At 38.0% G+C, this 144,179-nt stretch overlaps 1 protein-coding gene across 1 annotated transcript; it reads right to left on the bottom strand.

Moving 5' to 3' along the window:
* Positions 1-30,063: 30,063 nt before the first annotated feature.
* Positions 30,064-100,110, bottom strand: LOC128640672 (dentin sialophosphoprotein-like). Its single transcript, XM_053693104.1, has 2 exons — positions 100,020-100,110; positions 30,064-33,401 (listed from the first exon to the last, which is right to left on the bottom strand). Exons 1-2 carry the CDS (start codon positions 100,108-100,110, stop codon positions 30,064-30,066), a joined length of 3,429 nt encoding a protein of 1,142 aa, XP_053549079.1.
* Positions 100,111-144,179: the final 44,069 nt, after the last annotated feature.

Here is a 144,179-nt window from a genome sequence, read left to right as displayed (position 1 = left end):
TGTGTACATGTGTGTGCATGTGGGTGTACCTGTGTACATGTGTGTGTATGTGTGTACTTATGTATCAGTGAGTGTGTCAGTGAAGTTTAATTACTTTCATTAAATAAGGTAGTGTTTGTGTTTTATTTTATTAAAACCAGTGGGGGCTTTTTGGTTACTGATGCATGCTTTGAGGGTTCCATAGCGTCCCAGCTTAAGAAGTAGTCAGTATTGTTGTCCCTGTATGAATTTCGGAGTTTGTGTTTTTGTACTCACAGTAGAGTCAGTTTGATAAAACTAATATCTCCTCCCTCACAGGGGCACACTCTCTTTGCCCTCTTTCTCAGTTCTCACTCAGCCTATTATGCAGCCGATGTTGCCTGCTGCTGATTCTCCTCCTCCCCCAAGAGCCTTATCACTGCCTGCAAACAGCAGGAGGCAGGGTGGCAGACACACAATATGCTGAAAGTAAAGACAGACTTGCTGTGACAATGAGTTTCTGCTCGATAATGTCACCGCAACTAGAGGCTTTCCACTGTTTCTGGATTTGGGCAACATTGGATCATGGTATTTGTAGTTTCAGGGAGATTGCATTTTATTTGTTGGTGTCAGGGAGCCTCTATTACAATCAGGGAGATTCCCTGAACTTAAAGGAGAGCTGGGATGTCTGCATGTAATAGCAAAAATGCTTATAAAAAAAAGCTATAGCTGGTTCTAAAGTGTATTTAATTATGCACTGTGCACCAGCATTTTAAACACAGCACTTGTTCAGAGAGCCTAATGTGCCCTCAATTTCGGCTAGATTACGAGACTTGCGTTAAGATAAAACAGCAGCGTTAACAGGTCCTAACGCCGCTTTTTCACTAGCGCTGCTATTACGAGTCTTGCAGGTTTAGGGGCACCACATACATCTTTGGCCTTACCGCAAAACGACTTACGTAAACTTTATAAACCCTTTTTTCTATGAGACTTCCATATCTCTGGTATTACGAGTCTGTCCTGGGAGGCCAAAAAGTGAGCGGTACACCCTCTACCTCCAAGATCCGTGACTCATTCTAAAGTCAGTAGTTATGAGTTTTATACTACAACGCTGTAGCATAAAACTCATAACTAAAGTGCTAAAAAGTACACTAACACCCATAAACTACCTATTAACCCGTAAACCAAGGCCCTCCTGCATCGCAAACACTAAAATAAATTTTTTAACCCCTAATCTGCCGCTCCGGACATTGCTGCCCCTAGAATAAACATATTAACCCCTAAACCACCACACCCCCGCCTCGCAAACACTAGTTAAATATTATTAACCCCTAATCTGCTGTCCCTAACGTCGCCGCCACTATATTAAATGTATTAACCCCTAAATCTAAGTCTAACCCTAACACCCCCTAACTTAAATATAATTTAAATAAATCTAAAGAAAATTACTATAGTTAACTACATTATTCCTATTTAAAACTAAATACTTAACTATAAAATAAACCCTAAGATAGCTACAAAATAACTAATAGTTACATTGTAGCTATCTTAGGGTTTACTTCTATTTTACAGGTAAGTTTGTATTTATTTTAACTGGGTAGAATAGTTATTAAATAGTTATTTAATAACTACCTAGCTAAAATAAATACAAATTGACCTGTAAAATAAAACCTATTCTAAGTTAAACTAACACCTAACACTACACTACAATTAAATAAATTACCTAAATTAAAATCAAATAAATTAAATTAAATTAGCTAAATCACAAAAAACAAACACTAAATTACAGAAAATAAAAAACAAATTACAGATCTTTAAACTAATTACACCTAATCTAATAGCCCTATCAAAATAAAAAAGCCCCCCCAAAATAAAAAAACCCTAGCCTAAACTAAACTATCAATAGCCCAACAGCTCTTTTACCTGTAAAAAAAATACAAACAACCCCCAACAGTAAAACCCACCACCCACACAACCAACCCCCAAATAAAATACTAACTAAAAAAACCTAAGCTCCCCATTGCCCTGAAAAGGGCATTTGGATGGGCATTGCCCTTAAAAGGGCATTTAGCTCTATTGCAGCCCAAAGCCCTAACCTAAAAAATAAACCCACCCAATACACCCTTAAAAAAAACTAAGACTAACCCCCTGAAGATCGACTTACTGTTCTGAAAACCGGACATCCATCCTCAAGGAAGCAGCAGAAGTCTTCATCCAACCGGGCCAAAGTCCTCAACGATCCCGGGAGAAGTCTTCATCCAAGCCGGGCGAAGTGGTCCTCCAGACAGGCAGAAGTATTCATCCAGACGGCATCTTCTATCTTCATCCATCCGATGCGGAGCGGGTCCATCTTCAAGACATAAGACGTGGAGCATCCTCTTCATCCAGAGTCTTCTTACTGAATGACGCTTCCTTTAAATGACATCATCCAAGATGGTGTCCCTTAGGAATTAAGGTAGAAAAAGGTAGAACAAATCATATTGGAACAGCCAATAGAATGCAAGCTCAATCCTATTGGCTGATTACATCAGACAACAGAATTTTTTCTACCTTAATTCAGATTGGCTGATAGAATTCTATCAGCTAATCGGAATCTAAGGGACGCCATCTTGGATGACGTCATTTAAAGGAACCGTCATTCAGTAAGAAGACTCTGGATGAAGAGGATGCTCTGCGCCGGATGTCTTGAAGATCGACCCGCGTCGAATGGATGAAGATAGAAGATGCCATCTGGATGAAGACTTCTGCCCGTCTGGAGGACCACTTCGCCTGGCTTGGATGAAGACTTCTCCCGGCTTCGTTGAGGACTTCGGCCCGGTTGGATGTAGACTTCTGCTGCTTCCTTGAGGATGGATGTCAAGTCTTCAGAACAGTAAGTCAATCTTCAGGGGGTTAGTGTTGGGTTTTTTTAAGGGTGTATTGGGTGGGTTTATTTTTTAGGTCAGGGCTTTGGGCTGCAATTGAGCTAAATGCCCTTTTAAGGGCAATGCCCATCCAAATGCCCTTTTCAGGGCAATGGGGAGGTTAGGTTTTTTTAGTTAGTATTTTATTTGGGGGGTTGGTTGTGTGGGTGGTGGGTTTCACTGTTGGGGGGGTTGTTTGTATTTTTTTTACAGGTAAAAGAGCTGATTACTTTGGGGCAATATCCCGCAAAAGGCCCTTTTAAGGGCTATTGATAGTTTAGTTTAGGCTAGGGTTTTTTTATTTTGGGGGGGGGGGGGCTTTTTGTATTTTGATAGGGCTATTAGATATGGTGTAATTAGTTTAAAGATCTGTAATTTGTTTTTTATTTTCTGTAATTTAATGTTTGTTTGTTTTTGTAATGTAGCTAATTTAATTAAATTTTTTTAATTGTCTTTAATTTAGTTAATTTATTTAATTGTAGTGTAGTGTTAGGTGTTAGTGTAATTTAGGTTAGGTTTTATTTTACAGGTCAATTTGTATTTATTTTAGCTAGGTAGTTATTAAATAGTTAATACCTATTTAATAACTATTCTACCTAGTTAAAATAAATGCAAACTTGCCTGTAAAATAAAAATAAACCCTAACGGCTAGATTTAGAGTTCTGCGGCCAAAGGGGTGCGTTAACTATGCTTTTATTTTTTTCCCCCCACCTTTTAAATAACGCTGGTATTTAGAGTTCACAGAAGGGCTGCGTTAGGCTCCAAAAAGGGAGCGTAGAGCATAATTTACCGCCACTGCAAATCTAAATACCAGTGGTGCTTACGGACGCGGCCAGCTTCAAAAACGTGCTCGTGCACGATTCCCCCATAGGAAACAATGGTGCAGTTTGGGCTGAAAAAAAAACCTAACACCTGCAAAAAAGCAGCGTTCAGCTCTTAACGCAGCCCCATTGTTTCTTAAGGGGAAACACTTCCTATGTCTGCACCTAACACCCTAACATGTACCCCGAGTCTAAACACCACTAACCTTACACTTATTAACCCCTAATCTGCCGCCCCCGCTATCGCTGACCCCTGCATATTATTTTTAATCCCTAATCTGCCGCTCCGTACACCGCCGCAACCTACATTATACCTATGTACCCCTAATCTGCTGCCCCTAACACCGCCGACCCCTATATTATATTTATTAACCCCTAATCTGCCGCCCCCAACGTCGCCGCCACCTACCTACAATTATTAACCCATAATCTGCCGACCGGACCTCACCGCTACTCTAAGAAATGTATTAACCCCTAAAGCTAAGTCTAACCCTAACACTAACACCCCCCTAAGTTAAATATAATTTTATTCTAACTAAATAAAATAAATCTTATTAAATAAATTAATCCTATTTAAAGCTAATACGTATCTGTAAAATAAACCCTAATATAGCTACAATATAAATAATAATTATATTGTAGCTATTTTAGGATTTATATTTATTTTACAGGCAACTTTGTATTTATTTTAACCAGGTACAATAGCTATTAAATAGTTAATAACTATTTAATAGCTACCTAGTTAAAATAATTACAAAATTACCTGTAAAATAAATCCTAAACTAAGTTACAATTAAACCTAACACTACACTATCAATAAATAAATTAAATAAACTACCTACAATTACCTACAATTATATCAACTAAACTAAATTACAAAAAAAAAAAAACACTAAATTACAAAAAATAAAAAAAGATTACAAGAATTTTAAACTAATTACACCTACTCTAAGCCCCCTAAAAAAATAACAAAGCCCCCTAAAATAAAAAAATGCCCTACCCTATTCTAAAATAAAAATTGTAAAGCTCTTTTAACTTACCAACCCTTAAAAGGACCTTTTGCGGGGCATGCCCCAAAGAATTCTGCTCTTTTGCCTGTAAAATAAAACATACAATACCCCCCAACATTACAACACACCACCCACATGCCCCTAATCTAACCCAAACCCCCCTTAAATAAACCTAACACTACCCCCCTGAAGATCTTCCTACCTTAAGTCGTCTTCACTCAGCCGAGCCAAATACTTCATCCAATCCGGGCGATGTCTTCATCCAAGTGGGGGCTGAAGAGGTCCATCATCCGGCTGAAGTCTTCATCCAAGCAGGGGGCTGAAGAGGTCCATTATCCGGCTGAAGTCTTCTATCAAGCGGCATCTTCAATCTTTTTTCTTCCGGCTCCATCTTCATCCCACAGATGCAGAACATCCTTCCTCCACGACGAACTCACGACGAATGAAGGTTCCTTTAAGGGACGTCATCCAAGATGGCGTCTCTCGAATTCCGATTGGCTGATAGGATTCTATCAGCCAATCAGAATTAAGGTAGGAAAATTCTGATTGGCTGATTGAATCAGCCAATCAGATTCAAGTTAAATCCGATTGGCTGATTGGATCAGCCAATCAGATTGAGCTTGCATTCTATTGGCTGATCGAAACAGCGAATAGAATGCAAGCTCAATCTGATTGGCTGATTGGATCAGCCAATTGGATTGAACTTGAATCTGATTGGCTGATTCCATCAGCCAATCAGATTATTCCTACCTTAATTCCGAATGGATGATAGAATCCTATCAGCCAATCGGAATTCGAGGGACGCCATCTTGGATGACGTCCCTTAAAGGAACCTTCATTCGTCAGGAGTTCGTCGTGGAGGAAGGATGTTCCGCGTCGGCGGGATGAAGATGGAGCCGGAAGAAAGAAGATTGAAGATGCCGCTTGATAGAAGACTTCAGCCGGATGGAAGGCCTCTTCAGCCCCCGCTTGGATGAAGACTTCAGCCGGATGATGGACCTCTTCAGCCCCCGCTTGGATGAAGACTTCAGCCGGATGATGGACCTCTTCAGCCCCCGCTTGGATGAAGACATCGCCCGGATTGGATGAAGAATTCGACTCGGCTGAGTGAAGATGACTCAAGGTAGGAAGATCTTGAGGGGGGTAGTGTTAGGTTTATTTAAGGGGGGTTTGGGTTAGAGTAGGGGTATGTGGGTGGTGGGTTTTAATGTTGGGGGGGTTGTATTTTTATTTTACAGGCAAAAGAGCTGCTTTCTTTGGGGTATGCCCCGCAAAAGGCCCTTTTAAGGGCTGGTAAGGTAATAGAGCTGTTAACTTTTTAATGTAGAATCGGGTAGGGCATTTTTTTATTTTGGGGGGTTTGTTATTTTATTAGGGGGCTTAGATTAGGTGTAAGTAGCTTAAAATTGTTGTAATATTTTTGAAATGTTTGTAACTTATTTTTATTTTTTGTAACTTATTTTTTTTTTATTTTTTGTACTTTAGTTAGTTTATTTAATTGTATTTAATTGTAGTTATTTGTAGGTAATTTATTTAATTAATTTAATGATAGTGTAGTGTTAGGTTTAATTGTAACTTAGGTTAGGATTTATTTTACAGGTAATTTTGTATTTCTTTTAGCTAGGTAGTTATTAAATAGTTAATAACTATTTAATAGCTATTGTACCTAGTTAAAATAAATACAAAGTTGCCTGTAAAATAAATATTAATCCTAAAATAACTACAATATAATTATTATTTATATTGTAGCTATATTAGGGTTTATTTTACAGGTAAGTATTTAGCTATAAATAGGATTAATTTATTTAATAAGATTTATTTTATTTTGTTAGATAAAAATTATATTTAAATTAGGGGGGTGTTAGGGTTAGGGTTAGACTTAGCTTTAGGGGTTAATACATTTATTAGAGTAGCAGCGAGGTCCGGTCGGCAGATTAGGGGTTAATAATTGTAGGTAGGTAGCGGCGAAGTTGGGGGGGGGCAGATTAGGGGTTAATAAATATTATGTAGGTGTCGGCGGTGTTAGGGGCAGCAGATTAGGGGTACATTGGGATAATGTAGGTGGCGCCGTGGCGGTGGTGTGCGGTCTGCAGATTAGGGGTTAAAAAAATTTAATAGAGTGGCGGCGATGTGGGGGGGCCCTCGGTTTAGGGGTACATAGGTAGTTTATGGGTGTTAGTGTACTTTAGAGCACAGTAGTTAAGAGCTTTATGAACCGGCGTTAGCCCAGAAAGCTCTTAACTCCTGGCTTTTAGCTGCGGCTGGAGTCTTGTCGTTAGAGTTCTAACGCTCACTTCAGCCAAGACTCTAAATACCGGCGTTAGAAAGATCCCATTGAAAAGATAGGATACGCAATTGGTGTAGGGGGATCTGCGGTATGGAAAAGTCGCGGCTGGAAAGTGAGCGTTAGACCCTTTCATGACTGACTCTAAATACCAGCGGGCGGTAAAAACCAGCGTTAGTACCCCTAACGCTGGTTTTGACGGCTAACGCAGAACTCTAAATCTAGGCGTTTGATAGCTACAATGTAACTCTTAGTTATATTGTAGCTAGGTTAGGGTTTATTTTATAGGTAAGTATTTAGTTTTAAATAGGAATAATTTATGATAGTAATTTTATTTAGATTTATTTAAATTATATTTAAGTTGTGGGGTGTTAGGGTAAGGGTTAGACTTAGGTTTAGGGGTTAGTAAATTTAATATAGTGGCGGTGACGTTGGGGGCGGCAGATTAGGGGTTAATAAGTGTAGGTAGGTTGAGGCGACATTGGGGGCGGCAGATTAGGGGTTAATAAATATAATGTAGGTGGTGGTGATGTTGGGGGCAGCAGATTAGGGATTCAAAAATATAATGTAGGTGGCGGCGTTATCGGAGCGGCAGATTAGGGGTTAATAATAATAATAATGTAGGTGTCGACGATGTCAGGGGCGGCAGATTAGGGGTTAATAAGTATAAGATTAGGGGTGTTTAGAGTCGGGGTTCATGTTAAGGTGTTAGGTGTAAACATAACTTTAGTTTCCCCATAGGAATCAATTTGGCCGCGTTACTGAGATTTACGCTGCTTTTTTGCACCGCTGATTTAAGCAGCGCTGGTATTGATGTGCGGTAAGAAGCACAATTTTGCTCTATGCTCACTTCTTGACTTTTAACGCCGGGTTTGTAAAAACCTATAATACCAGTGATGTAGGTAAGTGAGCAGAGAGAAAAAACTGCTCGTTAGCACTGCATAGCTCCTAACGCAAAACTCGTAATCTGGCTGTTTGTTATTTGCTGGCATGATACATGACCCACTGGTACTCTGAACAGCTGCATTATTTAAACTGCTGGTACATGCACATGCAGAAACAATGTGAACACTAATACAGTGATAACTTTCACTAGAAGCATTTTTTGCTAATACATGTATATTACAAATATGTTTCTGTTCAAATATGTAATTAATCTATGTGCATGTAAATTTTGACCAGAATGTCCCTTTAACATGTTATATCAGGAGGGTTGGTGAAGATAGTGTAATGTTTTGTTGTGGTATCAGGGCTAGATTATAAGTAGCTATGTAAATAGAAATATGTTGTACCTGTCTTTTATTCAGGTGAGGTTGAAGACAATATAGGTGATTTGTAGTAAGTGATAGAGTAAGTTGCACTGTATTTACACTGCTTAAGTAGAACATGATCTTCTTCTCAAATCAAAGCCAGTGCTCATAAAAGGAACCATCTGTCTCTGCAATCCTGTGACCCCACCTCTCCCTGCCCTGGCCCTGCCTAAAAATAAAAACTATAACTAAGCTTCTACCCACCCTATTCCCACTCATGGAACACCCACAATTAAACCTAGAACTGTCCCTTCAGAATAAGGTTTCTTGAAAAGTCGCTGGGCGTTTGCATAAATCATTTACCAAACGTGTTACCTAAACGTTGCAGTTATAATTATTGTTTTCACTCATTGCTAGTAGTTCTTCATTGATAAGCAAACTATTATCTACAGGGCGTATCACACAGCTATAGATAATAATAGCCGGAGTGCTCAGTGGTGAAGGGGCACACAATGAATTCAGATGACTCTTCTTTACAATGAGGTCTCTTAGCAACCTCACAAACATTTATCAATCAAGCAACTTGTCTCTCTATATCCATCTTAAACCCCATGTGTACAAAGAATGCAGAAACTAAATATATAATATTGTATTGTTATAATATTATCTTGTGTATCCTTGAAACTATTGAAGAATTTCTGCACAATTCGCAGAAAGTCTGTTATTATTTTATTTCACTGTTTATCTGTTTTATTTGACATAAACACTTAAAGAAAATAGGATAATTATTTAATGACCAATCAGATGTTGTTTGTATATCCTACAGATGAAACAAAAAAGCAAATAAAATAATTTCCATAGATTTGTTTGACAAGATAATATCTACCTAGATATAATATGAAAAGTTGTATTCTTCACTATTTGTTACAACTAAAAGAAGAACAATATAAGATATTGCAATGAACAATAAAATGTTGAAATATAACATAAATGATTTTAGCATAGAAAAATGTATATTTTGTTTGTCAAACTGTTATAAACATTACTTAGCAGTTTTGCAGGCAACCTAAGTGACTGGAAATTCTTAAAACTTTATGAAAATTGTTTGAATAGTTTTGGAGCAATTAAGTGTAATTAAGGCACTTTTCTCCATCTCTAAACATTAAAAACAATTTACCTGAACCTACAGCAAAACTACTCCAGCAATCTTTATGAAATTTGTCATGCAGAAAGATTTTATTCTCTAGTGTTTTCTTTTTGGTTTAAAAATGAGCGGTGGTAGCTGATAAACGAAAGGAAGCATCACATATATTGTCTAGAGAGGGCAGAGAGTACCTGAGCTTCCTGTTTTATTGCAGAAATATAAAAGTACACAAACACATACACATATACATACATACACACATACACATATATACACACACATACATACTCACACATACACATACATACACATACATACATACACACATACACACATATACACACACATTACATACTCACACATACACATACATACACATACACATATACATACATACACACATACACACATATACACACACATACATACTCACACATACACATACATACACATACATACATACACACATACACACATATACACACACATACATACTCACACATACACATACATACACATACATACTCACACATACACATACATACACATACACACATACATACATACATACTCACACATACATACTCACACATACATACACATACACATACATACTCACACATACATATACATACACATACATACTCACACATACATACACACACATACACATACATACCGTGGCCGGACTTTTAGCCGACGGACACTTGGCCGACGGACATTTGGCCGACGGACATTTGGCCGAAACACAAGTGGCTGTCACATAACAGTCCGGCCATGAGATAGATAGATTTGATAGATAGATACATAGATTAGATAGATAGATCAATAGATGCAATAGATACATTTGATAGATACAATAGATAGATAGATTTGATAGATAAATAGATAGATTTGATAGATAGATAGTTTCCCAGACAGAGAATTACAAAACGTGCGGGCTGGGACCCATGGTAAGGTTCTCAGAGGCAATTGCGGCGCCCGAGGCTCTGATTAGAACAGAGCACTCTGGAACGTATCTGCCCTCGGCCGAAATCAGAACATTCTTTAGCTTTCTGTCTGTCAGCCAAATGTCCGTCGGCCAAATGTCCGTCTGCCAAATGTCCTTCTGCCAAATGTCCTTCTGCATTTTGTCAGAGCACCCATACATACACATACATACACATACACACACATACATACACATACATATTCACACATACACACACACACACACATACACACATACACACACACATACATACATACACATACACACATACATACATACATACATATACACACACATACATACACATACATACATACACACACACACACACATACATATATACACATACACACATACATAAACACACACATGCACACACATACACAAACACACGCACACATACACAAACACACACACATACACACACACACATACACACACATACACACATACACAAACACACACACATACACACACATACACAAACACACACACACATAAACACATACACACATACACACACATACACAAACACACACACATACACACATACACAAACACACACACTTACACAAACACACAAACACAAATACACATACACACACATACACAAACACACACACATACACAAACATACACACAAACACACATACAGAAACACACACACATACACACACATACACACATACACAAACACACACACATACACAAACACACACACATACACACACACATACACAAACACACATACAGGCACATACATATACAAACACACACACACATGCTTGCGTTCCAGCCTATACCAACACAATCTATTCCGCTTACTGAGACCAGTAGTTATGAATTTTGTGCAACAAAAATGTTTCACAAAACTCATAACTAAAATGTTGCAAAGTACACTAACACCCATAAACTACCTATTATCCCGCATCGTGAACACTATTTAAAACGTATTATCCCCTAATCTGCGCTCCCAACATCGTTGTCACTAATAAAAGTTATTAACCCCTATTCCGCCTCTCCCCAACCACTACCACTATAATAAAGCTATTAACCCCTATTCTGCTTCTTCCCTACATCGCCGTACCTGCACTTCCTGTTTTATTGCAGAAAGATATAAGTGGAGGTCACATTACATTGCACAAAAACACACACATATGCACAAAAATACACACACACACACACACAAACAAATGAATACACACACATATACACAGTACCTACATACACAAACACACATACAGACACATACATACACAAACACATATACATGCACAAACACACACACACATGCAGTACATACATACACATACACGAACACACACACACACATACATACACAAACACACACATACACAAACACACACACATACACACAAACACACATACACCCACATACACACACACACATACAGGCACATACATACACAAACACATACATACACAAAAACACACACATACATACACACAAACACACACATACACACACACACACACACATACACACAAACACACATACACACACATACACAAACACACACACACATACACAAACACACACATACACAAACACACACATACACATACACACACACACATACACAAACACACACACATACACAAACACACAAACATACATACAAACACACACACACATACACACACACACACAAATACACACACAACCAAACATACATACATATGCACACACATACACACACACAGATATACATACACATCTTCAGAGGGCTGCTAGGAATTTATAATTGCTAATGATCAGAGAGCAGTTGTACAGGGATTTCATCTTTACCAGGGCAAATTTTAAGATGCCAGAGCAATCGTTAAAGTCACACACCTAGATTACGAGTTTTGCATTACGGTTTAACGCTGAAAAAATGTCCATTTCAGCGTAAAGACAGTAACACAGCCACTACTAGTTTTGACGGTATAGCTATACCGCAAGCATTTTAGACTGTGACGCAACGTCAATCCTGCACTCAAAAAAGTTTTTGCGTGTGATTTCCATAGCGCCGGTATTACAGGTTGTGCAGTGAAGCTAAAATGCTTGCTTTCCAGCCTATACCGACACAATCCGTTCCACTTACTGAGACCAATAGTTATGAGTTTTGTGCAACAAAAATGTTTCACAAAACTCATAACTAAAATGCTACAAAGTACACTAACACCCATAAACTACCTATTATCCCGCATCGCGAACACTATTTAAAACTTATTATCCCCTAATCTGCCGCTCCTGACATCGCCACCACTAATAAAAGTTATTAACCCCTATTCCGCCTCTCCCCGACATCGCCACCACTATAATAAAGATATTAAGCCCTATTCCCCTGCACCCAAACATTGCCGACACTATAATAAAGCTATTAACCGCTATACTGCTGCTCCCCGACATCGCCGCCACTAATTAAAGTTATTAACCCCTAAAACTATGGCCTCCCACATCATCGCCACCAAATAAACCTATTAACACCTAAACTGCCAGCCCCCTAAATCGCAAAAAAACGAAAATAAACTATTAACCCCTAAACCTAACAATCCCTAACTTTAAATTCAAATTACAATATCCCTATCTTAAAATAAATAAAAACACCTGTAAAATTAAAAAAACTAACGCCTAGATTTAGAGTTTTGTCGGTAAAGACCCGCGGTGCTAACGCTGCTTTTTTTCTCAGCGCTTCCTTAAGACAACGCTGGTATTTAGAGTTGTCTGAGTGGCTGCGTTAGGCTCAGAAAAGGGAGCATTGAGCATAATTTACCTTCCCTTCAACTCTCAATACCAGCGTTGCCTACGGTAGCGGTAAGCTGGAAAAACGTGCTCGTGCACAATATCCCCATAGGAAACAATGGGGCTGAGCTGGCTGAAAAAAAACCTAACACCTGCAAAAAAGCAGCGTTCAGCTCCTATGGGGAAACACTCTCTAAGTCTACACCTAACACCCTAACATGAACCCCGAGTCTAAACACCCCTAACCTTACACTTATTAACCCCTAATCTGCCGCCCCCGCTATCGCTGACACCTGCATTTTATTATTAACCCCTAATCTGCTGATCCGGACACCGCCACAACTTACATTATAGCTATGAACCCCTAATCTACTGCCCCTAACATCGCCGACACCTATATTATATTTATTACCCCCTAATCTGCCCCCCCCCAACAACTTTGTATTTATTTTAACTAGGTACATTTGCTATTAAATAGTTAATAACTATTTAATAGCTACCTAGTTAAAATAAGTACAAAATTATCTGTAAAATAAATCCTAACCTAAGTTACAAATACACCTAACACTACACTATCATTAAATTAATTAAATAAATTACCTACAATTAGCTAAACTAAAATACAATTAAATAATCTATAATACAAAAAAAAACCCCACTAAATTACAAAAAATAAAAAAATATTGCAAGAAGTTTAAACTAATTACACCTAATCTAAGCCCCCTAATAAAATAAAAAAGCCCCCAAAAATAAAAAAAATGCCCTACCCTATTCTAAATTACAAAAGTAATCAGCTCTTTTACCAATCGTATTGAGCTTGCATTCTATTGGCTGATTGGAACAGCCAATAGAATGCAAGCTCAAGATGATTGGCTGATTGAATCAGCCAATCGGATTGAACTTCAATCTGATTGGCTGATTCAATCAGCCAATTAGATTTTTCCGACCTTAATTCCAATTGGCTGATAGAATCCTATCAGCCAATCGGAATTGAAGGGATGCCATCTTGGATGATGTCACTTAAAGGTACCGTCATTGTGTACGACGACTCCGGATGAAGAGCGTGGCTCTGCGTCGGCTCCTTGGAAGATGGCTCCGCTCCACTCCGGATGGATGAAGATTGAAGATGCTACCTGGATGAAGACTTCTACCGGATGAAGGACCTCCTCTGCGCACCTTGGATGAAGATTTCGGCCCGGTTGGGTGAAGACGACTCAAGGTAGGGAGATCTTCAGGGGGTTAGCGTTAGGTTTTTTTAAGGGAGGTTTGGGTGGGTTAGAGTAGTGGTATGTGGGTGGTGGGTTTTAATGTTGGGGGGATTGTATTTTTTTTAACAGGTAAAAGAGCTGATTACTTTGGGGCAATGCCCTGCAAAAAGCACTTTTAAGGGCTTGTAATTTAGAATAGGGTAGGGCATTTTTTTATTTTGGGGAGCTTTTTTATTTTATTAGGGGGCTTAGATTATGTGTAATTAGTTTAAACCTCTTGTAATATTTTTATATTTTTTGTAATTTAGTGTTTGTTTGTTTTTGTATTAAAGATTAGTTTATTTAATTGTATTTTAGTTTAGCTAATTGTAGGTAATTTATTTAATTAATTTAATGATAGTGTAGTGATAGGTGTATTTGTAACTTAGGTCAGGATTAGTGATGTCGTGAATAGTTCGTCGGCGAATAGTTCCCGGCGAACATAGCTTGTTCGCGTTCGCTGCGGCGGGCGAACACATGCGATGTTCGGTCCGCCCCCTATTCGTCATCATTGAGTAAACTTTGACCCTGTACCTCACAGTCAGCAGACACATTCCAGCCAATCAGCAGCAGACCCTCCCTCCCAGACCCTCCCACCTCCTGGACAGCATTCATTTTAGTTTAATTCGGAAGCTGCATTCTTAGTGAGAGGAGGGACAGTGTAGCTGCTGCTGATTTAATAGGGAAATTGATAGCTAGGCTAGTGTATTCAGTGTCCACTACAGTCCTGAAGGACTCATCTGGTCTCTGCTGTAAGGACAGCACCCCAAAAAGCCCTTTTTAGGGCTAGAACATCAGCCTGCTTTTTTTTCCCTGTGTAATCTAATTGCAGTTGCCTGCCAGCGTGTGTGTCAGGCTCACAGCGTATACTGTGCCCACTTGCCCAGTGCCACCACTCATAACACTTTTTTGACTGTGAAATAATAGCAGTCAGTTTCCTTCAGACGTGTGCGTTTCAGTGCCTGCCAGGGCACAGTGTCACACCAGTGCAAGTCATATCTGGTGTAACAGTAGTGTACATTATTCCCTTAATGACCACAGCACTTTTCCATTTTCTGTCAGTTTGGGACCAGGGCTATTTTTACATTTCTGCTGTGTTTGTGTTTAGCTGTAATTTTCCTCTTACTCGTTTACTGTACCCACACATATTATATACCGTTTTTCTCGCCATTAAATGGAATTTCTAAAGATACCATTATTTTCCTTATATCCTATAATTTACTATAAAAAAATAAAATAAAATATGAGTAAAATTTTTTTCTAACTTTGACCCCCAAAATCTGTTACTCATCTACAACCACCAAAAAACACCCATGCTAAATAGTTTCTAAATTTTGTCTTGAGTTTAGAAATACCCAATGTTTACATGTTCTTTTCATTTTTTGCAAGTTATAGGGCCATAAATAAAAGTAGCACTTTGCTATTTCCAAACCATTTTTTTTTCCAAAATTAGCGCTAATTACATTGGAACACTGATATCTGTCAGGAATCCCTGAATATCCATTGACATGTATATATTTTTTTTAGAAGACATCCCAAAGTATTGATCTAGGCCCATTTTGGTATATTCCATGCCACCATTTCACCACCAAATACGATCAAATAAAAAAAATTGTTCACTTTTTCACAAATTTTTTCACAATTTTAGGTTTCTCACTGAAATTATTTACAAACAGCTTGTGCAATTATGGCATACATGGTTGTACATTTTTCTCTGGTATCCCCTTTGTTCAGAAATAGCAGACATATATGGCTTTGACGTTGCTTTTTGATAATTAGAAGGCCACTAAATGCCACTGTGCACCACACGTGTATTATGTCCAGCAGTGAAGGGTTAATTAGGGCGCATGTAGGGAGCTTTTTGGGGTAATTTTAGCTTTAGTGTAGTAAACAACCCAAAGTATTGATCTAGGCCCATCTTGGTATATTTCATGCCACCATTTTCACCACCAAATGCGATCAAATAGAAAAAAGTTAAATTTTTCCAAATTTTAGGTTTCTCACTGAAATCATTTGCAAACATTTTGAGCAATTATGGCACAAATCGTTGTAAATGCTTCTCTGGGATCCCCTTTTTTCAGAAATAGCAGGCATATATGGCTTTGGCGTTGCTTTTTGGTAATTACAAAGGCCGCTAAATGCCGCTGCGCACCACACGTGTATTATGCTCAGCAGTGCAGGGGTTAATTAGGGAGCTTGTAGGGTTAATTTTAGCTTTAGTGTAGTGTAGTAAAAAGAGCTGAATGCCCTTTTAAGGGCAATGCCCATACAAATACCCTTTCCAGGGCAATGGGTAATTTAGGTTTTTGTTAGAGTTAGGTTTTTTATTTTGGGGGGTGGATTGGATGGTGGGTTTTACTGTTGGGTTTGGTCTTTGTATTTTTTTAAAAGGTAAAACAGCTGATTTCTTTAGGGTAATTCCCCAAAAAAGGCCCTTTCAAGGGCTATTGGTAGTTTATTGTAGGCTAGGTTTTTTTTTATTTTGGGGGGGCTTTTTATTTTTATAGGGATATTAGATTAGGTGTAATTGTTTTTATTTTGGATAAAAAAGTTTTTTTTCTTAATTTTGTGTTTTTTATTTTTTGTCATTTTAGACTTAATTTTTTTAGTAGTGTTAGTTGTTTTTTTAAGTGTAATTTAGTTTATTTAACTGGTAGTTATTTTAATTTTAGTATAATAGTTATGTTAGTTTAAACTTAGGTTTTTTTTTTCACAGGTAAGTTTTATTGATTTTAAAATAGGGATATTTTTATTGTAATTTAAAGTTAGGGGGTTGTTAGGTTTAGGGGTTAATAGTTTAATTTAGTTTTTTACAATGTGGGGGGCTGGCGGTTTAGGGGTTAATAGGTTTATATAGTGGTGGTGATGTGGGAGGCGTGGTGGCGATGTTGGGGAGCGGCATAATAGGGGTTAATAACTTTTATTAGTGGTGGCGATGTCGGGAGCAACAGATTAGGGGTTAATAACTTTCAGATAGATTACGAGTTTTGCAGTAAGAGTGGCTCGGAACTAACTTACAAGTTATTGCCACCGCTCACCTCCCTATAGCTCTGCTATTACAGGTTTTCATAAACACGGCGTTAGCAGGCAATATAGCAGCGATGAGCAAAACTGAGCTCCATACTGCACTCAAATACCAGCGCTGCTGTGAGCTGGTTTTACGTGCTTGTGCACGATTCCCCCATAGACATCAATGGGGAGAGCCAGGTAAAAAAAAGCCTAACACCTGCAATAAAGGAGCTTAAAGCTTCGTAACGCTGCCCCATTGATTCCTATGGGGAAAGAAAATTTATGTTTACACAAAACACCCTAACATAAATGCTGAGTCTAAACACCCCTAATCTACCGCCCCAGACATCGCCGACACCTACATTATACTTATTAACTCCTAATCTGCCGCCCCCGACATCACCGACACCTACATTATACTTATTAATCCCTAATCTGCCGTCCCCAACACCGCCGGCATCTATATTATACATATTAACCCCTAATCTGCAGCCCCCAATGACGCCGTCACCCACCAACACTTATTAACCCCTAATCTGCCGCCCCCAATGTTGTCGCTACCTACCTACACTTATTAACCCATAATCTTCCGCCCCAACATTGCTGCCACTATACTAAAGATATTAACCCCTAAACCTAACCCTAAGTCTAACCCTAACACCCTTAACTTTAATATAATTAAAATAAATCTAATTAAAAATTCCTATCATTAACTAAATTATTCCTATTTAAAACTCAATACTTACCTATAAAATAAACCCTAAGCTAGCTACAATATAACTAAAAGTTACATTGTAGCTAGCTTAGGCCTAGATTTAGAGTTGGGCGGTAGCCGTCAAAACCAGCGTTAGAGGCTCCTAACGCTGGTTTTGGGCTACCGCCGGTATTTGGAGTCAGTCAGGAAAGGGTCTAACGCTCACTTTGCAGCTGCGACTTTTCCATACCGCAGATCCCCTTACGTCAATTGCGTATCCTATCTTTTCAATGGGATCTTTCTAACACCGGTATTTAGAGTCGTGGCTGAAGTGAGCTTTAGAAATCTAACGACAAAACTCCAGCCGCAGAAAAAAGTCAGTAGTTAAGAGCTTTCTGGGCTAACGCCGGTTTATAAAGCTCTTACCTACTGTGCTCTAAAGTACACTAACACCCATAAACAACCTATGTACCCCTAAACCGAGGTCCCCCCACATCGCCGCCACTCGATTAAATTTTTTTAACCCCTAATCTGCCGACCGCCACCTACGTTATACTTATGTACCCCTAATCTGCTGCCCCTAACACCGCCGACCCCTATATTATATTTATTAACCCCTAACCTGCACCCCACAACGTCGCCGCCAGCTACCTACAATAATTAACCCCTAATCTGCCGACCGCAAAGCGCCGCCACCTACGTTATCCTTATGTACCCCTAATCTGCTGCCCCTAACACCGCCGACCCCTATATTATATTTATTAACCCCTAATCTGCCTCACTCCCGCCTCAATAACCCTATAATAAATAGTATTAACCCCTAATCTGCCCTCCCTAACATCGCTGACACCTAACTTCAATTATTAACCCCTAATCTGCCGACCGAATCTCGCCGCTACTGTAAAAATTGGATTAACCCCTAAAGCTAAGTCTAACCCTAACACTAACACCCCCCTAAGTTAAATATAATTTAAATCTAATAAAATAAATTAACTCTTATTAAATAAATTATTCCTATTTAAAGCTAAATACTTACCTGTAAAATAAACCCTAATATAGCTACAATATAAATTATAATTATATTATAGCTATTTTAGGATTTATATTTATTTTACAGGTAACTTTGTATTTATTTTAACCAGGTACAATAGCTATTAAATAGTTAAGAACTATTTAATAGCTAAAATAGTTAAAATAATTACAAAATTACCTGTAAAATAAATCCTAACCTAAGTTAAAATTAAACCTAACACTACACTATCAATAAATTAATTAAATAAAATACCTACAATTATCTACAATTAAACCTAACACTACACTATCAATAAATAAATTAAATACAATTCCTACAACTAAATACAATTAAATAAACTAACTAAAGTACAAAAAATAAAAAAGAACTAAGTTACAAAAAATAAAAAAATATTTACAAACATTAGAAAAAAAATACAACAATTTTAAACTAATTACACCTACTCTAAGCCCCCTAATAAAATAATAAAGACCCCCAAAATAAAAAAATGCCCTACCCTATTTTAAATTACAAAAGTTCAAAGCTCTTTTACCTTACCAGCCCTTAAAAGGACCTTTCGTGGGGCATGCCCCAAAGAATTCAGCTCTTTTGCCTGTAAATAAAAACATACAATACCCCCCCCCAACATTACAGCTCAACACCCACATACCCCTAATCTAATCCAAACCCCCCTTAAATAAACCTAACACTAAGCCCCTGTAGATCTTCCTACCTTATCTTCACCTTGCCGGGTATCACACCGATCCGTCCTGGCTCCGATGTCTTGATCCAAGCCCAAGCGGGGGGCTGAAGATGTCCATGATCCGGCTGAAGTCTTCATCCAAGCGGGAGCTGAAGAGGTCCATGATCCGGCTGAAGTCTTTATCCAAGTGGGAGCTCAAGAGGTCCATGATCCGGCTGAAGTCTTCATCCAAGCGGGAGCTGAAGAGGTCCATGATCCGGCTGAAGTCTTCTATCAACGGCATCTTCAATCTTCTTTCTTCCGGATCCATGTTCATCCCGCCGACGCGGAACATCCATCTTCACCGACGACTTCCCGACGAATGACGGTTCCTTCAAGGGACGTCATCCAAGATGGCGTCCCTCGAATTCCGATTGGCTGATAGGATTCTATCAGCCAATCGGAATTAAGGTAGGAAAATTCTGATTGGCTGATGGAATCAGCCAATCAGAATCAAGTTCAATCCGATTGGCTGATCTGATCAGCCAATCAGATTGAGCTTGCATTCTATTGGCTGATCGGAACAGCCAATAGAATGCAAGCTCAATCTGATTGGCTGATTGAATCAGCCAATCGGATTGAACTTGCTTCTGATTGGCTGATTCCATCAGTCAATCAGAATTTTCCTACCTTAATTCCGATTGGCGGATAGAATCCTATCAGCCAATCGGAATTCGAGGGACGCCATCTTGGATGACGTCCCTTAAAGGAACCGTCATTCGTCGGGAAGTCGTCGGTGAAGATGGATGTTCCACATCAGCGGGATGAACATGGATCCAGAAGAAAGAAGATTGAAGATGCCGTTGATAGAAGACTTCAGCCGGATCATGGACCTCTTCAGCTCCCGCTTGGATGAAGACTTCAGCCGGATCATGGACCTCTTCAGCTCCCGCTTGGATGAAGACTTCAGCTGGATCATGGACATCTTCATCCTCCCGCTTGGGCTTGGATCAAGACATCGGAGCCAGGAAGGATCGGTGTGATACCCGGCGAGGTGAAGATAAGGTAGGAAGATCTTCAGGGGCTTAGTGTTAGGTTTATTTAAGGGTGGTTTGGGTTAGATTAGGGGTATGTGGGTGGTGGGTTGTAATGTTGGGGGGGTATTGTATGGTTTTTTTTTACAGGCAAAAGAGCTGAATTCTTTGGGGCATGCCCCACAAAAGGTCCTTTTAAGGGCTGGTAAGGTAAAAGAGCTTTGAACTTTTGTAATTTAGAATAGGGTAGGGCATTTTTTTATTTTGGGGGTCTTTGTTATTTTATTAGGGGGCTTAGAGTAGGTGTAATTAGTTTAAAATTGTTGTAATTTTTTTCTAATGTTTGTAAATATTTTTTTATTTTTTGTAACTTAGTTCTTTTTATTTTTTGTACTTTAGTTAGTTTATTTAATTGTATTTATTTGTAGGAATTGTATTTAATTTATTTATTGATAGTGTAGTGTTAGGTTTAATTGTAGATAATTGTAGGTAGTTTATTTAATTTATTTATTGATAGTGTAGTGTTAGGTTTAATTGTAACTTAGGTTAGGATTTATTTTACAGGTAATTTTGTAATTATTTTAACTAGGTAACTATTAAATAGTTCTTAAAGTGAAGGTCAATTTTTGCTATTATCAATACACCGTTTTAAAAGTTATGTTTAAAATATTGAAGTCGCTGAGTTAATATCTATAAATAACGAATGCTTTTCAAATAAAATAGCTTTTAAAAATACTTCCGTTATCGCGATTAGCTCCGCCCCTAACATACTTCCTGATTCTTCTGTTATGACGCCGCTTTGGTTCTAACTAAGCTCGTGCACCTGTGTTATTTTTTTAATGAGCATGCGTCTCTTGAACTCAATAGCGCATGCGTTTCAATATCCGACGATACTATGTATGCAATGCATAAACAAAATTGTATCATTCAGTTATACCCAAGTCTGTCAGTCACTCACGCGCTAGATCGTTCTGGACCCTGTCGATTCAATATATCAAAATTTGTGAGAGCGGAAAACGCATGCGCATTTCATGAACGAGCATGCCGATGATGACGCGCAGTTTGTTTAAACACATGCACATAAGGTGTAAGTGACAAAACAAAAAAGGGGCTGGACGCCACGGGGGTAAATAAGAGATTGGTGAGAAAAACTGTCAATCAATAACGGCAGTATGGCGGGCGGATTATACAGTTTAAACGGAGCTAAATAAAAACGTTAAAAATACAACTTTTAGTGGTATGTATATATAATTTGATGAATGAACATCATAATTATTTTTGATAACATATTGAAAAATGATAAGGAAGATGCCAGACTTGACCTTCACTTTAACTATTTAATAGCTATTGTACCTGGTTAAAATAAATACAAAGTTACCTGTAAAATAAATATTAATCCTAAAATAGCTACAATATAATTATAATTTATATTGTAGCTATATTAGGGTTTATTTTACAGGTAAGTATTTAGCTTTAAATAGGAATAATTTATTTAATAAGAGTTAATTTATTTCGTTAGATTTAAATTATATTTAATTTAGGGGGGTGTTAGGGTTAAAGTTAGACTTAGCTTTAGGGGTTAATAAATTTATTAGAGTAGCGGTGAGCTCCTGTCAGCAGATTAGGGGTTAATACTTGAAGTTAGGTGTCGGCAATGTTAGGGAGGGCAGATTAGGGGTTAATACTATTTATTATAGGGTTATTGAGGCGGGAGTGAGGCAGATTAGGGGTTAATACATTTATTATAGTAGCGCTCAGGTCCGGTCGGCAGATTAGGGGTTAATAAGTGTAGTTAGGTTGAGGCGACGTTGGGGGCGGCAGATTAGGGCTTAATAAATATAATATAGGGGTCGGCGATGTTAGGGCAGCAGATTAGGGGTACATTGGATAATGTAGGTGGCGGGGTGTACGGAGCGGCAGATTAGGGGTTAAAAATAATATGCAGGGGTCAGCGATAGCGGGGAACGGCAGATTAGGGGTTAATAAGTGTAAGGTTAGGGGTGTTTAGACTCGGGGTACATGTTAGGGTGTTAGGTGCAGACGTAGGAAGTGTTTCCCCATAGAAAACAATGGGGCTGCGTTAGGAGCTGAACGCGGCTTTTTTGCAGGTGTTAGGTTTTTTTCAGCTCAAACAGCCCCATTGTTTTATATGGGGGAATCGTGCACGAGCACGTTTTTGAAGCTGGCCGCGTCCGTAAGCACCGCTGGTATCGAGAGTTGAAGTTGCGGTAAATATGCTCTACGCTCCTTTTTTGGAGCCTAACGCAGCCATTCTGTGAACTCTAAATACCAGCGGTATTTAAAAGGTGCGGCCAGAAAAAAGCACGCGTAGCTAACGCACCCCTTTGGCCGCAAAACTCTAAATCTAGGTGTTAGGGTTTATTTTTATTTTACAGGCAACTTTGTATTTATTTTAACTAGGTAGACTAGTTAGTAAATAGTTATTAACTATTAACTAACTATCTAGTTAAATAAATACAAATGTACCTGTAAAATAAAACCTGAGTTACACTAACACCTAACCTTATACTACAATTATATAAATTATATTAATTAAATACAATTAAAGGACCAGTCAACACAGTAGATTTGCATAATCAACAAATGCAAGATAACAAGACAATGCAATAGCACTTAGTCTGAACTTCACATGAGTAGTAGATTTTTTTTTCTGACAATTTTAAAAGTTATGTATTTTTCCACTCCACCTGTACCATGTGACAGCCATCAGCCAATCACAAATGCATACACGTACCATGTGACAGCCATCAGCCATTTACAAATGCATACACACTTATTCTTGCACATGCTCAGTAGGAGCTGGTGACTCAAAAAAGACTTACGTAAACTTCATAAAGTCTTTTTTCTAAGGGACTTCCATAGCGCTGGTATTACGAGTCTGTCCTGGGAGGCCAATAAGTGAGCGGTACACCCTACCCTGTCAAGAGTCCTAACGCATTTTAAAGTCAGTAGTTAAGAGTTTTATGGTACAACGCTGTAACATAAAACTCATAACTAAAGTGCTAAAAAGTACACTAACACCAATAAACTACCTATTAACCCCTAAACCGAGGCCCTCCTGCTTCACAAATACTAAAATAAATTTTTTAACCCCTAATCTGCTGCTCCGGACACCGCCTCCACCTACATTATATTTCTTAACCCCTAATCTGCTGCCACCAACATCGCCAACACCTACATTATATTTATTAACCCCTAATCTGCCGCCCCCAATGTCGCCACCACCTACCTACACTTATTAACCCTTAATCTTCTGCCCCCAACGTCGCCGCCACTATAATAAACATAATAACCCCTAAACCACCGCATTCCCGCCTCACAAACATTAGTTAAATATTATTAACCCCTAATCTGCCATCCCTAACATCGCCGCCACCTACCTACATTTATTAACCCCTAATCTGCTACCCCCAACGTCGCCGCCACTATATTAAAGTTATTAACCTCTAAACTAAGTCTAACCCTAAACCTAACACCTACTAATTTAAATATAATTTAAATACATGTAAATAAATATTCCTATCATTAACTAAATTATTCCTATTTAAAACGAAATACTTACCGATAAAATAAACCCTAAGCTAGTTACAATATAACTAAAAGTTACATTGTAGCTAGCTAAGGGTTTATTTTTATTTTACAGGCAAGTTTGTATTTATTTTAATTAGGTAGAATAGTTACTAAATAGTTATTAACTATTTAATAATGACCTAGCGAAAATAAATTCAAATTTACCTGTAAAATAAATCCTAACCTAACTTACACTAACACCTAACACTACACTATAATTAAATAAATTAACTAAATTAAATACAATTACCTAAATTAAATTAAATTAAATTAAATTAGCTAAAGTACATAAAAAACAAACACTAAATTACTGAAAATAATAAACAAATTACAGAAATTGAAACTAATTAAACCTAATCTAATAGCCCTATTAAAATAAAAAAAAGCCTTGTGGCGTCCCTTAGATTCCGATTGGCTGATAGAATTCTATCAGCCAATTTGAATTAAGGTAGAAAAAATCCTATTAGCTGATCCAATCAGCCAATAGGATTGAGCTTGCATTCTATTGGCTGATTGGAACAGCCAATAGAATGCAAGCTCAATCCTATTGGATGATTGGATCAGCCAATAGGATTAAACTTCAATCCTATTGGCTGATTGCATCAGCCAATAGGATTTTTTTCTACCTTAATTCTGATTGGCTGATAGAATTCTATCAGCCAATCGGAATCTAAGGGACGCCATCTTGGATGACGTCACTTAAAAGTACCTTCTTTCTTTTTTAGTCGTCGCCAAAAGAGGATGCTCCACGTCGGATGTCTTGAAGATGGACCCGCTCCACGCCGGATGGATGAAGATAGAAGATGCCATCTGGATGAAGACTTCTGCCCGTCTGGAGGACCACTTCTTCCTGGCTTGGATGAAGACTTCTGCCCATCTGGACGACCACTTTGCCCGGCTTGGATGAAGACTTCTGCCCGTCTGGAGGACCACTTTGCCCGGCTTGGATGAAGACGTCTAACTGTCGATCTTCAGGGGGTTAGTGTTAGGTTTTTTTAAAGGTATATTGGGTGGGTTTTATTTTTTTAGATTAGGGAATGGGCGGCAAAAGAGCTAACTGGACTTTTTAGGGCAATGCCCATCCAAATGCCCTTTTCAGGGCAATGGGGAGCTTAGGTTTTTTAGATAGTATTTTATTTGGGGGGTTGGTTGTGTGGGTGGTGGGTTTTACTGTTGGGGGGGTTGTTTGTATTTTTTTTTACAGGTAAAAGAGCTGAGTACTTTGGGGCAATGCCCCGCAAAAGGCCCTTTTAAGGGCTATTGGTAGTTAAGTTTAGGCTAGGTTTTTTTTTATTTTGGGGGGCTTTTTTATTTTAATAGGGCTATTATATTAGGTGTAATTAGTTTATATATCTGTAATTTGTTTATTATTTTCTGTAATTTAGTGGGGGGGGGGTTTGTACTTTAGCTAATTTAATTTAGGTAATTATATTTAATTTAGTTAATTTATTTAATTATAGTGTAGTGTTAGGTGTCAGTGTAACTTAGGTTAGGTTTTATTTTACAGGTAAATTTGTTTATTTTAGCTAGGTAGTTATTAAATAGTTAATAACTATTTAATAACTATTCTACCTAGTTAAATAAATACAAAGTTGCCTGTAAAATAAAAACAAACCCTAAGCTAGATACAATGTAACTATTAGTTATATTGTAGCTTGCTTAGGGTTTATTCTATAGGTAAGTATTTAGTTTTAAATAGGAATCATTTAGTTAATGATAGGAATATTTATTTAAATTTATTTAAATTACATTTAAGTTAGTGGGTGTTAGGTTTAGGGTTAGACTTAGGTTTAGGGGTTAATAACTTTACTATAGTGGCGGCGACGTTGGGGGTGGCAGATTAGGGGTTCATAAGTGTAGGTAGGTGGCGGTGACATTGGGGACGGCAGATTAGGGGTTCATAAGTTTAATGTAGGTGACGACGGTGTCCGGAGCGGCAGATTAGGGGTTAATAAGTATAATATAGGTGTCGTGATGTTGGAGGCGGCAGTTTAAGTGTTAATAAGTGCAAGATTAGGGGTGTTTAGACTCAGGGTTCATGTTAGGGTGTTAGGTGTAGACATACATTTTATTTCCCCATAGGAATCAATGGGGCTGCGCTAAGGAGTTTTACGCTGCTTTTTGGCAGGTGTTAGACTTTTTTCAGCCGGCTCTCCCCATTGATTCCTATGGGGAAATCGTGCACGAGCATGTTACACCAGCTCACCGCTGACTTAAGCAGTGCTGGTATTGGAGTGCGGTAATGAGCAAAATTTTGCTCAACGCTCACTTCTTGTCTTTTAACGACGGTTTTCTGAAAACTCGTAATACCAGCGCTGTAGGTAAGTGAGCGTTGAGGGAAAACTGCTTGTTAGCACCGCACAGCCGCTAACGCAAAACTCGTAATCTAGGTGTTTGGTTTTATTTTACAGGTAAGTAGTTTTAAATAGGTATTATTTAGTTAATGACAGTAATATTTATTTAGATTTATTTTAATTATATTAAAGTTAGGGGTGTTAGGGTTAGGGTTAGACTTAGGGTTAGGTTTAGGGGTTAATAACTTTAGTATAGTGGCAGTGATTTTGGGGGCAGCAGATTAGGGGTTAATAACAGTTATGTAGGTTGCGGCGATGTTAGGGACAGCAGATTAGGGGTTAATATTTAACTAGTGTTTATGATGTGGGAGTGCAGCGGTTTAGGGGTTAATATGTTTATTATAGTGGCAGCAATGTCCGGAGTGGCAGATTAGGGGTTAATAATTTTATTTTAGTGTTTGCAATGCGGGAGGGCCTCGGTTTAGGGGTTAATATGAAGTTTATGGGTGTTAGTGTACTTTTTAGCACTTTAGTTATGAGTTTTATGGTACAGCGTTGTAGCATAAAACCCATAACTACTGACTTTCAGTTTACGGTATGGATCTTGACGGTATAGGGTGTAGCGCTCACTTTTTGGTCTGACAGGCAAAATCGTAATACCGGCGCTGTGGAAGTCCCATTGAAAAAGGACTTTTTAAAAGCTGCAGTAGTTACGTTGCATTACGGCCAAAAAAGTGTGTGGTAAACCTATACCTGCAAAACTCGTAATACCAGTGGTAGTGAAAAAGAGCCATAACGATGCTTTTTCACTCAAACCACAAAACTCGTAATCTATCTGATAATTTCAGTGTCAGTGATGTCGGGGTGGCAGATTAGGGGATATTTAGATTAGGGGTTTATGTTTGGGTGTTAGGTTTAAACTTAACTTCTTTTTCCCCCATAGACATCAATAGGGCTGCATTACGGCGATCGCCATTTCGAGCTTCAGGTGTTAGGTTTTTTTTTACAAGCTCTCCCCATTGATGTCTATGGGGAAAGCGTGCACAAGCATGTCAAAGCAGCCCTTGGATTTTGTGCGGTATGGAGCTTATCGCCACCATATCTCACGCGCAAGGCGGGTTTTTCAGAAACTTGTAATGGCAGCGCTATGGTGGGTGAAATAACGCAACTTTTGTTGCATTCGTTTCGCACCCTCTATAGCGCAAAACTTGTAATCTAGGCGATAGTTAAAATGTTAGTACCACTGGCGGACATAAAAATGACCTAGTACAGGTGCGCAATGAGACCACCTTGATTGCAAACAGGTGGCGAACACTTGGCTGTAATTATAACCAAATATTAGAATGGACATGAAACCTAACATTTTTCTTTCATGAATCAGATAGAGAATGCAATTTGAAAAACTTTGCAATTGACTTCTATTATATAATTTGCTTCATTCTCTTAGTATCCTTTGTTGAATAAGTAGTAATACACTGCTGGGAGCTAGCTGAATGCACTGAGTGAGACAATAAGAAGAGGCATAAATGTACAGCTACCAATTAGCAGCTCCTGAGTCTAGCTAGGTATACTTTTCTACAAAGGATATCAAGAGAACAAAACAAATTAGATAATAGAAGTCAAATGGAAAGTTGTTTAAAATCACATGTTCTATCTAAGTCATGAAAGATAAAATAATATGTTTCATGTCCCTTTAATGTTGTGTACAACTTTCATACTTAAGAAGTAGGAATTTACTACATTTTTTAAGCCAAAAAAATACGTTGATATTTTAACTAAGTGCCAAGCCTTAAAGGGACATTCAAGACAAAAATGCTTCTAATTAAATCTATACCAGTTTTAGCCACCAGTCAGCAAGCGCTACCCAGGTGCTGAACCAAAAATGGGACGGCTCTTAAGCTTAAATTCCTGATTTTCAAATAAAGATACCAAGAGAACAAAGAACAATTGATAATAGGAGTAAATTAGAAAGTTGCTTAAAATTGCTGCTCTATCTGAATCATGAAAGAAAAAAAAATGTGGCTTTCATATCCCTTTAAATACTGACAAAAACTGCTATGTGGATTGTTAAATATTATTAGAAAATATTTAAATGAGAGCTTTATAAACAACTCTGCATAATACACAGTTTCATAAAACAAGCACAAGAGCAGGAAACTCTGGCACAACAATACAAAATAACAAAAGGATTTTATGAATGTTTATTTTTCTTTTTTATCGGCAATTTAAAATAGAAAACATAAAATCATGAACCAGAAAATTAATATAATGAGTTGTGTAATGTACAGCAGTTAAAATCTGTCACAATCACAAATAATTGTTCACATTAATTTATATAAATGGAATACAAATTGCTTCCAAAGAGCTTCTAGAAAAAGGACATAATTACTGTTGTAGGCAGTGCATGTAATGAGTGTGTTTATCATAATCTCAATGAATATAATAATACCTGATGCTCATTACAGATGGCTGAATCAGGAAATGTTGTTTTTATTGATTTACCGGATAACTTTTTTTCAGGTCTAACCTCTTCCTGTGCTTGAGTTCTCAAGCTATTCCCTTCCCCAAAGAGGAACCTTTTTCTGGGACTCGCTTGCACACCTCAGTGATATCATCAAAACGTGTGTTATCTGTTTGCTCTTCTTTTCTTTTTTCTCTTTTTTTTTTTATCTTCTTTTCACTTATCTTTACTTCTCCACCTCTCTTCTCTTCACTTCCCTTCACTTCCCTTCACTTCACTTCTCTTACCTTCACTTCCCTTCTCTTCACTAATTTCTCTTCTTCACTACTCTTCACTTCTCTTCACGTCTCTTCACTTCCCTTCTCTTCACTTCACTATTCTTCACTTCTCTTACCTTCACTTTCCTTCTCTTACCTTCACTTTTCTTCTCTTCTCTTCACTTAGTTTCTCTTCACTACTCTTCACCTCTCTTCACTTCTCTTCACGTTCTTCACTTCCCTTCTCTTCTCTTCACTACTCTTCACTACTCTTTACCTCTCTTCACTTCCCTTCTCTTACCTTCACTTTTCTTCTCTTCACTAATTTCTCTTCACTACTCTTCACTTCTCTTCATGTATCTTCACTCCCCTTCTCTTGTTTTCATTTATATTCACTTCCCTCTATTCTCTTCACTTCTGTTCACTACCCTACTGTCTCTTCTCTTCCCTTCTCTTCACTTCCCTTCTCTTTTGTTCACTTCTCTTCGCCTCTCTTCTCTTCACTTCACTTTTCTTCACTTCCCTTTTTTTCACTCCCCTTCTCTATACTTCTCTTCGCTTCCCTTCTCTTTTATTCTTTTCAATTAATTTCTCTTTTTTTCACTTCTCTTCACTTCTCTTCACATCTCTTCTATTTTCTTCACTTCCATTCTCTTCTCTTCTTTTCACTTCTCTTCACTTCTCTTCACCTCTCTTCTCTTTACTTCTCTTCACTTCCCTTCTCTTATCTTCACTTCCCTTATCTTCACTTCCCTTATCTTCACTTCTCTTATCTTCACTTCCCTTATCTTCACTTCCCTTATCTTCACTTCCCTTATCTTCACTTCCCTTTTCTTCACTTCCCTTTTCTTCACTTCTCTTATCTTCACTTCCCTTAACTTCACTTCTCTTATCTTCACTTCCCTTATCTTCACTTCCCTTATCTTCACTTCTCTTATCTTCACTTCTCTTATCTTCGCTTCCTTTATCTTCACTTCCCTCATCTTCACTTCTCTTATCTTCACTTCCCTTATCTTCACTTCCCTTATCTTCACTTCCCTTATCTTCACTTCCCTTATCTTCACTTCTCTTATCTTCACTTCTCTTATCTTCGCTTCCTTTATCTTCACTTCCCTCATCTTCACTTCTCTTATCTTCACTTCCCTTATCTTCACTTCTCTTATCTTCACTTCTATTATCTTCACTTCCCTTATCTTCACTTCTCTTATCTTCACTTCCCTTATCTTCACTTCCCTTATCTTCACTTCTCTTATCTTCGCTTCCTTTATCTTCACTTCCCTTATCTTCACTTCTCTTATCTTCACTTCCCTTATCTTCACTTCCCTTATCTTCACTTCTCTTATCTTCACTTCTATTATCTTCACTTCCCTTATCTTCACTTCTATTATCTTCACTACTATTATCTTCACTTCCCTTATCTTCACTTCTCTTATCTTCACTTCTCTTATCTTCACTTCCCTTATCTTCACTTCTCTTATCTTCACTTCTCTTATCTTCACTTCCCTTATCTTCACTTCTCTTATCTTCACTTCTATTATCTTCACTTCCCTTATCTTCACTTCTATTATCTTCACTTCCCTTATCTTCACTTCTCTTATCTTCACTTCCCTTATCTTCACTTCCCTTATCTTCACTTCTCTTATCTTCACTTCCCTTATCTTCACTTCCCTTATCTTCACTTCCCTTATCTTCACTTCTCTTATCTTCACTTCCCTTATCTTCACTTCCCTTATCTTCACTTCTCTTATCTTCACTTCCCTTATCTTCACTTCCCTTATCTTCACTTCCCTTATCTTCACTTCTCTTATCTTCACTTCTCTTATCTTCACTTCCCTTATCTTCACTTCTCTTATCTTCACTTCTATTATCTTCACTTCCCTTATCTTCACTTCTATTATCTTCACTTCCCTTATCTTCACTTCTCTTATCTTCACTTCCCTTATCTTCACTTCCCTTATCTTCACTTCTCTTATCTTCACTTCTCTTATCTTCACTTCCCTTATCTTCACTTCCCTTATCTTCACTTCTCTTTTCTTCACTTCCCTTATCTTCACTTCCCTTATCTTCACTTCTCTTATCTTCACTTCTCTTATCTTCACTACCCTTATCTTCACTTCCCTTATCTTCACTTCCCTTATCTTCACTTCCCTTATCTTCACTTCTCTTATCTTCACTTCCCTTATCTTCACTTCCCTTATCTTCACTTCCCTTATCTTCACTTCCCTTTTCTTCACTTCCCTTTTCTTCACTTCTCTTATCTTCACTTCCCTTAACTTCACTTCTCTTATCTTCACTTCCCTTATCTTCACTTCCCTTATCTTCACTTCTCTTATCTTCACTTCTCTTATCTTCGCTTCCTTTATCTTCACTTCCCTCATCTTCACTTCTCTTATCTTCACTTCCCTTATCTTCACTTCCCTTATCTTCACTTCCCTTATCTTCACTTCTCTTATCTTCACTTCCCTTTTCTTCACTTCTCTTATCTTCACTTCTATTATCTTCACTTCCCTTATCTTCACTTCTCTTATCTTCACTTCCCTTATCTTCACTTCCCTTATCTTCACTTCTCTTATCTTCGCTTCCTTTATCTTCACTTCCCTTATCTTCACTTCTCTTATCTTCACTTCCCTTATCTTCACTTCCCTTATCTTCACTTCTCTTATCTTCACTTCTATTATCTTCACTTCCCTTATCTTCACTTCTATTATCTTCACTACTATTATCTTCACTTCCCTTATCTTCACTTCTCTTATCTTCACTTCTCTTATCTTCACTTCCCTTATCTTCACTTCTCTTATCTTCACTTCTCTTATCTTCACTTCCCTTATCTTCACTTCTCTTATCTTCACTTCTATTATCTTCACTTCCCTTATCTTCACTTCTATTATCTTCACTTCCCTTATCTTCACTTCTCTTATCTTCACTTCCCTTATCTTCACTTCCCTTATCTTCACTTCTCTTATCTTCACTTCCCTTATCTTCACTTCCCTTATCTTCACTTCCCTTATCTTCACTTCCCTTATCTTCACTTCTCTTATCTTCACTTCCCTTATCTTCACTTCCCTTATCTTCACTTCTCTTATCTTCACTTCCCTTATCTTCACTTCCCTTATCTTCACTTCCCTTATCTTCACTTCTCTTATCTTCACTTCTCTTATCTTCACTTCCCTTATCTTCACTTCTCTTATCTTCACTTCTATTATCTTCACTTCCCTTATCTTCACTTCTATTATCTTCACTTCCCTTATCTTCACTTCTCTTATCTTCACTTCCCTTATCTTCACTTCCCTTATCTTCACTTCTCTTATCTTCACTTCTCTTATCTTCACTTCCCTTATCTTCACTTCCCTTATCTTCACTTCTCTTTTCTTCACTTCCCTTATCTTCACTTCCCTTATCTTCACTTCTCTTATCTTCACTTCTCTTATCTTCACTACCCTTATCTTCACTTCCCTTATCTTCACTTCTCTTATCTTCACTTCCCTTATCTTCACTTCTCTTATCTTCACTTCCCTTATCTTCACTTCCCTTATCTTCACTTCCCTTATCTTCACTTCTATTATCTTCACTTCCCTTATCTTCACTTCTCTTATCTTCACTTCCCTTATCTTCACTTCCCTTATCTTCACTTCCCTTATCTTCACTTCTCTTATCTTCACTTCTATTATCTTCACTACCCTTATCTTCACTTCTCTTATCTTCACTTCTCTTATCTTCACTTCCCTTATCTTCACTTCCCTTATCTTCACTTCTCTTATCTTCACTTCCCTTATGTTCACTTCCCTTATCTTCACTTCCCTTATCTTCACTTCCCTTATCTTCACTTCTCTTATCTTCACTTCTATTATCTTCACTTCTCTTATCTTCACGTCTCTTATCTTCACTTCTCTTATCTTCACTTCCCTTATCTTCACTACCCTTATCTTCACTTCTCTTATCTTCACTACCCTTATCTTCACTACCCTTATCTTCAATTCTCTTATCTTCACTTCCCTTATCTTCACTTCCCTTATCTTCACTTCACTTCCCTTATCTTCACTTCTCTTATCTTCACTTCCCTTATCTTCACTTCTATTATCTTCACTTCTCTTATCTTCACTTCTATTATCTTCACTTCCCTTATCTCCACTTCCCTAATGTCTCTTCTCTTTACTTCTCTTCCCTTTTCTTTTCTTCATGTCTATTCACTTATCTTTGCCTCTCTTCACTTCTCTTCACTTCCCTTTATTTCACTTCCCTTCACTTCTCTTATCTTCTCTTGATACAAATGTATTAATATCTTTTCCTATAAAGTCTTTTTTCTATACAGCCACATTTTTATTGACATTTTTATGATCTTTATAGGTGCATTTTTAAAGGTTCTCTCTAAGGATGCCTATCATTTGTACATTATATCGTTTTTAAACTATACTTTTAAATTATATTGATATCTTTGGTGCAATTATATATGGTGATTTATGATATTTATGAAATTTAAATTAATATATATAATTTTGGTGTTTCATATACATTATATATACATTTTTTTCTATCTAGTCTATATTGTATATTCTTGTATTAATTTGCGATATGATGTTATTTATATATCTTTTCTAATCATTCTGTAATCTATATTTTTATATATATATATATATATATATATCAGTTATAAACATTTTTGCAAAAATATTTTAATAACAAATTAGTTATCTTATTCTTGAATATAGTATATTATAAGTCCCTTGAATCGTTTAAATATTGCCTTAAATACCTATCCGCTAATTGTGATTTTACAAATTACACATAAGACTTGCAAACGGTTCCGCTATAAAAGGATCCGTCCTGTGTACTAGAATCAGAAGCTTGAGAAAATTAATTTGAAACGCGTTGCATCTTTTTGGTGGAGATAGGCCACCGTAGTCTGAAGTTTCAGACTCCCTGATAGAGTCTTACTCACCTACACCCGGTTAGCCTCTGTTTTCGGAACGTAGCTTGTTTCCTGAAACATGAATGTAAGTTTGGATAAACATTTTTGCATATATCAGCTTTGTATACTTCTGAGAAAAGTTCTCTCTCTGCATTTACAGCTAATTTTGTGCACGCAAACCTTTGCATCCAGCATTTCCACTGCACATTGCACTTTAGACTTTGGATAACAATTTACAGTGCAATCTAAGAACATTTGTGCGTTTGGACAGGCCTCTGCTAAAGACCTTGCAATATCAGGCTTTTATATGAAATTTGAAGCCCTAACTGGCTTATATCAGCTTATCCATTTGTGAAATCTACATTTAACACACTCGCATTTACCTAACCTGTATTGTCTGCATTTTAGGTTTTTTAACCCTCTATGACATTTGTTTAACATACTTTTATGTATATTCATATGCTATTGTGATATCTGCACTATCTGCTTGCATTTTGTGCATTTTAACCCTTTGTTATACTTGCTATTTGTCACCTTGCTTATAATTTTAATTGTGTGTCTTTGAATCAAGCTCTGTAAAGACCGCTGCCCTATAACCTGTCAGCCTGCTCTGAGGCGGTGGACAGAAATCAACCCGATCTGCAGGGGGCGGCATTGCACCAGCAGTTCACAAGAATTGCTGGTGCAATGATAAATGCTGAGAGCGTATGCTCTCTGCATTTATCAATGTGCAGCGGACATGATCCTCTATATCGGATCATTTCCGCTCGCACCATAATAAATAGGCCCCATTACCTTATTTTATATTTTTTCCCTTTTACAGGTGTTTTTTTGTTTTATTTTCTCCATTTTTGGAAACTCCCACACTTGGTTGAGATTTTCACATTAATATTGATGCCTCTTTCATGTCTTGAAGGTTAAGCTTTTGTTTTATTTGGGATGGAAATTTTTCATAAGCTGGTAGCCATAAAACACACTAACATTGAATTTTTGATGCCTGTGTATAGTTTGACTTTGATTTCTGATAGATTTTGTCTCATATTCTGGCCTTGGCATAAACTGTATATTCTTCTGGTTTGGTTCTGATACTTTGCATGAACTTTGAAATGATTCTCTTCTGGGGCGGATCTACAACTGGTGCAGCAGGTGCAGTTGCACCAGGGCCCAAGTGTTTTCGGGACCCATAGCAGCCAGTCTATACAAATGGAGTCTTCCCAATGTGTACAATCCTTATTCTGGGGAGTTTTTTATTAGTGTAGTTTCCAAATTTTGCATCTATCTAGCCTGTATATTATTACTAATGGTTACTATTGAGTTACCTTTAGAGGGCCCAAAAATAATTTTGCACCAGGGCCTTCAGTTGAGTAGGTCCACTACTGATTCGTTTAATTTGATCTCTAACAAAATTATAATTATTTTACTAGTCGATTGTGATACCTACCTTCTTTTATGGACTCATTTTATGTTTATCTGCTCTTGCCTGACTATTAAGCCCATCTGAACCTATTTGTTGCAAAATTATTTCTCTAATCCACCAGGATCACCTTAACTAAATCCTCTGTGGATATGCTTGGAATAATACCCCTGTGTCACCTTCACTCCCACTTGAACACAAATAAGTAATTACCACCATTTCCAAGTAAAGATTGTGAAGAGCTATCTCAGAGATATAGCTACTATACTGCCAATAGTAATTCCAGGCTAAAATAATTGACCAGTTGTTCAATTCTTCACCAGAGAGAGCCTTTAATTAGAATCTGCCTGAATTAAGAGATTACAAAGTTTTAGATTTACACAAAAGGTTTTCACTCACATCTGCACAATGTATCCTATATGTCTGTTCTTGCAGTGAGTGTCTATGTACTTACCAAACTCCATTCTTCTTTAATAATATGATTTGGTTGCATGTTTGTGTTTGTGAGTGAGTATGCCTGTGAGTTGTGTAGAGTGTTAGTGTGTGTGTGTGTATATCTGTGAGTTGTGTAGAGTGTTAGTGTGTGTGAGTATGCCTGTGAGTTGTGTAGAGTGTTAGTGTGTGTGTGTGTGTGTATATCTGTGAGTTGTGTAGAGTGTTAGTATGTGTGTGTGTATTCCTGTGAGTTGTGTAGAGTGTTAGTGTGTGTGTGTGAGTATGCCTGTGAGATGTGTAGAGTGTTAGTGTGTGTGTGAGTATGCCTGTGAGTTGAGTTGTGTAGAGTGTTAGTGTGAGTGAGTATGCCTGTGAGTTGTGTAGAGTGTTAGTGTGTGTGTGTGAGTATGTCTGTGAGTTGTGTAGAGTGTTAGTGTGTGTGTGAGTATTCCTGTGAGTTGTGTAGAGTGTCAGTGTGTGTGTGAGTATGCCTGTGAGTTGTGTAGAGTGTTAGTGTGTGTGTGTGAGTATGCCTGTGAGTTGTGTAGAGTGTTAGTGTGAGTGTGTGAGTATGCCTGTGAGTTGTGTAGAGTGTTAGTGTGAGTGAGTATGCCTGTGAGTTGTGTAGAGTGTTAGTGTGTGTGTGTGAGTATGCCTGTGAGTTGTGTAGAGTGTTAGTGTGTGTGTGTGAGTATGTCTGTGAGTTGTGTAGAGTGTTAGTGTGCGTGTGAGTATGCCTGTGAGTTGTGTAGAGTGTTAGTGTGTGTGTGTGAGTATGCCTGTGAGTTGTGTAGAGTGTTAGTGTGAGTGTGTGAGTATGCCTGTGAGTTGTGTAGAGTGTTAGTGTGTGTGCGAGTATGCCTGTGAGTTGTGTAGAGTGTTAGTGTGTGTGTGTGAGTATGCCTGTGAGTTGTGTAGAGTGTTAGAGTGTGTGTGAGTATGCCTGTGAGTTGTGTAGAGTGTTAGTGTACCTACCAAACTTCTATCCCCTCTATTGTCTTACTATCCCTCTCAGATGTCCTGCTTATATATAGTCACCCTTTGTGGGGCAAACATACAATCTTGGGAAGTCTACTGCTTCTTTTCCTAGCATATGTGTTAATTGCATCCTTTCTAAAAATATATACTTTTTTGCTATATAATCAAACAGATGCACTTATTTTATATCAAATATAGGTCCATATTCTGCTGGCGTTATATGCACATAAATATATATACCAACACTATCATTCTGCAGATCTCTGCTACCAGCATCCTAGCATAAATGTACCAGTATCACAAGTCAGTCTGCAGTATGTGTATGTAATTCATTTGCATCACTAATCAGCCTAGGATTTATGTTAAGATGATCTCATCCCAATTGGATGATTTAGTAGAGATTTTATTTATCAACCTATTCCTACGTTTTTAGTGTTGCCACTTTTACTAACACTTCTTCCCAACGTATTCATTTTTCAGAGAGATATTAATTTGCCTCCATCTTGCACAGTTTAGATTTGACTATATTATAAATACTTCCAATCTTGTTTTACATATGAAATTAGGGCACAGAGAAAATTACACTAAATGATCACAGAAGCAGAATGTTCACACTAATCCAAAAGTTGTCCTTCAAAAATGTAACTTTTTTTCTTTTCTGTCTTCCCCTGCTAAAGCTTTCTCTCTAAATTCATTTCAAGACCAAGGCGTTCTATTCACTTTACCCTTATCAAAAGCAAAACCTCTTGATGAGAACAGCAATTTCAGACAATCAACCTACCAGGGGCGAAGCTACAGGGGGTGCAGAGGTAACAGGCGCGATTGGGCCCCTGAGGGTAGGGGCCCAGCTTAAAAAAAATATCATGTGAGTGTGACATGACTACAGGGGTTAGTGTTTCTGTTTTACCCATTGGTGTTTATGTGTGTGTGTGTAGGGTGTGTGTGTGTGTATGTATGTATGTGACTGTGTGTGTATTTATGCATGTATGTGTGTTTGTGTATGTTTGTGGAACCAGCAAATTACAGACCTGGTTACTACAGCATTGGGGGGCAGGGGGTAAACAGTGTCACTATACAGTACCACTATATAAAGTATGGGGGGTGGACCATGTCACTGACTACTGTGGTCACTTTATAAAGTACTGGGGCGGGTAGGGTCAGGCCAGCCATCTCACCGGCAGATTACAGACTGTGTCACTAACTTACTATATACAGTACTGGGGGGTTAAATAGTGTCACTATATATATATACAGTAATAGGGGGTCAGACTGTGGGCACAGGGTACCTCCTTTTGCAGACATGTAATCTGATTCACATTTTTCTGTGTTAAATGTAAATAATAAATAAAAAATATGTATTAAATTCACCTTTTTTTGGAGGGGTGGTGTGGGGGGCCCCTTCTTAGATTCTTGCACCTGGGCCCTGTGGTTTCTAGTTACGCCTCTGCATCATACTATGATAATTGCTAAGTTCTACTTTTGTATTCATTGTGAGACTGTGATACTTTTGTTCAATTTGTTTAATAAACTATTATTAACTATCAATCACAATCCTTTAGAAAAATATATCTAATGATTTTCAACAGAAATTCTCTATTTTGTGGCTCTATGTACAAAACAGCTCTGGAGCCCTTGCTGGGCAGGTTCACGCTTATGAGCTTGCTTCCTGCAATGTAAGAAGCACTCAGCCACCTCTGAAGAAACAAAGAGAAATCACAGAGACCATGCTCACTCTCAGTGATTGACAGTCCGTTCTCTCATGCTATTGGTTGTGTGAGTGAAGGGGCGGGCATTACACACTCATAGGCCTCATTTAAGTGCATCTGTTGCCCGCATTTAGCATTGCACAATCAAAGGCTTGTCAATTACTTGGATGATTTAATTTTTTGACCTTTGAGGCGGTGGAGAGGCTTAGTAGCTGCAGCCTGAAACACTCAGGCGCCCAAACAGCATCCACATCTTCATAAATGGGGCCCTATAAGGATTTTTTTTTATAAACCATCAAATATGTTTTTCTGAAAGAATTTAAATCAACCCCTAAATCTGTAGAATAACCAAATACAAGGACACACCATAAAATAATGGCCTGGGTTCAGGGGCGTATCATGGCCTAGGTCAACAAGGCCGGTGCCTAGGGCAGCAGATTTGGGAGAGGCAGCACACCTGCCCTATCCTCTCTCTAAAAGCCAGCACACAGTAAAGTGAGCGATAAAGTGCAGGCTTTTACAGAGCAGACAAGGCACGTGCGCTAATTAAGCTCGCTCTTTACATGTAGTGCTACTTTAAACCGTTGCTTCATTTAGAGCCGCCGGTGGAAGAATTCTTGGTGAGAAACTTGACCGGGGATATGCTTACAAGGTGAGGCTGGAGGAGAAGACCTTGTGCTGATACGCTGCCTTCCATTATCAGCTGTGGTGGGTGTGCAAGTGCAGTGCTTATTGCAGGTCTTAGCAGCTAACAGACTGGATGCGTCTGTGCACTGCTTAGATCAGCTTGTGATGTCTAATCATAAACTCTCAGTGCTAATGTATGTTAGCTACTAATAGCTAGCTTTCTCTGCATTCATGTGATGTCTAATGATAAACTCTCAGTGCTAATGTATGTTAGCTACTAATAGCTAGCTTTCTCTGCATTCATATGATGTATAATTATAAGCTCTCAGTGCTAATGTATGTTACCTACTAATGGCTAGCTTTCTCTGCATTCATGTGATGTCTAATCATAAACTCTCAGTGCTAATGTATGTTAGCTACTAATAGCTTTCTCTGCATTCATGTGATGTCTAATCATAAACTCTCAGCGCTAATGTATGTTAGCTACTAATAGCTTTCTCTGCATTCATGTGATGTCTAATCATAAACTCTCAGTGCTAATGTATGTTACCTACTAATAGCTAGCTTTCTCTGCATTCATGTGATGTCTAATCATAAACTCTCAGTGCTAATGTATGTTAGCTACTAATAGCTAGCTTTCTCTGCATTCATGTGATGTCTAATGATAAACTCTCAGTGCTAATGTATGTTAGCTACTAATAGCTAGCTTTCTCTGCATTCATGTGATGTCTAATCATAAACTCTCAGTGCTAATGTATGTTACCTACTAATAGCTAGCTTTCTCTGCATTCATGTGATGTCTAATCATAAACTCTCAGTGCTAATGTATGTTACCTACTAATAGCTAGCTGTCCCTGCATTCATGTGATGTCTAATCATAAACTCTCAGTGCTAATGTATGTTAGCTACTAATAGCTAGCTTTATCTGCATTCATGTGATGTCTAGTCATAAGCTCTCAGCGCTAATGTATGTTACCTACTAATAACTAACTTTCTCTGCATTCATGTGATGTCTAATCATAAACTCTCAGTGCTAATGTATGTTAGCTACTAATAGCTAGCTTTCTCTGCATTCATGTGATGTCTAATCATAAACTCTCAGTGCTAATGTATGTTAGCTACTAATAGCTTTCTCTGCATTCATGTGATGTCTAATCATAAACTCTCAGCGCTAATGTATGTTAGCTACTAATAGCTAGCTTTCTCTGCATTCATGTGATGTCTAATCATAAATTCTCAGTGCTAATGTATGTTAGCTACTAATAGCTTTCTCTGCATTCATGTGATGTCTAATCATAAACTCTCAGTGCTAATGTATGTTAGCTACTAATAGCTAGCTGTATCTGCATTCATGTGATGTCTAATCATAAACTCTCAGTGCTAATGTATGTTAGCTACTAATAGCTAGCTTTATCTGCATTCATGAACCCATAGAGTAAATAGGAAACGGACACTTAAAAAGTTTCATTACTTGAATATAGTAATTACTGTATGTTGTTGCATGTGAAGGGCAGTGATTGTTTCAAAGTGTATTCTTCTTTCCCTTCCTTCCTCTTTCCCTTTCTCCCTCCCTTCCTCTCTCAACTCACTCCCTTCTGCATGCAATTGAAGTTGAACCCACCTGTATGCAAGTGTTTTGCTAGCCCATTTTCTTTAGAATTGTTATGAAAAAATATGTTACACACTGACCCAAAAAAATATGAAGTGGAAAAAAGGCCTAAAACCTTTGAGGGGCGGCAGCAGAAGTTTGAGTGCCTAGGGCAGCACTAAACCTAAATACGCCACTGCCTGGGTTCATATCAGTTTGGATTTCTACACAGCATACAGCAACAGCATGTATCAGTTAATATGCACCTTTTGATTATGATCTATTGTATGTTTTAAAACTAAGATTTTAATTAAATTTCCCTTTGACTTATAAGTAAATATTCCAGTTCTAAAACACAGTTTATTACATGACTATCTGTCAAGCGGATTATTATAGACGTTAGAAAGTAACAGATCAAACAAACGTGAGATTGAGTGGCTAAGATTCTACAGCTTTATTGTTGACCTTTGTCTTCATGTGTTTCACAAACACTGTTTATTCTAAAATGTCTCAATAATCAATAAGAAAACGGAATATCATGTCATATCGTGTTTTTGTGGAATTTCCCCATTTGCCACTTTTGGTTTTTACAATATGCCAATCGTTTGTTTGTTTGTTCACTACTTGATACTCATTTATTTTAACCCAGTGAGACCTTTTATATGACTGTGCTGTTCTATTCACCATTCCCTACGTTGTTTCAGTACTAGCTCACCATCTGTTCCCTGAGTTCTGATCATCAAAATCTTTTTATCTTGACCAGGGTTTAATTTTAATGTTTGCCTCAAGCTCCTTTTATTGATTTTGATATTGATCTAATTCTAACCTAGTTTCTCCAGAATTTAACTCTGAAAATGCCAGCATAAAATTACCTTCTGTTTTGTTTTATTTACTTAATGCTCTATACGCCAGAGAACTTAAAGGGATAGGCACATCAAAATTAAATTTGCATGATCCAGATAGAGCGTCCAATTTTAAGGCCCCATTAAATTCAGTTCTATTTTCAAATGTGCTTCATTCTCTTGGTATCCTTTGTTGAAAAAGAATACGCACATATCCTTCACTAATGGTAACTAGCTGCTGATTGGTGCCTGCACACATTTGTCTCTTTTTATTGGCTAACTAACTAGATGTGTTCAGCTAGCTCACAGTAGTGCAATGCTGTTCCTTTAGAAAAATATAACAAGATAATGAAGCAAATTTAATAATAGAAGTAAAATGGGAAAAGTTCTATCCAAATCATGAAAGAACATTTTGGGGATTCCTGTCCATTTAATTATATATTAATATTCAACATGGGGCTAGATTTTATTTTATACAATATTATCATTTCATTCCTTTTTATTTGCTGCTTTTTTATTGTAATTTGATACAATAACTGTAATTATTTGTGAATTATTTTTATAAAACAGAAAATAGAATATTAATTGTTAATAACCATTTATGTCCTTGGACAATAAGGCATTTGATGTCTGTTTTTTTCTTTCTTTTGTGCTTAGTAACTTAAATAAAACAAAAAAAACACCAACTTGCATTTATATCTAGTGTTAAATATATTTTATTTGGAATTATCCACATGCTTTTTGCTAACCAGAAGACAGTGTGTGAATAAATGACATCATTAATACATATGCCTCATCTTAATTGGTTGTCAGCTATAGTGATGTCATTAAATGAAAACTGTAAACTTACTTTTAGGCAAGAAGCATCAATAGAGATTTTTATAGAAGGCTCCTTGGATCTATCTATGTTGACAAAGGATGAACTTACCCACATGTTTAATGATGAGAATAATAATATAATAATAATACAAGTGGCGAGACGCAATAAGCAATACCAAGAACGCACTAACTTAAGCTTCTAATACAATTTGAAAGTAAACGGTTGCGCCTGAGCACAAATATTATTTGCTCTCGTCTGGTTTATCTCTGTAGATCTTACTCAGTGTGATCGTTAAGTGTTAAGTTGCTTTTTTCCATTGAAGTCAGGGGGTTGCAATATTTGAAGTCCTTAAAGGGATAGTCTAGAATGATTAAAATAAACTTTCATGATTCATATAGGACATGTCGTTTTTAAACAACTTTCCAATTTACTTTTATCACCAATTTTGCTTTGTACTCTTTGTATTCTTAGTTGAAAGCTACACCTAGAAGGTGCATATGCTAATTTCTTAGACCTTGAAAGCCGCCTCTTATCTGAAAGCATTTTAACAGTTTTTTTTACCACTAGAGGGTGTTAGTTCATGTGTGCCATATAGATAACACTGTGCTCATGCACGTGGAGGTACCTAGGAGTCAGCACTGATTGGCTAAAATGCAAAATAAGATAATCACAGAAGTAAAAAGTGTATTAATATAACTGTGTTGGTTATGCAAATTTAGGGAATGGGTAATAAAGGGAATATCTATCTTTTAAAACAATAACAATTCTGGTGTAGACTGCCCCTTTAAGTTATGGCACATCTGGTTTTGCTCAAGCGCAAACAATTTACTTTTAACTTGTAAAACAAGCGCTAACCGCTCATGTTAACTTTGAATGATGTTTGCGTGTGAGCGGAAAAAAAAATTAGCCTGCCACTTGTAATCTGGCCCAATGTTGGGATTATGGCAGAACCATTTAAGTAGCACAAATGCACTTAGCCCATAACATTTTCACCTTATGCATTAAATATCTCTCCTGAGCTCATCACATATAATAATTTAACTAAGGATAAATCATCTGAAGATAAGAAGAAGTTATAAAAAGTAATGAAAGAGTCAATAGGGTTAACACAACAGTAATTTCCTAAAACAACTTGAAAACTAGACATAAATCTTGAGTAAGAATTATGTGATAAACATTTTTTGTTTCTTTCTAAGGAGTCCACCTCTATTTCATTGAATGGACATCAATAAAGGTTTAGGTCATTTTTCAAGCAGAGTAAGTATTATTTTTTGACTAGTTCCATCAGACTGCCTGATGGTACCGCAGAATTCATCACTCCAGGGATCACTTTTCTATTACTCCGTCCAGTCCAGTGGCGGCGTGCTTTACACCAAGCCACTTGTAAAATATATATCTACTCTAACATAGGCACAAAAGAAAACTCAAAAATAGATAAATAAAAATAAAAGACTTATAAATGATTGAATTGGAAACCTCATCAGCATCCATGAATCTATCCCAGTGTTTCAATATATTGTGATCTTTTCTCACTCACCTACTGTTAGTTAATTAGGGTGACCATATTGCCGCTTTAAAAAGGGACACATATGAAAAACGCATATGTCAGGGCTGTTTAAAGAAATGTTTGGAATAATGTTCCATTATAAGAACCTTGACAAATGTATTTTCATATGTGTCCCTTTTTAAAGCGGCAATATGGTCACCCTAGAGCTAATTTCTGTTTATTTAGAGCACTATATATTTTTATTGATAATGTAAATATTTGTGTTTAAATAAAAATAACCAGTTCTAGCTTATCATGAAAATGGCAAAGGATTTTGCTATCTGGGTCAGTGTCAGTGTAAATGAAAGGGACACTGAACCCACATTTTTTTCTTTTGTGATTCAGATAGAACATGCAATTTTAAGCAACTTTCTAATTTACTCCTATTACCATTTTTTCTTCGTTCTCTTGCTTTCTTTATTTGAAAAAGAAGGCATCTGAGCAATTTTTTTGGTTCAGAACCATGTAAAGCAATTGTTTATTGGTGGGTGAATTTATCCACCAATCAGCAAGAAAAACCCAGGTTGTTCACCAAAAATGGGCCGGCATCTAAACTTACATTCTTGCATTTCAAATAAAGATACCAAGAGAATGAAGACAATTTGATAATAGGAGTAAATTAGAAAGTTGCTTAAAACTGCACGCTCTATCTGAATCCCAAAAGAAAAAATTTGGGTTCAGTGTCCCTTTAAGAAAGATAATTAGTAAACCACAAATGGTGTTCAGTGATTGAAATCAGTTGGAAAAAAAAACCCTTCAATTACTGCTTAGAAACGAATTAATATGCTGTCAGACAAGTTTCTCATTCCTCTATCAGATTAACAGCAGTGTTTTGCAGAGAAAGATCTAATGAGATTGTTATCAAGCTCTGTAATTAACATGCAACCTCTAGAAATATAGTTTTAACCTTTCATCAGTGAGTGCAGTCAAAATCAATAGAGAGGGGCAAAACACAATAATGAAAAGACAGATTCTCTCTTTTGGGGCTAAAAATGTAAAAAATAAATAATATAAATGCAATAATATAATCATAATGTTATTAATAATACATTTTGAGAAGGTGTTGGGGCATGTGGTACAGAGATATTAAATTTATATTAACTAAATATTAGTTAAATATATCTTCGTCAGATACAGAGGGCCAATTACGAGTAGCACATTAACTGTTGGCCGAGACCGTTATCAGTTTTATTGCGGCGCATATTACAAGTTGAAAGTAAATCTGAACGCGTGAGCGCAATCACGATGTTAGCTTATCGGGCTAGCATGTCTTAAAAACTCTGTTTAAAGGGACAGTCAAGTCCAAAAAAAACTTTCATGATTTAAATAGGGCATGCAATTTTAAACAACTTCCCAATTTACTTTTATCACCAATTTTGCTTTGTTCTCTTGGTATTCTTAGTTGAAAGCTAAAACTAGGAGGTTCATATGCTAATTTCTTAGACCTTGAAGACTGCCTCTAATCTGAATACATATTGACCACTAGAGGGCATTAGTTCACATGTTTCATATAGATAACATTGAGCTCATGCACGTAAAGTGACTCAGGACTGAGCACTGATTGGCTAAACTGCATGTCTGTCAAAAGAACTGAAATAAGGGGCAGTCAGCAGAAGCTTAGATACAAGATAATTACAGACGGAAAATGTATATTAATATAACTGCGTTGGTTGTGCAAAACTGGGGAATGGGTAATAAAGGGATTATGTTTCTTTTTAAACAACAAAAATTCTGGTGTTGACTGTCCCTTTAAGTGAAACAAAAAAAGACAAAAAACATGGGAAAAATACTTCAATACATTTTCATAGAGATACATACATACATACAGTATGCATGTAAAACAATGCATATGTATGTATGTATATATAAATATATATAAATATATATATATATATATATATATATATATATATATATATGTGTGTATTTATGTATTTACAGATATATATACATTTAAAAACACAAAAATATATGTATACATATATATATATAGAGAGAGGTATAAGTAGAATGTATCTACTCAGGATACCTGAGTAGAAACAAGCGTTACTCCTATGAATGCGCTGGTCAGATGTGGATTCTGTGGAAAGAATATGTAAGACAGCTATTCAGGACATATATTTAGCTAGAATAATCCTAGTTAACTATAAGAAAAATGTAGAACAGAGGGTAAACAGCGCTTACAATTCTTATTAAATTGGTATGTTAAGAAGAATGAGTCTCTTATGGAGAAATAATATAATAAGTCCTTAGATGAGGTGTGGTAGTGTAGATCCAAGTGTAGTAGAGTTAAATAAAATACCCTTACCAAAAATTACCCCAATCTGATGAGGTAAGTTTGCCGCACTGGAGGGTATGTCAGGTGATGAGTAGAGTTTGGATAGTGTATCCTTTGTTTTCGTCTGCCTCTTGGAAGTGTTGATCCTTCTGTAATGGTCTCCCAAAACGTCCTATGTAGGTATGCTTGTTGCCTCTTGGAGTTGTTATCTATGGTCTTGGTATGAACTTTCTAACACATATGAGTTCATGCTGATAACAGGTTCCAATGTCTGTGCTGAGGAAGAAGGTTCCCTTATTCCCTCCAGTTACATCAATACCTGATATCTCTGATATCTCCTGTGCAGCTGCTGCTGGACACTGCCAGAGCACTGAGAGATATCAGGTATTGATGTAACTGGAGGGAATAAGGGAAACTTCTTCCTGAGCACAGACATTGGAACCTGTTATCAGCATGAACTCATATGTGTTAGAAAGTTCATACCAAGACCACAGATAACAACTCAGAGAGGCAACAAGCATACCTACATAGGAAGTTTTGGGAGACCATTACAGAAGGATCAACACTTCCTTCTACACTGAACAAATTAATACTGGAGTATAGGCTATTGAATAGCCTAAGTATACACAGCCAGCAGAAGAGATTACACTCTCAGTGGGATGCAGGATAGTTAAGTAATAAAATGATAATTTTCCATTGTTCTCTCTATGTATTGAGCTTTGGTGCTCCAGCCAAATAAAAGATAAGGAAGCAAGTCTGTTTACACAAACTTAGAACATGATGAGATCTGATATCACCTTTTAGTTCAACCCATTGTAATAGGCTGTAGTTTCAAAGCACAAAATCAGCTACTTCATATACACAAATAAGCATGGAAATGGAATTTCTCAAATATTTTATACTCTGCAGTTGGTATAACAAGTCATTGAAAATACATGAATGGAAAAACAGTTTTACAGTGTACTGTCCCTTTAATTGCTAGTGGGAATATCACTCCTGGCCAGCAGGAGGAGGCAAAGAGCACCACAGCAAAGCTGCTATATATGTCACTTCCCTTACCCATAACCTCCAGTCATTCAGTCGAAGGGAAAATGGAAAAAGAAGATAACACAAAGGTGTAAAGGTGCCAGAGGTTTTAGTTAAAAATAACTGTCTTAAAATAAAGGGTGGGCCGCGGCCCACCATATCCGGAAATAAATAAATTTATCAGGTAAGCATAAATTATGTTTTCTTTCCTAAGATATGGTGAGTTCACGGAATCATCAATTACTAGTAGGAACCAATACCCAAGCTAGAGGACACAGATGATTAAGGAGGGACAAGACAGGTAACCTAAACAGAAGGCACCACTGCATGAAGAACCTTTCTCCCAAAAGAAGCCTCAGCTGAGACAAAAATATCAACTTTGGAAAAAGTATGCATAGAGGGCCAAGTTGCAGCCTTGTAAATCTGTTCTACAGAAACTTCCTTCTTGAAAGCCCAAGAAGAAGGAACAGCCCTAGTGAAATGAGCTGAAATTCTCTCAGGAGGCTACTCTCCAGCAGTCTCATAAACCAAAAGCATTATACTACTGAACCAAAGAGAAAGAGAAGTAGCTGAAGCTCTCTGACAGCAAACTGGCGACAATCCTTAGTCGCCTGTAGACAGAAAATAAAAGCACGCACAACATCCAAGTTGTGCAACAAATGTTCCTTATGAGAAGAAAGATAAGAACACAGAGAATGACCAACAATTTTCTGATTAATATATCTATCCGAAACCACTTAGGAAGAAAACCTAACTAGTACGAATAACCGCCTTAACTGCATAAAATATAAGATAAGGTGAATCGCACTGCAAAACTGAGAGCTCTGAGACTCTCCAAGCAGAAAAGATAGCAATGAGAAACAAAACATTCCAAAATAACAACTTAATATCTATGGAAAGTAAAGGCTCAAACAGAGCCTACTGCAAAACTTTAAGAACAAGGGCAAAACCCTAAGGGGGAGCAACCGACTTACACGGGTCTGTTGTGGACCAGTGCCTGACAAAAAGATTGCACATCTGGCACATCCACCAGATGCTTATGTAGCAAAAAAGACAATGCAGAAAACTGACCCTTCAGGGTACTGACTGACATACTCTTCTCCAGACCACCCTGGAGAAAGGATAAAAAAATGGATGAATTATCAGTATGTTTAGAAGTCCGACTCCCAATTGTCCACCCCTGGAAAGTGGATGACCGACAGAAAATGTGAGCTTCCTCCCACTGAACAATCCAAGTCACCTCCTACATGGCTAAGGAACCCCAAGTTCCTCCCTAATGGTTGATATAAACCCTAGAGATAATATTGTCCAACTGGAACCAAGCTAGGGATGACTGAGGACAAGTCATCAGAGCATTGTGAATTGCTCTCAACTCCAAGATGTTTAAAGAGGAGAGCAGAACCTTCCGAGTCCATAATCCTTAAAGACCCAGACAGCTTACCAGGCCAGTATTTTAGCATCCGTGTTAACATCACCCAGGAATATCGCCAGAAACATGTGCCCGGAAATAGATACTCCTAAAAAAATACTACGGAAGAAATTCTCTTGTCATCTGATCAAAATCTATCCTGTCATGGAAAATAGCAAAAGGAATGATGTCCATGGAATACTATCAGACCAATTCCCTCCATACACAGGGTCACAGATAAGTGAAAAAAATTCAACTGCAGCTAAATCCAAACTCCCAACCTCCTGGTTGCAAGATGGCTAAGGTATCCACCGGCCACTAAAACTTACTGTTCGCTGGACAGAAGACTGCAGAGTGGGGAAAAGGAATAAATCCTTGATTTTCTGACCCCTGAAAGACATCTCCTAGATAAAGAATCAAATAAAGGTCCAAGCATACCACACCTGGTGTTCCCAGGCAGTCTCCCATCCAGGTACTGACCAGACCTGACCCTGCATATCTTCTGAGATCAAAATAAATCGGGTGAATTCAGGGTATTGTGGTGGTAGTCCCAAATAAATTACCCTTGTTGATAAGGGAACTCTTCACCAGATTCATTTCTCATCCCTGGAAAAGAAGATTGGACAAGATCTCTTAAAAGAGAGTTAGCTTGAAGTCAGGATGATACCTGAACTATATATTGTCCAGAAAAACACACTTGCAATATCCCAAGACCTAAAGGTCTGACTGGGATGGTGCAATCTAAGAAAACTAGAGAAGATTCAGATTAAAGAAACAATACATTTCTCAGGTCTAAGTTTGTTATGAACAGGCCCACTAGAACCAAAGGAGAAAGGATACTACTTTGAAGGACAGAATCTGAAATATATGAGGTAAATACCTATATCCCTTTCCCAAACTTGGACTGGAACTGTCACTCCCAGAGATGAAGACCCTGAATCCAGTTCAAGGAATGCCTCTTATCCTACTTGGATTGCATATACTCTAGAAAGAGAAATCTGCCCCTTGGAGGAAAACTTAGATTGGACTTGAAAAAGCATGACAAAGTCTCATCCTTAAAATGAGACACTAGAAGCGTGTATTTGGAGGAAACAGAAAGAATTGAATCTGCAACTGCAGAACTATAAAACCTAGGCTGTACCACTAAGCCACAAGTAGGCTTCTCAGCTGACCATAAATTTCAGCCACATTGCCCGGCGGCTAGTACTTAAGTCTAATAAGAAAAGACATTGCTCTAAATGAACAATTAAACCTCCAGCTTCTTACCTATGTCAGAAAGAAAACTAGATTATCTCCGCAGATCTAAGTTCTCTGATTGAAAGTAGAAAGTTCCCTTCTACTAAAGACACCGTACATTTCAAGAGAGATAGCGACAGGAAATCCTAAAAAGGACATGAGACAGGGAGAAATATCCCCAGATTCTCTATAACAACCCTGTGAACATCTCACAGCATGTCTAGAACCCTTCCAGAGAGAAAAGAATAATATAGAGCTGATAACGTTCACAAAACTCCAAAGGGATCATTGTCATCCAGTCAGCCAAGACCTTGTGACAATATAAGAGGCTTTGAAGCAAACAACTGAAGGATACCACTTCAGTAACAGATGAGGGAATTATACTGTCCAGATCTGAGATTTCAGCCTCAGAAACTACCGGTGAATCCTCCTCACTAACTTGGAAGAAGACAAACCTGCGTAGCAGCACATGGAGCACAAACCCTCTTATCTGAGACTTAAAATGTCCTCTTGCCTTTTCCCTGTAGTAAAGGAAAACAGACCAAGCCACAGATACTGCAGAAGATACCTGAGCTTGCAACTTCTGTAAGCGAATACACTCCTCCAGGAGATTGAGAGGAACCGCAGGGCACTGCATGTGACACCATATAGGCTTGGGACATAAAAGGAGAAAGGTGTGGCAGTGCCTTAACAGCAACTTCCTTGGAGACATGAAGTTCAAACTAATCTGTACATTTAATAGCGTATGCAAAATCAGAGGTACAGAAAAAATAAATGTTTAAACCAATTCTTAGTTGAGCAAACCTTCCATACAACTTCAGCATCAGAAGAAGGAATTATACTGCCTGAATCCTAAATTTCACCCTTAGATGCACCCGAAGAATCTTCATCCTCAGACTTCTGAGAAACTTTTATTAGCCACTTAAGGATCAGAAACCTTACTTACTGTTTCTTTAAATTTCTTTTTGCGTTTTCCCTGCAGCAAGGGAAAAGCAGACAGCACCTCAGATACCCCAGTACATACCTGGGCAGTAATATCTTGCAATATAACTCTGGAGTATGAGAGGAAACGCAGGGCACTGCATGTGCAGATGAATAGGATTGGGACGCTTGAGGAGAAAGCTGCAGCACATATGAAACAGGAGGCTCCTGAACAGCATCCGCCTTAGCTAATGATGTGGAAATACAGAAAGAATAAAGAATAAACTTACCCATGCTATCTAATAGGGCAGCAAAATGTTTTGGGAAAACGCAGTTAGGATTGTACCCCACAAGTTCCCAATTGCTTAAAAGCCACCACTGCCCTACTGAAGAGACTGACATGGGTTAAGGCTAGACCCTTTAGAAAGATCAGAGCAAGCCTACTCTGCTTTAAAATAAAAAAAATCTTGATTGTAGGTCAGACACCAAAACGTCACCTCCTCCTTGCACTGCAGGCAAAAAGAATGACTGGAGGTTATGGGTAAGGGAAGTGACATATATAGCAGGTTTGCTGTGGTGCTCTTTGCCTCCTCCTACTGGCCAGGAGTGATATTCCCACTAGTAATTGATGATTCCGTGGACTCACCATATCTTAGGAAAGAAACTATCGGCTAGATTTAGAGTTTGGCGTTAGCCGTCAAAACCAGCGTTAGAGGCTCCTAACGCTGGTTTTGGGCTACCGCTGGTATTTAGAGTCAGTCAGAAAAGGGTCTAACGCTCACTTTGCAGCCGCAACTTTTCCATACCGCAGATCCCCTTACGTCAATTGCGTATCCTATCTTTTCAATGGGATCTTTCTAACGCCGGTATTTAGAGTCGTGGCTGAAGTGAGCGTTAGAAATCTAACGATAAAACTCCAGCCGCAGAAAAAAGTCAGTAGTTAAGAGCTTTCTGGGCTAACGTCGGTTTATAAAGCTCTTAACTACTGTGCTCTAAAGTACACTAACACCCATAAACTACCTATGTACCCCTAAACCGAGGCCCCCCACATCGCCGCCACTCTAATAAAAAATTTTTAACCCCTAATCTGCCGACCGTACACCGCCGCAACCTACGTTATCCCTATGTACCCCTAATCTGCTGCCCCTAATACCGCCGACACCTACATAATATTTATTAACCCCTAATGTGCCACCCCTGCTATTGCTGACACCTGCATATTTTTTTAACCCCTAATCTGCCGCTCCGTACACAGCCGCAACCTACATTATACATATGTACCCCTAATCTGCTGCCCCTAACACAGCCGACCCCTATATTATATTTATTAACCCCTAATCTGCCGCCCCCAACGTCGCCTCCACCTACCTACAATAATTAACCCCTAATCTGCCGACTGGACCGCACCGCTACTATAATAAATGTATTAACCCCTAAAGCTAAGTCTAACCCTAACACTAACACCCCTATAACTTAAATATAATTTAAATCTAACGAAATAAATTAACTCTTATTAAATAAATTATTCCTATTTAAAGCTAAATACTTACCTGTAAAATAAACCCTAATATAGCTACAATATAAATTATAATTATATTGTAGCTATTTTAGGATTAATATTTATTTTACAGGCAACTTTGTATTTATTTTAACCAGGTACAATAGCTATTAAATAGTTAAGAACTATTTAATAGTTACCTAGTTAAAATAATTACAAAATTACCTGTAAAATAAATCCTAACCTAAGTTACAATTAAACCTAACACTACACTAGCAATAAATTAATTAAATAAAATACCTACAATTACCTACAATTAAACCTAAAACTACAATATCAATAAATTAATTAAATACAATACCTACAAATAAATACAATTAAATAAACTAACTAAAGTACAAAAAATAAAAAAGAACTAAGTTACAAAAAATAAAAAAATATTTACAAACATTAGAAAAATATTACAACAATTTTAAACTAATTACACCTACTCTAAGCCCCCTAATAAAATAACAAAGACCCCCAAAATAAAAAAATGCCCTACCCTAGTCTAAAATTAAAATAGAAAAGCTCTTTTACCTTACCAGCCCTGAAAAGGGCCCTTTGTGGGGCATGCCCCAAAGAATTCAGCTCTTTTGCCTGTAAAAAAAAACCATACAATACCCCCCCCATCATTACAACCCACCACCCACATACCCCTAATCTAACCCAAACCCCCTTAAAAAAAAACCTAACACTAAGCCCTTGAAGATCTCCCTACCTTGTCTTCACCACACTGGGTTCACCGATCGGTCCTGAGGAGCCTCCGAAGTCTTCATCCAAGCCCAAGCGGGGGGCTGAAGATGTCCATGAGCCGGCTGAAGTCTTGATCCAAGCTGGAGCTGAAGAGGTCCATGATCGGGCTGAAGTCTTCTATCAAGTGGCATCTTCAATCTTCTTTCTTCCGGATCCATGGTCATCCCGCCGACGCGGAACATCCATCTTCACCGACGACTTCCCCACGAATGACGGTTCCTTTAAGGGACGTCATCCAAGATGGCGTCCCTCGAATTCCGATTGGCTGATAGGATTCTATCTGCCAATCGGAATTAAGGTAGGAAAATTCTGATTGGCTGATGGAATTGGCGTCGGCGGGATGACCATGGATCCGGAAGAAAGAAGATTGAAGATGCCGCTTGATAGAAGACTTCAGCCCGATCATGGATCTCTTCAGCTCCCGCTTGGATGAAGACTTCAGTCGGATCATGGACCTCTTTAGCCCCCTGCTTGGGCTTGGATGAAGACTTCGGAGGCTCCTCAGGACCGATCGGTGAACCCGGTGTGGTGAAGACAAGGTAGGGAGATCTTCAAGGGCTTAGTGTTAGGTTTATTTAAGGGGGGTTTGGGTTAGATTAGGGGTATGTGGGTGGTGGGTTGTAATGTTGGGGGGGGGGTATTGTATGTTTTTTTTTTACAGGCAAAAGAGCTGAATTCTTTGGGGCATGCCCCGCAAAGGGCCCTTTTCAGGGCTGGTAAGGTAAAAGAGCTTTTCTATTTTAATTTTAGAATAGGGTAGGGCATTTTTTTATTTTGGGGGTCTTTGTTATTTTATTAGGGGGCTTAGAGTAGGTGTAATTAGTTTAAAATTGTTGTAATATTTTTCTAATGTTTGTAAATATTTTTTTATTTTTTGTAACTTAGTTCTTTTTTATTTTTTGTACTTTAGTTAGTTTATTTAATTGTATTTATTTGTAGGTATTGTATTTAATTAATTTATTGATAGTGTAGTGTTAGGTTTAATTGTAGATAATTGTAGATATTTTATTTAATTAATTTATTGCTAGTGTAGTGTTAGGTTTAATTGTAACTTAGGTTAGGATTTATTTTACAGGTAATTTTGTAATTATTTTAACTAGGTAACTATTAAATAGTTCTTAACTATTTAATAGCTATTGTACCTGGTTAAAATAATTACAAAGTTGCCTGTAAAATAAATATTAATCCAAAAATAGCTACAATATAGTTATAATTTATATTGTAGCTATATTAGGGTTTATTTAACAGGTAAGTATTTAGTTTTAAATAGGATTAATTTATTTAATAAGAGTTAATTTATTTTGTTAGATAAAAATTATATTTATCTTAGGGGGGTGTTAGGGTTAGGGTTAGACTTAGCTTTTAGGGGTTAATACATTTATTATAGTAGCGGTGTGGTCCGGTCGGCAGATTAGGGGTTAATAATTTAGGTAGGTAGCGGCGACGTTGGGGGCGGCAGATTAGGGGTTAATAAATATAATATAGGGGTCGGCGGTGTTAGGGGCAGCAGATTAGGGGTACATAGGTATAATGTAGGTTGCGGCGGTGTACGGAGCGGCAGATTAGGGGTTAATATTAATATGCAGGGGTCAGCGATAGCGGGGGTGGCAGATTAGGGGTTAATAAGTGTAAGGTTAGGGGTGTTTAGACTCGGGGTACATGTTAGAGTGTTAGGTGCAGACATAGGAAGTGTTTCCCCATAGGAAACAATGGGGCTGCGTTAGGAGCTGAACGCTGCTTTTTTGCAGGTGTTAGTTTTTTTTTCAGCTCAAACTGCCCCATTGTTTCCTATGGGGATACCGTGCACGAGCACGTTTTTGAAGCTGGCCGCGTCCCTAAGCAATGCTGGTATTTGGAGTTGCAGTGGCGGTAAATTATGCTCTACGCTCCTTTTTTGGAGCCTAATGCACTGAAAACCCAGCCATTCTGTGAACTCTAAATACCAGCGGTATTTAAAAGGTGCGGCCAAAAAAAAGCCAGAGTTAGCTACGCGGGTCGTTACTGACAAAACTCTAAATCTAGCCGTATATATATATATATATATCAAACCGGGAGGAAAACGGCACTCGCTGGTCTTTACTTAAAAAAATAACATTTATTTAATTTGCTAAAACAGCATATGCCATTTTAATGTATATGAATATATATATATATATACATACATATAGATAGATAATAGATAAATAGGTAGACATATATACATATAGATAGATAGATAGATAGATAGATAGATAGATAGATAGATAGATAATAGATAGATAGATAGATAGATAGATAGATAGATAGATAGATAGATAGATAGACATATATATTTATATATAAATATTTATATATGAGGAAGAAAGGGGGGTCACCAGCGCTAAAACTACTATAGGAGAAATAGCTAGTAAGTTATAGATTGTATAAAAAAGATCTTTCAGTGATTAAAGATGTGATGATTTTATGAGACTGCACTCACTTGGTTGGTCGGAAGTGCACCAAAACTTATATATATAGATAAGTATAAAAACTGAGCGTGCAGCCTAAAGTGTGAGTCAGTGTACCCGTGTCACTGAATAAAATGTGGGTCGAAAGAGAATATTCTCAAAAGTAAATAGGCGCACTGCTATACAATTATGAATAATGTGGTATTAATATACTGTATGGTGTATACAAAAACAAAGTTCAAAACCAATCAGTTGGTACAGGTTAGTTCTTTCCCAGTAAAGTTCTGGTATAGGGTAAGTGATAGCGCTTACCAGAGCCAACCTCAATCCTATGAGGTAAGTGATCAGCAATGGAGTATAGATGATCCCTTTGGAACTGTGTGCTCTCGTGGAAATCTTTTGGTATCTGTTGCTCCTTGCCAATGAAGATCCTGGACTCTCTTATGAAAGCAAGAATGATTCTTTGGTTCTCTCTATGGTATTTGTTGAAGTCCTGCTGGTTTTTAGAGGAACTTGTTGGTGAAATGGCAATCTTGGACTCTCAATGGATTCCTTCTTCTTTCAGAAGCTTGGATGTCCAATATTCTCATAGATGAATGTGACACTACAGAGAGAGAGAGAGACGTGAGGAAAGAACTAACCTGTACCAACTGATTGGTTTTGAACTTTGTTTTTGTATACACCATACAGTATATTAATACCACATTATTCATAATTGTATAGCAGTGCGCCTATTTACTTTTGAGAATATTCTCTTTCGACCCAAATATTTATATATATATATATATAATTATATATTTATATATATATATATATATATATATATATATATATATATATATATATATATATATATATACACACACACACACATGTATTTATTCTGCTATGTGAAGAACATTGAAATGTGAAATATTCATATTTTTATGTCGGGTTAGCGCACTTGAGAAAATAAGATCAGGTTTGCGCGTGAGAAGGATGTTAGTTTTTTCCCACTTTTCTTGCTCCATTGAGTTATATGAGGGAAAACGTTAACGTGGTTGCGATATTTTAGCTTCGGCTTTTTGCCCACGTTGAGTTAAAAAACAGTTAGGTAATTTATTTGTTATATTTGTTCACACTATTTTTATTGTACAATATAACAGGGATTTTTCTTCAAGATATCAATATTCGTCTCACACTCTCGCCTTCGGTCTTTTAAGAAGAAGCAGCAAAATCAACATACGGCCAGTCAGACACAGCAATCTGCTTCCCATTGAGAATTAAATGGAAGCCTCCTATCTTAGAAGAATTTTTCAGGTCCCCATAAGCAGAACCTATTTCAGGAGTTGCACTCATGGGGAGCAGAATCTAATTACTATTCTTAGTCGGAATAACTTCAGTTTCAGTCTACAGAAGTCAATGATGAACCAATGTTTTGCTTTTTTCCCTGTTCAAACACAAATAAATGGCTTATCTAAACGAAATAAGCAGGTGCAGTGTGATGTAGGGACTTTCTATCCTTACACCTATAGGATACACATTTGTAATGACATCTCATTGGTACTGAGCAATTACATCAAAACACAATCTTAAAAGGCACAAAATAGGCAATATAAACCTGAAAAGGTATAGAGAATATCTGATAGCTGCAGTCTAGTACATTTTATTTGATTGCTTCTATAATATCTTCAATCCGGATTTGTAAGCAGCAAAAGGGCCACTTACTTAAAGAGACAGGAAACCCCTTTTTTCATGATTTGGATAGAACAATTTTAAACAATTTTCCAAATTGCTTCTTTTATCAAATGTGCTTCATTCCCTTGTTATCCTTTGCTGAAGGAACATGATTGCACTACTGTGAGCTAGCTGAACACATCTGGTTAGCCAATCACAAGAAACAAATGTGTGCATGCACCAAACAACAGTTAGCTCCCACTCTTGTAGGATGTGTGCGTATTATTTTTCGACAAGGGATACCAAGAGAACGAAACACATTTGAAAATAGAAGTGAAAATAAAATTGTCTTAAAATGACCGGCTCTATCTGAATCATGCAAGTTTATTTTAGAGTTTCCTATTCCTTTAATAATAATGAAAAGAAAAATAATGAGATTTTCTCTAGAGAGCTATGTTTGTAAATAATTGTTCATATGTAAACAAAGATGATTATTTGGGAATGTTTATTTAGTGTGGAAAAGGGTTTACTTTTGTTGTGTGTGACAATGAAGAGTTATAAAACTACCCTTTATGAGGATACTCCTTTTCCTGTATTATATTGCAGTGATCTGAAAAATTAAAATGCAAATTATGAATGTTGCTTATAAATTAATTTAAACAATTAATATTATTCTTATTTTTCAAGTGTGAGGAGCAGTGTATGTCTCTCTAAGAAATATCCTGTGTGTTTAACTTAAGTGTGAAGCGTCCTGAACTAGAATCGCGTGTTTCCAATTTAAGGGATTCATCAACAGATTAATGTGGATAAAGGGATGTTTTGGATAGTATCTCAGAGATATATTTAGACTCATGTTATGTATGATCAAACTTGTAAAATAAGTTAGTTAAAGTTTGATTAGTAGGCTATAGTAGCTTGTGTGTAGCTTTTCTGTTCCACACCTGCAGTGAAACATAAGTAACATACAATACATACATTACAATTGAGAGATCATCTGTAGATAATAGGTGGAAGAAATAGTTTACTTAGAAAAAACAAGCTTCGTCTGATATCCGGGAGTTATGCGAAGGAATTCACACTTATGAGCGTATACTACCTAATAGGACATATAAATCATAAGAGAAACCCGTATTCCACTGAGCATCTCATTTAATTACTCACCATAATATATAGTAGCACCGTATCTAACTTCTGTAAGGGTGCTAGTGCTTAGAGTGTAAAATGCGGAAGTAACTTAACACCGCAAAACAAGTTGAGAGCGTTGCAATATGTACGACACAATAAACTGCCTCCATAAAACCATATTGATTAGCTATAACAGAGAACTTACACATAATAGGAACACAATATTATATTATATTGATACTATTGAGCTAAATAAATAAAATCAGTGTCAGTGTCTCTTGTTTTGAGGTGGGACATGGTCCGGTTCATCCTATAGCATGTCTCAAGATTCCCCAGTCAGGTACATTTTCTGCAGTATGTCCCAAAGGTCAACATTTGACCCTCTCATAGAAAAATTTAAATTGAGTTAGCCCACACCTGTTCTCGAAGGGGCTCTTACCAGGCTCAGCAGAAAGGGGTTTAAGGGCTGGTTAAAGTTTTGAGAAGCTGTGAAAGCTATGGAGATGTGAAGGGTGGAGGCACCTCTGATAAACTGTAAATGTCCAGAGAAAAAGTATGTCAGACACTTTTCCCAAATATCGGAAGTCCATGTGTACGCATCAATTATCTGACCTCTCCGCCATATGGGATCTTTCTTTTCACTGACTCCCGCATGGTTTTCCTCTCTAACATTCAGAATCAATGCCACCTCTTGTTGTTGTGTGCCTGTGTCCTGCTCCGAAGGATCGGCCGCCTCCTTTCCAGCCGGGACAGATGTGTAAGGCTAAGTGTTTCGTTATCAGCTAATTAGCCGCTCTATTACTAGCGTGGATTGGTTCGGTGTGGTTGTGTCTCTCAGTTAGAGGTGGGAGAGTGCTATGTGTTTGATCGCTCCTTTCTCCTTCTGCCCCATGTCCGCTGTAAGTATCCACCTTATGCGAGGCTCTCAGCAGCATGTGAAGGCCGTCATATCCTCTGTCCATCTTCCCATCAAGTTCAGCTAGTAAACATAGTATCTGCAGGTAAAATTCTCCCATACTTGGCTCGGTGATGGAGAACTATATTATTCCAGCAGTATATTTAGGACTGTTTTATGCGGGGGGGGGAGGGGGTGGTAGTAAAGTTGAGAGTAGGCCGCGGCCTGGGCTTCCTTATGCTCAGATTAGGGCACGCCCCCCTTAACATACCTTTTTAAACAACTTTCCAATTGATCTCTGTTATCTAATTTGTTTTGTTCTTTTTTATCCTTTTTTTGAAAAGCATGACTAGGTAGGCTCAGGAGCTCAGAGCTAACTGCTGATTGGATTTATTTTTATTTTATTGTGTGTGTTTTACATGTTTTAAAAATATTTCCAGTTTGGTACTACTAGTTGTAAAGGATGTATAGGGGTATATTTATTATAGTGCGGACGGACATGATACGATGTAGCATATCATGTCCACTGCACATTTATCATTGCACCAGCAGTTCTTGTGAACTGCTGGTGCAATACCGCCCCCTGCAGATTTGCAGCCAATCGGCCACTAGCAGGGGTGTCAATCAACTCGATCGTATTCGATCATGTTGATTTCTGTCCACCGCCTCAGAGCAGGCGGACAAGTTATGGAGCGCGGCGTTTACGGAGCTTGATAAATTGACCCCTTAGAGCTTTTAAATCTAGTAGAGGGAATCAAAAGCGTATTCCATTAATGACAGCAATCGGTTCAATTCAAACTGAGTGCAAAACATTTTTTTTTTTTTCATTTGACTTCAACATGAGCAGAAAATATTGTCCTGTTGTGGTTATTTGGCTAGCACAATATCTGCTTTTGTAAATTGTCCCCCCAAAAACAAGATATAAACACTTTAGGTAGTATATAACAGAAATGTCCATAAATAAAAAGAAAATTCAACCCCTATTTCCTATGGGGAACATCTGCAGAGCAGCTGTGAAGCAGTTAGACAGTGCTATAGATACAAGGCAGCAGCAGCACAAAAATGATTGTTTTTTAAATGTATTTTTTTAAAAGGTTCAGGATTTTGAAGAGCAAAAGGGACACTGGCCACTATTAAATACTGTAAAACTGTATGTACATAGCCCTTCCTTTCCCACTTTTGGCACCATGTACTAAGCAGCGTTAGCTGCTCTGCAGCCCTTGCGAGCCTGCTTTCCACAATGTAAGAAGCAGCTGTCATTAGACTGTTGCTTCCTACACTCTACACCAATTCTGAGGTTGCGAGGAGAAATCACTGAGTGCTCGCTCTGGTTGATTGACAGTTATTTCTCTCACGTGATTGGTTGCATGAGAGCAAGGGCAGGCTTTATAGGGTCACTTGAGGATGCAAAGATACATAAGGGCAGCGGATCCTGTTTGTCTGCTGTCCGTATGTAACAAAGGTGAGCGGACAATTTCTCGAGTTTAGAAGCTTCTCCTCTCGCTTTTAGTACAGCCCTTTGAGCAATGATTTATACTTCATGAACAAATTGAAAATAAATTTGTGTCGTATACATTCATTTGTACTTTTATTTGTTCAAGGGGCCACTTATTTTGGCCCAGATTACAAGTGGCGCCCAAATTCTAGCATATAGAAATATAGCTGGACCATGTCTAAAATTAACAAGAAGATTTATATCAGAAATCCAATGTAAAATACATATGATATATACACTTTTGCGCCCTTCCCAGTCAAATACCATGAAATATGCAATATCATTATTAATCATTTTAAAAATGTTTTAATATTTTTTAATAGAAATATTTGAAATTCCTATGTTCATATATATATCTATAATATATAGACCCCTTGCTCACTGGCAGCTTAATAAATAAATAAACCCCAATATATCAATCAATCAATCACTTTTTTTAATACAAAAAACACTAGATAGATAGGTAGATAGATAGATAGAGAGAGAGAGAGATGATAGATAGATAGATAGATAGATAGATAGATAGATAGATAGATAGATAGATAGATAGATGATAGATAGATAGATAGATAGATAGATAGAAATATGATAGATGTTAGATATATGATAGATAGATAGCTGATAGATAGATAGATAGATGATAGATAGATAGATGATAGATAGATAGATAGATAGATAGATAGATAGATAGAAATATGATAGATGTTAGATATATGATAGATAGATAGCTGATAGATAGATAGATAGATAGATGATAGATAGATAGATAGATAGATAGATAGATAGATAGATAGATAGATAGATAGATTATAGATAGATAGATGATAGATAAAAAAAAATAGTACAATTTCTTCTAGGAGAGCGCGCAAGCGTTTCTTTAACATGCCCAATAGAAGCCTTGTAGCGCTAATGTTGTACCTAGAGCGCAGTTAGCTCTTATGAGCAATCAAAATGTTTAACTCTATTTGTAATCTAGCTATTTGTTCTGTTTTCAAACTAATGCAAATAGATGGCAATTTGTTTTTTACATTTTTCTAGTGTATCATTTTTGTGTCTGTAAATTCAACTCACAACGGGCCACTGTATGAAAATGATGGAAAAATAAAAATAAAATCTGCATTTAAAATATTATTTGCTCTTAAATAGTAACTGTGCGGCTAATTTATGCTACATGCTGCTGTAACCGTTTTCATTTCATGGACAAATACAAACTTGCACTCCACATTATATATTTCTATCTATTCACTGCAAAGGCAGAGAATGGGATTCTTAGTTGAGTCTGTAATAAAAATGTATAGCTTTCTGTCTGGGGTGTAAATTGGTAAAAAATCAAGTCACTATAAGAAAACATGAAGGAAACTGATTTCTTATTTATATTTGTGCAGTAACATCGCATCCACCCCGGTCTGTCCACAAGCATCAGTCAAGTCTTGTTACATTTTATAATAGGATGTGACATCCGGCAGCACAGTGACACATTACTGCAATAAAAGCCCAACCAGAAATATCAAGGTTTAATATAACAGAAGCCAAAACATTTTAACTGCTTCCCTCCTGGGGACCTCTATAGAGCACGACATTGAGCAAAAGATATGCAGTGATTATAAAATAAACAAAGAAATAAAGAATTGTACTGCCTTATGGACTATCTAGTTCATTCATTTGTCGCTCTGATGTAAAATAATAAAATGGCAGACTAGGTTTGTTGGTAGCCTTTAGGTTTTATTGTTAAAGAGACATAAAATTATAGTTTGCAACTCCTGTGAATAGCTGAAAGCCTTAATCTTCGAATGTATGTGTTTTCCTATTAGTCTGTCAACAGCAGGAAGCTGCTATACTAGATTCCGCACTAAAAGTGTCCATGTGTTAATAGGGCTGATCGTTGTTGTTCTTTTTAAATTATAAATGTCCTTTAATTGCTGATGTAACAGCGCTCAAAGGGAACAGCTGGTATAGCACTTAAGTGTTTGCTACTAAAACTGGGCACATTTTGTGGCTCATTTGTTAAAAATAAAATGTCAGCTGCATTTGTTCATTCTAAATGAATGTAAGATGTTTGACAAAAATTGTCAGGGGTTTGTTGAATGGATTGGATTACAATACCATGTCTTTAAAGTTTTATTAAAATTATATTTAAAAAATAAAAAAAATAAAGTTTACCGAATTAAAAAATGCGACTTCAACACACGATGAGGAAATAGGGATAAAAAACCCTATAGAGATGCGCTAAGAAAAGTCCAAGAACGGTCAAGTCAGAGGCAGCTCTCCCCAGGTTGATGAATCAGAAGACGATCCTGTAGAAAGGAATAGGAAGGCGCCACATAGGGTAATATTGTCAGACCATAAAGTCTATACAGTAAGACAAGTGAAAACTTACAAACGAGGAGGCACTTCAAAATGCCAAGTATCGCAGGCCGGGACCTAATCGTCACCCGACAGACAGAACACACCGGTGAACGCCAACCAGTCACGAAGGGACGTACGGCCAATCCGGAACACGCAGGAACCAACACCTCCAAAGCAAGGCTCCAATCGTCAATGCTGGTGAGAGGGGTGTGTTGGGATGGAACAATGACATCATCCAAAAGCCACTCGCTACCCTCGGCAAGTAGATAATATAATGAAGGGTGGAATGAAGTCCAAACACAACGGCAAGGATATAAAAGATTGTTACAGTTTATTAAAATATATAAAAAGCGTTAGCAATGCGTTTCTCGGCAACACAGAGCCGTTTCATCAGGCTGCCTACTTTGAGGCAGCCTGATGAAAAGAGCTGATTACTTTGGGGCAATGCCCCGCAAAAAGCCCTTTTAAGGGATGGTAAAAGAGCTGATTACTTTGTAATTTAGAATTTAGTTTAGGGTAGGGAATTTTATTATTTTGGGGGGCTTTTTTATTTTATTAGGGGGCTTAGATTAGGTGTAATTAGTTTAAAATTCTTATAATATTTTTTTATTTTTTGTAATTTAGTGTTTTGTTTTTTTTGTAATATAGTTTAGTTTATTTAATTGTATTTTATGTTAGATAATTGTAGTTAATTGATTTAATTAATTTATTGATAGTGTAGTGTTAGGTGTATTTGTTACCTAGGTTAGGATTTATTTTACAGGTAATTTTGTAATTATTTTAACTAGGTAGCTATTAAATAGTTATTAACTATTTAATAGCTATTGTACCTAGTTAAAATAAATACAAAGTTGCCTGTAAAATAAATATAAATCCTAAAATAGCTACCATGTAACTATTAGATATATTGTAGCTATATTAGGGTTTATTTTATAGGTAAGTATTTAGTTTTAAATAGGATTAATTTATTTAATTTTAGACATTTTATTTAGATTTATTAAAAATAGATTTAACTTAGTGGGGTGTTAGGGTTAGGGTTAGACTTAGGTTTAGGGGTTAATAACTTTATTATCGTAGCAGCGACGTTGGGGGCGGGAGATTAGGGGTTAATAATTGTAGTTAGGTTGCTCACTGGCAGTGCTCAGTGTTCTACATACAGTGCTCAGTGTTCTACTTACAGTGCTCAGTGTTCTACATACAGTGCTCAGTGTTCTACAAACAGTGCTCAGTGTTCTACTTACAGTGCTCAGCGTTCTACATACAGTGCTCAGTGTTCTACTTACAGTGCTCAGTGTTCTACATACAGTGCTCAGTGTTCAACTTACAGTGCTCAGTGTTCTACATACAGTGCTCAGTGTTCAACTTACAGTGCTCAGTGTTCTACTTACAGTGCTCAGTGTTCTAGATACTGTAAGTAGGTTCCCTGAACTATAGGACTGTATCCTTCCTTTCCCCTTTTGACTGTAACAACGTCCATTTTTCAATGTCCCAAAGAATGCAATTACTGGGTATTTGTTCCTTCATGTCAAATAAAAAATAAATCAAAATAGCAAAAGGATTAACCTCTTGGACAGCTAGCTCTGCCTCTTGTTCCGCCAGATGTACATAATAGCTTAGCGCAAGCTTCACATTGTATTGATCGCTGCACAATGTGATTGGAAGCCAAGTAATTAATTTTATTTTTTTTACAACCAAAACAACACAACTATATACAGAACATAAAAAGTCAAAGCACCTAATTCCTGTCATGTAATTATAAGCCACATACTACAGTTACAAGTTTATTCAATAAATTACAATAATTAAACTTCCATTACAATTCTATTAATGTCAGAATTTAAAGGGAAGAGGAAGTCACGTTAAACATTCATGAATCAGATGTACAGCGTGTTTAAACATTTCCCAATTTTCTTCTGTTATCAAATTTACCTGTTTCCTCCTTTGTTCAAATGTAGTTTTTTAAGAGAGCATACTGAGATAGGGTTAGGGGCATGCACTGTTTGTAGAACACTGAGCACTGTATGTAGAACACTGAGCACTGTAAGTAGAACACTGAGCACTGTAAGTAGAACACTGAGCACTGTATGTAGAACACTGAGCACTGTAAGTAGAACACTGAGCACTGTAAGTTGAACACTGAGCACTGTATGTAGAACACTGAGCACTGTATGTAGAACACTGAGCACTGTATGTAGAACACTGAGCAATGTAAGTAGAACACTGAGCACTGTAAGTAGAACACTGAGCACTGTATGTAGAACACTGAGCACTGTAAGTAGAACACTGAGCACTGTAAGTAGAACACTGAGAACTGTATGTAGAACACTGAGCACTGTAAGTAGAACACTGAGCACTGTATGTAGAACACTGAGCACTGTAAGTAGAACACTAAGCACTGTAAGTAGAAAACTGAGAACTGTATGTAGAACACTGAGCACTGTAAGTAGAACACTGAGCACTGTAAGTAGAACACTGAGCACTGTATGTAGAACACTAAGCACTGTAAGTAGAACACTGAGAACTGTATGTAGAACACTGAGTACTGTATGTAGAACACTGAGCACTGTAAGTAGAACACTGAGAACTGTATGTAGAACACTGAGCACTGTAAGTAGAACACTGAGCACTGTAAGTAGAACACTGAGCACTGTATGTAGAACACTAAGCACTGTAAGTAGAACACTGAGCACTGTATGTAGAACACTGAGCATTGCAAGTAGAACACAGAGCACTGTATGTAGAACACTGAGCACTGTATGTAGAACACCGAGCACTGTAAGTAGAACACTGAGCACTGTATGCAGAACACTGAACACTGTATGTAGAACACTGAGCACTGCAAGTAGAATACTGAGCACTGTATGCAGAACACTGAGCACTGTATGTAGAACACTGAGCACTGTAAGTAGAACACTGAGCACTGTATGTAGAACACTGAGCATTGTAAGTAGAACACTGAGCACTGTATGTAGAACACTGAGCACTGTAAGTAGAACACTGAGCACTGTATGTAGAACACTGAGCATTGTAAGTAGAACACTGAGCACTGTATGTAGAACACTGAGCACTGTAAGTAGTACACTGAGCACTGTATGTAGAATACTGAGCACTGTATGTAGAACACTGAGCACTGTAAGTAGAACACTGAGCACTGTAAGTAGAACACTGAGCACTATATGTAGAACACTGAGCACTGTAAGTAGAACACTGAGAACTGTATGTAGAACATTGAGCACTAAGCTTAACACTGAGCACTGTATGTAGAACACTGAGCACTGTTTGTAGAACACTGAGCACTGTATGTAGAACACTGAGCACTGTAAGTAGAACACTGAGCACTGTAAGTAGAACACTGAGCACTGTATGCAGAACACTGAGCACTGTAAGTAGAACACTGAGCACTGTATGTGGAACACTGAGCACTGTATGTAGAACACTGAGCACTGTAAGTAGAACACTGAGCACTGTATGTAGAACACTGAGCACTGTAAGTAGAACACTGAGCACTGTATGTAGAACACTGAGCAATGTAAGTAGAACACTGAGCACTGTATGTAGAACACTGAGCACTGTAAGTAGAACACTGAGCACTGTATGTAGAACACTGAGCACTGTATGTAGAACACTGAGCAATGTAAGTAGAACACTGAGCACTGTATGTAGAACACTGAGCAATGTAAGTAGAACACTGAGCACTGTATGTAGAACACTGAGCACTGTAAGTAGAACACTGAGCACTGTATGTAGAACACTGAGCACTGTAAGTAGAACACTGAGAACTGTAAGTAGAACACTGAGCACTGTAAATAGAACACTGAGCACTGTATGTGGAACACTGAGCACTGTAAGTAGAACACTGAGAACTGTAAGTAGAACACTGAGCACTGTAAGTAGAACACTGAGCACTGTATGTAGAACACTGAGCACTGTATGTGGAACACTGAGCACTGTAAGTAGAACACTGAGAACTGTAAGTAGAACACTGAGCACTGTAAGTAGAACACTGAGCACTGTATGTAGAACACTGAGCACTGTAAGTAGAACAATGAGCACTGTATGTAGAACACTGAGAACTATATGTAGAACACTGAGCACTGTAAGTAGAACACTGAGCACTGTAAGTAGAACACTGAGCACTGTATGCAGAACACTGAGCACTGTAAGTAGAACACTGAGCACTGTAAGTAGAACACTGAGCACTGTATGTAGAACACTGAGCACTGTAAGTAGAACACTGAGCACTGTATGTAGAACACTGAGCATTGTAAGTAGAACACTGAGCACTGTATGTAGAACACTGAGCACTGTAAGTAGAACACTGAGCACTGTATGCAGAACACTGAGCACTGTATGTAGAACACTGAGCACTGTATGTAGAACACTGAGCGCTGTAAGTAGAACACTGAGCACTGTATGTAGAACACTGAGCACTGTAAGTAGAACACTGAGCACTGTATGCAGAACACTGAGCACTGTAAGTAGAACACTGAGCACTGTAAGTAGAACACTGAGCACTATATGTAGAACACTGAGCACTGTAAGTAGAACACTGAGAACTGTATGTAGAACACTGAGCACTAAGTTTAACACTGAGCACTGTATGTAGAACACTGAGCACTGTTTGTAGAACACTGAGCACTGTATGTAGAACACTGAGCACTGTAAGTAGAACACTGAGCACTGTAAGTAGAACACTGAGCACTGTATGCAGAACACTGAGCACTGTAAGTAGAACACTGAGCACTGTATATGGAACACTGAGCACTGTATGTAGAACACTGAGCACTGTAAGTAGAACACTGATCACTGTATGTAGAACACTGAGCACTGTAAGTAGAACACTGAGCACTGTATGTAGAACACTGAGCAATGTAAGTAGAACACTGAGCACTGTATGTAGAACACTGAGCACTGTAAGTAGAACACTGAGCACTGTATGTAGAGCTCTGAGCACTGTAAGTAGAACACTGAGAACTGTAAGTAGAACACTGAGCACTGTAAGTAGAACACTGAGCACTGTATGTGGAACACTGAGCACTGTAAGTAGAACACTGAGAACTGTAAGTAGAACACTGAGCACTGTAAGTAGAACACTGAGCACTGTATGTAGAACACTGAGCACTGTAAGTAGAACAATGAGCACTGTATGTAGAACACTGAGAACTGTATGTAGAACACTGAGCACTGTAAGTAGAACACTGAGCACTGTAAGTAGAACACTGAGCACTGTATGCAGAACACTGAGCACTGTATGTAGAACACTGAGCACTGTAAGTAGAACACTGAGCACTGTAAGTAGAACACTGAGCACTGTATGTAGAACACTGAGCACTGTAAGTAGAACACTGAGCACTGTATGTAGAACACTGAGCACTGTAAGTTGAACACTGAGCACTGTATGTAGAACACTGAGCACTGTTTGTAGAACACTGAGCACTGTATGTAGAACACTGAGCAATGTAAGTAGAACACTGAGCACTGTATGTAGAACACTGAGCACTGTAAGTAGAACACTGAGCACTGTATGTGGAACACTGGGCACTGTATGTAGAACACTGGGCACTGTATGTAGAACACTGAGCACTGTAAGTAGAACACTGAGCACTGTAAGTTGAACACTGAGCACTGTATGTAGAACACTGAGCACTGTAAGTAGAACACTGAGCACTGTATGTAGAACACTGAGCACTGTAAGTAGAACACTGAGCACTGTAAGTTGAACACTGAGCACTGTATGTAGAACACTGAGCACTGTAAGTAGAACACTGAGCACTGTATGTAGAACACTGAGCACTGTAAGTAGAACACTAAGCACTGTAAGTAGAACACTGAGCACTGTATGTAGAACACTGAGCACTGTAAGTAGAACACTGAGCACTGTAAGTAGAACACTGAGCACTGTATGTAGAACACTGAGCACTGTAAGTAGAACAATGAGCACTGTATGTAGAACACTGAGCACTGTAAGTAGAACACTGAGCACTGTAAGCAGAACACTGAGCACTGTTTGTAGAACACTGAGCACTGTAAGTAGAACACTGAGCACTGTAAGTAGAGCATTGAGCACTGTATGTAGAACACTGAGCACTGTAAGTAGAACACTGAGCACTGTATGTAGAACTGTACTGCACTTACAGTGCTCAGTGTTCTACTTACAGTGCTCAGTGTTCTACATACAGTGCTCAGTGTTCTACTTACAGTGCTCAGTGTTCTGCATACAGTGCTCAGTTTTTTACTTACAGTGCTCAGTGTTCTACTTACAGTGCCCAGTGTTCTACATACAGTGCTCAGTGTTCTACTTACAGTGCTCATTGTTCTACTTACAGTGCTCAGTGTTCTACATACAGTGCTCAGTGTTCAACTTACAGTGCTCAGTGTTCTACTTACAGTGCTCAGTGTTCTACATACAGTGCTCAGTGTTCTACTTACAGTGCTCAGTGTTCTACAAACAGTACTCACTACTCAGTGTTCTACATACAGTGCTCAGTGTTCTACAAACATTGCATGTCCCTAACCCTATCTCAGTATGCTCTCTTAAAAAACTACATTTGAACAAAGGAGGAAACAGGTAAATTTGATAACAGAAGAAAATTGGGAAATGTTTAAACACGCTGTACATCTGATTCATGAATGTTTAACGTGACTTCCTCTTCCCTTTAAATTCTGACATTAATAGAATTATAATGGAAGTTTAATTATTGTAATTTATTGAATAAACTTGTAACTGTAGTATGTGGCTTATAATTACATTACAGGAATTAGGTGCTTTGACTTTTTATGTTCTGTATATAGGTGTGTTGTTTTGGTTGTAAAAAAAATAAAATTGATTACTTGGCTTCCAATCACATGGTGCAGCGATCAATACAATGTGAAGCTTGCGCTAAGCTATTATGTACGTCTGGCGGAACAAGAGGCAGAGCGAGCTGTCCAAGAGGTTAATCCTTTTGCTATTTTGATTTATTTTTTATTTGACATGAAGGAACAAATACCCAGTAATTGCATTCTTTGGGACATTGAAAAATGGACGTTGTTACATTCAAAAGGGGAAAGGAAGGATACAGTCCTATTGTTCAGGGAACCTACTGAAAGCGACAGCGGTCAAACCACTGAATGAAAATATTACTGTTATATTAATGGGGAATAAACAATAGGATAAATCAAGGCATTATGTATCCAAGCTTTGCCCTGTGATCTCTACTTCATATTAACAAACAGTATTTTAATATAAAATGCATAGTAAAAACACTTTGCTATGTACTTAATTCATTATTTTGCCCTCCTTTCCTGTAATTTTACTCTAAATTGTGGCTTTTCCAATTCCAAAGAATTGGAAGTGCACACTGAAGATTTCACAAGCCAAAACTTGATACAAAGTTGTTCCTATATGGCCTGGACAGCATTGTTAAGATACTATAAAATCATATATGTTTTGCTAATAAAATGATAGTGGCTAGCTGTCTCTACTCCAGTAACTAGCCTTGGCTCCTTGAATCAAGACAAATGGTTAGAAAGAGCTATTGAAAAGCAATTGAACTAAACAAGGTATTAATGTATTCTGAAAGGGAATTTCCTTTTCAGCATGGCTACAGAAATGTCTTTCAATTGCAAGATTTGATTATTGTCCTTTAATGATAGGCACAGCACCCTTATATGAGCTAGTTTGTATTCTAGTTGAAAACACATTACAACATATTTTTTTCTTTCTGAAATAAATTACTATTAATCTTAAATTATGTTTGTAGATAAATTCTTTTGAATAGAGTCTGCCTTATTTTTACTGAAACTTAGCAATCACAGGTTATTCATATGGTAGACAAAAAGTTATACATTTTAATGTTTTATTTTTATTATAAATAGTTAGTCAGTAAGCAGGTCGGTTATTTAGTTCTTCAGTCAGTCAGTTAGTTAGTTGGTTGGTCTGTCTGTCAGTTAGTTAATCAGTCTGTCAGTTAGTCAGTCAGTAAGTCAGTCAGTCAATTAGTTAGTTAGGCAGTCAGCCAGTTAGTTAATCAGTCAGTCAGTCAGTTAGTTAGTTAGTTAGTCGGTCAGTTAGTCAGTCACTCAGTTAGTCAGTCAGTTAGTTAGTTAGTTAGTTATTTGGAAGGTCAGTTAGTCAGTCGGTCATTTAGTCAGTCAGTTAGACAGTCAGTTAGTTAATTAATCAGTCAGTCAATTAGTTAATTAGTTAGTCAGTCAGTTAGTCAGTCAGTCAGTTAGTTAGTTAGTTAGTTAGTTAGTCAGTCAGTCAGTCGGTCAGTTAATCAGTCACTCAGTCAGTCAGTTAGTCAGTCAGTTAGTTAGTTGGTCAGTAAGTCAATCAGTCAGTCAATTAGTTAATTAGTTAGGCAGTCAGTTAGTTAGTTAGTTAGTTAGTTAGTTAGTTAGTTAGTTCGTTAGTTAGTTGGTCAGTCAGTCAGTCAATCAGTCCGTTAGTTAGTTAGTCGGTCAGTCAGTCGGTCTTTTAGTTGGCTTGTTATTCAATTAGTTAGTTAGTTATTTAGTTAGTCAGTTGGTTGGTTGGTTGGTTGGTCGGTCAGTTAGTTAATTAGTTAGATAGTTTTTCTGAAAAGTGCACAAGGTTCCTGGCTTTGGAAACCTATCCTCCCCTCATCAAAGCGCAATGAACATTGCACATCCGCTGCCTGCATGTTATATTGCACAAGCATTTGCTTGTGGAGCGCCTCCTCCTGCTCTCATTCTATCTATCACACAAGATCTGGGCCTGTTATTCACATGAAATTAACATGTTAGGGGTGATCTGAGGTGGCAGAGAGGTTAGGGTGTCAGTTGCAAAGGCTCCAAAGCAGCATCCACTACTTTGTATATGTGTTCTGTGTAATATCAATGATTGAATATCAGACTTACTTTTAAAGTGATTGTACATCATTTTGTTACATCCTAGTTACAGAGCTTCAGCATGCCATACTGGACATTTTCTCATTGGGTTTCCAGAAAAGCTAGGTGAGGGGATTAGTAGGTAGTTGCCCAGTGGCATTTTGTGTGCAGTGTGTGTCTTGTCATGGGTGGGCTAAGTTGTACCATGGAATAGCACACTAAAAGTGTATAATAGATGCGCCCAATATATATCAATAACACAATCAACAGACAAGCTGATATAAACATTGTATAAAAACTGTATAATGAAAGCATATAGTTTATGCTGAAACAATGCAGTAGGTCAGGGCGTCAGTAAGAGGTTGCAGCCATTGCACTTAACACAGCACTGGAGGCTGGATACAGCTGAATATAAAACAAGAAAGAAAGAAAGAGGCGCAAATCCCTCTAAGTGTAGATTTACAAACACAGCATGAATTTATTAAGTGATAATAACACACTCACACTAAAAACCCTCATACATATGAGGTATGTGCAGACAAAGATAAAACAGAGATCAATCTGTAGGTGACTCAGTGGTATAAGTCGTGGATAACCAACCGAACCTCCTTAGTCCCAGGTAATGAAGTTCACATAACACAATAAGGTTCACTGGTCTCTGTTATTGATGGATCATCAATAAGTCAGTAGTTATCAAGGCAAAAAGTTAAAATACATAAAAACGCCAAACCAATACTACACTGTTTGTGAAAGAAGCCGGCTCCAATACAGCTGGTGTGTGCGGTGTGGCGTAAAGACGGTGGGCGTGGCCTAACGCGTTTCGTAGGATGTCTTCCTACTTCTTCAGAGGCTGCCCACACTCTGGCTGGTCCGTTTCTTTATGCGATACTTACAAGATATACTGGATCTAATTGGCTATTGATACAAATCTGTTTCAATACATGGCTTTCTTTATCCTGTGAGCTGTCATCTGTTGTAGACCTCCTTTAGTGGTTTAACAAGCAGAAAGTGAGTCTGCACCATACATACTAGCTGCTGCTTTATTGTCGCTATGAAGGTTTACTTGTCTTTAGCAAACGTTCTGCAGAATGCATGAAGACTATGCTAAAGACAAGTAAACCTTCATAGCAACAATAAAGCAGCAGCTAGTATGTATGGTGCAGACTCACTTTCTGCTTCTTAAACCACTAAAGGAGGTCTACAACAGATGACAGCTCACAGGATAAAGAAAGCCATGTATTGAAACAGATTTGTATCAATAGCCAATTAGATCCAGTATATCTTGTAAGTATCGCATAATGAGACGGACCAGCCAGAGTGTGGGCAGCCTCTGACAAAGTAGGAAAACATCCTACGAAATGTGTTAGGCCACACCCACCATCTTTACGTCACACCGCACACACCAGCTGTATTGGAGCCGGCTTCTTTCACAAACAGTCGGTGTAGTATTGGTTTGGCGTTTTTATGTATTTGAAGTTTTTGCCTTGATAACTACTGATGATCCATCCATAACGGAGACCAGTGAACCTTATTGTCTCATGTGAACTTCATTGCCTGGGACTAAGGAAGTCCGGTTGGTTATCCATGACTTATACCACTGAGTCACCTACAGATTGATCTCTTTTTTATCTGTGTCTGCACATACCTCATATGTTTGAGGGTTTTTAGTGTGAGTGTGTTATCGTCACTTAATAAATTCATGCTGTGTTTGTAAATCTACACTTAGAGGGGTTTGCGCTTCTTTCTTTCTTTCTTGTTTTATATTAAGTTGTACCATGGTAAAACTGTGTGGAGTCTGTGCATGGCTTGGGCAGGGTCAGGCCAATGTTTAGGAACTGGGAGATTTTCCCTGGCCTGGGGAGCTGCAGATCAGAAAGCGAGCAGACCTCCCAGACCTTTTGCATGCGCAATATTTGTGCTCCACTCAAATGTGCGCTGGTATTATAAGAAAGATGCAATGCGAATGCAACCTTGCATTCTCATTGCCTGGAAGCTTTGCGCAAACGAGAGCGCTCTTCCATAGGCTCCAATGGGAGCCTCGTTCTAATGCCGTGAGACATGGCAAAGAACCTAGCGAAGCGCAGGGGGTAAATCACACAGCAGTGGGAGGCAAATTAAAAATATATATGCATGTACAGTAAGCATACACATATATATTTACAGTAAAAACACAGCCCCCATAAACCACAATGTAAAGGCATCTTTCAGTGCTGTTTTTTTTCTAACACCCCACATCTCCTTTTTTTAACCACTTATAACTGCTCCGTGCATTTTTTTTATCAAAAATAAATATGCTGATATTTATTATTTACACAAAACAACTATACACTTTATTTGGGGGTCATTTTTTTATGAACCAGAGGTCAGACCCTTTACAGGCACGTTAAATAATTTGAGTCTTTAACCCTTGCAAACGTCACACACCAACTATGATCTGTGGCACTCTAAACAAGGATACAGCCAATCAGAATCAGGCATATAACTATGCTCCAAGCATGGGCTGTATATCAGGAACAAGCTAGTACATTTTAGTTTTACACTAGAATGTCTATCTAGGTAAGGAACAATGACTTTCTTTTTCCCTGTATAAAAGGCGACTGTGGAATACAAAATGGTGAAAATAAAAAGGGGGTTATTGAGGCACTGAATGCTTTATCCACAATGTTTTAGCTAGATGGAAAAATAAGGATTTGATATCATGCAACTGCTGATGTTTCAGTGTCAGTACCCAGACTACATTGTAGGATTTAAAGGTTTAGAATGGGAGGCGGATAGGTGGTGCAAGAGGACTCAAACACAGTCTAGAGTGTATTTCAAGATATTTTTATATAGAAACAGGAAGAACAGGGCATTTAAAGGTCTTCACATACTCCATAACCTAACAGGAAAAAGGTGACTTACAATAGCTTTTTAAGACTGAAGCTAATGTGCTAGAATTTGGATTGTCCTCCTTTAGGAATACATTCAATATCTCTAACATTTATTTAAACACTTGTTTAAAATATAGCTAGTTTATGTTTTATCCACTGCTTTAATATTTTTTTTTTAATTTCTTTGCATTAAATTATTTTCCTATTCTGCCTCTGATATACAATCTCCACCATTGCTCATAGGAGTTTAATTATAACTGTACTGTATCTGGATTCTCTTAAGTCATTTGTATCTCTGTACGGCCCTGATATTCAAAAAAAATCTTTCATGGAGAGAAATAATGCAGAATCTTTGGGATTTGTTTAGACAGTTCTGCGTTAGCCTTAAAAAGCAGTGTTAAGGGGTCCTAATGCTGCTTTTTATCTAACGCTGGTATTATGAGTCAGGCAGGAAAGGGTCTACCGCTCACTTTCTTTCCGTGACTCGAGGCTACTGCAGATCCCCTTACGTCAATTGCGTATCCTATGTTTTCAATGGGATTTGCCTAACGCTGGTATTACGAGTCTTGGAAGAAGTGAGCGGTAGAGCCTCTATGGACAAGACTCCAACCACAAAAAAAAGTCAGTAGTTAAGAGTTTTATGGGCTAACGCTGGGACATAAAGCTCTTAACTACTGTGACGAGCTTTAGATCATCTCATCTGCGTGATGAGCTTTAGATCATCTCACTTGAGCAGAGAGCTTTATATCATCTCACCTGAGTAGAGAGCTTTAGATCATCTTACCTGAGTGACGAGCTTTAGATCATCTCACCTGAGTGACGAGTTTTAGATCATCTCACCTGAGTGACGAGTTTTAGATCATCTCACCTGAGTGATGAGAAGTAGATCACCTCATCTGTGTGATGAGCTTTAGATCATCTCATCTGAGCAGAGAACTTTAAATCATCTCATCTGAGCAGAGAGCTTTAGTTCATCTCACCTGAACAACGAGCTTTAAATCATCTCAACTGAGTGACGAGCTTTAGATCATCTCACCTAAGTGATGAGTTGTAGACCATCTCGCCTGAGTGACGAGCTTTAGATCATCTCATCTGCGTGATGAGCTTTAGATCATCTCACCTGAGCAGAGAGCTTTAGATCATCTCACCTGAGCAGAAAGCTTTAGATCAACTCACCTGAGTGACGAGCTTTAGATCATCTCATCTGCGTGACAAGCTTTAGATCATATCACCTGAGTAGATAGTTTTAGATCATCTCACCTGAGCAGAGAGCTTTAGATCATCTTACCTGAGTGATGAGCTTTAGATCATCTCATCTGAGTGACGAGTTTTAGATCATCTCACCTGAGTGATGAGCTGTAGATCATCTCATCTGCGTGACGAGCATTAGATCATCTCATCTGATCAGAGAACTTTAAATCATCTTACCTGAACTACGAGCTTTAAATCATCTCAACTGAGTGACGAGCTTTAGATCATCTCACCTGAGTGACGAGTTGTAGACCATCTCACCTGAGTGACAAGCTTTAGATCCTCTCATATGCGTGACGAGCTTTAGATCATCTCACATGAGCAGAGAGCTTTAGATCATCTCACCTGAGCAGAGTGCTTTAAATCATCTCACCTGAGTGACTAGCTTTAGATCATCTCACCTGAGTGATGAGCTGTAGATCATCTTTCATTAGCAGAGAGCTTTAGATCATCTCACCTGAGCAGGGAGCTTTAGATCATCTCACCTGAGTGACCAGCTTTAGATCATCTCACCTGAGCAGAGTGCTTTAGATCATCTCACCTAAGTGATGAGCTTTAGATCATCTCACCTGAGTGACAAGCTTTAGATCATCTCATCTGCGTGACAAGCTTTAGATCATCTCACCTGAGCAGAGAGCTTTAGATAATCTCACCTGAGCAGAGCTTTAGATCATCTTACCTGAGTGATGAGCTTTAGATCATCTCACCTGAGTGATGAGCTGTAGATCATCTCATCTGCGTGACAAGCTTTAGATCATCTCATCTGATCAGAACACTTTAAATCATCTCATCTAAGCAGAGAGCTTTAGTTCATCTACCCTGAACAACGAGCTTTAAATCATCTCAACTGAGTTACGAGCTTTAGATCATCTCACCTGAGTGACGAGCTTTAGATCATCTCACCTGCGTGACGAGCTTTAAATCATCTCATCTGCGTGACGAGCTTTAGATCATCTCACCTGAGCAGAGAGCTTTAGATAAACTCACCTGAGCAGAAAGCTTTAGATCATCTCACCTGAGCATAGTGCTTTAGATCATCTCACCTGAGTGACGAGCTTTAGATCATCTCATCTGCGTGACGAGCTTTAGATCATCTCATCTGCGTGACGAGCTTTAGATCATCTCATCTGCGTGACGAGCTTTAGATCATCTCACCTGCATGATGAGCTTTAGATCATCTCACCTGAGCAGAGAGCTTTAGATCATCTCACCTGAGCAGAAAGCTTTAGATCAACTCACCTGAGTGACGAGCTTTAGATCATCTCATCTACGTGACGCGCTTTAGATCATCTCACCTGAGTAGATAGTTTTAGATCATCTCACCTGAGCAGAGAGCTTTAGATCATCTTACCTGAGTGATGAGCTTTAGATCATGTCATCTGAGTGACGAGTTTTAGATCATCTCACCTGAGTGATGAGCTGTAGATCATCTCATCTGCGTGATGAGCATTAGATCATCTCATCTGATCAGAGAACTTTAAATCATCTTACCTGAACAACGAGCTTTAAATCATCTCAACTGAGTGACAAGCTTTAGAGCGTCTCACCTGAGTGACGAGTTGTAGACCATCTCACCTGAGTGACAAGCTTTAGATCCTCTCATCTGCGTGACGAGCTTTAGATCATCTCACATGAGCAGAGAGCTTTAGATCATCTCACCTGAGCAGAGTGCTTTAAATCATCTCATCTGAGTGACGAGCTTTAGATCATCTCACCTGAGTGATGAGCTGTAGATCATCTTTCATTAGCAGAGAGCTTTAGATCATCTCACCTGAGCAGGGAGCTTTAGATCATCTCACCTGAGTGACCAGCTTTAGATCATCTCACCTGAGCAGAGTGCTTTAGATCATCTCACCTAAGTGATGAGCTTTAGATCATCTCACCTGAGTGACGAGCTTTAGATCATCTCATCTGCGTGACAAGCTTTAGATCATCTCACCTGAGCAGAGAGCTTTAGATCATCTCACCTGAGCAGAGAGCTTTAGATCATCTCATTTGAGCAGATAGCTTTAGATCATCTCACCTGAGCAGAGAGCTTTAGATAATCTCACCTGAGCAGAGCTTTAGATCATCTTACCTGAGTGACGAGCTTTAGATCATCTCACCTGAGTGATGAGCTGTAGATCATCTCATCTGTGTGACAAGCTTTAGATCATCTCATCTGATCAGAACACTTTAAATCATCTCATCTAAGCAGAGAGCTTTAGTTCATCTACCCTGAACAACGAGCTTTAAATCATCTCAACTGAGTTACGAGCTTTAGATCATCTCACCTGAGTGACGAGCTTTAGATCATCTCACCTGCGTGACGAGCTTTAGATCATCTCATCTGCGTGACGAGCTTTAGATCATCTCACCTGAGCAGAGAGCTTTAGATCAACTCACCTGAGCAGAAAGCTTTAGATCATCTCACCTGAGCATAGTGCTTTAGATCATCTCACCTGAGTGACGAGCTTTAGATCATCTCATCTGCGTGACAAGCTTTAGATCATCTCATCTGCGTGACGAGCTTTAGATCATCTCATCTGCGTGACAAGCTTTAGATCATCTCACCTGAGCAGAGAGCTTTAGATCATCTTACCTGAGTGACGAGCTTTAGATCATCTCACCTGAGTGACGAGTTGTAGATCATAAATATAAAAAGAAAGAGAGATGCACTCAGCTGAGACAGAATAAAGCTAGAAAAACTTCTGTGCCTGTTCATTTTCAGTGCCACTCAGGGTGCATACTCTTTTAGCACACTATGCCCATTCACAGAGAAAAAAATACTGTAGCATATCAGTCTGACCCTGCCCAATGAGAGTCCAACACCGAAATACCAGGCAATTCTTCTCTGAACAAGAGAAAAAACAACCCCAGATGATCGTTTCGGCCTTCTGTGGGCCTTGTCAGTGAGGAGCAGTCGCATCTCTCTAAGGGCATGTGTGCAAGGAGTCCACGTCTCATTTCTCCTTTTACTCTTAGGGAGATCCCAGAGCAATTTGCATAAATATAAAAAGAGAGAGATGCACTCAGCTGAGACAAAACAAAACTAGAAAAACTTCTGGGCCTGTTCATTTTCAGTGCCACTCAGGGTGCATACTCTTTTAGCATACTATGCACCTTCACAGAGAAAAAATATCCTGTAGCATATCAGTCGGACCCTGCCCAATGACAGTCCAGCACCGAAATATCAGGCAATTCTTCTCTGAACAATAGAAACAACAACCCCAGATAATCGTTTCGGCTTTCTGTGGGCCTCGTCAGTGAGGTGCAGTCGCATCTCTCTAAGGGCATGTGTGAGACTGCACCCTGAGTGGCACTGGCCTGAGTGGCACTGAGTTTTTCTAGCTTTTGTTCTGTCTCAGTTGAGTGCGTCTCTCTCACTTATTATATTTATGCAAATTGCTCTTGGGTCTCCCTAAGAGTAATGGGGGAAACCAGATGTGGACTCCATGCACACATGCCTTTAGAGAGAAGCAACTGCACCTCACTGACGAGGCCCACAGAAGGTCGAAACGATTGTCTGGGGTTGTTGGTTCTCTTGTTCAGAGAAGAATTGCCTGGTATCTTGGCTCTGGACTGCCATTGGGTAGGATCAGACTGATATGCTACAGGATATTTTTTTCTCTGTGAAAAGGCATAGTGTGCTAAAAGAGACTGCACCCTGAGTGGCACTGGCCTTGTGAACAAGCACAGAAGTTTTTCTAGCTTTTGTTCTGTCTCAGTTGAGTGCGTCGCTCTCTCTTTTTATATTTTTGAGTTTTAGATCATCTCACTTGAGTGATGAGCTGTAGATCATCTTATCTGCGTGATGAGCTATAGATCATCTTATCTGCATGACAAGCTTTAGATCATCTCATCTGAGCAGAGAACTTTAAAACATCTCATCTGAGCAGAGAGCTTTAATTCATCTCACCTGAACGACAAGCTTTAAATCATCTCAACTGAGTGACGAGCTTTAGATCATCTCACCTGAGTGACGAGTTGTAGACCATCTCACCTGAGTGACGAGCTTTAGATCATCTCATCTGCGTGATCAGCTTTAGATCATCTCACCTGAGCAAAGAGTTTTAGATCATCTCACCTGAGCAGAAAGCTGTAGATCATCTCACCTGAGCAGAGAGCTTTAGTTCATCTCTCCTGAACGACGAGCTTTAAATCATCTCAACTGAGTGACGAGCTTTAGATCATCTCACCTGAGTGACGAGTTGTTAACCATCTCACCTGAGTGACAAACTTTAGATCATCTCATCTGCGTGATCAGCTTTAGATCATCTCACCTGAGCAGAGAGCTTTAGATCATCTCACCTGAGCAGAAAGCTTTAGATCATCTCACCTGAGCAGAGAGCTTTAGTTCATCTCACCTGAACGACGAGCTTTAGATCATCTCATCTGTGTGACAAGCTTTAGATCATCTCACCTGAGCAGAGAGTTTTAGATCATCTCACCTGAGTGATGAGCTGTAGATCATCTCACATGAGCAGAGAGCTTTAGATCATCTCACCTGAGCAGGGAGCTTTAGATCATCTCACCTGAGTGACCAGCTTTAGATCATCTCACCTGAGTGACGAGCTGTAGATCATCTCACCTGAGCTGCGAGCTGTAGATCATCTCACCTGAGTGACAAGCTTTAGATCATCTCATCTGAGTGACCATCTTTAGATCATCTCCCCTGAGTGACGAGCTGTAGATCATCTCAACTGAGCGGCAAGCTGTAGATCATCTCACCTGAGCGGAGAGCTTTAGATCATCTCACCTGAGTGACCATCTTTAGATCATCTCCCCTGAGTGACGAGCTGTAGATAATCTCACCTGAGCGGCAAGCTGTAGATCATCTCACCTGAGCGGAGAGCTTTAGATCATCTCACCTGAGTGACAAGCTTTAGATCATCTCACCTGAGTGACAAACTTATATTATCTCACCTGAGAGGCGAGCTTTTGAAAATCAGCCCCTTCATGTGAGGGGTGTTACGTCATGTACTGTACTTTATCAATTGCCTCTTAAATTCTAACAAATTCCAACTCATTATTTATTAACTCACAAAAACTTTATATTAAGCTTGTGAGGTTTTAGGTTTCCTTATCTATGGCATTCCAGTTAATAAAACGCTAAAGCCTAGATTAGATTAAAGTGGAGTGCAAAATTGCAATTACACAAGCGCAATATTTATGCTTCACTCAGTAATTCTAGCGCATATCGGTATAAATATATATTTTACCAAAAAATTTCAGATATATTTAGAAATATATATTTATGAATAAATAGAAAATATTCTGCTATGTGAAGAACATTTGAATGTAAAATATTAATATTTCGAATTTGGTTAGAGTACTTTAACACAATCAGATTTGCATGTGAGTAAGAGTGTTAGTTTTTTTCACTTTTTGCGTTCCATTGAAGTCTAGTGGGAATACGTTAATGCGGTCACAATATTCTGAATTTGACTTTTTGTGTGCATCGCTTTAGCGAATACTTTTTACTTTCAACTTGTAATATGTGTGCTAACCGTCAAGAAACTTACTTCTAGCAGAGTTAGCGCACGAGCGGGAGCCCTATTTTGCACTCCACTCATAATCTAGCCCATAGAGTTATTGATAGGCTAAAATTAACTGCAATTTGAATGAAATAGACACCCTCATCTGTATTTACATGCATATTGCTCTTTGCGATTGGTTGTGCGAGAGCAAGGGGTAGAGTTGAACAAACTTTTGTTTGTGTAATGAAAAATGTCAGCAGTGGATGCTGCCTGCTTGTCTAGAATCTAGTTGGATAGGTTCCCTGACTGGGAACCTGGATTGCCCAGGGCTTGATAAATGGGGCCTACATGGGGAATTCCTTCTCATCCAAAAAATAACATACACTAACAGTTCTGAAATCTTTTGTTCTAATGTCCCTGATATATAATAACATGTTTAAAAAAAAGTACTAATTCTTTAGACGTCATTTATGTCTTTCACATTAAACTATCTAATGTATACATAAACCTCTTTTCATTAATTAATCTTGTACTCCCAGGTCATCTTAACATCATTGAATGAGACTAGAGGTTGACACACACAGTTACAGCTGTATTAACCTTTTGCTTTGAATAATTAATTTGTCTTCTCCCATCAAACTCTCCTGACAGCAGCTATTGTTACCAAAGTTGTGTCCTATTGTTCATATACTGCACTGGATTTGACACAATCTGCTTCTAATTTGCAACCTTCCTTAATGCACAGCAATGCTATAAAAATGCACAGCAATGCTATAAAAATACAGAGCAATGTTATAAAAATACACAGCAATGTTATAAAAATATACAACAATGTTATAAAAATACACAGCAATGCTAAAGAAAATACACAGCAATGTTATAAAACTACACAGCAATGTTATAAAACTACACAGCACTGTTATAAAGATACACAGCAATGTATACAAATACACAGCAATGCTAGAAAAATGCACAGCAATGCTAGAAAATTACACAACAATGCTATAAAAATACACAGCAATGCTATCAAAATACACAGCAATGTTATAAAGATACACAGCAATGTTATAAAAATACACAGCAATGCTATAAAAATACACAGCAATGTTATAAAGATACACAGCAATGCTATAAAAATACACAGCAATGTTATACAAATACACAGCAATGTTATAAAGATACACAGCAATGCTATAAAGATACACAGCAATGCTATAAACATACACATCAATGTTATACAAACACACAGCAATGTTATAAAGATACACAGCAATGCTATAAAAATAAACAGCAATGTTATAAAGATACACAGCAATGCTTTAAAAATACACAGCAATGTTATACAAATACACAGCAATGTTATAAAGATACACAGCAATGTTATAAAGATACACAGCAATGCTATAAAAATACACAGCAATGTTATACAAATACACAGCAATGTTATAGCAATGTTATAAAGATGCACAACAATGCTATACAAATACACAGCAATGCTATACAAATGCACAACAATGCTATAAAAATACAGAGCAATGCTATAAAAATACACAGCAATGTTATAAAGATAAACAGCAATGCTATAAAAATACACAGCAATGCTATAAAAATACACAGCAATGTTATAAAAATACACAGCAATGTTATAAAGATACACAGCAATGTTATAAAAATACACAGCAATGTTATAAAAATACACAGCAATGCTATAAAAATACACAGCAATGTTATAAAGATACACAGCAATGTAATAAAAATATACAGCAATTTTATACAAATACACAGCAATGTTATAAAGATACACAGCAATGCTATACAAATACACAGCAATGCTATAAACATGCACAGAAATGCTATAAAAATACACAGCAATGCTATAAAAATACACAGCAATGTTATACAAATACACAGCAATGTTATAAAGAGAACATAAAATAAAGAAAAAACACGGAAACAAATAATTTTAGAGATGTGCAAGGGCGAAACATGGCCAAATCTTTAATATTGAGAAAATGTAGTTTTAATAATATTCGGTTGCTGTGCTATTGTTATTCATTTCGTTTTAAATTAAACGAATACTAAATATTCGTTGAACATTTACATTTCTTTTCGTTAAACAAATGTAAATGTTCCTTTTTCTACACGTGAAAAAGTTCACGTGTAGTGTTGCATAGTTACCTCTACGGCACTGGAGAACCACGCTAATCCCGACCCTTCTTTACAGAGCCCCGGAGCGTGCTAATAGGACATACACATACACACTCATGCACAGACATACACATCTGTACAAACACACATACACATTCATGAATACACACAATGAACACACACTCATGCATATGTCTTTTCATACCCACACACACATACACGGCCAAATACATACAAACGGCCATAAAGACACACATACACATTCATATACACACATACACACATATATAAATTCATATACACACATACACACACAAACTTACACATACACTTCTATATATATACAAACAGGCATACATGCACACATACACATTCATATACACATATGCACACACATATACAAAGCCATATATTCTTATTCACACATATACAAATCCATATACACACATGCATACATACATATACACACATGTAGAAAATACATACGCATGCACATGCATAATTTCAAATATACATACACACATACATATATATATATATATATATATATATATATATATATATATAAATATACATACACACACACACACATGCATATATAATATACAGTATATATATAGATAGATATATATATATGCCTAGATTTGGAGTTTGGCGGTAGCCGTGAAAACAGCGTTAGAGGCTCCTAACACTGGTTTTAGGCTACCTCCGGTATTTGGAGTCATTCAAAAAAGGGTCTAACGCTCACTTTTCAGCCGCGACTTTTCCATACCGCAGATCCCCTTACGTCAATTGCGTATACTATCTTTTCAATGGGATTTTTCTAACTCCGGTATTTAGAGTCGTGTCTGAAGTGAGCGTTAGAATTCTAACGACAAAACTCCAGCCGCAGAAAAAAGTCAGTAGTTAAGAGCTTTCTGGGCTAACGCCGGTTCATAAAGCTCTTAACTACTGTACTCTAAAGTACACTAACACCCATAAACTACCTATGTACCCCTAAACCAAGGTCCCCCCACATCGCCACCACTCGATTAAATTTTTTTAACCCCTAATCTGCCGACCGCCACCTACGTTATACTTATGTACCCCTAATCTGCTGCCCCTAACACCGCCGACCCCTATATTATATTTATTAACCCCTAATCTGCCCCCCTCAACGTCGCCTCCACCTGCCTACACTTATTAACCCCTAATCTGCCGACCGGACCGCACCGCTATTATAATAAAGTTATTAACCCCTAATCCGCCTCACTAACCCTATAATAAATAGTATTAACCCCTAATCTGCCCTCCCTAACATCGCCAACACCTAACTTCAAACATTAACCCCTAATCTGTCGACCGGAGCTCACCGCTATTCTAATAAATGTATTAACCCCTAAAGCTAAGTCTAACCCTAACACTAACACCCCCCTAAGTTAAATATAATTTAAATCTAACGAAATTAATTAACTCTTATTGAATAAATTATTCCTATTTAAAGCTAAATACTTACCTGTAAATTATAATTATATTATAGCTATTTTAGGATTTATATTTATTTTACAGGTAAATTTGTATTTATTTTAACCAGGTACAATAGCTATTAAATAGTTAAGAACTATTTAATAGCTACCTAGTTAAAATAATTACAAATATACCTGTAAAATAAATCCTAACCTAAGTTACAATTAAACCTAACATTACACTATCAATAAATTAATTAAATAAAATACCTATAATTATCTACAATTAAACCTAACACTACACTGTCAATAAATAAATTAAATACAATTCCTACAAATAAATACAATGAAATAAACTAACTAAAGTACAAAAAATAAAAAAGAACTAAGTTACAAAAAATAAAAAAATATTTACAAACATAAGAAATATATTACAACAATTTTAAACTAATTACACCTACTCTAAGCCCCCTAATAAAATAACAAAGCCCCCCAAAATAAAAAAAATGCCCTACCCTATTCTAAGGGCTCCATGTACTAAGCAGTCAGCGAGCTACCCGCAACAAATCTCGCGCCCAAACTCGCAAACTGATATGTACAAAGCCGTCAATTATGTAAAAACTCGCATCTTTAAAATTGCGAGCGTACTTATCCGCCATACCTCGCTACCTCTCCATTTTTTACTGTAATTAGACACATTTGACCACCAACTCGCCAAAAACGAATGTACTAAAAAATCTATTTGTCCGCTCGCGTCAATTTCCGCTCCCACCTCGTTATTTTTGCCTCGCCACCTTTTAGGTGGCGGGCAAGGTACAAAACAATAGGAAAGTCACTCTGACGCCAGTCTAGACATATATAAAAGGCAGTAATATCAGCATTGTACTTACATTGTTCATTTCAGCAGCTATGGAGAGAATTCTGTTTTTGTTTATTCTCCGTTTGATGCGAATCCGGGCTAGAAGACAGAATACTGGAAATGTAGCTAATCGATTGGTTAGAAGAAGGAGAGTTCGAGTCCCCCGTGTATTCCTTCCACGGGTTGGTTTGCACGGCCTTTCTGACCGAGAGATCATACAAAGATTCCGGCTTGATCGTGAATCGATATTACACCTGTATCGAGAGATTGAAGATCATTTGGAGCCGATGACTGCTCGTTCACAAGCTATTCCGGGACTTCTCAAACTATTAGCGGCATTGCATTTTTTTGCAACAGGCTCCTTTCAGGCAGTTTCTAGCGTCATTATTGGAATGAGTCAATCTGCTTTTTCACGCCACTTATCCAAAGTAATAGGGGCTATGATGGTTATTTTTCATCGATATGTTTGTTTGCCATCTACCCCTGAAGAATGGCAATCTATCAAGTCAAATTTCTATAGGATGGCTGGGATGCCCAATGTCCTAGGTGCCATAGACTGTACCCATGTTGCTGTAAGACCACTTCAAGCTCGTGAGGAGATCTATAGGAATCGAAAGCATTTCCATTCCTTGAATGTCCAGATGGTCTGTGACCCCCACATGAGGATTATCAGTGTCCGTTCTAACTTTCCTGGATCCTGTCATGATTCTTACATTTTAAGGCAGACTGGGTTATACCGGAAGTTCGAGGAGGGAAATATGCCTGACGGATGGCTTCTAGGTAAGCATAACTGGCGTCTAATATGTCTCTCATTTCAATGTACCAAAATTGCGCCCAATTTGTCGACTGTAATCTGTATAGTTTAATTGTATTGTATAGTTCTGAATCTTTATAATTATTCTTATATTAATATTTATATTTATTATATCTTCTATTAGGAGATGGAGGGTACTCATGTACAGAATGGCTGTTGACTCCCTATAACAACCCACAGACCAGAAGTCAAGTACGTTTCAATGAAGCTCACCGATCTACCAGGGGGGTTATTGAGAGGACTTTCGGTCTTTTGAAAATGCGGTTTCGATGTCTTGATCGTTCTGGTGGTGCTATGCAGTATGCACCAGAGAAAGTTGCCAAAATTATATTGGTTTGCTGCATACTGCACAATATTGCAATTAAAAGAGGCTGTCCATTAGAAGATGAAGATCCAATAGATACTGATGATTTACCAGAAGAAATATGTGTCGAACAAGCTAATAGGCGTGGAAATGCAACAAGGGACATGGTTTCAGAACAATATTTTGTGTTTGAGGATTAAAGTTTCAGTTGATCAATAAAAAACTTTCTTTATTAACTTGTCTCCATTTTTTTTTAAGAGTTAAGGTTATTAAAAATCACTCATGATAAACAGTTAAATACATAACAGTTGTTGATCTTCAATTATCAAAGGTTTCAAATAAATAAAGTTTATGATCAAAGTTATTACAGACAATATATTATAGGTAATACATTGTCTTTGTGACATCACACTAGTGTCTACAGCTGCTCTCACTCTTTTACATATGTGATTATTGTAATGTAATCCCTCCATAGCTGATGCTAATTCATTGTATTGTGTCATTGAATTGTAGCTGTAACAAGCGACAGTATATTCAACAGTGCTTTATGTTATCAGATTGGATTTTTGAGTTAAAAAAGACTTGCTAATTTTATTTGTTTTATTCTAACCTCTATTTTTAACAGCTACTAGGTTTTCCCATATTCAAATAAATACCTTAAGGGCTTACTCTTAGCACTTATTTTCTTAACCTTTATAATATATTTTTGCATTCAAGATTTGTTAAAAGAATAGTGGCATATAGAAAATAATGGCAAAATAAATTATTTTATTACAAAATTATAATCTTTAAACATTATATATTAACAATTGTAAACCAAAGTAACTTGTTATACATATAAACACATCTGAAAAAAAAGGAAATGTTTAGAAACCAAATAACAATTGTAAACCAAAATAAATTCTAATACATATAAACACATATGAAACAAAGAAAATGTTTATAAACAAAATAACAATTGTAAACCAAACAACATTTTAATACATATAAACACATCTTAAAAAAATTAAATGTTTAGAAACAAAATAAAAATTGTAAACCAAATTAAATTTTAATACATAAAAACACATCTGAAACAAATAAAAAAATGTTTAGAAACAATAACTATTGTAAACCAAAGTATAAATGTTAATACATACACATCTGAAACAAAGAAAATGTTTAGAAACAAAATAACAATTGTAAAACAAAGTAAATTTTAATACATATCAACACATCTGAAACAAAGAAAATGTATATGAAACAAATATCATTTGTAATAACTATAAACATCGATATTTACAAACCTTCATAAAATACATTAATCTACATATACATTATATTTTTCTCTATTTTTCGGGGATACATATCTGGATCAATGCGCTAATGATTGACATAACGATTAATCACGTCATCGTCAAACATGTCGCGTCCTGAACCTTTTGGTGCTGGAGAATTGGTGATATTAGTTTATGCCATGGATAAATATTTCCCTAAACGGATTGGTGGTGTGAGGGGAGTGAGACAGGAATGCCGAGACAAAATTATATACGAGATGCTGAGAAGAATGCATCGTATTTCAAAAATTAAAAGAACAAGACGACAGTGTCTTAGAAAATATAGTGATTTGAAGAGAAGAGAACCGAAGTACTATAAATCGATTCGAAGATTGATAAGGACATGTAAGTTTCAAAATTATATATGAAATAATTTTTAATAATATAAAAAAAGGGTTTATTTTTGAACTGCGTCATCATTGACGAATCCAGGAAAATAATATTTCCTGACTGTTACTTTGACTATATTAGTATATACAATTGCAAAAAGTTACAAAAGTTAGCATGCAGAACTGAGTTAGTAGATTAAAATTTAACTATATAACTATATACACTTAAAAGGTTAGAAAACTTAGCATACAAAAATGAGTTAGTAGAGTAAAATATAACTATATTAGTATATAACATTGAAACATGCAGAACTGAGTTAGTAGAATAAAATATAAATATATTACTATATAACATTGAAACATGTTAGAAAAGTAAGCATGCAGCATAATTATTTCAATTTTTTTTATTAAATTTTTTTCTTATATATATGTTTATAGATATGAGAAGTAGGAGAATGAAGTGTGCACACCCACCACGCTACTTAAGGTCAATGTTGGTGCAAACACCCAGAAGTGAAGCTCTTTCTCCACCTTTGCCAATAACACTATTGGATATTGAATTATCTCCAAATCCATATGCAATTTGTCATAAAGAGACACAGACAGGTAATGACTTATTATTTAAATTTTAAATCATATATTTTAGGTTTTGGCTTAAAAAGTTTTAGCATGCAATATTAATCAAGTTGCTAATTTACTTCTATTATCATTTTTTTCATCATTTACTTTCTATTTTTATTTGAAAAAGAGGGCATCTAAGCTAAGGAGCCAGCCAATTTTTGGTTGAGCACCATGGACAGCACTCTTTGATTGGTTCTGTCCAATTATCAAGTACAACACAGTTGGTTCACCAAAAATGGGCTGGCATCTAAACTTAGATTCTTGCTTTTCAAATAAAGATACAAAAAGAATGAAGTAAAATATAAAGTTTATTTAAATCGCATGCACTATCTGAATCATGAAACTTAGAAATTGGTTTCTATGTCACTTGTAATGATTATTATTATTATTGTTTTAAATAATATATACAAGGTTTTTGATTTAATAGTTTTCTATCTTTGTAATTTCGTTCATAGATATTACCATGGAAGAAATGGAAACTAGTATGGAAATGGAAGAATTTCAAAATCCAGATAGTGTGACAATATTTGAAGCATTAACTTCAGATGATACTCAACCAAGGATAGAAGTTTTACCAACAATGATGGTAGATAAAGGTATGTTTCATACTCAGTAATCTTAAATCTAAGAAAATACAAGTTTTAACTAATACATATATTGTATATTTCAAATAGGAGTTGGCTCAGATGAAAGCTTTAAAGGAGTGGACATAAGTGTAGAAGCTAATATAGTAGATAACGTAGATAACAGCACATCAGGAGGTAATATTTGTGATGAAAAACCCTATCATACATTGAATATGTATATGACAATTGAATTAAATTTTGCTTTTCATTTATTTTTCTACAGATTTATCTTCAACATCAACTATTGAGACTGCAGACAAAAGTACTCAGAGTTGTCTAGAAGATCATGTCAAACAAAAAATTTCTAAAATTAGGGCAACTTTGGCAATGTTAATGGAGCAAGTAGATTTTTTTATACCGTAAATATGTAATTTGATTTCATTTTTTGTTTTGTCATGATTAATAACTGAGAAAAAGTTTTGTGTTGAAGAATCAAAAGTGAGTTTGAATTTATGTAAATAAACTTTTTTTTTGGCCATAAAAAAATTTGTCTTTATTAAATAATAACATTTTAAACTTAAAGGGACACTGTATCCAAATTTTATCTTTTGTGATTCAGATAGAGCATGCAATTTTAAGCAACTTTCAAATGTACTCCTATGATCAAATTTGCATGCTCTATCTGAATCACAAAAGAAAAAATTTGAGTACAGTGTCCCTTAAAAATACACAAACAATAACTTTGTACACAATATACAGAGTAAAAAAATTAACAGTGACTAACATTTTAAACTTAAAGGGACACTGTATCCAAATTTTATCTTTTGTGATTCAGATCGAGCATGCAATTTTAAGCAACTTTCAAATGTACTCCTATGATCAAATTTGCATGCTCTATCTGAATCACAAAAGAAAAAATTTGAGTACAGTGTCCCTTAAAAATACACAAACAATAACTTTGTACACAATATACAGAGTAAAAAAATTAACAGTGACTAACATTTTAAACTTAAAGGGACACTGTATCCAAATTTTATCTTTTGTGATTCAGATAGAGCATGCAATTTTAAGCAACTTTCAAATGTACTCCTATGATCAAATTTGCATGCTCTATCTGAATCACAAAAGAAAAAATTTGAGTACAGTGTCCCTTAAAAATACACAAACAATAACTTTGTACACAATATACAGAGTAAAAAAATTAACAGTGACTAGATAATAAAAAATGTTCACTCCAGACGTTGCCTCTTTGGGTCTGTTGTCGCCTCCCTTTCACTGACAATAGCCAACAGAGATTGTAATGTCCTTTCGCTGATGCTCAAAGCTCTGTTAATTTGATGGTTTTTCTCTTCATCCATCTGCCTCTGCCACTGGAACATCTCTCTTTGCAGCTGTAATTTCTGCATCTCTATCTCATTCCTTTGCCTTTCGATTTCCACATTTTTTTCTGACAGAGCAGCCCAGCGTTCAATATTAGTGTTAATAATATTCAGCATTTCTCTGTGGTCCTCTCTGTATTGCCTTGCCAGTGTCAACATTTCCCTCAATGCAACATCGCCAAATTGTCCTTCTGCCGGTGTATTGTCAATATTTACACCACCTGTTTGCAGTTCAATTGGTGGTGCCTGTGTTTCAACAGGTTCCTCAATGTTTTCTGGTGTGTGAATTTCATCCGGTTGCGCATCTCCCAAATCTTCAAGAATATCCGGAGTCTCACTTCCATCATGCCCTCCTGGTGGTTCATCTTGAATGGGATTTTCCACTATCGGCATGAGATTGATAGTGATCTCCCTTGATGAGTTTTCTTCTTCTAGATCAAGACATAACAAATTGTTAGTAAATAAAAATAAAATGTTATAAAAACACTTGCAGAAATAGAATAGAAGGAGAGAGCAGATACAACCGTCATACACCAATTTAAGTTATATTATATATATATATACATATGTGATACATACCATCAAATAATGGAGATGAATGTCCAGTCAATCTCTGGAAAAGACGTCCCAAATCACCTATAAAAAAATAAATAACATAAAAATAAATAAATAAAATGCTTTTTTGTCAATGTAACGATATATTCGAAATTATTAATGGAAATGTATTTTGCAATTAACTGGACACTGAAGCAAAAATAATCTTTTTGAGAATAAGATATATTGCATGGAATTTCTATCAGCTTTCTTATGTAATACTATGATCAATTCTCAAAAAGAAAATAATGATAAATTTTAAAAAAAATTGAAAGTTGATTAAAATAGCATGCATGCTCTACAAGAATCCTCATTTAAAAAAATATGTACAAGATCTCGAAATAGAATATGTCAATAATGACATTTGACATTTAAAAAAAAAATTACAAAAAAAAAATTGAGAGATAAAAGAGATAAAACACACAACATTGAAATTATTCATTTGTAAAGTACTTACCAGTTGCTCTACCAACACCAGTTTGTGGAGTGCTGGTCCTTAGATCCGGAAGTGTGTCCGCCGAGGAAGTTGTGTGTGTAACATTAGATGATGAGCGTATAAATTGTCCATGTGTAAAACTGTCCGAAGGTCTTGAAACAGCTGCACCGGGTGGTCTCGAAACCGCAGAAGAAGAAGTAGAACAAGTGGGCACCTCGTTACTCCTCACAGGCTCTGCTGTTGTTGGCATTGCTTAAAAAAAAAAAAATTAAAAAAAAAATTAGGTTTATTTTTATTTATATTTGAAACTGAAAGTTAAAACTGTTAATAATAATAATTACAGCAGTGAATGCAGGCTCAATCATTAAAGGGACATGCCAACCACCTTTTTTTATGATTTGGAAAGAGAATGCAGTTATAAACATCTTTATAATTTACTTATATTATCTAATTTGTTTTATTCTATAGATATTCTTTGTTGAAAAGCATTTGATTGATGCACAAAGAAGCCTCGTGTGATTGGCTCAACATGTGTATTTATTTTTCTTCAACTAAGAATATCTAGAAAATTGAAGTAATATGTTGTTTAAATTTCAATTCTCTATCCGAATCATTAATAAAAGATTTTGGGTTTAGTGGCCCTTTAAAGGGACATGAAAAAAAAAAATTACCTTTACAAATTGCATAAGAAAATGCATTTTTAAAAATATTTAAATGTATTATGTTTTTGCATTCATTGGATTTTTATACTTTGAGGAAAAGCAAATCTATACAGGCACAGTAAATGATCATTGGTTGATGCACATAGATGGTTCATGTGACTGCGTCAACTATGTGCATAGCTATATCTGAAAAATGTATGTTTATAAAGCGGAGAACAATTTTGAAAGATGCTAACAATAATATTCTATAGTGAAATAACGCAACATGGAAGTCAATAGATCAGAAATTTAAGAAGGCATGTGATCTGGGGTTAGTCTCATGATTAATGTCGGACATACAATATTATTTTAATAGTTTCAAATTACATTATTTCTATTGTCATTATCTCTTTAAGGTTTCTATGCAATACTGGTTTGAAAATAAACACATGGGTGTTATCTTTAGGGATCACTATAGTAATAATCAACAAATCTTTAGTTCCGTTAGACCATTAAAAAAAAGGCAGTATAACAATACTATTATTGTACAATCCCTTATACATATATGAGACATAAATGATTACAGTATTTGGGGCCTAAATGGCTTGTACAATCCCTTATACATATATGCGAGATAAATTATTACAGTATTTCGGGCCTAAATGGCTTGTACAATCCCTTATACATATATGCGAGATAAATTATTACAGTATTTGGGGCCTAAATGGCTTGTACAATCCCTTATACATATATGCGACATAAATGATTACAGTATTTGGGGCCTAGATGGCATATAGGATACTGAAGCGTAAGAAGTCAGATAATGTTATTTTAAAGAAATATATATTGGAGACAATAACCTATCATAACTTTAAAAAGAACATTTACGTCAACTATGTTGTACATTTACCTCTTAAATCACTGTCACAATCATCCGTTATGCCAGTGATGATCTCCGGTCCCAGACGCTGAACAAGCTTCTGCTCATAGTCATTGAGGTCTGCCACATATGCTGGTCCACCTCCGGTAGCACGTGCCGAATTTTTCTCTCTGGCCAATTTAGCTTTGGCGAAGCGTTTAATGTCGTTGTAACGCTTCTTCAGCTGATCGACATCCTTTTTTCCTGGACCCTGGGCACTAACAGCGTCGCTGATCCTTTGCCAGATCTGCTTCCTTCTAGAAAAATTTGTCTGTTTGACACGACATCCAAACAAATAATCATAAGAGTCAATAATCATATCAATCAAAACGACGTTTTGCTGATGAGAAAAGTGAGGATTCTTGGATTTTGAAGCGGTTTCAGATCCAGATGAAGCCATATCGAAATAGTAAATAAAGATCTCAAAAACGAGCGCTCTGTAATTACTCTCCAAAAATTTTGGAACAATAATAAAGTTGTTTAGAAAACTTGTCCATTTATAGGAGCAAAATTCTATTCCCGCTTCTACTATGACGTTCATGACACCTTACATGTCACGTGTTAACAATTGGCCAGACAATTGAACTGAAAGTTAAGTACATCAGCTTATTCGCGGCGAGCGAGGCGTCAAATTTATCAATATTCCGCCACTGCTCGCTGCGGGCTAGAGGTGTCTATTTGTTGTGGGATTATTAGTACATAGCTACAGCGGACACCATTTCGCCCGCGGCGAGTAACGGCGAGTTTAGCCGCGACTAAAATGACGGATGAATTGACGGCTTAGTACATGGAGCCCTAAATTACTAAAGTTCAAAGCTCTTTTACCTTACCAGCCCTGAACAGGGCCCTTTGCGAGGCATGCCCCAAGAAGTTCAGCTCTTTTGCCTGTAAAAAAAAACATACAATACCCCCCCCCAACATTACAACCCACCACCCACATACCCCTAATCTAACCCAAACCCCCCTTAAATAAACCTAACACTAAGCCCCTGAAGATCTCGCTACCTTGAGTCGTCTTCACCCAGCCGAGCCAAATTCTTCATCCAAGCGGAGCAAGAAGAGGTCCTCCATCCGGTAGAAGTCTTCATCCAAGCGGGGCAGAAGAGGTCTTCCATCCGATTGAAGTCTTCATCCAAAAGGCATCTTCTATCGTCATCCATCCGGAGTGGAGCGGCAGCATCCTGAAGACCTCTGACGTGGAACATCCATCCTGGCCGACAACTGAACGATGAATGACGGTTCCTTTAAATGACGTCATCCAAGATGGCGTCCCTCGAATTCTGATTGGCTGATAGGATTCTATCATCCAATCGGAATTAAGGTAGGAATATTCTGATTGGCTGATGGAATCAGCCAATCAGAATCAAGTTCAATCCGATTGGCTGATCCAATCAGCCAATCAGATTGAGCTCGCATTCTATTGGCTGTTCCGATCAGCCAATAGAATGCGAGTTCAATCTGATTGGCTGATTCAATCAGCCAATCAGATTTTTCCTACCTTAATTCCGATTGGCTGATAGAATCCTATCAGCCAATCGGAATTCGAGGGACGCCATCTTGGATGACGTCATTTAAAGGAACCGTTATTCGTCGTTCAGTCGTTGGCCAGGATGGATGTTCTGCGTCGGAGGTCTTCAGGATGCTGCCGCTCCACTCCGGATGGATGACGATAGAAGATGCCTCTTGGTTGAAGACTTCAATTGGATGGAAGACCTCTTCTGCCCCGCTTGGATGAAGACTTCTACCGGATGGAGGACCTCTTCTTGCTCCACTTGGATGAAAAATTTGGCTCGGCTGGGTGAAGACGACTCAAGGTAGGGAGATCTTCAGGGGCTTAGTGTTAGGTTTATTTAAGGGGGGTTTGGGTTAGATTAGGGGTATGTGGGTGGTGGGTTGTAATGTTGGGGGGGTATTGTATGTTTTTTTTTACAGGCAAAAGAGCTGAACTTCTTGGGGCATGCCCCGCAAAGGGCCCTGTTCAGGGCTGGTAAGGTAAAAGAGCTTTGAACTTTAGTAATTTAGAATAGGGTAGGGCATTTTTTTATTTTGGGGGGCTTTGTTATTTTATTAGGGGGCTTAGAGTAGGTGTAATTAGTTTAAAATTGTTGTAATATATTTCTAATGTTTGTAAATATTTTTTTATTTTTTGTAACTTAGTTCTTTTTATTTTTTGTACTTTAGTTAGTTTATTTCATTGTATTTATTTGTAGATATTGTATTTAATTTATTTATTGATAGTGTAGTGTTAGGTTTAATTGTAGATAATTATAGGTATTTTATTTAATTAATTTATTGATAGTGTAGTGTTAGGTTTAATTGTAACTTAGGTTAGGATTTATTTTACAGGTAAATTTGTAATTATTTTAACTATTTTAGCTATTAAATAGTTCTTAACTATTTAATAGCTATTGTACCTGGTTAAAATAATTACAAAGTTACCTGTAAAATAAATATTAATCCTAAAATAGCTATAATATAATTATAATTTATATTGCAGCTATATTAGGATTTATTTTACAGGTAAGTATTTATCTTTAAATAGGAATAATTTATTTAATAAGAGTTAATTAATTTCGTTAGATTAAAATTATATTTAACTTAGGGGGGTGTTAGTGTTAGGGTTAGACTTAGCTTTAGGGGTTAATCCATTTATTAGAATAGCGGTGAGCTCCAGTCGGCAGATTAGGGGTTAATAATTGAAGTTAGGTGTCGGCGATGTTAGGGAGGGCAGATTAGGGGTTAATACTATTTATTATAGGGTTAGTGATGCGGATTAGGGGTTAATAACTTTATTATAGTAGCGATCAGGTCCGCTCGGAAAATTAGGGGTTAATAAGTGTAGGCAGGTGGAGGCGACGTTGTGGGGGGCAGATTAGGGGTTAATAAATATAATATAGGGGTCGGCGGTGTTAGGGGCAGCAGATTAGGGGTACATAGGGATAATGTAAGTAGCAGCGGTTTACGGAGCGGCAGATTAGGGGTTAAAAATAATATAAAGGGGTCAGCAATAGCGGGGGCGGCAGAATAGGGGTTAATAAGTGTAAGGTTAGGGGTGTTTAGACTCGGGGTACATGTTAGAGTGTTAGGTGCAGACGTAGGAAGTGTTTCCCCATAGCAAACAATGGGGCTGCGTTAGGAGCTGAACGCAGCTTTTTTGCAGGTGTTAGGTTTTTTTTCAAACAGCCCCATTGTTTCCTATGGGGGAATCGTGCACGAGCACGTTTTTGAGGCTGGCCGCGTCCGTAAGCAACTCTGGTATCGAGAGTTGCAGTGGCATTAAATATGCTCTACGCTCCTTTTTTGGAGCCTAACGCAGCCATTCTGTGGACTCTCAATACCAGAGTTATTTTAAAGGCGCAGCCAGAAAAAAGCCAGCGTTAGCTACGTGGGTCCTTACCGACAAAACTCTAAATCTAGCCGATAGAAAGTAATGAAGAGTGCACTCACCAGGACTTTTCAAAGTTTTATTCCAATTATGGGAACATTTTCGGGGGATTAGCCCCTTCCTCAGACATACAAAATACAATATTGCACCCTGGGCATGTGATTTGGATTTCTGGAGTGCTTGTCTACTTTGAACTTTATATATATAAACACACACACATGCATACATACGTATTTACACTTTTTCACACACATGCAAGTTAAATGCTCACTATCTGTTAGATAACTGCATATCAATACAAGTCAAGAATAACATTTTGGAGAAAACAACCCATTAACAAAAATGTTATAGTTCTGTACTAAGAAAGAAAACATGCACTTATACTGTATATTAGCAAAATATGAACTAAAGCAATGTGTCTAATTCCAAAGTTCCTTTAAGGAAGATTTACTTCTCATTTAGATGTAACACCCCAGATTGTCACCATCTGTGCAAGAACAAAACACTGTATATTACATTCTGGCTTCTTGTCATTTGCTTACACTATAGTGTACCTTGTTAGATAGCGCTCAGCTGGAGCTAGTGTGCTTCAAATAGTGAACATCTGTTCCTTGCCTGTGCATGAACACTCTGAAGTTGCAAATTGGTCTGAGAGCTATGGCAAGCAGTTTAATGAGCAGATATTAACAGGTGCCTAAAGAAATAATTAAAAGCCCCCTAGGAACATGGTTACATCATGGTTATGATAACAGTCTAGAAATGGGAAGACTTTTTCTTCCTTTGGGACACTCTGGTACTAGCTACAAGAGCAGAATGGATAGAAATTGATTTGTAGAGTGGCCTTGGGAATTTAGGAATTAAATGAACAATCAGGCAATATTCCATGAAAGCTTAGCACATCTGTGTAGCACAGAGCATGTGACACTTGCCAAATTCATTTGCATGTTCTGTTTACAAGATAAAGTGTACTGAGTTTGTTTGTAAATAGATTTAACATATGTATTTCTCTGTATACCAAATGCATGCTAAACCCATGCAGACATTACAAAATACCTTATTCACAAATGCATGTGTGCACACACACAAAAACATACACACACACACATACATATATAGACACATGAGCATACATACATACATACATACATACATACATACATAGAGACATGAGCATGCACACACACAAACACATACATACATACATAGACACATGAGCATACACACACAAACACATACATACATACATATGTCATGGATACCGGGCTGCAAGAGTTAATCCCCTACCCCCTACTACCTCACCCCCTCTCATTTCTTGGCTGTTTTGGGCTCCTCAGAGCAACTTCGATCTCCAAACTATTCCCTTTTGTGAGAAATGTATGTGAGCCTGATTTTGAAAGAGCTGGCCTCTGATTGACCTATCCCTCTTTGGCCGGCCGGGCTCCTGGAACTACCGGCCAGCCACCACATCCAGCACCCTCCGGGAAACTTTACCTCCGGCCGCTTCACAGGCCCCTTGTCCCAGAGCTCCGCTCTCTTGGGAATTGGTACCCCTTGGGGAGGGCAAGAGGCGGGCCAGTTGCCAGAGGTGAGCTCCATTTGGAACTGGGGCTTCCAAGCTCTATTCAGAAGACCACCCTTTGGCTGGCTGTTCCCATGGAACCGCCGGCAGGCAGCATCAACTCAGATTTTCGGTCCTCTTTAACCCAGGTCGCTACAGTGGTCCTTTTTGTCCCAGAGCTCCGCTTTTCTAGGAATTAATACCTCTTGGAGAGGACCAAAGGTGGGGTGATTGCCAGGGAAGAGTGCCCATGGGAACTGGGGGTTTTGGACTCCACCTCATTACCTAGTCTCCAGTTTCCTTCCTGGTGTACGGTTGGACATCCATAGCTCCGGCCCCCAGCCATGGATCAGGGTGTTTTTTGGACTGTATCAGCTGGGGACAAAGGGCTTTCAAACGACACCCTGGAAGTCCCACTGCTTCCCCAGGATCACCCGGAATGCACCATCCCATACCACTGGACACTGGGGAACAATGGAAACTATGGTGGTGCCAGCCTGTCTGGAGGGGCGGGAATGGCGGGAGATTTGAGGGACTGATAAGATTCTTAACAAGATCAGTTTGTGTATAAATGTTGTGTGTGTTTCCTAATAAAGTGTACTTTGTGTTTTCACCTGAATGCTAGTTTGTCTAGTTATTTGGGTGGGCTTCTGCTAAAATCACTTTCTCCTCTACATAGCAGCTGGTTCCAGATACTGTGAGAATCCTTGGTGGAGCTACCCAGTCGGCGTAGCCGGTAATCTATCACATTGGTGGCAGTGGTGGGATGCTTCCATCTACCTAGAATGTCCAAACCACCACCTAAAAACGAATTAGGATTAAGCAGTATTCCGTGTTTTGGAAGGAAGAATTACGGGGTTGCTGGAGGATAGAGGATAGAGCCACAATACCAAGGTGGTAATCGTAGCTGAGCTAATGGAGGACGACCGGGTCACCTGCTCCATGGACTTTTGGCTCACCAGCTGCAAAGCTACCACTGGGGCCGATATTGCACAGATCTTCCACCTGGAACATTTCTACCACCATGTTCCAGCAGCAGTCAGTGAATGGATCAATGACCACCGGCCTACCACAGCTGACCAAGCAGCCACCCTGGCTGATCAATAGACTAATGCCAGGCACCAGACCACACCAGAACCCCAGGCAACAACCCACTCCGCTTCAAGCCCGGCTCATCTCCCAGTGGCTCCTCGGCAGCCCCATGCCCGGCCAGCCCCTGTTTCCCTGGCCGGGGTCAGCAATCCCTGTGAGTGCTATGGGTACGGGCAACCCGGGCAACCCGGCCACATCCGATGATACTGTCCAGCTCAGAAGCCTAGGAACCCCTCACTGACCCAGAGGGGGAACACTCCAGCCAGGACCTATCAAGGCGCTGCCCACTGCCTATATGCAGCAGGGCCTGCCAACTCTGCCGAAGATGAAGAAGTTGGTGTTCTGCATGAAGTCAGCCTTGTGACCAAAGATAACCGCCAGCACCATCGCCAGGACATCTGGGTCAATTGGCAGGCGGCCCAGGGATTAAGGAACACTGAAGCCACCATCTCCCTGATCCAAACCCACCTAGCCCCCACCTCTGGCTGAACAGGGAAGACCCTTGCTGTTTGGGTGGCTGGAGGTGCCATATTGGAGATCCCCACAGCCTGGGAGCACCTGAACTGGGTAGCCGGCTCCTGTGATGTGGAGGTGGGCGTCATGCAACAGCTACATGCCGAGGACTTGTTGGTAAATTACTTTGGCCACCTTGTCTCCACATTTGGATACCTGCCCAGTGACCACCGGGATCACCCCAAATGCACCATCCCTGTACCACTGGACACTGGGGAACAATGGAAACTATGGTGACGCCAGCCTGTCTGGAGGGGCGGGAATGACGGGAGATTTGAGGGACTGATAAGATTCTTAACAAGATCAGTTTGTGTATAAATGTCATGTGTGTTTCCTAATAAAGTGTACTTTGTGTTTTCACCCGAATGCTAGTTTGTCTAGTTATTTGGGTGGGCTTCTGCTAAAATAACTTTCTCCGTTACATAGCAGCTGGAACTCTCACTTAAGAATCAATTCAGGCTTGGGCTCTCAGATCCCCTAAAGGATGAGCTTGCACGCCTTGAACCTCCTGATACACTTGAAGGGTTAATTAACCTGGGCATAGCTCTAGACGGGCATCTCAGGGAACGTAGAAGTGAAAGATCTTTGCAACAATACTCAGTAAAACGCACCCATATAATTCCCCTGTATCAAACATAAAGCCACCCCTCAAACATACACCTGAACCGATGGAAATTGGAGTGATGAAGGGACCTCTTAATCCCCAAGAAAAACTAAGGAGGAAACTGAACAATCTCTGCTTATATTATGGAGCCAGCGAGCATTCAGTGAAAGAATGTCCAGCCCTTGCACGTCAAAAAAGGGGTAAGAGAAATACATCACGTAACTGCTTGCACTTAAGCACATCAGATTCTAGCTACTGCTCACTAACTATTGTTTTACAGTGGGAAACCCATCGACTGCAGAACCAGGCGATTATTGACTCAGGAGCAAGCGCAAACTACATTGACTCTTTATTCACTCATGTAAATAGAATACCACTAATAAAAAAGATTGCACCAGTCTCCTTGCGTGTTATTGACGGTAGTCAATTATCTTCAGGTCCCATCCTGTTTTAAGCAGTTACCCTCTGTGTTACTACAGGTTGTAATCATGAGTATATCATATTTGATGTTATTAGCTCTCATCTGTACCCCATCATTTGGGGGTATTCATGGTTAAAATAACACAATCCTGTGATATCATGGGACTCTTCTAAAATAGTGTTCAACTCAGAGTACTCTAAGAGCACTTGCTATCCCACACACCACATTTTACATAGTTCAGGTGAAATTATTCCTCAGGCTTACTCGGACTTCCATGATGTGTTCAACAAAAAAGAGGCAGAAAACCTCCCTCCACACCGCAAATATGATTGCCCCATAGACTTAATTCCAGGAACGGACATACCGTGTGGGCATATATTCCCCCTATCCAAACCCGAGTTAGAACATCTCAAGGAATACCTAGAGGACAACTTGAGAAAGGGGTTCATCCGACCCTCCACATCACCTGCTGGAGCAGGCATATTTTTCCTAAAAAACAAAGACAACAGCCTTAGGCCTATAGTAGACTATAGAGAGTTGAATCAACACACTATAAAAAACAGATATCCATTACCTCTTATACCCGAATGGTTAGAGGTTGCGACTTACTTCACAGAGTTAGACCACAGAGGTGCCTACAATCTTATTTGGGTAAGACAGGGGACTGAGTGGCTCACAGCATTCTGTACAAGTTACGGTTTGTATGAGAATACTGTGATGCCATTCGGCCTATGTAATGCACCAGCCACCTTCCAATTCCTGATTATCGACATCTTCTCAGATATCCTGGATGTCTTCGTAGTTATCTATTTGGACGATATTCTCATTTATTCAAAGAATCTTCCAGATCACATAAAACATGTTCGTACAGTTCTCTCACGCCTGAGACAAAACCAACTGTATGCAGAACCTGAGAAATGTATGTATCCAGATAGATACTGGATAGATAGATAGATAGATAGATAGATAGATAGATAGATAGATAGATAGATAGATAGATAGATGATAGATAGATAGATAGATAGATAGATAGATAGATAGATAGATAGATAGATAGATGATACATGGATAGATACTGGATAGATTGATAGATAGATAGATAGATAGATAGATAGATAGATAGATAGATAGATAGATAGATAGATAGATAGACAGATAGATAGATAGATAGATAGATAGATAGATAGATAAAAGATAGATAGATAGATAGACATATAGATAGATATATAGATAGATAAATAGATAGATAAATAGATAGATGGATAGATATAAATAGATAGATAGACAGATAGATAGATAGATAGATAGATAGATAGATAGATAGATAGATAGATATAGATAGATAGATAAAAAGATGATAGATAGATAGATAGATAGATAGATAGATAGATAGATAGATAGATAGATAGATAGATAGATAGATAGAGACAGACAGATAGATAGATAGATATAGATATAGATAGACAGACATACAGATAGACAGACATACAGACAGACAGACATTGGACATTTCAGAGTGTAATGCTTTGAAGTAAAGATTAGAGCTGTCTTCTAAATCTCTGTGACTTTAGGAGGAAATGCACAAACTAAGCTTATATGAAACTTATTTCAGTTCTGTGCAATCTGCTGTGTTATGTGACAGGTTTAGAATTTATAAACTATGAATTCAGCAGTTTTTACTTATAGTAGAAAATCAAAAAAAAGGAAAAAGCAAACACAAATTGTCAGTTGTAGAGTTTGACAGAGAAAGTTGGCTGCAATATTGGCAAGTTGTTGTACAGTTATAATATGGATCTGTAAGTCTTGTTTTTCTACAGCTCAGCACAAATTTGCTAGAATAGCAACACTGGGGTCTCCACCATTGTTAAAAATCCAACTTTATATAAGTTTTTGGATTACAGAAACAATGAGAAAACCAAAAATGTTGTACGGTAAACCTTCCATGTTAAAAGTCTGCAACAGCACCAATTAAAGGTGACAAAGTAATTACATTTTTCACAAAACAAATATCTGAACTAATGCACTAACTAATTTAAGAAAATGAACAGGAGTAATTTGTAGAAGCACTTCTTTATAAAAAGGGTGATTTATTCATGGAATAAACTTCCACAAGAGGTGGTAATACAAACACTGTGGACATCAAGAATGTCTGGGATAAGCATAAGGCTATCATACATACTAATTAATGCCTGGGATAAGCATATGGGTATCATACATACTAATTAATGCCTGGGATAAGCATAAGGCTATCCTACATACTAACTAATGCCTGGGATAAGCATAAGGCTATCATACATACTAATTAATGCCTGGGATAAGCATAAGGCTATCATACATACTAATTAATGCCTGGGATAAGCATAAGGCTATCCTACATACTAATTAATGCCTGGGATAAGCATAAGGCTATCCTACATACTAACTAATGCCTGGGATAAGCATAAGGCTATCATACATACTAACTAATGCCTGGGATAAGCATAAGGCTGTCCTACATATTAACTAATGCCTGTGATAAGCATAAGGCTATCATACATAGTATTACTAACTAATGCCTGGGATAAGCATAAGGCTGTCCTACATATTAACTAATGCCTGGGATAAGCATAAGGCTATCATACATACTAATTAATGCCTGGGATAAGCATAAGGCTATCATACATACTAATTAATGCCTGGGATATGCATAAGGCTATCCCACATACTAATTGATTCCTGGGATAAGAATAAGGCGGTCCTACATACTAATTGATTCCTGGGATAAGAATAAGGCTGTCCTACATACTAATTGATTCCTGGGATAAGAATAAGGCTGTCCTACATACTAATTGATTCCTGGGATAAGAATAAGGCTGTCCTACGTACTAATTTATGCCTGGGAAAGCATAATTCTATCCTACATACTAACTAATGGTTGAGATAAGCATAATTCTATCCTACATACTAACTAATGGTTGAGATAAGCATAATTCTATCCTACATACTAACTAATGGTTGAGATAAGCATAGTTCTATCCTACATACTAACTAATGGTTGAGATAAGCATAATTCTATCCTACATACTAACTAATGGTTGAGATAAGCATAATTCTATCCTACATACTAACTAATGGCTGAGATAAGCATAAGGCTTCAATTCCACCTTCGATATTATGAATCACTGGGAATCATAGTCATTTGTTTTTATGTCCCTAGTTCCTGTTTATCTCTCTTTATCTCTCTCTTCTTTTTAAGGAAAATTATAACTTAATACTATCAGAATTAATATAAATGTTAAATTATGATAGTATGTTGAGTGTAACTTTTACATTTTTAATTTAAATATGCTTTATATATACAGGTAGCCCTCAGTTTACGCCGGGGTTAGGTTCCAGAAGGAATGGTTGTAAATCGAAACCGTTGTAAATTGAAACCCATTTTATAATGTAAGTCAATGGGAAGTGAGGGAGTTAGGTTCCAGGCTCCTCTCAAAATTGTCATAAGTAACACCAAATACATTATTTTTAAAGCTCTGAAATGAAGACTTTAAATGCTAACCAGCATTATAAACCTAATAAAATAATCACACAACACAGAATATATAATTAAACTAAGTTAAATGAACAAAAACATTTGCTAAACAGCATTATAAACCTAATAAAATAATCACACAACACAGACTTCACTTGCATTTTTCTGCAAACAGTTCTTTCTATGCATTCCAATCTGGACTGATTTATAGACAGGAAGATCTTGTTCCTTTGAAATCTGCTCGATAGCTCAGGTCTGGTTAAACTGATTAATTTCAGCTTGCTTGGCTTTGCTGCAACACTAGCGGATAGCTCCACCTACTGGCTGTTTTAATAAATGCACTGCTTCTCAATGCTTTTCAATAGCAGTCACATGACTGGAAAAAAGGGTTGTTATTCTGAAACGGTGTAAATTGAACCGTTGTAAAACGAGGGCCACCTGTACACTGTATTTTTCTATGAAGAAATGAATTGGAGTATATATTCCTTCTTCCATGCTCATTTCTACTAATTGTTTGATAATGAGACGTGTACTCTGGTCTAATAAATAAATAAAAAATAAAAATAAAAATTAACATAAATTTCATAATACAGTATATATATGTCTAATATTCTTTAAGATGATGGGATATTGTTTAGAAATACATATTTATTGTGTTAATGATGATGTGTCAGCAATTCATTTGTTATTTTTAAAAATGTAACATGTTCCAATTAATTTGATAATACCAATTTAGCGACTTGTGTAGTGCTCTAATATCCCTTAAAGATATCTTGCAAATATACGCCTAGATTTAGAGTCCTGCATTAGCCGTCAAAAGCAGCGTTAAGGGATCCTAACGCTGCTTTTTACCGCCCGCTGGTATTTAGAGTCAGCCAGGAAAGGGTCTAACACTCACTTTCACATACCGCAGATACCCTTACGCCAATTGCGTATCCAATCTTTTCAATGGGATCTTCCTAACGCCAGTATTTAGAGTCTTGGCTGAAGTGAGCGGTACACCCTCTACCGACAAGACTCCAGCCGCAGAAAAAAGTCAGGAGTTAAGAGCTTTATGGGCTAACGCCAGTTTATAAAGCTCTTAACTACTGTGCTATAAAGTACACTAACACCCATAAACTACCTATGTGCCCCTAAACCGAGGCCGCCACTCTAATAAAAATTTTTAAACCCTAATCTGCCGACCGCACACAGCCGCCACCTACATTATACCTATGTACCCCTAATCTGCTGCCCCTAACACCGCTGACCCCTATATTATATTTATTAACCCTGAATCTGCCCCCCCCAATGTTGCCGCTACCTACCTACACTTATTAACCCCTAATCTGCCGACCGGACCTCGCTGCCACTATAATAAATGTATTAACCCCTAAACCGCCTCACTCCCACCTCAAAAAGCCTATAATAAATAGTATTAACCCCTAATCTGCCCTCCCTAACATCTGTGACACCTAACTTCAAGAATTAACCCCTAATCTGCCGACCGGACCTCGCCGCTAATCTAATAAATGTATTAACCCCTAAAGCTAAGTCTAACCCTAACACTAACACCCCCCTAAGTTAAATATAATTTTTATCTAACTAAATAAATTAAATCTTATTAAATAAATTATTCCTATTTAAAGCTAAATACTTACCTGTAAAATAAACCCTAATATAGCTACAATATAACTAATAATTACATTGTAGCTATTTTAGGATTTATATTTATTTTACAGGCAACTTTGTATTTATTTTAACTAGGTACAATAGCTATTAAATAGTTATTAACTATTTAATAGCTACCTAGTTAAAATAATTCCTTACACAAGACACAACTAAGATTTTAATCCACTCTCTCATTCTCTCCCGCCTTGATTACTGCAACTCTGTCCTCTCTGGTCTCCCCACCTGCCGCCTAGCTCCTTTACAATCCATAATGAATGCCTCTGCCAGACTCATCTTCCTTACACGTCGCTCTTCATCTGCTGCGCCTCTCTGCCATTCCCTTCACTGGCTTCCTCTTGCCTCTAGGATCAAACACAAAACTCTCACTCTTACATACAAAGCCCTCAACTGCACTGCTCCCCCCTACATCTCAGACCTTGTCTCCAGATACTCTCCCTCCCATCCCCTTCGCTCTGCTCATGACCTCCTACTCTCCTCCTCTCTTGTCACCTCATCACACTCCCGTTTACAGGACTTCTCCAGACTGGCTCCCATCTTGTGGAACTCTCTGCCTCGCTCCACAAGACTCTCTTCTAGTTTTAAAAGCTTCAAGTGCTCCTTAAAGACTCTACTGTTCAGGGACGCATACAACCTACGCTAACCTTTCCTAATACCAGTTCCTCTCCTCCACTGCAATCCCATGAACCCTCTTAGCATGTAAGCCTAAAAGTCCAGCTGTTTGTAGATCACCTTCTTAAGAGCTGACTACAACAGTGCAACTCTTGGCAGGGCCCTCTACCCTATAATTGTTTTGTTGTACTCCCCCTTTGTTTATAGCGCTGCGGAATCTGTTGGCGCTCTACAAATAACCGATAATAATAATAATAATAATTACAAAATTACCTGTAAAATAAATCCTAACCTAAGTTACAATTAAACCTAACACTACACTATCAATAAATTAATTAACTAAACTACCTACAATTAAATAAACTAAACTAAATTACAAAAAAAAAATATTACAAGAATTTTAAACTAATTACACCTACTCTAAGCCCCCTAAAAAAATAACAAAGCCCCCCAAAATAAAAATATGCCCTACCCTATTCTAAAATAAATAGTTAACAGCTCTATTACCTTACCAGCCCTTAAAAGGGATTTTTGTGGGGCATGCCCCAAAGAGATCAGCTCTTACAACCCACCACCCACATACCCCTACTCTAACCCAAACCCCCCTTAAAAAACCTAACACTAGCCCCCTGAAGATCTCCCTACCTTGAGTCGTCTTCACTCAGCCGAGCAGCGATGGACCAAAAGAAGACATCCGGAGCGGCAGAAGTCTTCATCCTATCCAGGCAGAAGAGGACATCAGGACCGGCAAACATCTTCATTCAAGCAGCATCTTCTATCTTCATCCATCAGACGAGGAGCGGCTCCATCTTCAAGACCAAGATCGGAACAGCCAATAGAATGCAAGCTCAATCTGATTGGCTGATTGGATCAGCCAATCCGATTGAACTTGAACCTGATTGGCTGATTCAATCAGTCAATCAGATTTTTCCTACCTTAATTCCGATTGGCTGATCCTATCAGCCAATCGGAATTTGAGGGACGCCATCTTGGATGATGTCACTTAAAGGAACCTTCATTCGTCGGTAGTCGTCCGGAGAAGAAGATGTTCCGCGCCAGAGGTCTTGAAGATGGAGCCGCTCCTCGTCGGATGGATGAAGATAGAAGATGCCGCTTGGATGAAGATGTTTGCCGGTCCTGATGTCCTCTTCTGCCCGGATAGGATGAAGACTTCTGCCGCTCCAGATGTCTTCTTTTGGTCCATCGCTGCTCGGCTGAGTGAAGACGACTCAAGGTAGGGAGATCTTCAGGGGCTTAGTGTTAGGTTTTTTAAGGGGGTTTTGGGTTAGAGTAGGGGTATGTGGGTGGTGGGTTGTAATGTTGGGGGGTATTGTATGTTTTTTTTTACAGGCAAAAGAGCTGATTTATTTGGGGCATGCCCCGCAAAAAGCCCTTTTAAGGGCTGGTAAGGTAATAGAGCTGTTAACTTTTATTTTAGAATAGGGTAGGGCATTTTTTTATTTTGGGGGGCTTTGTTATTTTTTTAGGGGCTTAGAGTAGGTGTAATTAGTTTAAAATTCTTGTAATCTTTTTTTTTTTTTGTAATTTAGTGTTTGTTTTTTTTGTAATTTAGTTTAGTTTATTTAATTGTATGTAATTGTAGGTAATTTATTTAATTTATTGATAGTGTAGTGTTAGGTTTAATTGTAACTTAGGTTAGGATTTATTTTACAGGTAATTTTGTAATTATTTTAACTAGGTAGCTATTAAATAGTTAATAACTATTTAATAGCTATTGTACCTAGTTAAAATAAATACAAACTTGCCTGTAAAATAAATATAAATCCTAAAATAGCTACAATGTAATTATTAGTTATATTGTAGCTATATTAGGGTTTATTTTACAGGTAAGTATTTAGCTTTAAATAGGAATAATGTATTTAATAAGATTTAATTTATTTAGTTAGATAAAAATTATATTTAACTTAGGGGGGTGTTAGTGTTAGACTTAGCTTTAGGGGTTAATACATTTATTAGAGTAGCGGCGAGGTCCGGTCGGCAGATTAGGAGTTAATACTTGAAGTTAGGTGTCGCAGATGTTAGGGAGGGCTGATTAGGGGTTAATACTATTTATTATAGGCTTTTTGAGGCGGGAGTGAGGCGGTTTAGGGGTTAATACATTTATTATAGTGGCGGCGAGGTCCGGTCAGCAGATTAGGGGTTAATATGTTTAGGTAAGGTAGCGGCGACGTTGGGGGGGGGCAGATTAGGGGTTAATAAATATTATGTAAGTGTCAGCGATGTTGTAGGCAGCAGATTAGGGGTACATAGGTATAATGTAGGTTGCGGCGGTGTACGGAGCGGCAGATTAGGGGTTAATAATAAAATGCAGGGGTCAGCAATTGCGGGGGCGGTAGATTAGAGGTTAATAAGTGTAAGGTTAGGGGTGTTTAGACTCAGGGTTCATGTTAGGGTGTTAGGTGCAGACTTAGAGAGTGTTTCCCCATAGGAAACAATGGGGCTGTGTTAGGAGCTGAATGCTACTTTTTTGCAGGTGTTAGGTTTTTTTTCAGCCAAAACTGCCCCATTGTTTCCTATGGGGGAATCGTGCACGTAAGCAACGCTGGTATTAAGTGTTGAAGTGGCGGTAAATATGCATGTATGCTCCCTTTTTGGAGCCTAACGCAGCCCTTCAGAGAACTCTCAATACCAGCGTTATTTAAAAGGTGTGGGGGAAAAAAACATGCGTAGCTAACGCACCCCTTTGGCCGCAAAACTCTAAATCTAGCCGATATATTTTCCGTTGTTTAGCAATGTTGTATATAGATTAATGATGTTTTGTTAATATCTCAACTGCATTATTATAAAATATGTCCTTACGCTTGAAAGATAACTATGTAGATACGTATTGAGTATTTTTAACATTTAAGTAAGTGAACTATATACAGTATTGTTTGTAATTTTTTATCCATTTTTCAGATTGTGCTCTTTAAATTATTGTGTGCACTAATTAATAGCACCAGGTGTCATTGAAATATTTCCCTATATAAGTATGTGAGGCACCTATTATCTGTGAGTACGGGGAAACCCGAAACGCATCCTGTGTCTTGGGATTTGTGCTGCTTCTTGTCTTTTTTAATCCTTTAGTATGTTGTTATGCCAACGCTGGTTTTTTGCTTTTGTTTTTTAACATTGGAATAATAAACTCACTTGGTTTTACAGAGCCGTTTTAGCTTTACTTTTTCGATTGTATAAGCATAAGACTATCCTACATACTAATTAATCCCTGGGATAAGCATAAGGCTATCCTACATACTAATTTATGCCTAGGATAAGCATAAGGCTATCCTATGTACTGATTAATGCCTGGGATACGCATAATTCTATCCTGCATATTAATTAATGCCTTGGATAATCATAATGCTTTCCTACGTACTAGTTAATGCCTGGGATAAGCATAAGACTATCCTACGTACTGATTAATATCTGGAATAAGCATAAGGCTATCCTACAAACTAATTAATGCCTGGGATAAGCATATGGCTATCCTATGTACTAATTAGTGCCTGGGATAAGCATATGGCTAATCTATTTAATGATTAATGTCTGGGATAAGCATAGGGCTATCCTACATACTGATTAATGCCTGGAATAAGCAAAAGGCTATCCTACATACTGATTAATGCCTGGGATAAGCAAAGGGCTATCCTATGAACTAGATACGTTTATACTCTTAGTAAAATATTGGGCAGACTTGTTGAGCCTATGTGTTTTTTCTGCCATCAAAATTAATGTTTCTATGTTTAACAAATACTGTCAGAATTCATCAGTATTCATATGTTTACTTTAAATTAGCTTTAAAGTGTTAAATATTTACCTCTAAAATGCTGGAGAGCTGGGATAAACCTGACCCTTCTTCACAGAGACCGGGGCCGCCTTAATCAGAGGTTTAACATGATGGAACCCATAACCTGTGTTAAAGGCAAAGGTCCTGGGATCTGTACTGCTGAGCATCCTATTAGCGCTCCTTGCGGCTATGTGAAGAAAGGTCAGGAATAGTGGGGCTCTCCAGTGCGCTAGAGGTAAGTATGTATTAAATTCCACTCTAAGGTGGCACTTAAGGAAGACTATATATATATATATATATATATATATATACTGATGGTTAACCGTTATTAACTTGCAGAGTCTACTAAACAATACAATATCTAATCGTGACTATAGAGACTTGTTTAAACAAAATTCAAAAGTACAAAGGAAAGTCCCAAGTTTAGCAAGATGCCCTTCTAGGGTATAGGAAAGTCCTCTTTAAAATTAGGTTAACGTATGCTGGCTGCCTCCTCCTTACCGACTGATCCGGGTTAAAACTGCAGAAATAAGAAGAACAGAGGGGCGCCTTGTGTGCAGGATCATCAAGTGTATGTGTCAACACATTGTTGCATAAGCCAAATGGATACTCACATATTAGTAGAGCACACCAATGTGCTAGTAGCTGCAGGCTGTAGAATTATCGGGTGTAACAGCTCACCCCCAGCTAGGATTTCTTATGCGCTGCAGTAGATATATAAAGCATAAAAAAGGCACTATATGTGCAGGTCAATCAAAATATGATTATATCTAGTTTACAAACGCTAAATGAGTACTCACATGCTGACCAAGCACACCAATGTTCTGGTAGGAGCAGGCTGGCAGATTTGAGATAGGTGTGTCAGCTCACCCCACAAAGGTTTTCCCAATGGACCAGATCCAAGTGTATGGGTGTACTAGTTGTTGTACTCCAAAAAAAGGTGTAAATCAGTCAACACAGGCAGGTAAGGTGTCCACTCAAAGTAGTTTTTATAAAAACAATATTTATTAAAAAAGTTTAAAAATGAAGTACAACAAGTGGACAAGGGGTATTCAAATATCCCCCTGTACATGCAACGCGTTTCTCGGCTCTATGCCGTTTTCTCAGGCATATTACTGACCGTACCAATAAACCTGCTTTTTATAGCTCTTACCTAGCACAAATGAACCATGTTCACCCCTCTAAGGGCTGTGTTCTCTAATTAATTTGATGCACCTGCATATTCTAAGTCTACCTATGTGGTTAGAAGACATTCAAGCTGTGTTTGCTATGTTGCCCCATCCAAATGTATATGAAGCTGCAGTCATAAAACACAATGTAAAACTTCTTCCAGCATAAGGTAGCATAAAAATAAAATGTACATTTCACTTCATTATACATTTCAAAAGGAAAAATGAATAAACATTTCACTTTGTATTACATTCCATCAGCATCGTCATAAGTGATTTTCACAAGTAACCTGTTAACATAACATATATATATATTGTTATCTCACAACAATCTCCATTTCAATGTTAATTCCTCCATCCTCTCTTTCATTATATTATAATACCATATTTGATCCGTATATAAGATCTAACTCCAAAATGGATGGGGGGCGTGATTTCAACAAACAAAAGCTATATTAGTCTAGCCATCTGTTTTTATTGTTGAGGATAAGAGGCCTATTTATCAAGCCATCAACCGCAAATACGTTGGAATTCCGCAGGGTAATTGTGGCGAGCTTGATTCCCCTTATTTATCAAAGCCTACAGACTGGCAAAAGTTGAAATTTGTGACGTAACATACGATCCGACGGTCTCAGTCCGACACAAATCGATGCTTACGACACTACAGATCTTCCGAATGCAAATTCGGCACTATCTGGCTACTTTTGCTAGTTAACAAATGTCTAACAGGTACGCTCGCCACTATTCCGGCCCAGCGTATCTGCTTTTCTATCTGCCGCCCTGGATATGCCATAGGAATCAATGGGAGTCTGAAAGCAGCGAAAGCTCATGTTCGCTGCTGCCGATATCCCATTGATTCCTATGGGAAAATAAAAGTTATGTTTACACCTAACACCCTAACATGTACCCCGAGTCTAAACATCCCTAATCTGCCGCCCCCTTCACTGCCGCCACCTACATAATGTTATTAACCCCTATTCCGCCGAACCCTACACCGCCGCCACCTACATTATACTTATTAACCCCTAATCTGCCACCCTCTACACCGCCGCCACGTACATTATACTTATTAACCCCTAATCTGCTGCCCCTACACCGCCACCACCTACATTATACTTATTAACCCCTAATCTGCAGCCCCCTACACCGCCACCACCTACATTATGTTATTAACCCCTAATCTGCCGCCCCGCCACCGCCGCCACCTACATAAAAGTATTAACCCCTATTGCGCCACTCCCGGAGCCCACCGCAACTAAATAAAGTTATTAACCCCTAAACCCCTGGCCTCCCACATCAGTACCACTTACTAAACCTATTAACCCCTAAACCTAACAACCCGGTAACTGTATATTAAATATTAACTAATCCCTATCTTATAATAAATTTAAATTTACCTCTAGATTTAAATTAAACTATATTAAACTAATAATTAATCTACCCTATTATACTAAAATTAAACTATATTAAACTAATAATTAATCTTCCCTAACTATTATACTAAAATTACATTAAACTATATTAAACTAATAATTAATCTACCTTAACTGTTATTCTAAAATTACATTAAACTACAAATTAAATTAAATATGATATATAATTAAAAGCCTAACCCTACTCAAATAATTTAAATCTACAATTAAAAATTACAAAGTTACAAAAAACTAACAACTAAGTTACACAAAATAACAAACACTAAGTTACATAAAAAAATAAACACTAAGTTACACAAAATAAAAAATAAATTATCACAGATTTAAACTAAATACACCTAATCTAAGAGCCCTATGAAAATAAAAAAGTCCCCCCCAAAATAAATTTTTTTTTACCAATGGCCCTTAAAAGGGCCTTTTACGGGGCATTGCCCCAAAGAAATCAGCTCTTTTACCTTTAAATAAAAAATACAAATACCCCCCCACAATCCAATCAGCCAATAGGATTGAGCTTGCATTCTATTGGCTATTCCAATCAGCCAATAGAATGCGAGCTCAATCCTATTGACTGATTGGATCAGCCAATAGGATGAAAACTCAATCCTATTGGCTGATTGCAACAGCCAATAGGATTTTTTCAACCTTAATTCCGATTGGCTGATAGAATTCTATCAGCCAATCGGAATCTAAGGGACGCCATCTTGGATGATGTCATTTAAAGGAACATTCATTGTTGAATAAGACGTCGAACAAAGAGGATGCTCCGCGTCGGATGTCTTGAAGAAGGAGCCACTCCGCGCCGGATGCATGAAGATAGAAGATGCCGTCTGGATGAAGACTTCTGCCCGGTTGGATGAAGACGTCGGCCCGCTTGGATGAAGACTTCTGCCGGCTTCGATGAGGACTTCTGCCACTTTGTTGAGTATGGATGTCGGCTCTTCAGAAACTGTAAGTGGATCTTCGGGAGTTAGTGTTAGGCTTTTTTAAGGGTTTATTGGGTGGGTTTTAATTTTAGATTAGGGTTTGGGCTTTTGAAAAAGAGCTAAATGCCCTTTTAAGGGCAATGCCCATACAAATGCCCTTTTCAGGGCAATGGGGAGCTTAGGTTTTTTAGATTAGGTTTTTATTTGGGGGGTTGGTTGTGTGGGTGGTGGGTTTTACTGTTGGGGAGTATTTATTTTTTATTTACAGGTAAAAGAGCTGATTTCTTTGGGGCAATGCCCCGCAAAAAAGGCCATTTTAAGGGCCATTAGTTGTTTATTGTAGGCTAGGGTTTTTTTTATTTTGGGGGGGGCTTTTTATTTTTATAGGGCTCTTAGATTTGGTGTAATTAGTTTAAATCTTTGATAATTTATTTTTTGTTTTGTGTAACTTAGTGTTTATTTTTTTTTTTGTAACTTAGTGTTTGTTATTTTGTGTAACTTAGTTGTTAGTTTTCTGTAACTTTGTAATTTTTAATAGTAGATTTAAATTATTTGAGTAGGGTTAGGTTTTTAACTATATAATATATTTAGTTTAATTTGTAGTTTAATGTAATTTTAGTATAACAGTTAGGGTAGATTAATTATTAGTTTAATATAGTTTAATGTAATTTAGTATAATAGTTAAGGTAGATTAATTATTAGTTTAATATAGTTTAATGTAATTTAGTATAACAGTTAGGGTAGATTAATTATTAGTTTAATATAGTTTAATATAGTTTAATATAGTTTAATTTAAATCTAAAGGTAAGTTTAAATTTATTATAAGATAGGGATGAGTTAATATTTAATGTAAAGTTAGCGGGTTGTTAGGTTTAGGGGTTAATAGGTTAATTTAGTTTATGGCGATGTGGGGGGCCAGAGGTTTAGGGGTTAATACATTTAGTTAGTTTCGGCGCTGTCGGGGAGCGGCGGAATAGGGGTTAATAAGTTTCTTAGAGTTGCGGTGGGCTCCGGGAGCGGCAGGATAGGGGTTAATAACTTTATTTAGTTGCGGCGGGGTCCAGGAGCGGCGGGATAGGGGTTAAACAGTTTAGTATAGTGTTGGTGTTTAGTGACAGGGTATAAATAAAGCATAAATAAATAATGTGAAATAGCAGCGTACTTGGTGCACGGCTTTTTGACAGCTTTTTTGTTAAATATGGAGAGCGTATTCAGGTCAGCGGCAGCGATTTTAGGCGATGTCAGACGAGCACATTGGTGCCGTCGAATGCAAGTAAGTTGACGGCTTGATAAGTAGGCCTCTAAGTCTTTATTTTAGGACGGATTCCTAGCAGGCCTATCTACCCATCCTACCTTTATATCCGTTTGTGTAGTCAGTTAATTTCTTTTTCTCTTTTCAAAAATATGTAGTATGTGTCTAATTATTTGTAAAACATTCCTGATTAAGTGTGTATTGTTTGTATACACTCCGGATTGCAAACACTTCCGTATTTGAATTATATTACCGCTTGCTTAGCCAATGTATATTCTCACTTGTGCCGTCCACTCCATCATAATGCCTATGAGATGAATCTCTGTGTGCTTAGCCCCTTGATGTTGTCATGTGATTGGTCTGCATAGACTGTCGGTTCGATATGCAGATGGTGGGTCTAGACTTAACCCTTGCATCACATGCCCAGGTAACTGATTACTGTCGGTCACAACTAGGATCCCTATCTAAAAACTTGCTGCTACTCTATGTCCAAACCGCAACCGAGATTTCTTCTCAGCCGTGAGCGGTATGTGTAAAACAGCAATAAATCAACCTGTACTGAAAAAAGGAAGAAGGTAAGAGAAAAAGAAGATAAGAAATAGAATATATTATGATGTTAATCTGTAGCTAAGAAATCATAATGCCATATCCTAGTGATTGCTCACTAACGAGCCGGTAACTCCCGATAGTACAATAAATAAATAAACCAGTTTATCTCCTATATGAAAATATCTGTGGGGAGGAGCCGGCCGAGGTTGAGAATGGCCGCACACCTTTAGAGCTCCTGCTTAACCGTCCTCTATTTGGCAATTTAAAAAGCCTTTCTATGTCCTAATTTAAGGTTTTTCAGTATATGTCAAATTAGCTAAACCCCAGTTTATAAACTCTGTGACCCGTAAGCTGTAAAAAGGATTACAAACAGAACCTGTATACAATGAAACGCACCTGTGGGTAGGCAGGACTTACACCTGTGCAAGGTATCCGACAATCCTCCTTGGTTCCAAAGCTGTAGGAGGAGGAAAGAAGCAGAAAGTGCTTTGCACAGTGGAAGGAGCGAGGTGCAGCCTATGCTGACGGGAGCGTCCTTTGCTGTATGCGGGAGTATTTTTGTGAGCATGACTTTACCGGCAACCCTGATACAGCTATCACTCCAGTGAAGGGCAAGACCTGAAGGTATACCGCTCCCGATGCAGCCCGGTGAAACGCCGCAGGAGGAGGAGGGGATTGAGTCCGGAGGTACACTATAGGAGGCGGAGGGGTTTTTCCGTTTACAATCTTCGCTACCTGTGTCTACCACACTAAGACAGAAGCTGCACATAAAGAATTGCACTTGTGGACAGGCAGGATTTCCCCCTGGTAAGGTAACCGGCTCTCCTCCTTGCTGCAGGAGAAGGAGGGGAGTAGAGAGAGCCTCGCTCAGAGGAAGGAGAGAGAGGCATAGTCTACGCTTTCCGTAGCTGCAGGGTAGTACAAGAGAGAAGTCGGAAGAATCGAGACTTCACCATTGCCTATCACACAGCTCTCTCTCTAGCAATTGGGGAGCCTGGAAAAGGTAGTCCCTGAGTCACACCGCATGCACAGCGGCACGGGGATAAAATAGTATACATCCCTTCAAGTAAGCATTTGTTCCGTGCTACCTATGAAAGAGAGTAGGTAGCAGGAGGGGTACGGATTTATATAAAGAGGAGCAGTGGACACTGAGACCCTCAGCACAGACAGACAGTGGCATCTCAGCCAAGAGGATAACCCACGGGGGAAAATCCTGTTACATCTTTACAGGCTCAGGACCAGCGAGGGGCCCTCTCACTGTACACTTTTGGAATACAAATAAGCAGAGCGGCACTAAGGCAGATAAAAGCCTAAGGGGGCTACCAAAGCTGCAGAGGAGGTACATCTCTTATCTACCTGTCCCCAGTGGAGGGGGGGCAGGAGGAGGGGGAGAAGAGGAAGAGAGTAAGGAAGTAAAGAGAAGAAAGGTAAAGGTCTTTTTTTTTTCTCTCCCCCCTTTTGTTTTTCTCTTCCCCTGTTTTCCCTCCTCCTGGGACAATTTAAAAACTTGACTGCCTCAACTATTGTAAATTTGAGACATTACAGGCAACAGATGGGTCTATAGAAGGGAACATATAAGATTGTTTAAAAAGCCCCTCTATTAAACTCAGCAGAACCTATATATGTGTTAACACATTAGAGCCAGTACGCCTCCAACCTGTTAAAATTCCAGCACAGAGGGATAAAACCTAAACTGCTTATAGTATTTTAAGCCTTAGGTAAAAGGGTCCCATACACCCTCAGCTTCCCAGGAGACAGATAATAATAAGGGCCCAGAATGACCTCAAAGAGAGCAGCTAAACAGGATAAAAATGGGAAATCTAAGTCAACTCATGTTTCAAAGGTAGATTCCTTTTTTAAAGCCACCGAATCTTCCTCACTGAATCAATCAATAGAACGGGCCTCACCTAATACTTCTATAAGTTCTCCCGAACCAATTATACCCCCTTTAACGAAAGCTGATCTGCAAAGTCTACCTACAAAAGCAGATATTCAAACTCTGCTGGAGGAACTCAATCAAGTGAAATTATGCATTAAAAATGAATTCAGTGCAATCAAAAAAGACATAGGGGAGATAGGGAGCAGAGTAGCCCAACTGGAGGAAGACAAAGAAGTATGGGTTAACCATATAGATACCATGTCTCTTCAGATCCATCAGCAAGGTGAAGTTATAACATCCCTACAAAATCAGCTAGAGGATATGGAGAATAGGCAGAGGAGGTCTAACCTAAGGATTAGGGGAATACCAGAAGACATACCCCCAGTAAACCTTGAAAAATTCCTGCTAAAATTCTTCACTACCCTAACAGGGATGGAAAATTACTCAGATAAGACTCTAGAAAGGTGCCATAGAGCTTTAAAGCCCAGATATAATAAGGGTGAACCTCCCAGAGACGTAATAATTAAATTTGCACATTTTAAAGACAAAGAGGCCATTTTACAAGCGACAAGACAACATCAAAATATTACGTTTGAAGGCCATCACATTCAAATTTTCACTGATATCAGTCCAAGGACTTTACAAAAAAGAAAAGAGCTTAGATTTCTCACCTTGCACCTTAATGATCTAAAAATTCCCTATAGATGGGGATTCCCCTTTGGCCTAAGAGCCACAGTGGATGGGAAGTCTGCGACCCTAAAATCGCTACAAGACCTCAAAACTTTCTGTGACACTTTAGGAATCAGTATTCCTGTATCAGACAGTTCCAACAATCAAGAGAGAGGGGAGATTATCAATCCATCCAATATAAGTGTAACACAGAGACTAAGGGGCCCACAATGGATAAAAGTCCCAGTTAGGAGAAAGCAGCTGGAAAAGCCTAATACTCAGGAAGAGTTAATTCTTAATAACTGTAGAGGGACATCTCCAAACTCTAACATGTGATGACAGAAAGAGACAAGCTTGCTACCAATTGTTCTGAATAACCATACTATGTATCCCCCCCCCTGGGTTCTAACTTTGGGGGGGGTTGGGTTTTTTTTTTTTTTTTTTTTTTCTTCTTTCTTTTCACCTAGGTTTCACTGGAACTGAGTGTATAAATATACTATATAATGCACCTAATTAAGTGTCTGAAAGTGTCCCTCCACCCCCTTCTCCCTGCGAGGGGGGAGGTAGGAGGGGCACTAGGGCACTTGCACAAAAAAAGGAAAAAACTTTTTTTTTTTATTTTCTTTTCATAAAAATGTCACGTTAGTAAATCACAATTACATCATGGGGGAGTTTTGTCAGGAGAAGGGATAAATGCGGTGTTCAATGTTTTTTTTTCTATATATGTTTTTTTGTAGGTTCCCCCCCCTCTCCTCGCCCCTTGGAGGCGGGGATAGGGAGGGGCATTAGAGTATTAACACAAAATTTTGTTTTATAGAAATTTTCTTTTTCTTTTTTTTTCTCTTCTCTCTTGTTTATTAGAAATAGGTTTATTGGGGGTATGTTTAAAATGGTTACATATGGATAGCACAATAATGCAAAGTAACTTTATTTCCCCCCCCTTTTTTTTTTTTTTTTTTTTTTTTCTTTTTACATTATATTTTTAAGAAACACGGTTTTAAGGGGTATTTTTATAGGCTGATATTCAGTTCACAATTTTAAAACTTGGGTGCTTTGTTAATAAAAATCTTGCCTAACAGAAATCATTTATATGGATTAAGGAATTTGGATCTTTGCTCAGATATAGTTATGTTAGAGGAATGGTTAAAATGGTCTATCACGGGTAGCACAAAATTATTAAGCAATTTTTATATTCCCCCTCCCTTTTTTTTTTTTTTTTTTTTTTTTTTTTTGGACTAACATAGTATATTGGTTGAGTGGAGATAGTGGTATATCTGGTTATTCAAGAGAATTATATTTACCCGGATTAGTTATAATAAGAAATTTAGTAGGGAGTCGCCAGGCTGGCCCTCTTGTATGAAAGGGCAGGGATCAGTAGGCTCTAATTAATAGGGGGTATCATAGGGACATAGAACATTTTTAATTAGGAATATTTTTTGCATATTTGCCAAAAGGGGAAAATCCATCTGTCGGTTTAATTTTCCCCAACATCTTGTTTTGGATAGGTTATGAATGGATCATGTATGGATGTGTGTGTTCCCCCTTCCCCCCCCCCCCCCCTTTTTTTTTTTTTTTTTTTTCTCTTCCTGCCCTGCCCCTGCCTCCCCGGCACCCCTCTTTTTCAGCTTTTTTTATATGCATTCCTTTTTTGGACTTGTGCATTTGTTTAAAGAATGAAGTTAGATAAAAGAAAGATTTGCCTATTATCTCAAAATGCTAAGGGACTGAATAGCCCGCAGAAACGTAATAAAGCCCTTCACAGCTTTCTTAAAGAAAAGGGAGACATCATTTTTGTACAAGAATCCCATTTTAATAGAAATAAAGTACCCAATTTTTCAAATAACCATTACCCCACTATATATCAGAGCTCCAACAACTTAAAGAAAAATGGAGTCTGTATATTATTACATAGAGACTCCCCATTTCAACTTACCCAGATGGATAAGGATGAAGAAGGGAGATTTATTTGTTTGGTGGGTTTACTGTACAATAGACCAGTTACATTAGTAAACATTTATGCCCCAAATAGAGGGCAGAAACTATTCTTTAAGAAGATACACAATCGGATATTAGATGTACAAAAAGGCACCTTAATTATGGGGGGTGATTTTAATATACCAATGGAGCCCAGGGAGGATTGCTCTAAATTTAAAAGTAATATTTCTAAACATATTATTAACTCAGTTAAGTCAAATCTTTTTTCCCTGTCATTAATAGATGTATGGAGGACACTTCATCCATCTATCAGAGACTATACTTATTACTCCCCACCCCAAAAATCTTATACACGCATAGACTACTTTTGGATTGACCAAAACAGTTATATATTAGTCCAAGAGGCCAAAATACATAATATCACCTGGTCAGACCATTCTCTTGTATCTATGCAGCTATGTTGGCCCCAAAAACCAATAGTTCCTTACCAATGGCGTTTAGATGATAACCTTTTAAAAGACCTTCAAATAAGACAGTCCATTTTAAAATCCATAGAATCCTATTTCGAAAATAATACCATAGAAGATACCTCTCCTAGTACGTGGTGGGTCGCTCATAAAGCGGTAATAAGGGGTGAATTCATAAAATACAAATCTAGATTAAATAGACAAAACAGAGAACAATACGCACGCCTATTAGAGTCACTCTCCAGGGCGGAATATAAACATAAGAGGGAACCAAATAATAAACAATTAACAGACTCCCTTAAAAAAGAACGGGAAAATTTGAAAGGCTTCCTGGAGAAGGGAGTGCAACATAGAGCGTTACAGCTTAAAAAGGTATTTTTTAACGGTGGTAATAAAGCCGGTAGACTATTAGCTCGAGCGTTAAAAAAAAGAACACTACAAACATATGTGTCTAAAATAATAGACAGGACGGGGACCCTTAAGGTAGGGAGCCAGGACATCGCTAATGTGTTTCAGAGCTATTATCAACAACTATATAATCTGGATACACAAAAAGAAGATACAAATTTTTTATCAGATAAAGCTAAATATATTAATGAAACAAAGATTCCTACTATAACGGACTCTCAAAAAAAAATGTTGGATGAACCCTTCTCCCTACAGGAGATTATACAGACCATCAAAACATTCGCTTTAGGGAAAAGTCCAGGAATAGATGGATTTACCTCTATTTATTATAAAACATTTAGTGAGATTCTGGCCCCAAAACTTTTACTATACTTTAATTCAACGAGTGCAGAACCTCTCTTAGCAAAAGAAATGCTTGAAGCAAAGATTATAGTCTTACATAAACCAGGTAAAGATCCCAAAATACCAGCAAGTTACAGACCTATTTCTTTATTGAATAATGATGTTAAAATTTATGCCAAACTCATAGCGAACAGAATTAATAAAATATTACCGGAAATTATAAATATAGATCAAGTAGGTTTCGTACCACGCAGAGAAGCAAGAGACAATACCATCAAGGCTCTATATTTAATAAAGTATGTTAAAATACATAAGATCCCGGCGGTCATGCTTTCACTAGATGCAGAAAAGGCTTTTGACCGGCTAGACTGGTCTTTTTTACGTTTAACACTTAGTAAATTTGGTTTTGGGGAAAAAATTATACAACGTATATTCCATCTTTATGCATTACCATCGGCTAAAATAAAAATTAATGGAGTACTTTCAGAGTCCTTTAAGATTACAAATGGAACGAGACAGGGCTGTCCCCTGTCCCCGTTATTATTCGTCCTTTCTATGGAGATTTTAGCTGCAAAAATCCGCTCAGATGTAAATATTACTGGCATAAAAATAGGGGTTCAAGAATTTAAGATATCATTATACGCGGATGACGTGTTACTCACAATATCAGATCCTGTCAGGTCTATTAAAAAATTAGACCAGACACTGCAGGAATTTGGAAGCTATTCAAATTTTCTTATTAATAAGAATAAATCGGAAGCACTTAAACTTGTAATTTCACCAAGAGATTACCACGATTGTAAGGCGGGCAGTACATATGCCTGGAAAGATTCTTCCTTAAAATATCTAGGGGTTCAACTGTCAGCTGACGACACACGCCTTTTTGCGGAAAACTACTCAATGTTAGCTGCTAAAATCCAATCAGATCTCAGTGCATGGAGATCCAAAATGATATCATGGCTAGGTCGTATACACACTGTTAAAATGAATATCCTCCCACGTATTTTATATTTGTTCCAGACTATTCCCATTAATATCCCCTATACTTATTGTCTCAATCTCCAGAAAACTATAAATTCTTTTATTTGGAACCAAACTAAACCAAGAATTAGAGCTTCTATACTTTACAAGTCAAGATCAGAAGGGGGGCTAGGGGTACCAAATATTAGAAACTATCATAGAGCAATTACTCTACAAAGGATTTTAGATTGGCATACAAATTACAAGAATAAAGCGTGGGTACAGTTAGAAAATAATATTATATCATTTCAACCAATGAATAAATTAATATGGTCATCAATTAAAGGTAGACCTTTAAAAATTATGCAGTTTCCGATGATTAAGCATATTTTCTTAACTTGGGGGAAAATTATAACAGAGCATCCTTATATTTCATCTACTCCTTCACCTCTCCTCCCGATTACTAATAACGTGGAGTTTCAGGGGGGGCATATAGCTAGTCATTCTAGCCCACTGAACTTAATTCAATCTACACCGATATGCCAATTTATAGATAATGGGAAACTCAAACCCCAACAGGAGCTGCTGAACTTAGCCAATGGCACTTTCGGCAATTGGTTAAAGTATTTACAATTACAAAACTTCGTAGCACTTCATTCAGAGAAAGAAAAATTGGTCAGACAACTGACCAATTTTGAAAAAATATGCTATAAGGAAACTCCAATTAGGAGAACTGTTTCATACAGTTATAAACTTCTTAATAATTCAACAGATTTTATAAAACTTAGTTATATGCAAAAATGGGAATTAGAGACAGGACGACAAATAGAAGATTCAGATTGGCGGTCTATATGCATTAATGTAGCTAGATCCTCCTCATCCTCTAATATCCAGGAATTAAATTACAAGATACTTACCAGATGGTACCTAACGCCAGCCAGACTACATAGCATATACCCTAATGCTTCCAACCATTGTTGGAGAGGATGTGGTGGAGTGGGTAGTATGCAACATATATGGTGGGATTGTCCCAGGGTAAAAAGTATGTGGGAATTAATTACAGGATATATTCAGAAGTTGAGTGGGAAGGAAGACTTAGAGTTGGATATATACACAGCTCTATTAAACAAACCCATCAAAGGTTTATGCAAAACAAGAGCCAAATTAATAATGTATGTACTAAATGGATTTAAATCTTTACTGGCCAGAAATTGGAAAAAAACAAATGTCCCGGATGAGGAAATGCTAAACACTAGAATTAACGAGGTATTGTTGTTGGAAGAATACACATATCTAAGATCGAATAGAGAAGAGGTCTTTCAGGTGATACGTTCCCATTGGGAAGAATTTAAACATATAAATTAAATCTAAGGGGTTAGGACAGTAGGGTGTGGTGTATGGGGGGACAGGGCAGGGGGGATAGGAGGTTTTTAGGTAATCTCCCCCTTTTTTTTTTTTTTTTTTTTTTTTTTTCCCCCTTCATATTGTCAATGTCGGGTGACTGTGTACTGGATGGTGGTAGTAAGTGTCCTTTTGTCAGGAAATTTGTGTAAATTTTTACAGAGACGATAGGCTCTCAAAAGGGACCGTATACTGGAGTAATTCCAGTCTCCTTAAGCTTCTCTATAGATCTTTTGTATTAACATTAAGCAATTGTTTTTTTGTTTTTTTGTTGTTGTTACTTATGTTTCTTTATCTATTGTATTTTGTCTGAACATAAAATAAAATTTAAAAAAAAAAAAAAAAAAAAAAAAAAAAAAGAAAATATCTGCACTCCATATACAATGATTCTAACTCATGTAAAGGCACAGAAAGATGCCATTACTATGGTGTCAGTGTCCTCATCATTACTAGTGCTAATAAATGTAATCTATGACAACGTGAATCGATTGTGTATTAAGAATGGTATCTCCAATCTTATACTATAATGTGAATGTAATATATTAACTGGTGTTCTATCTTTAATACTTGTGTGTTGTATAAAATATAGTGTGTGTGCCAGTGCAAAAATAGACTAAATTACTACCTCATATTTAAATATCTAATATGTGATAACAAGATATAAATACCGGTACATTAACCTTTCATACTACATTGGTGTCCATTAATAGTGAGTGTATTATGACTAATATGTAATATTTTTTTGATTCCCAGTCTCCTTGTGTTGTGTAGGATTCTAAAATATGTGTTGTTATACGCTATTATTGATACTAGTAATATAAAAGTGATAATAAATAAGGGAAATCGAGGCCACCAGACGTGGACTCCTTTCTCAGTGTGCTTAGAGGAATATGGCTACACCTCACTGACGAGGCCCAATGAAGGCCAAAACAATCATTTGGGGTTGCCGTGTTCTTTGTTTAGAGAGGAATTGTCTGGTATTTAGGTGCTGGACTGACTATAATAGGCGGGATCAGATTGATATACTAAAGGAAAGTTATTTTCTGTGAAAAGCATTCTGGGCTAAAAAGAAGATGGTGTCAGGTGATAGATTTCTATGTCTTTCTAAGGGAAAAAGGGGCAACCAGACGTGGACTCCTTTCTCAGTGTTCTTAGAGGAATATAACTTCATCTCACTGACAAGGCCCAGTGAAGGCCGAAACAATTATCTGGGGTTGTCGTGTTCCCTGTTTCGAAAGAAATTGCCTGGTATTTCAACACTCAAATGACCTAATAGGAGGGATCAGACTGATATACTACAGGAAAGTTATTTTTGTGAAAAGCATTACTGGGCTAAAGATAAGCTGCACCCAGGTGGTAGATCACCATAGAACAAGTTAACAAGTTATTGAGCTAGTTGCTCCCTCCTGAGAGTGCACTTCTGTCTATGTGTATTATATATATATATTTATATATAAATATCTATTCCTATATGGTCATATCAATATATAGGTATAGATATATCTTACAAAAAAGTATCAGATATATATATATATAAAAGTTCAAGAGGGTTTTGGACTCAAACCTCACAAGAAAATGCCAGGGTGTTAGGAATATCAGAATCCAAGCATAAGTAAAAGACCCGCACTCACTGCACTTGCAAAAGATAACAAATTTAATGTGACGTTTTGGGGCTCAAACTGTCCTCTTTCTCAGACCAAACGTTTGGTCTGAGGAAGGGGACCGTTTGATCCCCGAAATGTCACATTAAATTTGTTATCTTTTGCAAGTCCAGTGAGTGCAGATCTTTTACTTCTGCTTATATATATATAGAAATATATATTTAAAAATAATAAGAATGTTTTCATCTATGGTTTTGCTCCATTTGTAATTTGACCCTGTATGTATAAGCAACGTGCTAATTAACCATTTACAATGCTTTAGAGAGTCTATGGGAATTTTATAAATAAATCTTTTGATACGTTACTCTAAAGGATTGTGATGAAACCCTAAATGATTAAATAGCATGTTGTTTATATATAAAAGGATGTATTGCCCAAGGTTAAAGCGCAGATGCAACACGTCACATTAGCTTAGTCAGCTGGTAAATTTAACACTTCTTCATGGGAAATTTATTATTAAAGAGGGTAAGAAATGAACATCCGAGCAGATAACAGACTCTTCAGTGGTTGAAACCTGATTCAATTAGTCATGGAAAGCAGTCAGGGTTTAAATGGATCAGGAAAATCAATTCCTCGTTCACCTATTCAGAATAATTGTTTTCTTTGATTGTACAACTTCAGATGAAGATTTGTCTGACGTCCTGCTTAGAATTCACATTGCAGATACTTGAGGTGTCAGTGCACTCAGATAGAACTATTGCCAAATATATTTCTCTAAACTATTGAACCTGATTTTACATCTTTGCTTTCTTTACATTGACCTTAAAGGGACATTGAACCCTTTGAGATAGTAATATAAATGTATAATTGTATATATAAATAAAAGTCTGCAAAATACTTTCATTATTTATTTTGTCTCCTTTTCCTGTAATTCCGTTCTGAAATTGTGAACTTTTTAGTCCCTGTTAGAAATGGAAGTGTAGTACACTGTTATATTCCCTACAGCCATTGTCTGCACACTCTACTGACCTATTTATAACTGTCCCTAATTGGCCACAGCAGAGAAGGTAACCTAAGTTACAACATGGCAGCTCCCATTGTTTTATAGACACTAAGGGCCAGATTACAAGTGCAGCACTATATATATATATATATATATATATATATATATACAGTTTGTATACTTATATATATACACATATTAACACATAAATATATATGTATATAGTCATATACATATATATTTATATTTGCTGCCCATCGCTGTGTGACTTAACCCCTTAGCTGCGCAAGATTCTGTTGCCATCCCATTGGAGTCAATGGGGCCTATTTATGAAGCAGCGGATGCTGCTTCCGACCTTCTCAGCTTCAGTTCTGACTGAAGTGGAAGTTAAGAAACAGCGGTCCTAAGACCGCTGCTCCTTAACTCGTCCACCACCTCTGAGGTGGCGGATTGCAATCAGCCCGATCAAATACGATTGAGTTGAATGACATCCCCTGCTAGCGGCTGATAGGCAGCGAATCTGCAGGGGGAGGTATTGCACTAGCAGTTCACCAGAACTGCTGGTGCAATGATAAATGCCGACAGTGTATGCTGTCGGCATTCATCAATGTGCGGCGGATATGGTTCGCTATAGCAGATCATGTCTGTCCGCACCTACATAAATAGACCCCTATGGAAGGATGTTCTCTTTAAAGCGCAATGCAGACGCACAGGGGTCTATTCACAGGAATAAAGTCCTAAACATGGTAGTTACACTTCTTACTGTCTACTAAGCGCCATAGATAAAGTTCACTATAAGCCTGGGCCATAATACTTTTGCTATTGCAATGTTCAGTTCCCAGTAGTGAATTGAAGAACAATTGTTCACTTAAACCAGTTTCTTTTCATTACACTTTACTGTAATCAGACTTAATTTGATGACCTACAGTTACTCTTAGCCTGATACAACAATATTATCTCTTCTAAACATTTGACATAATACACCTTAAAGAATTTCACAAAATAATTATTAAACTTTCACAACAATGTTACTGGTCAGTATACTCTAATGTCTATAACAGTAGTATTTTAACTTTCCCTTCTCTGATATCACTTTAATAAGTAAGTAAGTCCATTGTATTCCATGGTCTCCAGAAGCTTTAACAACAATGTGTTGTGTGAATGTCCTTCACTGGTACTTCTCTTTGTATCACAGGAGGTTGCCCTAAGGTTTCATAAGTCAATATTCTTGGTTGGTGTCTCTCTCTCTGTGGATGTGGTCTAGGTGATTGTACACGGTTTTCTTGTTCTTCATCAGAAGACTGTTTTGCTTCAAGTGCTAGCTGAAAAACTTGATCTTCACATTCACTGTGTCGATCATCTTGTAAATCTTCATCAAACGGTATCAATACTTCTACATCATCTGGCCGTAAGTATTCATTTGACTGTTGGGTGACTTGGGGTTGGAAAACTCTAGCTTTCGGGTTTAGGATTGAGTCTCTATTTCTAGAATTCTTTTATACGAGAGGCTTGAATCTGTATACTAGTTGGTAATCTTCCTCTGAGTCACTATCCAGGTAACATAGAGGCTGTGTCTTTTGTTTTACTTTCCTTTTCTTATTCAGAGAATCATTTTTCTTTGGTTATGGCTGGTCTGTGGCCTTCACAGGTTTTTTCAGTGGTAAGTGCTCACATCGCATTAACAAATTTCTGTGAATTTCTACATTCTCCATTTTCTGGTCTGATTGCATATACAGGGCTTTCTTTGCTTTTTCTTTGCACAACTATGTAAACCTGCTCTTCCCAGTAGGATCAAATTTTCCCAGGTCCTACTCTTTCAGATAGGTTGCGAACAAGCACTCAACCACAAGGTTTTAAATCATTCCCATGGTTGTTGCTTCTTTGTTGGCTGCTTTGGATGCAATGTGGTATGTTTCACTCATTCTCTTTTGCCAGTCTGTTACGTAGTCTTGTTTTTCGCCAACAGTATGATTGAACAGAAGGTCAATAGGAAGTCTTAGTGATCTCCCTAACAGTAGGTAACATGATGAGTATCTGGTATCCTCGCTGCGTGTGCAATTATAGACGTGAACAACTTTTCCCAATGTGTTCTTCCAGTCTGTCTTCTCTTTTTCTGTCAAAGTTCTCAACATGGATAGCAGTGTCCTGTTGAATCTTTCAACTTGGCCATTTCATTGAGGGTGATCTGGTATTGTATGTGAGACACAGAATCCAGAGAGTTCTTTCAGCCTTGTAAACATTTGATTCTCAAACTCTTTTCCCATATCATGGTGGATCTTGTTTCGGAACCCAAACTTGAGTGCAAAATCATTAAAGATCTTCTCAGCTACAGTCTTGGCGGCTTTATTTTTTGTGGCATAGTTCTGTGCGAACCGGGTGTAGTGATCCACTGCTACTAGGATGTATTCATATCCTTGCTTACATGTCTCCAAGTCCAGAAAGTCGATGAATACCATTTCAAATGGATAAGTTGTGGTAATGGTAGACAACGGGGCTCTAGTAGGCTTATTGGGCTTCTTTTTCTTAAGACATTCACAGACTCTGGTCACAAAGTGTTCAACATTATTTTGCATATGTTGAGTAGAATCTATCTCTAATTAAAGTAAGTGTCCTTTCAACACCAAGGTGTCCCATTTCTTGGTGTAATTCTTTAAATACGAGTGGGTGTTATTCTTTGGGCAGGATCAGTTAGTCTCGTTCCAACTTTTTCCTGTGTAACACTCCATCTTTGTTCACATTCCATTTGTCCATTGTTTCAGTAATGACTGGACATCTGGGCGCTCTGTCTTCTGGACTTCATTTCCTGGATGCTGATTCTTTGACTTGTACCTCAGAACTCTTCCAATGATGGGGTCTTTTTCTTGAGACTTTCAAATCTGCTCCATAGTCAGGGGGCTAGTAACTGTACTAGAGGGTGCATCTTTTACCAGTTCCAGTGCACTTGTGAAAACTGTTCCTATCCCCGGTCCTTCCCACTCTACAGATATCACCAGTATTGAAGAGATGATTATATTCTGTCTGATTTCTTCGGTACATTGATTTATGTAGTAATTTATCTTTAGCGACATTTGGGATAGACCATCTGCATCTGCATTTGGCTTGCCTGAATGGTATCGAATAGTAAAGTTAAAATTTGCAAGCTGTGCTACCCACTGGTGACTTGTGGCATTCAATTTAGCTGTAGTGAGGATATAGGTCAGAGGGTTGTTGTCTGTATACACCACAAATGAGGCTGTGTGGTACAAAATAGTCCCTGAATCGTTCACAAATGGCTCATTTAAATGCCAGGAATTCTAATTTTCTAGAGTGCATGTGGTAACTTCTCCGGTGGCATCAGTGTTCTGGAGCCATATGCAATCACTACCATTCTGCCTCCTTGCCTTTGGTATAATACTGCTCCAAGACCTTCCTGTGATGCATCACAGTGTAACACGAAAGGCTGTGTGAAACCTGCATATCCCAGGACAGGTGGTTTCAACAAATAGTTGATGAGCTGGTTTAGAATTTTCTGATGGCTATTTGTGCAGTTAATAGGTCTGCAAGAGGGTAGATGTCCTTGCTGCTTGGTTGGTCATCCCTTCTTCTTTGCTTGGGGGCTTCCCTCTTGTACTGATGCTGTGTCTTTCCCATTTAGCTCAGATGGGACCAGAGATAGCAACTCATATAAGGGCTTGGCAATTCTGGAGAAGTTTGAAATGTAGGACCGGTAGTATGAGAGAAATCCCAATATCTTCTTAAAATCTCCTATTGTCTCAGGCTTTTTTTCTTTTAATTTCTGTACTGGTGCAATCTCAGCAGCTGGATCCATTGTGTAACATTCTCCTGCGACCATTTTTCCCAGAAATCTCACTTTTCTTTTGAATAGTTTGCACTTCTGAGGAGTTAGCTTGACAGCATGTTGCTGGTACCTTTGTAAGACAGTCTGAAAATGCTTCAAGTGATCTTTGAAGGTACTGCTATGAAGAAGATTGTCATCCAAGTAAGGTTGGCAGATAACATCTCTCAGGCCTGAAAGACAATCTTCCATACTCTGTTGGAACTCGGCAGGAGCTGCACTGAGTCCAAATGGGATATGGCCCCACTGATAAAGTCCCCAGGGAGTAATGAATGTGGTTAATGGGTGACTTTAGGTGTCTAGGAATCCCTGTTGATAGTCCTTCCCTTGGTCAAGAACAGAGAACCACAAGCTGCCACTCAAAGGGTCCAAAATGTCTTATATTCTTGGGATTGGATGGCAATCAGGCACTGACTTTCTGTTCAATTCCCTGTAGTTACAGCAGAGCCTTAGACTTCCATCCTTCTTCCTGACACAGACCACAGGTGAAGAGTATGATGATCTTGTCCATCCCTTGTTTAGCAGATCTTGGATGTATTCCTTCACTTCTTGATGGAAGGGTTTTGGAACCGACATGTATGTCTTCTGGACAGGTGTCGTATCTTTAAGAGTGATGTGCATGTTGAGAGATGGGACGCAACCAATATCATCAACATTGAAGGCAAAAGCATGACATTCTTCTCTCAACACTTGTCTTACTGCTTGTTGCTGAGTTTCACTTAAATAATCCACATTTACCTGAGGATCCCACTTCTGGTTAGTTCTAGCACCCACTTCTTTACTTCAAACTCTAGTGACTTCAGCACATTGTTAGAGTGGTGGCTTATTTGTTCACGTTGTAACTCTTGATCATTAACTGGTCGCACAGCTGCTGGATACACTGGTTTTACAATTTGGAGGTGACCCATGAGACAATGTTGGTCTAATGTAATATCATGCTTAGTAATATTTGCAATAGGGATAGATACATAAATCGGACTTCCCTTGCAAACTGCTACTACCACTTCACTGATGGCCAAACCTTCTGGTAAAGGACACAGTTCGGATGGAACAAAGAGCATATCTTGGCCTTTGGTTATGACTCCCACATGGGCACGAGCATGGATAGAGGTAATCTGGTCTGCGGGTAGGTATATTTTCTTCTGCCCTGTTCTTATAATGCCTTTATCATAACTTGCAGCTGAAGTCTGCATGAGTTTCAGCATGGTTTTTAGCTGTCTTTGCTGTTAATGAAAATGCAGTGTTCATCATCTTTATAATCCTGAATGATGTTCCTGCTACCCTCTTCCCTTGACTGACTAATTCTTCAATTATATTGAACCCAATAATTGGATCTTCAGCCACTTTAGGGTAATTTGTGACTAAAATAGGGACTGTCAGTGTCTCTGCTGATGCTGATTCACAATCCAAATGAAATCTCACCTCAATCCACCCAAGAAATGTTATTTCTGTCTGGTTAGCTGCTAGTCCCATCAGAGTTCCAGGTCTAAGCAGTTCTGCAACGGGTTGGATTGTGGTGTGTGGGAGATATTGTTTTTTCCAAATGTCATTCACAATGCTGGCTTGTGCCCCAGTGTCCCACAAAGCTTCAATGGTGACATTATCAAGTCGGCAAAGGACAAGGCACCATCTTCCAACCAGATCTAGCAGTCTTTACTCAGCATATCCATGACAAGTGTCCTGTTTGACCACAGCAAAAACAGGGAGTACATGTGGCTCCTGCATTGACCTCCCGGCATTCTTCACAACCTCTCTGTCTTGCTTGTGTTTGGATCATTGGAAACTCTATTGGTCGTGGACGATTGCTGGTCTCCATTGCTGTGAGGAACCTTTTCTTCATTTCAAACACATGCCTTGAGATCTTCAATCAATTTATAGGGATCTGGACTAGATTATTTGAGATTTGCTGGCATTTTCTTCAAATCTCTAGCAGTTTCAACTCTTTCTGCTACACATATCTCTTTTAACTCTGTTGATGTTCTAGACAAGGATTTGCTGTCATGGGAGTGTACTTCTGTGTGGAGTTCATATAGTCGTGGACCTTTTCCATATGAAGTTTTCTTTAACTTCTGTTGTCTTTCCACCTCTAAATTAGCTGCTTCGTTAACTCTTTCAATCAGTACTTCATCTGTTTTACCTGAAACTTTATGGCATCACTCAAGTGTCCAGTTTCAATAGAACAAAGAAACTGAATAAGGTCTGTACTGGTACTGTACTGGTCTTCAGTTTCTTTGTCACTTGACTTCCACTGTAGCTTTTCTTTCAACTCAATTGCTCTGAATAAGATATTCTGAGCTGACTCTTTGGGTTCTTGAGAGATATTCTTCAGCTTATGGAACATATTAGAGGAGATATCTTCCTTTAAGTGTCCCTTCAGGATAGTCTTTAACATGCTGAGAGTAAGTCCACTTTTAATCTCCAACATATCTCTGAGATGAAGTCCAGGGATGACTGCCCATATCACTGCCTCAAAAATCTCCACTTCAGAATATTCCTTTCCGGATTTCTGCTTTAATCTGGTGGGCCAGGCTTGTGTAGGACAGGTTGTCTTTCTGTTCCCCTTCTCCAATCTGTCCACAGATTCTGAATTCCCACTGGACGATTACTTCTGGCACAGTGGCTGGCAACTGTACTGTACCTTCCCCCACTTTTCTCACACTTCCGCTGCTCACACTGATTCTATTCTCTAGTTTTCTCATCTCCTCATCTAATGCTTTGCAAGCCCCCTCTTTAGATAGTTGTAGTTGTAGGTATTTATCTCTTAGATCTCTCAACTGAGTGAGCTCCATCACCATTGGTTCTGCATCTGCCACCCCCAGCTTACTGTCTGTAATAAACGTCAGGAGGTATTTTAAGTACTGGCAAACCACATCTTCCTCTTGACTGCCTTCAATCTCCTCCAAAATTCTTCCTGATAAGGGTTTGTCTAGACTTGGTGAGGAAACCTGCCATGCTTTCTTCTTGGCATTTTAGAAATTGGCAAACTTCAACAAGATGAGCTTTCTCTATCTGCAGTAACATTGTGCTCACTTTATCTTGCAATTGCTCCATTTTCTAACGTTATTCTCAAAAGATTTTATTGTGACTTCTAATGACTTCTAGATTCGTCTCTGGTAAAAGGAGTAGTCTTTTCTTGCTTTAATTTACTCCTCCTGGCTCTGGCTCGTCAAAATATGTTGCAATTTTAGAATAAAGAGGCGGAGCTTGTTCTGGTGCAACACATTTATTTTGTGATTTTCATCTGAAACAGACAAATAACTCTGCTTTACTCTGGTGCTATGTTTCTTAACTGCATACAGTGCTTGCTTCAGGATTTCTGAACCACTGAGGCATTTCCATGGTAACAATTAGTTAATGTGGCTGAGAACATAGTGATCGCCACCTGCTGGTAGGAGGTTAAAATAGCAGCACAAGCACTATGGACAATGCAGTAATGAATTTGTCAATAATAACAAACAAACAAAAACTTTAATAAAATTGCTTAATACTCAATTCTGCATACCGTATTCTTTTGGGGTGCAATGAGTTTAATACCCTTTTAATACACAGAGTGCAACATATATACTCACACTCTGTATTTGCTAGCTCTACACCTATCATCTATATGGAATTATTGGTTATACACTTGCACTCTGTGTTTATTGTCTATACACCTATCATCTATATGGGATTATTGGTTATAAACTCGCACTCTGTATTTGCTGGCTATGCACCTATCATCTATATGGGATTATTGATTATACACTCGTACTCTGTATTTGCTGGCTATACACCTATTATCTATATGTAATTATGGGTTATACCCTTACACTCTCTATTTGCTGACTATACACCTATCACCTATATGAAATTATTGGTTATACACTTGCACTCTGTATTTGCTGTCAATACATCTATCATATATATGGAATTATTGGTTATACACATACTCTCTGTATTTGCTGGCTATACACCTATCATCTATATGGAATTATTTGTTGTACACTCACACTCTGTATTTGCTGGCTACACACCTATCATCTATATGGAATTATTGGTTGTACAGTCATACTCTGTATTTGCTGACTACACACCTATCATCTATATGGAATTATTGGTTATACACTCATATTCTGTATTTGCTGGCTACACAGCTATCATCTATATGGAATTATTGGTTATACACTTACACTCTGTATTTGCTGGCTATACATTAGGGATGGGTTGATGTACAATTTTTTGGTCAAATGAACCTCTTAAGGACATATGACGGAATTTTTCCGTCATAAAACAATTGAGCAAACTGAAAGCTGTGTCCTTAAAGGGTTAATAATCCTGTGGACATTCATTTTGGACATACGAATATTGATAGGACAAAATAAAATTAAATTCGATAAACAAATGTTATTTCTGATTTTCAAATGTTACTTTAATTTTTTAATATTCTTAATAAGATTGAATATCCACATTCGAAATTTCGAATGTAACATTCAATTTAACAAATACTATTCAGAAGTTCAAAAGTTCATGTTAGAGGAAATTTTGTAAATTGATACAATTATACAAATATATCAATTCGAATTTTTCTCATTTGAATATTCAATTTAAAGATAGCAATAGAAATACTATTACATTAAACAAATGTTAAAATGTTGTACAGACTTTTGAAATTCGAAATAAACAAACAAATGTGTTGAAATTCGTTTCATTTTTCAAATGTTGCGAAACATTCGTCCATCCATACTGTGAACCTATCATCTCTATAGAGTTATTGGTTATGCTTTTTCATTGTAATAAATTGCTGGAAAACTCTCATCTATGTGGAGTTACTGGTTATAAAATAGCACTCTGTATTTGATGGCCATATTTTCTTTCAGGGTGGTTTATTTATTAAATAAACTTCCATTAGAAATGGGAAAGACAAACACTGTGTGAGATGCCAGGAATGCCTGAGATAAGCATAAGGTTATCATTCAAACTAAATAAGATTAAACTTTATAGGTAATACGGGCAAACTTGACCGGCCTATGGATATTAATTCTTATCCGCATCAAAATCTATTTTTCTATGTTTACCAGGTTTAGAAATATAATGTTTCTTATTAGTTCAGCAAATATTAATCAATAAATGATTTTTTGAAAAGGGCAGATAAAGCTTTGGTCCATTTAAGTACAAATGGATCTTATAAAAGCTTCAACCTTATTTTAAATTATGTATTTAAAAGAAAGTATATAGTAAAACATTTTATTAAGAAAAAATAATATTATTATTAAAAGAGTATTTTTATTCCCTAGACAAAGATAGTTGATAGAAACATTATTTACTTTTGTAAAAACTGCACATAATAGACTAGACTGAGATTATCATTAGCCAAATTAGGCAGCTGACTAAGGGTGTCTTTTATGAAAAGGGGATCCCCCTGGTTTTTCAAGTGATAAAACTTTGTAATTGACTTCCTATCATCTCATAATTTTATCATCTCACATTTTGTGTCCTGTAAACTTGAATGCCTATCACAACCAATCAGAAACTGGACTGTGAAATGCATAAATGTGTCTTAGGCAAATGTATGTGTATGGGTTGGCAGTAGTGATGCACAAATTGGTGTTGATATCACTGGTCACAATCTGGTTGTGTTTATGGCTAAAGGTCCCAGACATATGAAAACTGCTCTTATTACAGTCTTTTCAAGTTAAATGATATCCCTACAGCATAGACCTGTACTGGTCATTCTTAGTTTAGTACACAAAATTGTCCACACAACATAGAATAAGTAGGAAGACATACTGTATATCTATTTTGCTCCTTATTTCTATATATGACCTAAAAATATTTTAGTTCCAACTGTGCAATATGTCGCGATCGCTCAGCTGCTGATCGCTTTCTTCTGCCTCTGTCTCAGCGCGGTAGCGCTTTCTTGGTTGCTTAGCAACCCTGTTCCTGTCGGCACTTCTGATGACGTCAGGAGGCCTTCTTATTCTGGCGTCTCCTCTCATCGGTGCCTGTTTGTTTTCACTCGTTGGCTAAGTGAGTACAAGTTATACCTGTGTTATTCTGAACCTGTGCCTTCTTATTCTGAACCCTGAACTCCTACCTGCCTGATCATATCGTTGCTGGACACTGCTTACCTGACTACTCTATTGGTTAACCCATACCTGCCTGATTACACGTTGCTGGACATTGCTTACCTGACTACTCTATTGGTTAACCCATACCTGCCTGATTACACGTTGCTGAACATCGCTTGCCTGATTACTCTATTGATTTATCCTATCTACACAAAGTTTCTTCTCCTGACCCTGCTGTGCCATCTTCCAGTCTATTACTGTGAGTATATTATACTACAGCTGTCGCAGGGTCAGGTCCTGGTATATACTCACTGTGCTAGGGTGTTATTAACCTCATTCTAGCATTTGGGTCTAACTCTGGACTTTACCTATCCTGACATTACAAACAGGCCATATAATGGACCCTGGTGAGTTATCCAGAGCTGTGGCTCTACAGGGACAGCTTCTTGGAACCCACTGTGCACACCTGCAATCCCTGGATTCTAAATTGGATCAAATAACTGCTCTCTTGCATAATCTGTCTCCACCTTCTCAAGTCTCTGCAACACCTGTTGTTCCTGCGGCCAGCTCTAACCCTGCGTTTAATCCTACACAACCTGCAGAACAATTTATTCCTAGAATTCCACTACCGGATAAATATGACGGCAATCCTGAAGACTGTCAAGGATTTCTTAATCAGTGCCGCCTTCACTTCAGAAATAATCCTCAGATGTTTGTTTCTTCTTCCTCCAAGATCACCTTTTTAATTTCTCTTATGAAGGGTAAAGCCCTGGCTTGGGTTTCTCCACTGTTGGAAAAGGATGATCCTTTGCCCAGGATATTGACACTTTTGTATCTATATTTTCTACTGTGTTTGATAAACCTGGTAGATCAGCAGCGGCTGAAGCAGGACTTTTAGATTTAAGACAGGGATCTCTTTCTGTAGCACAATACACTATAGAATTCCGGACTTTAGCTGCTGAAACTATGTGGAATCATGGGGCCCTGCGTGCAGCATTTCGTAAAGGTCTTTGTGATCGTTTGAAAGATGAATTGGTTTATAGGGATCTTCCCGATTCTCTAGAAGATCTTATCAACTTATGTATCAAGCTTGATGCTCGTTACTCTGAGCGTCTCCATGAACGTGACTGTAACAGAAGATCCTTTATCAGATCTTCCTTTCGTCCTATGCCTCATTCTCCAAAACTTCCTACTCCAAATACTTCTATCTCTGAGTCAAGTGAACCCATGGAGGTTGGTGCTATTAAATTATCCGAAGCTGAACGTCTCAGAAGGCGTAATCTGGGACTATGTCTTTACTACTGTATTAAGGGGCATATGTTATAAGATTGTCCAACTCGTCCAGTAAAAGCCAGGGCTTAACTCCAGGAAGAGGGACTGAGTTAAGCCGAAGTTCTTTTTCTTCCCTCAATCCCAAGCTGTTTGTTCCAGTTACTGTCCGCTTTGGCAACACCAAATTTCAGGCTCAAGCACTCATCGACTCTGGAGCTGCAGGAATGTTTATGGATTCGGAGTTTGTCATTGCTTTTCGTATTCCTTTGCTTTCCAAGAGCCAAATAATTAAGGTCACTACTGTCAGTGGTCAACCTTTAGGTTCTGGTTTCATTCGACATTCTACCATTCCACTTCTCATGTCTGTAGGAGTACTTCATTCCGAAACTATTTGCTTTGACATCATCTCTTCCCCACAGTTTCCTCTCATTCTGGGACTTCCTTGGCTTCAACTACATGATCCAGTTTTTTCCTGGTCTAAAGGAGAGCTTGTTGCTTGGGGATCTTCTTGTTTCACACAGTGTCTACAGAATGCTCCCAAAACTTCTAGTACTGTTGTGGCAGTTTTAGACATTCCTGATTCTTTGCCTGAACAATATCATTCTTTTTGTGATGTCTTTTATAAAAAAGATGCTGAAGTATTACCTCCTCACTGGACCTTTGATTGTCCCATTGACTTATTACCAGGAGCACCTCTACCTAAGGGTAAAACTTACCCACTTTCTCGTCAAGAAAATGTTTCACTTGAGGAATATATCAAGGATAATTTGGCCCGAGGTTTTATCCGTCCTTCTTCTTCTCCAGTACGGGCAGGGTTTTTCTTTGTGGAAAAGAAAGATGGAGGTCTTCGTCCTTGCATTGATTATCGAGCTCTTAATCAAATTACAATCAAGAATTGTTATCCACTCCCTCTCATTCCCGAATTATTTGATCATCTCCAGGGTGCTTCCATCTTTACCAAATTGGATCTTCGTGGGGCATATAATTTGGTCAGAATTCGTAAAGGGGACGAGTGGAAAACTGCCTTCAACACTAGGTTTGGACACTACGAATATTTAGTTATGCCTTTTGGGTTATGCAATGCCCCTGCAGTTTTTCAACATTTTGTTAATGAAATATTTAGAGACTATCTTAATCAATTCGTTTTATCTATCTTGATGATATTCTGATTTATTCCCGGACTGTACAGGACCACATTCATCATGTTACATTAGTACTCCAGAGATTACGTGAAAATTTTCTCTTTGCCAAGCTTGAAAAGTGTTCTTTTCATCAAGAATCTATTCCTTTCCTGGGTTACATTATTTCACCGTCTGGATTCAAGATGGATTCTGACAAACTGTCGGCTATTCTAGATTGGCCTAGACCTATTTCCTTAAAATCTCTTCAAAGGTTCCTGGGGTTTGCCAATTACTATCGTAAGTTCATAAAGGACTTTGCTAACATCTCAGCACCCCTTACTGCTCTTACTAAAAAGGGTCAGGATTGCAAGCATTGGTCTGATCAAGCCTTACAGGCATTTGAATCTCTAAAGTCTGCATTTACTTCGGCTCCCATTCTTTGCCATCCTGTTCCGACTCTCCAATTCATTCTTGAAGTGGATGCTTCTCTGATTGCTGCTGGGGCAGTACTTTCTCAGCGGAATCCTGTTTCTAGCAAGATCCTTCCTGTGGGATTTTTCTCCAAGAAGTTCAATACTTCCGAACTGAATTATGACGTTGGTAACAAAGAACTGTTAGCTATTAAAATGGCTTTGGAAGAATGGAGACATCTGCTGGAAGGCACTGTTCAATCATTTCTTATACTCACAGACCATAAAAATCTTCTGTATCTTCATACTGCCAAATGCCTCAACTCACGTCAAGCCCGATGGGCTCTGTTCTTCTCCAGATTTAATTTTGTCCTCTCTTATATTCCTGGCTCTAAGAATACGAAAGCAGACGCTTTGTCTAGACAATTTCTGGCTTCTGATTCTACATTTCTGGATTCTGAACCCATTCTCCGCCCTGCTAAAGTTCTGGCTCAGTTATCTACGTTTCCTTTACAAGCATTACAGTCTGCTCAAGCTTCTGTTCCTTCATCTTATAACATACCTCCTGGGATCTTGTTTGTACCTACTGAATTCCGCCTAAATCTTCTTCGTTGGGCTCATGATAATGTTCTGTCTGGACATCCTGGAGTGCGTAATACTTTGTGGAGACTCAAACAACATGTCTGGTGGCCTTCCATGGGCAAAGATGTCAAGGATTATGTTGCAGCTTGTCATTCCTGTTCCTCAAATAAACAGTCTTCATCTTTACCTCTTGGTCTCTTACAACCTCTGCCTGTTCCGTATTATCCCTGGTCTCATGTCTCCATGGACTTTATTACAGATCTTCCTAATTCTGCCGTAAACAAGACCATATGGGTGGTGGTAGATAGGTTTTCCAAAGCAGCTCATTTTGTTCCATTAACTGGATTACCATCAGCCCAGAAACTCGCTGAATTGTTTATTCTCCATATCACCAGATTACATGGTTTTCCTTTGGACATCATTTCTGATCGAGGAGTTCAATTTGTCTCAAGATTTTGGAAATCCCTGTGCAAACAGTTTGGAGTTACCATATCTCTTTATACTGCTCATCATCCTCAGTCCAACGGTCAAACTGAGCGGGTAAATCAATCTCTTGAGTCCTATCTCAGGCACTATGTTAATCATCAGCACTCCAATTGGTCTCAACTTCTTCCTTTAGCAGAACTAGCTTACAATTCCCGCTTCAACTCTTCTTTACAGACTTCTCCTTTCAAGGCAGTCTATGGATTCGAACCTAGAACTTTTCCTATGTCTTCGGGAGGTTCTGGAGTTCCTGGAGCAGATCGTACAGTGAGAAGTCTTTGTAAACACTGGAAGAAGATTCAGGAAATTCTTCTTCTCTCTACTCGAAAGTATAAACGATTTGCTGATCGCAGACGCCGGAAGGCGCCCTCTTTTCGGACTGGAGACAAGGTTTGGATTTCCCCCAGATTCATCCGACTCAAACAACCCTGTGCTAAATTGGGCCCCAAATTCATCGGACCGTTCAGGATTGTTTCCAAGGTATGTTCTACTGCCTACAGGGTGGCTTTACCAGACAACTTGAAGATTCACCCTGTCTTTCACGTATCTCTTCTTAAACCAGCAGTCTCTAACCGGTTTTCCACCAAATGTAGAGTTCCCTCTCCGTTCCTTGTGGATGGTACTTCAGAATTTGAGATCAGTCAAATTCTTGATTCCAGATTAAGGGGTAACCGTCTATACTATTTGGTCCATTGGAAGGGATATCCCATCACTGAACGTTCTTGGGAACCTGCTTCTCATGTCCGTGCCTCTGCCTTGATCAAACAGTTCCACGCCCAGAATCCTTCAAAGCCTGTTCGTGTTCCCCGGAGGGGTCCTTGAGGTGGAAGCACTGTCGCAATCGCTCAGCTGCTGATCGCTTTCTTCTGCCTCTGTCTCAGCGCGGTAGCGCTTTCTTGGTTGCTTAGCAACCCTGTTCCTGTCGGCACTTCTGATGACGTCAGGAGGCTTTCTTATTCCGGCGTCTCCTCTCATCGGTGCCTGTTTGTTTTCACTCGTTGGCTAAGTGAGTACAAGTTATACCTGTGTTATTCTGAACCTGTGCCTTCTTATTCTGAACCCTGAACCCCTACCTGCCTGATCATATCGTTGCTGGACACTGCTTACCTGACTACTCTATTGGTTAACCCATACCTGCCTGATTACACGTTGCTGGACATTGCTTACCTGACTACTCTATTGGTTAACCCATACCTGCCTGATTACACGTTGCTGGACACTGCTTACCTGACTACTCTATTGGTTAACCCATACCTGCCTGATTACACGTTGCTGGACACTGCTTACCTGACTACTCTATTGGTTAACCCATACCTGCCTGATTACACGTTGCTGGACATTGCTTACCTGACTACTCTATTGGTTAATCCCTATCTGCCTGATTATACGTTGCTGGACATTGCTTGCTTGATTACTCTACTGGTTAACCCCTATCTGCCTGATTACACGTTACTGGATATTGCTTGCCTGACTATTCTATTGGTTAACCTTACCTGCCTGATTACACGTTGCTGAACATCGCTTGCCTGATTACTCTATTGATTTATCCTATCTACACGAAGTTTCTTCTCCTGACCCTGCTGTGCCATCTTCCAGTCTATTACTGTGAGTATATTATACTACAGCTGTCGCAGGGTCAGGTCCTGGTATATACTCACTGTGCTAGGGTGTTATTAACCTCATTCTAGCATTTGGGTCTAACTCTGGACTTTACCTATCCTGACACAATACTTAACAGAGTTTCACATTTAAGTGAACTAGCTTAAAGGGACACTCAAGTCAAAATTAAACTTTCATTATTCAGATAGAGCATGCAATTTTAAACAACTTTCCAATTTACTTCCATTATCAAAACCTGCACAGTCTTTTTATATTCAAACTTTTTGAGTCACCAGCTCCTACTGAGCATGTGCAAGAATAAAGCTGATGGCTGATCACATGGTACGTGTATGCATTTGTGATTGGCTGATGGCTGTCACATGGTACAGGGGGAGTGGAAATAGACATAACTTTTAAAATTGTCAGAAAAAAATCTACTATTCATTTGAAGTTCAAACTAAGTGTTATTGCATTGTCTTGTTATCTTGAATTTGTTGATTATGCAAATCTACTGTGTTGACTGGTCCTTTAAATTGCCCAAGGCACGAAACAAGATGTGTTTTATCTTCTCTTTAATGTCAAATACAAAGTAATCTAGCAAATAAAATAACAATGTGTGTTTAGTAAATGCTGCGCTAGCTACAGAGGTTTTCAGGGGCTCTATAGGTTTATATTGAATCTATTGTTCTACTTGGGAACTTTGGGGGGGGGGCAGGCACGTAGATACACTCTTGTGCACTCAGTTGTGTAAAGTAACAAGCAAGGACTATATGAGGCTGCAGATAATCGCTTATTGTCTCGCTAATCTATAATGCCTTGCTAAATAATACAGAACACACAGAGTCGACCATTACAATGTAGCTTGATAATTAGTTGTAAATACATTATGGTATTCTGTTTACAATATGTAATCTAACTTAATTTACCAGCAACGTTTGAAAATGTTATAAATACATAAATAACTTGTTTACTGTAATCATTTGCCAATGTCTAAGCTCACTGCGTCACTTATTTAGAGGAAGCCAATCAGAAACTCTTATGGAGATAGACAAGCTTTTCCACTGTTGTTTTGTTAGCAAAACTTGCTCTTTTTAATTCTTATATCACCTCTGCTGAGGCCATATAGGGTCATGGACGTACAATTGCAAAAATAATGTAATGTACTAGTGGTTAAATACATAGTAAAAGTCAGCACTGGAGCAGCGGTCTCTTACAAAATGGCATACTTTTTTTGAGCTATGAAAGTTTAAGTTTGACTTTCATTTTCCTTTAAAATTCTGAAGTCTGTAATGTTTGCTCCTAATTCTCAGAAATGGAAATCCCATAAGGTAAAAATATAAATGAAAGAATATGTTTTTTTTTTTAATGCACATAATTAAAAATGTTGCATCTCAATTCCAAAGTGGTTTCTATCCCTTCAACAAATTCCACAAAAATGTAAAAATTTATAAATATATCATAAGGTTTAAACCATCTATTCCGTCCTTCTTACTGTCTAATACCTTATCTAGTAAATAAGACACAACACCACTTGTTTGGGAGAAAGA

This window comes from Bombina bombina, chromosome 10, assembly GCF_027579735.1.
Source record: "Bombina bombina isolate aBomBom1 chromosome 10, aBomBom1.pri, whole genome shotgun sequence".
Taxonomy (NCBI): Eukaryota; Metazoa; Chordata; class Amphibia; order Anura; family Bombinatoridae; genus Bombina; species Bombina bombina.
The sequence above is the reverse complement of the archived record's forward strand: the minus strand, read 5'-3'. Positions and strand labels throughout refer to the sequence as shown.

What these genes read in the sequence shown, in the direction of transcription:
- LOC128640672 (XM_053693104.1), bottom strand. Translation starts at nt 100,110, where the DNA reads ATGGTGGTAGAAATGTTCCAGGTGGAAGATCTGTGCAATATCGGCCCC. An exon ending in GCCAAAAGTCCATGGAGCAG is followed by an intron (nt 33,402 to 100,019) that starts GTGACCCGGTCG and finishes AGTGAAGTGAAG; the next exon opens with ATAAGGGAAGTGAAGATAAG.